The sequence below is a fragment of the Theropithecus gelada genome, chromosome 18 (genome assembly GCF_003255815.1).
Source record: "Theropithecus gelada isolate Dixy chromosome 18, Tgel_1.0, whole genome shotgun sequence".
Classification (NCBI taxonomy): Eukaryota; Metazoa; Chordata; class Mammalia; order Primates; family Cercopithecidae; genus Theropithecus; species Theropithecus gelada.
Window position 1 is genome coordinate 38,279,208 of NC_037686.1, and position 107,962 is coordinate 38,387,169.

The 107,962-nt window shown below is 41.0% G+C and overlaps 1 protein-coding gene across 2 annotated transcripts; it reads left to right on the top strand.

The window, feature by feature from the left end:
- The first annotated feature begins 5,982 nt into the window (after positions 1–5,982).
- Positions 5,983–102,951, top strand: C18H18orf25 (chromosome 18 C18orf25 homolog). Of its 2 annotated transcripts, XM_025365620.1 has the most exons (5): positions 5,983–6,292; positions 51,845–52,629; positions 76,076–76,258; positions 89,721–89,847; positions 98,944–102,951. In XM_025365620.1, exons 2-5 carry the CDS (start codon positions 51,915–51,917, stop codon positions 99,131–99,133), a joined length of 1,215 nt encoding a protein of 404 aa, XP_025221405.1. In that variant the 5' UTR covers positions 5,983–6,292; positions 51,845–51,914; the 3' UTR covers positions 99,134–102,951. The 2 variants fall into 2 exon arrangements, with proteins under 2 accessions (XP_025221405.1, XP_025221406.1); XM_025365621.1 differs by lacking the exon at positions 76,076–76,258 and having other exon boundaries at positions 5,995–6,292; positions 98,944–99,315.
- The last annotated feature ends 5,011 nt before the right edge of the window (positions 102,952–107,962 follow it).

Genomic DNA, 107,962 nt, shown 5'->3' on the forward strand with positions numbered 1-107,962 from the left:
TACTTGAGAGGCTTAAGGGAGGAGAATCACTTGAACCCAGGAGGTGGAGGTTTCAGCGAGCCGAGATTGTGCCACTGCACTACTCTGGTCCAGGCGACCAAGCGAAACTCTGTGTCAAAATAAAATAAAATTAAACACAATTAAAAATAAAAATAAAGAATAAATCCCAGGCTTCTTACACTCTCATTCAGTCCCCCAACTTCCCTTGAAGCCTTCTCTCTCCTCACTCCTCTGCTGTCCAGCCACAGGCATCTGGCCCTTGGGTAGTTGTCCTCCAAATATCCCAGGGGCTTTTCTACCTCTTACCCACCCCTCCCACAAAGTCAGTTTCTCTGCACACTTGTCCTTTCAATCACACAAACTCTTTTTGGCTGTCCCATCTGCCAGGCTCTATGCTGGACACCAAGGGGACAGTGAAGAAGGATGACCTGGCTCTGCTCTCAAGGCACTGAGTCTTCCTCCTTTGCTTTTTTTCTTTTGTTGTTTTTTGAGATGGAGTTTCGCTTTTGTTGCTCAAGCTGGAGTGCAATGGCATGATCTTGGCTCACTACAACCTCCGCCTCCCGGGTTCAAGTGATTCTTCTGCCTCAGCCTCCAGAGTAACCGGGATTACAGGCATGCGCCACCATGCCCGGCTAATTTTTGCATTTTTAGTAGAGACGGGGTTTCACCGTGTTAGCCAGGATGGTCTGGATCTCCTGACCTCGTGATCCACCCATCTCGGCCTCCCAAAGTGCTGGGGAGTCTTCCTCCTTTTTAACCACCTGTAGGCAGGTTTCAGACCTTCCCTGAGGCATTCCCCTATTGCCTTGTCTGCAGGGGTCTCTCCTTCCTCCTGACTTCTCACCCACTTGGCACCTGGCACCACTTCCTTGTTTTGACATCCTTGTAGGTTTCGGAATCTTAGGTCTACTTCCTCCATTCACTACACTTGCACTGAGTGTGTCTGGGGTCTCTGCATGAGGCTCTGAGCATGGTCAGACAGCAAGGACCCCACCCCCTGGCCGCTCTTCCCTCTGGTGTGTCCGATGGAAGCGAAAAAGAGCATGCAAAGCAGGAACACATGAGGGCATGTGTTAAGAAGAAGATGGGTGCAGTCACGGGGAGTGCAGGTGCTAGTTTAGATGGGGTGTCAGAGGAGCCTCTGCCCCACCCAGGAGGTCCCCCAAGGTCAGGCACCATGTCATACAGGATAATTCCTTTTCATTAAAAAATAAGAGGCTTATACATACTTGTTAAATTTAAAATCTGTCCTTTGGGCCAGGCATGGTGGCTCACGCCTGTAATCCCAACACTGGGAGGACGAGGCAGGAAGATGTCTTGAGTCCAGGAGTTCAAGACCAGCCTGGGCAACATAGTGAGACCCTGTTTCTACGAACATTTTTATTTTATTATTATTACTATTTTTAGAGGGAGTTCCACTCTTGTTGCCCAAGCTGGAGTGCAATGGCGCGATCTTGGCTCATCATAACCTCTGCCTCCTGGGTTCAAGCGATTCTCCTGCCTCAGCCTCCTGAGTAGCTGGGATTATAAGGATGCACCACCACACCCAGCTAATTTTGTATTTTTAGTAGAGACGGGGTTTCTCCACGTTGGTCAGGCTGGTCTTGAACTCCCAACCTCAGGTGATCTGCCCGCCTTGGCCTCCCAAAGTGCTGGGATTACAGGCGTGAGCCACCGTGCCCGGCTACAAAATTTTTAAAAATTGCTTGTGGTCCCAGGTACTTGGGAGGCTCAAGTGGGAGGATTGCTTGAGTCCGGGAAGTTGAGGCTGCAGTGAGCTGTGATTGTGCCATTGCATTCCAGCCTGGGAGACAGAGTGAGACTCGGTCTCAAAAAAACAAACAAACAAAACAAACAAACAAAAAAACAACAAAAAAAAAACAACGAAACAAAAAAATGAAACTGTCCTTTGCATTTATTTTCACTTTTTTTTTTTTTTTCCTTTTTCAGAACTTACAGACTTTCTAAATAGATGGAGTTTCTGGGGGATCACCTGGTTGGAAAGAGAGATTTGGAGCTGGGTTTCAGAGTACTTTATCCAAGACAGATGAGTCTTAATTGACCAGCCCAGAGAACCAGGGTGGGGAGCTGGAAGTTTGTGGGGGAAAGGGGCCCCCCTCCCAGTCACCCTTGGCTCCATTTTCATGGTATCCTTCTGCACTGTTCCATTCTGGTTCCACGTGAACCTGCTGCTCTGGAAAAATGAGTCTGTTGAGATGGAAATTTCACTTGTATTTGACCACTGAGAGTCTGTGGCCTAGAAGGTGCTGGCCTGGAGTGCTGCCATCAGAGCGGCAGCCTCGTTCTAGAGCATTCTGCCTGAGCCCAGCATGGAGCAGAGAGCTGAAATCATGAGTCATTCTACTGTCACTCCTCCAGAGCCTGCAAGGGAGTACTGGGGGGTCATCCATGTCTGACAGGCGAGGACAATGGGGCTCAGTGAGGTTACATAACTGCCTGAGGGTCACTCTGCTAGAGAGAGGCAGAACTCGGTCCAACATCAGATCTGTCAAACCCCAGAGCCCCGGGTCCTGACAACTGTCTGATCTTCCACTACTTAGAGTCCTTAGAATGCTTCTGGATGTCCTTGTGTTGGAGGAAGCCATTTAATCCCATGGAATGACGCTGTGAGGCAGAGCGAGTCATGTTAACCCTGGAAGCGGTGACTTGTCTGAGGTTCTGTGGCTACTATTGTGCAGAAGGTCAGCATTTCCCCGGAGGCCACTGGCAATCCTAGTGGCTGCTGGCTATGGTAGGGGTGGGTGGTTATGTTGAGGGAGGCCAGGTTGCCCCCCTTTTTTTTTTTGAGTCAGAGTCTCGCTGGAGTGCAGTGGCACAATCTCAGCTCACTGCAACCTCTGCATCCCAGGTTCAAGCAATTCTCCTGCCTCAGCCTCCCAAGTAGCTGGGACTATAGGAGCGTGCCACTACAGGAGCGTGCCACCACACCTGGCTTTTTTTTTTTTTTGAGACAGATCTCACTCTGTCACCCAGGCTGGAGTGCAGTGGCATAGTCTTGGCTCACTGCAACCTCCATCTCCAGGATTCAAGTGATTCTCCTGTCTCAGCCTCCAGAGTAGCTGGGACTACAGGTGTGTGCCACCACCCCTGGTTAATTTTTTGTATTTTTAGTAGAGACGGGGTTTCACCACGTTGGTCAGGCTGGTCTTGAACTCCCGACCTAAAGTGATCTGCCCGCCTTGGCCTCCCAGAGTGCTAGGATTACAGGCCTGAGCCACCACGCCTGGCCTTAGGTTGTCCAATTCTTAGTAATCTGAGATGGAAGGGAGGGGGCAGCCCAGAGCCCAAAAATGAGGGTTCCTCCCCTCGTCTCCCCTACTTTCATCATCTGTAGGGTGGTTCTCAAAATCATGTCCATTTTACAGGGCAAATGGTAGAAGTAACCTGCTCAGTCAGGATAGATCAGATTACAGTCAAAGCCAGACTAGCCACACCCTGATGCTACTGTCCAGGCCACTACGGCTGGCAGGTACCTGCTGCAGGCTTAGCCCCAGGCTAGGTGGTATATCAGGTGCAAAAAATGATGGTGAAGAGTGATTCTGACAGGCTTGGCTCTGGACTCTAGGGCTATGACAGAAATTGAGAGGATGACAAATATGATTTAGTAGTAACCCTACAGATAGGCCAAGGGCAGACATGTTTGTAGGAGAGTGTGTGTGAGCAGGGGAGTCTTGACCCACAGCGGGAGGCCGGGATGGAGTGGGTAGTGAGGGTAGTGGTGATGGGGGTTGTGTCTGGGCTGAGCTGGTTTTATGGGGGAGATGGCATTTCAGGAGCTTGTAGAGCTAAGTATTGGATACACAGAAGACTTTGAGGCAGAAGTAGGGTCCCTTCTGCTCCTACAGAAGAAGAGGAAGAAGCAAGTAACTGTCCCATTTAATAATGGAAATACAGTAGTAATAAAAATATTAGTAATTAGGATATCAAATACCCTAGCCTCCAAAAATATGCAAAGGCCATTCGCTGCAGGAAACTGACTTATTGGTATTAAACAGGAGAAGGGGCTGGGTGTGGTGGCTTACACTTGTAATCCTAGCACTTTGGGAGGCTGAGGCGGGTGGAGAACCTGAGGTCAGGAGTTCGAGACTAGCCTGGCCAACATGGTGAAACCCTGTCTCTACTAAAAAATATAAAAAATTAGCCGGGCGTGGTGGCATGCGCCTGTAATCCCAGCTACTCGGGAGGCTGAGGCAGGAGAATCACTTGAACTCGGGGGGCAGAGGTTGCAGTGAGCCAAGATCGCGCCACTGCACTCCAGTCTGGGTGACAGAGCAAGACTCTGTCTCAAGAAAAAAACAAAACAAAACAAAACAAAAAAACAAAGAAACAACAATAACAACAAAAAACAGGAGAAGGACCCAAGATGGTATCTCAGTAGTCAGGGGCCTACTTCAGTATTCCCACAGCATTGGTTAGATCAGACTGTCATGGAATCTTTTAAAAACTCAGTGTATTAGTCCACATTCACTCATTCATTTTCGGACAGTTGTGATCTTAGTAGTGATTTTTTCTTTTCTTTTCTTTTTCTCCTGCAAGAGGCTGGGCTCTTGTCACTACCCCACAACCTCTCAAATCCCTTGAGGACTCAGGTAGCAGAAAGTAAATACATGAATGAACGAGTGAAATAACAGATACAGATAAACTACTTAGCTAGCACACACTACGTTCTCAGTGATTCTCAATGAGGCAGTGGTGGCTGTGGTTAAGAAGTAAGCTCTGCCTGTGTTGTAATCCAACACTGCCACTTACTTGGATGTGTCATCTTGGGCAGGTCACTCTGTGCCTCAGTTTCCACCTTTGCAACTTGGGGCTAGTAATGCCATCCAACTCGTAGGGTTGTTATGAGTTGTAAAGAGGATTCAATGAATTTAACCCATTTAAATGCAAAGTGCCTGGTATGTAATAGGCATTCAATAAAAGTTATTTTCTTTTCATAATTATTCTTGTAGTTAGGGATGAAAAACTCGCACTCCTGTAGGCAGTCAGAAAAAATGAGTGAAGTGGGGGAACTAATGGGCCTGGTCTGAAGGGGGAGACTGATGTTTAGGGGAGTACGGACTCAGTGGTGTAAGATTTTCAGAATCTCCTCTTGACGGGTCTCATCTGAGGTTCCAGCGCAGCTCTGTAAAGGTGAAAGCTTTATTATTATTATTTTTCTTCTCAAAACACTGCAGTGCTTTGGGTGAGCGCGGGTCCTTGGCCAGATCTTGCGTCGTGAGATGCGTCTTCAGCATCTCCTGCTTCTCCTTGGGAAGCCCTCTACCCGCCAGTTGGCCCGCGCCCTCCTCCCCTTTCTCGGGGTTCGATCCACCTCCTTTCCCCTACCCTCCTAAGGGCTGACTGCAAATCGGAGGGCGACTGCAGAGGCGGAATTCGGGGCAGAGCGGCGTCTCCCCTGCGGGCCCCGTCCCACCAGCAGGTGGCGGTCGATCTGCAAGGCCTGCAAGGTGCCCGGGCAGAAACTTGAGCAGATGTTGGTGCCGCTGCCCGAGAAAACCTCAGCCTAGTCTCCCCGAGCTCAGCTGAGTCTCCGCGAGCCCAGCTGTCCGCATCCGCGAAAAAGCGGGGAGAGAAGGGCGCGGGCCCTCCGCTGGAGCGACTCAAAGATTCAGACACCGCGAGCTGCTTTCGGAAGGGCTTCAGGAGGGGGTGAGTACTGAGCAGCGCACAGAAACGGGAGCGCTGTCCTTTGTTGAAGGCATTGCCCTTGTCTTGCATTGAGTGGCTTTCACACACCCCGGGAAAGACATTTCTGGAAGGAGACGGTCTCAACAGAAGGAGGGAGCGCGGGAAAGAAGCCCGGTGAGCTGGCGCCTTCACGCCCCGCGGTCTGCAGCGGGAGGAGCGCGGGTTCCATCGCGCCAGATGGCGCTGTCTGGCTTTTCTCGGGCCTCGGGCGCCAGTCTCCAGAGGTCCCCGGCGCAGCAGCCTCTCTAGCCGGCCGACGCAGGCTCTGTGTTTCCGGGCGGAAGTGAGGCGCCGAGCGGAACGGCCTCTGGTGACATTTTCTTGGGGGCGGCGCGGACGACTGAAGGGACTTGGTGGTAGAGGCTGCGGAGGCGGCGAGGTTCACTTTGGTCCCGGCAGGGGCTCTGACCGCGACCCTCTCTGCTCGCCGCCGGCGCTTGTTCCGAGGAGGAGAAGGCGGCGGTGGCCGTCGCGTCCTGAGTCACCGCAGCGGGGAGAGTCCCAGCCGGGGGGTCGGTGCGTGCCCCGACGGGGCGCGCGCGGAGCGAGCGAGGAGGCACGGAGTCGCAGCGGAGCGCAGGTGAGGCGCGAAGGGGCGCAGGGCCGCGGCCTGGCTACTGGTCGAGTTGCGGAGCCCGGGCTGCGTCCCAGGGATGGGTCGGGGCGAGTCGGAGGGCCGCGGGCCGCGGTGAGGGCTCTGGGGCGTCCGGACGCTGGGATCCTGGCGGTCCCGGCTGGTGGGCGCCGGGAACTCGCAGCCTGGACTGGCGTCTGACGCGGGGGCATCGCACCGCTCCAACCTCCTTGCTCGTCAGCCGCTGGTGACCCTAGCGTCCTCCCGGCCCGGCGGAGTTGGCTACGGCACCTCAAGCCCCCAGACGCTGGGGCCGGGTCCAGGCAAGTCCTTTTCCGTGGGGTACTAAGGAGAGGTTGGAGGTGCCGCAGTCCCCGGGCTGCGGGGGGAAGCGGCTTCACGGCCTTGGAGTTGTCTTCACGCAACTTTTTGGCTCCTAGGCCCGCCTGGGAAGCAGTGGCGGCAACTTCGCCAGCTCCGCGAGCCGGGGGTCTGGCGCCGATACCTGCCCCTGCAGTGGAGAGCTCCAGGGCTGCGGCCGCAGTGGCCTTGGAGGAGGGAGAAAAGGCTTTCTTAGGCTTGGCGCCGCCTGCCTCTCGGCGTTTCCACTACCTTCGGTCGGCAGGCGCCTCCGGTCAATAGGAGAGATGTGTCAGTCTCCAAAATTGACCGCTTCTGGGGAGTTCGTCAACTTTATTTCAAAAGCGGTGAGGATGTACACTGACGAACCCGGCTTAAAGACTATCGCCTTTACGCAAGTCATTCATTCTCACCTTTAAATTGTCCGCCTACCCCCCGCCTCCCTCCCGCCCCCCGCCCCACTACGTCCCCGGCAGCCCCCATCACAAAATTGATGCTCGCAGGTTGAAGTAGAGAACATCGGTACGAGCCCTCCCAGATAGATCCTTGAGCAGTTTCGGCTTGGATGGGTTTTTCGTTTTTTGCCTGACCTTTTGCTTTTTGAATCCTCCCACCCAGTAAAATTAAAATCCCACTGATGATACTTCGTCAAGGTTGGACTTCTTAATTACAAATACATCTGCCAATTTTGCTTAGGCTATTATTGTGTAGTATTGGGTACATGCTAACAGTTTGAATCACTCCCTTTCTTCTCTTGGGATATTTTAAGGATGGAAGCTATTAACTTTCTAATGTAGTTTTGCTGATCCTGGCAATCTAGATTCCTCCAGTAATCAGAGCATTGCCTTTTGGTTTAACAAGCATTTTTAGAGGCCTGCAATTGATAGTTACTACCTGATGTCCTGAGGAGTCACATCGCTATTTTATTTATTTATTTATTTATTTGAGACGGAGTCTGCTCTGTAGCCCAGGGTGGAGTTCAGTGGTGTGATCTCTGCTCACTGCAACCTCCGCCTCCCCGGTCCTGGTTCAAGCAGTTATCCTGCCTCAGCCTCCCGAGTAGCTGGGATTACCGACACGAGCCACGCCCAGCTAATTTTTGTATTTTTAGAAGAGACGGGGTTTCACCACGTCTTGAACTCACGTTCAAGAGCCAGGCTGCTCTTGAACTCCTGACCTCGTGATCCGCCCTCCTCAGCTTCCCAAAGTGCTGGAATTACAGGCGTGAGCCACCGCGCCCGGCCTGAATCAGATTTCTTAATGGGAAAAATTTTTTTTCTGACACATTTTTGGGAAAATTTTTTTTTCTGACACCTTTTTGTGAAAAATGGGATGGACTGGACATTGGAGCTGGAAACTTTCCCCATTGTTAGAATAAGTTCACAGTGTAGTTGTTACTTATTCACTTTATATTACTTTAACATGCATCTATTTGAGAGTAGCTGTCATAATCTTTGTTTTATGGTTATCATGATTAATTCAAAACCCATATAGTAAAGATAAATTCAGCTTTAGGTTCTAATTTAATGCAGTTCCTTTAGAACTGAAGGCTAATGCGTGTCCTTCAAAGGTTTCTTGCTCCTAATGTTAATAGTGACATTGGTACTTTCAGTCTTTTTATTGTATGACTAGTAAATTCTGTGCGCTTGTGTAGTTACTCATTATACAAGAAGTTGTTTTGTTGGGATTCCCAATCTTACGGCTTTTGTTGACACGTGCATGAACAGACTTGATAGATAGGCAGTTTCAGTATTCTTTTTAAAGTTTGGAATTCGTGTACACTAGAGACCCAAACCTTACTTTGGTAAATCATCTTAGATCTTCCTTATTTTCCTGCACGTAACTGAGGATGTGGCAATAACATGTATTCATGTTTACTGAATTGACAGTTCTTGAGAAAAACCTGTAAAAGGTGAAAAATGTTGTGTGTGTGTGCTTTTTTTTTTTTTTTAAAGACACTCTTACTCTGTCACCCAGGCTGGAGTGCAGTGGCATGATCACAGCTCACTGCAGCTTCAACCTCCCAAGCTCAAGCAATCCTCCCACCTCAGCCTCCCAAGTAGCTGGGACCACAGGCTCATGCCATCACACTCAGCTCATTTTTTAATTTTTTTTTTTTTTTTTTTTTGAGACAGTTTCACTCTTGTTGCCCAGTCTGGAGTGCAATGGCACGATCACGGCTCACTGCAATCTCCGCCTCCCGGGTTCAAGTGATTCTCCTGCCTCAGCCTACCAATTAGCTGGGATTACAGGCATGTGCCACCACGCCTGGCTAATTTTGTATTTTTAGTAGAGATGGGGTTTTTCCGTGTTGGTCAGGCTGGTCTTGAACTCCTGACCTTAGGCGATCTGCCCGCCTCGGCCTCCCAAAGTGCTGGGATTACAGGCGTGAGCCACCATGCCTGGCTAATTTTTAAATTTTTTGTAGAGATGGAGTCTCCCTATGTTGCCCAGACTTGTCTTGAACTCTTGGGCTCAGGCAGTCCTCCTGCCTTGGCCTCCCAAAGTTTTGGGATTACAGTTGTGAGCAACTGCACCCAGCCTAAATGTTGTATTTTCAATGTGTTCCTTTAAGGAATACTGATTTCGGTATCTTCTGTTATTTTAGGAAAGAGTTTGGGACCAAATAAAGTTTCTTGGGTTACTGTAATTCTGTAGGCAAAATGAAATACACGTGATAATTTGAATAAAAAGTTGTGAGACTATAAAAGGGGAGAGCTATATAGAAGGGGGATAGAAAATAGAGTGGATAAAATATTTGTGAGGGGCTGGGTGCAGTGGCTCACACCTCTAATCCCAGCATTTTGGGTGGCTGAGACAGGAGGATCAGTTGAGCTCAGGAGTTTGAGACTAGCCTGGGCAACACAGTGAGAGCCTCTTTCTCTCTCTTTCTTTCCTTTTTTTTTTTTTTTTTTTTTTGATGGAGTCTTGCTCTGTCGCCCAGGCTGGAGTGCAGTGGCGCAATCTTGGCTCACAGCAACCTCTGCCTCCTGGGTTCAAAGGATTCTCCCACCTCAGGCTCCCTAGTAGTTAAAACAGGCGACTGCCACCAGGCCCGACTAATTTTTGTTTTTTCAGTAGAGATGGGGTTTCACCATGTTGGCCAGGTTGGTCTCAAACTCTTGACCTCAAGTGATCGCCTGCCTTGGCCTCCCAAAGTGCTGGAATTACAGGTGTGAGCTACCACGCCCGGCTTTGAGAGCCCATTTCTATAAAAAAATAAAAAAACTTAGCTGGGTGGGGTGGTGTACATCTTTAGTCCCTGCTACTTATGGGGCTGAGGTGGAAGGATCGCCCAGGAGGTTGAGGCTGCAGTGAGCTGTGACTGTGCCACTGCACTCCAGCCTGGGCAACAAAGTGAGACCTTGTCTCAAAATAATAATAATAATTCAGTTATGATAATAATAAAAACCTCTTTATTCTCACAACACTAATTTATTGAGTGTTTACTGTGTGCCAGCAGTGCTGTAGTTGCAGGAACTGTAGTGGTGAATAAGACCAACAAGGCCTCCTGGTGCTTAAGGAGCTTAGAGATTTAAACCTGAGGTTTGAGTTGGATTTCCAGGTGAGCATGCCAGGCTAGGGCAGCCTAACCAAAGTCATGATTGTCAGTGCACTTGAATGGTTAAGTGGGGCCAGTGCCTTGAGTTTTCAAAAGGAATGGGTAGGGCAGATGGAGATAGGGCCAAGTTGCAAAGGTACCTTATTAGTCCGCTAATGGGTTGGGAATTTTCTTCTTTTTGGAGGAAAGAATTCCAGGTAGAATATGAAGAATGTGATAGGCATTCCTTTTATTTTTATTTTTATTTATTTATTTATTTTGAGACAGAGTCTCACTGCAGTGCCCAGGCTGGAGTGCAGTGGCACAATCTCTGCTCACTGCAACCTCTACCTCCTGGGTTCAGACGATTTTCCTGCCTCAGCCTCCTGAGTAGTTGGGATTACAGGCATGTGCCATCATGCCCGGTTAATTTTTGTATTTTAGTAGAGATAGGGTTTCACTGTGTTGGCCAGGCTGGTCTCAAACTCCTGACCTCGGGTGATCCGCCTGCTTCGGCCTCCCAAAGTGCTGAGATTACAGGCGGGAGCCACCATGCCTGGCCCCGACATTCCTTTTTAAAGATTTTTCTGGGGCTGGGTGCAGTGGCTCATGCCTGTAACCCCAGCATGCTGGGAGGCCGAGGCTGGTGGATTGCTTGAGCCCAGGAGACTAGCCTGGGCAACATGGCAAAACCCTGTCTCTACAGAAAAATTAAAAGATTATCTGGGTGTGGTGGCATGCACCCGTAGTCTCAGCTACTCAGGAGGCTGAAATGGGAGCAGCAATTGAGCCCAGGAGTTGGTAGCTGCAGCGAGTGGTGATCATGCCACTGCGTGAGACTCTTTCTCAAAAAAAAGAACAAAAATATATTTTTTTATTATCCTTAAGTTGAGTGAATATAAATTTTTTTTTGAGATGGCATCTTGCTCTTTCACCCAGGCTGAAGTGCAGTGTCAGGATCTCGGCTTGCCACAACCTCCACCTCCTGGGTTCAAGTGATTCTCCTGACTCAGCCTCCCGAGTAGCTGGGATTACAGGCACGTGCCACCACACCCAGCTAATTTTTTATATTTTTGGTAGAGACGAAGTTTCACCCTGTTGGTCAGGCTGGTCTTGAACTGCTGACCTCAAGTGTTCCGCTCACCTTGGCCTTCCAAAGTGCTAGGATTACAGGGGTGAGCCACTGCGCCTGGCCCAGTGAATATAAATTTTATTGGTTTTATTTATTTTGGTTTGGTTTATTTATTTTGATTTCTTGGTCATGAGATTAAAGAAATCTGATATTTTTCTTTAGTTGTCAAATTCCGGTCTTGGTTTTGAGTTTGACTGTTGTCATGATACTTTTCTAAATCCTTTTAGCCTTTATCTTTGCTTGTACCTCCTTTCCTTACTTTTTCAGGACTCTTATGATTCCACTTAAAGAAGCAGTGTTTTCTGCTTCTGTGTGGGCAGCTTCTCTCAGCAGAAGTGGGATTGATGTTCAGTCAGTCAGTTTTCACACTCAGCCTACGGGCCTTGTAAAAGTAAGGAGCAGGGTGAAACTAAAAAGTATCTTGCTTTTTTAAAGTTACCTTTTTTTTTTTTTTGAGACAGAGTTTCTCTGTTGTTGCCTATGCTGGAGTGCAATGGCGCAATCTCCGCTCACTGCAACCTCCGCCTCCCGGGTTCAAGTGATTCTCCTGCCTCAGCCTCCCAAGTAGCTGGGATTACAGGCATGGGCCACTACACCCGGCTAATTTTGTGTTTTTAGTAGAGACCGGGTTTCTCCATGTTGGTGGGGCTGATCTCAAACTCCCGACCTCAGGTGATCCACCTGCCTCGGCCTCCCAAAGTGCTGGGATTACTGGCGTCAGCCACCGCGCCTGGCCTATAGTTCTTTTCTATATTCCTGAACTGCTAGGAGAGGAAACTGTGTGATCTATGTATTATACAGATTTATCAGAACATATTTGTAGCAGCTGATAATAGTAAATGTGATTTTAAAATACTTTAAAGTAGCCAGTATAATTGAGATTTGATAAGTTGTTTGCTTAGTTGTTAGAATTTTTGGCTTTAATATACAGTGTTTTAAGTTTTGTTTCTGTTCTCTTTCATGTCTATTCAAAATAAGGGACCTCATTCCTCTTTGCTCAGACTCTGCCACTTAATAGGTAAATGGTATAAATTCCTAAATTATTAACTTTAAGTAATTTTAAAACCTACCTACATGAGTATTTTCTAGTTAAGTGACAATTTAAAGTGGAAATCTATCAGCAGGGACTTAATGTATATGTGGTATTTATACCTGGTTAAATTAAAAACCCATTTACTGAACATTTACGTGCCAGGTGGTAATGGGCACATAAAATAAGCAGTTTGGGGCGGGGCACAGTGGCTCATGCCTGTAATCCCAGCACTTTGGGAGGCCGAGGTGGGCGGATCACCTGAAGTTGGGAGTTCGAGACCAGCCTGACCAACTTGGAGAAACCCCATCTCTACTAAAAATAAAAAATTAGCTGGCCATGGTGATGCATGCCTGTAATCCCAGCTACTCGGGAGGCTGAGGCAGGAGAATCTCTTGAACCTGGGAGATGGTTGCGGTGAGCCAACATTGTGCCATTGCACTCCACCCTGGCCAACAAGAGGGAAACTGTCTCAAAAAGAAAAAAAAAAAAAAAGCAATCTCTGCCCAGGGAACTCAACTAGTGAACCAGATGATTTCTAAGTTTCCTTCCTGCTCTAAAATGTGAAGAAGGGAAGGTAGATTGTAAGGGAAAAAAGTACCGCATAACAAAACAACTGTAGTATGGAACTGGTGTTTTCTTTTATAAATTCATTTTAAACAAGGTATTAGAAAATAGCATTTTTCTTAGTATCTCTAAGCTTGAAAGGCTGGAAACTTAAATGCCATTTTTTGGGCTGGGCATGGTGACTCACGCCTGTAATCCTAGCACTTTGGGAAGCCAAGGCAGATGGATCATGAGGTCAGAAGTTCAAGACCAGCCTGGCCAACATGATAAAACCCTGTCTCTACTAAAAGTACAAAAATTAACTGGGTGTAGTGGTGCACGCCTGTAATCCCACCTGCTTGGGAGGCTGAGGCAGGAAAATTGCTTGAACCTGGGAGGCAGAGGTTGCAGTGAGCCGAGATCATGCCATTGCACTCCAGATCTGGGCGACAGAGCAAGATCAGGAGGTGTCGTTTTTTTGTAATGCCTGTTCATTTGTAAAATACATTTTTTCTGTGCTTGTAATTCAAGTCCATGTATTCTGATTGTTGTTCAAAGAGAAACAACATTAAATTGTTAAAACTTACTTAGAGCAGCCATTCCTAAGAATGTATATAAACTAGAATTGTGCTTAGGTAGTCTAGAAATTAAGTTTATTTTTACTGATTGATTGATTGATTGAGATGGGGTCTTACTGTGTTGGCCAGGCTGGTCTCCAACTCCTGGGCTCAAGTGATCCTCCCATTTCGACCTTTCATAGTGCTAAGATTATAGATGTGAGCCACTGTGCCTGGCTGAAGGTAAGTTTTTATTAGCATAGTTAGCATTAGAGAAACAAAATACTGACCAAAGTGACCAGTAGAAGTTATTTTTTCACTGAGTTGACTGGTTTAAAAAAATGACCTTTATGATGATGTCTGGAGTCTGCATTTTGTTAGGTGCCTTATAATTAGAGAAAGGTATTGTCGGGAATAGGAAAGTTGGGTGTGGACTAAAACTTAAGGAAAACAGGATTGTTTTTCTTTCTGTATTAAGAACAAAAACTTCATGTGGTTAAAATTTTAAGCAGTATTCTGTCTGCTTTAGTTTTAACCTAGTGTGGAAACATAGCTTATAGCTTATTCTTAAATCAACAATTTATTATCAAAGGTTTCTTACTATTTTTCTCACTGAAATCAACTAAGCACTTTGCAGTGAGCCTGCGGGTGTGTATAGTGGAGAGAGTTTTGGCAGCTTTTATCTTGGGACCTCAGTTCCTGGCATGTAGTGATCCATCTTTATGTGAATTGTCTTCTGAAGGACATAGAAAATGACTAGGGCAGAAATCTTGGAGAAAATTTAGAATCTTTGTTTTAGGGCCAGGCATGGTAGCTCACATCTGTAATCTCAGCACTTTGGGAGGCAGAGGTGGGAGGACAGCTTGAGCCCAGGAGTCTTAGACCAGCTGGGGCAACAAACTGAGACCCCGTCTCTATTAAAAAATTATTTTTACAAATTAAAAGAACCTCTGTTTTAAATTATTCTTGATTTACACTGATGGTGCTTTTGAGTACTTTAGCCACAGTGTTTTTTTTTTTTTTTTGAGTTTGGTAACTTCCTTGGCTTCTTACTTGATGCTAGTTTATTCACAGCCCTGGTGCAGGTCCAGGTACATGCCAGAAGTAGTAATATCTGCAATATGAAGTGATTTGAGCAGCCATTATCACTCTTGGCCTATTTATAGAGCTTATATCAGTGGAGAAAAGGTTGGCTGGCAAGCAAGCAAAGCTGATCTCTGGTGGTTGCAATCTCACAATTTATATTTAAGTTCTGGATAGGCCAAATTCAGCACATTATGGACAGATCCATTCAGCTGTATTAATATTAGTGTTCCCTTTCTCTACTCTAACTTTTTAGAACTCCAGTTTCCCAGTCAGCTTCACTGTTAAAGGAAAGAAAACCGAAAAACTTACCACACTAAAAAGGAATAATTCCTTAATGTCATATGATAGTGTTCAGATTTTTCTGTTATCTCATAAATGTGTCAGATCAAGAGCCAGATAAGTTCCCTGCATTGTTTTGTAATCTGTAGGTTCGCCCTCTATTTCTTTTCCCTAGCAAATTATTAGTTACAAAAGAAGTTTTCCCAGTCTGGATTTAGCAGTTACATTCCTCTGGATTCCTGTGGTGGTGGTGGTAAATGTTTTTCTCTGACCCCTGGGTTTCTTGTTAATTGGTATTAGATTTAGAAGCTTGATCAGATTGTTTCTATAATATGTATTCTCTCTCTTGCTTCTTTTGCAGGGGATGAAGGGGAATACTTTATAGATGGTACTTGCATCTGTAGGTGCATAATACTTGGTCCCCTGTGATGTTAGTAGCTTTTGGCGATCATTGCCCAGTTCTGTTAATTAATTGCTCATAATTCCTCACTCTGAATGGGGCATCCTCTCATCATACCCAGCTTGAGTCTTTTATGCTTGTTTATAGCTTCTTCAAACTTTTCTTTCTTTTGAGGAGTAAGGGAAGGGATAAGTTGCTGTGGAGAAAAGGGCTCTTTCTACTATATTGTATTTCTGTAAGTGTTTTTTATTTTAGTCCTAATCTTTGGTTCTTGCACTGTCTACATTGTCTATGCTGCAACTTCTTGGTGGGAAAACTGACTCGAAATCCCAGCAAATAATTGAAAGAAGTCCTTCAAAACCAAATTTAAAAAATATTTTTTTCTGAGACGGAGTCTTGCTCTGTCGCCCAGGCTAGAGTGCAGTGGCATGATCTCAGCTGACTGCAACTTCCGCCTCCCGGGTTCAAGCGATTCTCCTGCCTCAGCCTCCTGAGTTGCTAGAATTACAGATGTGTGCCACCACACCTGGTTAATTTTTGTATTTTATTTTTGAGACAGAGCCTCGCACTGTCACCCGGGATGCTGTGCATTGGCATGATCTCGGCTACTTGCAACCTCTGCCTCCTGGGTTCAAGCGATTATTCTGCCTCAGCCTCCTGAGTAGCTAGGATTACAGGTGCCCACCACCACGCCCAGCTAATGTTTTTTGTATTTTTAGTAGAGACGGAGTTTCACTGTGTTGGCCAGGCTGGTCTTGAACTCCTGACCTCGTGATCTGCCTGCTTTGGCCTCTCAAAGTCCTGAGATTACAGGCGTAAGCCACTGCATCCAGCAATTTTTGTATTTTTAATAGAGACGGGGTTTCAGCATATTGGCCAGGCTGGTCTCGAATTCCTGACCTTGTGATCTGCCTGCCTCGGCCTCCCAAAGTGCCGGGATGACAGGCATGAGCTACCGTGCCCGGCCTCAAAAACCAAAATTTATGGCCAGGAGTTGTGGCTCACACCTGTCATCTCAGCGCTTTGGGAGGCCAAGGTGGGCAGATGGCTTAAACACAGGAGTTCGAGACCAGCCTGGGCAACATGGTGAAACTCCATCTCTCCTAAGAATACACAAATTAACTGGGCGTGGTGGCATGCGGCTGTAGTCCCAGCTACTCAGGAGGCTGAGGTGGGAGAATCACCTGAGCCTGGGAAGGTAAGGCTGCAGTGATCTGTGATTGTGCCACTACACTCCAGCCTGAGTGATGGAAGTGAGACCCTGTCATAACAGCAACAGTAACAACAACAACAACAACAAAAGATTTAGGAAGATTAGTATTATGAATGCAATGGAGTCTCTTCCTAGAATTAAATGTGTGAGGTGAGGGGCCTTCATTTGAATTTTAGTAAGATATTGCTTTCTACCTCATTTTGTGGTTATGTAGCTAAAGATATTTAGTTTCATAGTGCCTCATTCTTGCATATTTATGTATAGACACACAATCACTTTATATACAGTATTCTAAATGTAAGGAAACAGCTTTTTTAGGCTGTTAGCAGTTGAGTCAGTTTTTGTTTTAGATTTTATGTAGAAAGAGAAAAGGGAAGTTACTCTGTGAGAAATGTTGATTCTATGTAATGGAATATATTTTCATGTACAAATGAATAGTACTTTTAAGCAAACAAGTTGTTTTCATTAGTGGTCTTGGTTTAAAAGATTGAGTTCATCAATTCAACAAATATTTATCAGATATTGATTATGTGTTAGGAACTGTGAGTGAACTGATGCTGAGCATGATCCCTGTTTTCATGGGAGATTGCAGCATAGAGGGCTGAGGGGGTAAGTAAAAATATTTACGCATGTAATTTGTTTCTTTTCAATTGTGTTTCTCATAGTGTGCTGTTTATTATTCTCCTCCCTCATGTATAAAGTTAACTCTTAATTTCTTGGGCTTAAATTTCCTCTGATTGCTCCATGTGCGCGCGTGTGCCATAGTCGGAAAAATCAGGTAATAATTGTTAGGTGTTAATTTTCTTGGATGATTACTAGTATTGTGATTGTCTTCCACCATTGTCACAGCACTCTACTGTGCTAGCCAACTTGTCTAACTGAAATAACTTTTAAGTCTTTTTGTGACAATTGCTAAAGCCAGCAGGAAATAGGCACACAATACTGTTTGAAAGCCCTGCTTCATTCTAGTTTTATCTTCATGCGTTGCTATTTGTCTCTTGTTGTCCAGTCTGCATATTCCCTATCCTCAATTCTTGTTTTTATTTTAAAAACCAGGCAAGGCCAGGTGTGGTGCCTCATGCCTGTAATCCCAGTACTTTGTGAGGCCTAGGCGGGCAGATCACTTGAGGTCGGGAGTTGGAGACCAGCCTGGCCAACATGATGAAACCCCGACTCTACTAAAAATACAAAAATTAGCTGGGCGTGCTGGCATACGCTGGTAATCTCAACTACCCAGGAGACTGAGGAAGGAGAATCGCTTGAACCCAGGAGGCGAAGGTTGCTGTGAGCTGAGATCGTGCCACTGCACTGCATGCAGCCTGGGTGGCCAAGTGAGACCCTATCTCAAAGAATAAAAATAAAAAAACAGGCAAAACTTCGAAAATACCAAAAGTTGGGCATTTTGGACAGGGAGGGGGCCATTTTTCAGTGTTTAGGTGTAGAGTAGGCAAACTTTCACAAAGAGCTAAGAGAGTTTTTATTTTATTATTTTTATTGATTTTAATTTTTTTTTTCTTTTTTGAGACGGAGTCTTGCTTTGTTGCCCAAGCTGGAGTGTAGTGGCACAATCTTGGCTCACTGCAACCTCCACCTCCCGGGTTCAAGCAATTCTCCTGCCTCAGCCTCCTGAGTAGCTGAGATTACAGGTACATGCCACCACACCTGGATAATTTTTGTATTTTTAGTAGACACGGGGTTTCACCATGCTGGTCAGGCTGGTCTCGAACTCCCGATCTCAGGTGATTCGCCCACCTTGGCCTCCCAAAGTGCTGGGATTATAGGTGTGAGCCACTGCGCCTGGCCAGTAACTGCCTTAAAGGCAGAAATTTCTATTTTCTTGGAGTTAACTATGTTCTTATTGGTGGTCTCTTGACTTCGGTTTATTTAAAGTTTCATTCATATGAGAAGTGCCCAATTTCCTTGATTTTTGGTGCCAGGATGGTACATAATTTTTGAATAATAGATTCAGTAATAAACATACATGGTTTAATATTTAAACTGTAAGCCAGCTGACAGTTTTTGGATTTCAAGCTAAGCCTATTAAAAAATAACTTAAAAAATTTGTTTAGACTAAACTGCTGTGAGGCTAAACTGTAACTCCCTTGCTAAGTAACTCCCTCCCTCGCTTAATAACTCCCTCTCCCCTCCCTGTATGGCATAGTTTTTCTTTTATTGATTAACCATTTGGCATGCATTGAGCATAATTTTAAATAAGCACAGTATGGAAATACACTATATGTTTTTCTTGAGATAAAATACTGAAGATAATAAAGGAATGGTGGTTATGTGGTTTCTGTAAAATAACACAGTGGATGTTTTGTTTTTAGGGAAAGTTATCAAATCAACAGCACTTAAATTTTATGTGAAGTAGCTTAGTATTTGTGATGGAAACAGTAGTTTATACTAATTAAGCTATAGATCTAAGCAAGGATATAATATACTGATTGCATTTCATGTGCATGTGCCTGTGGTTTTTTTTTTTTTTTTGAGACAGAGTCTCACTCTGTTGCTTAGACTGGAGTGCAGTGGCGCAATCTTGGCTCACTGCAACCTTTGCCTCCCAGGTTCCAGCGATTCTTCTGCCTCAGCCTCCTGAATAGCTGGGACTACAGGCATATGCCACCATGCCCAGCTAATTTTTGTATTTGTAGTAGAGATGGGGTTTCACTATATTGGCCAGGCTGGTCTTAAACTCCTGACCTCGTGATCTAGCTGCCTTGGCCTCCCAAAGTGCTGGGATTACAGGTGTGAGCCACTGTGCCCAGCTATGGGCCTGCTTTTTTGAAAAAATAATTCATTTGTAAGCCTAGTATTATTTTGTCTATTCGAAGGGCACATATTATTTTTATGATGCCTTGGCAGGTAACGTCAGGCAGAAGTAACTGAGGTAAAGAGTAACTGTCCACTTGTGCAGATTTTGTCCTTTAAAATCATATATATTTGAGATGGAGTTTCGTTCTTTTTGCCCAGGTTGGAGTGCAATGGTGCGATCTTGGCTTACTGCGACCTCTGCCTCCCCGGTTCAAGTGATCCTCCTGTCTCAGCCTCCTGAGCAGCCGGGATTACAAGTGCCTGCCACTACGCCCGGCCAAGTTTTGTTTTTTAAATAGAGACGAGGCTTCACTGTGTTGGCCAGGTTGGTCTCGGAACTCCTGCCCTCAGGTGATCCACCTGCATTGGCCTCCCAAAGTGCTGGGATTACAGGCGTGAGCCCCCGGCGCCCGGCCACAATCATATATATATATATATATATATATATATAGTTTTTTTGAGACAGAGTCTCGCTCTGTTACCTGGGCTGGAGTGCACTGGTGTCATCTCAGCTCAATGTAACCTCCTCCTCCCAGGTTTGAGTGATTCTTCTGCCTCAGCCTCTTGAGTAGCTGGAGCTACAGGCGCCTGCCAACCATGCCCAGCTCATTTTTTGTAGTTTTAATAGAGATGGGGTTTCAACACATTAGCCAGAATGGTCTTGATCTCCTGACCTCATGATCTGCCCGCCTTGGCCTCCCAAAGTGTTGGGATTACAGGCATGAGCCACCATACCCCAGCCCCTAAAATTTTTTTTTTTTTGAGACGAAGTCTCACTCTCGTTGCCTACGCTGGAGCGCAGTGGCGTGATCTTGGCTCACTGCAACCTCCTCTTCCTGGGTTCACGTGATTCTCCTGCCTCAGGCTCCTGAGTAGTTGAGATTACAGGTGTGCGCCACCACGCCTGGCTAACTTTTGTATTTGTAGTAGAGGCGGGGTTTCACCATGTTGGCCAGGCTGGTCTCGAACTCCTGACCTTAGGTGATCCCCCTGCCTCAGCCTCCCAACGTGCTGGGATTACAGGCGTGAGCCACCATGCCCAGCCTAAAATCATATTTTTTAAATAAAAAAAAATACATATTTTGAGACAGGATCTCACTCTGTTGCCCAGGCTTGGGTGCGGTGGTATAATCATGGCTCCGTGCAGCAGCGACCTCCCTGGCTCAGGTGATCCTCCTGTCTCAGCCTTCTGAGTAGCTGAGACTACAGGCATTGCACCATGAGGCCCAGCTTGTTTTTCTTTTTTCTTTTTTTTTTTGAGACGGAGTCTCACCCAATCGCCCAGGCTTGAGTACAGTGGCACCATCTCGGCTCACTGCAACCTCTGCCTCCCAGGTTCAAGTGATTCTCCTGTCTCAGCCTCCCAAGTAGCTGGGACTACAGGCGCACACCATCACGCCTGGCTAGTTTATTGTATTTTTAGTTGAGATGGGGTTTCACCATGTTGGCTGCCTGATCTCGAACTCCTGACCTCATGATCCTTCCAAAGTGCTGGGATTACAGGTGTGAGCCACCATGCTTGGCGGCCCAGCTTATTTTTCTTATTTTTAGTAGGGACGAGGTCTCACTATGTTGCCTAGGCTGGTCTCGAACACCTGAGCTCAAGCAGTCCTCCTACCTTGACCTCCCAAAGTGCTGGAAATTACAGGTGTGAGGCACCATGCCTGGCAAAAATTTTAAATGGTTGGGGAATTATTAACGTAGAAATACAAGATTTTGAAATGTCAACTTACCTTTTAAGAAATCAAAATGGTAGCTGGGCGCAGTGGTTCATGCCTGTAGTTCTAGCACTTTGGGAGGCTGAGGCAGGGGGATCACTTGAGCCCAGGAATTCAAGATCCTGAGTCAGAAAACATCTTGGTATGTTGAAAGATCTGGAGCCTAATGAGGGCAAATGATGCTTATGATGATATTTGAGTGACACGTATCTGGGATTTAAAAAAAAATCAAAGTTGACCGGGTGCGGGGTGGCTCATGCCTGTAATCCCAGCACTTTGGGAGGCCGAGGCGGGTGGATCACCTGAGGTCAGGAGTTCGAGACCATCCTGGACTAAATGGTGAAGCCCCGTCACTATTAAAAATATAAAAATTAGCCAGGTGTGGTGGCTGGTGCCTCTAATCCCAGCTACTCAGGAAGCTGAGGCAGGAGAATCACCGCAACCTGGGAGGCGGAGGTTGCCGTGAGCCAAGATCACGCCGCTGCACTCCAGCCTGGGTGACAGAGCAAGACTCTGTCTCAAAAAAAAAAAAAAAAAAAAAAAAAATCAAAGTTTATTCTAATTGGAAGGAAACATGTAGGGAAAGTATAGGTCAAGACAAGGAGCTGTCTTGTTCCCCTTCTTAAGTGTGAAATGTAGATGTGCTTTTATTTACACGAAAGGTGTATTCTTGTATATTTGTGGGTAACCAAATTCTAAATAGCAACCTTCAAATACATTGAGAAAACTTACTTTAAAGGAGTCTGTATTAAAACATTTTTTAAAAAAAATTTATTTAAAGAGATGGGGTCTCATTATGTTACCCAGGCTGGCCTTAAATTTCTTGGGCTCAAGTGATCCTCTGCCTTAAGCTCCGGAAAAGTTCGTACTGCAGGCACATGCTATGGTGCCCAGATAAAACCTTATCTTTGACCAGGTGTGGTGGCTCATGTCTGTAATCCCTGCAATTTACAAGACCAGGGTGGGTAGATTGCTTGAGTCCAGGAGTTTGATACCAGCCTGGGCAACATAGTGAAATCCCTATTTCTATAAAAAATTAGTGGGGCTTGGTGGCATGTGCCTGTAGTCCCAGCTACTTGGGACACTAAGGTGGGCGAATCACTTGAGTCTTAGGATTTGACGGAGCAGTGAGTGATGATCATGCCCCTGCCCTCTAGCCCGGGTGACAGAGTGAGATACTGTCTCAAAAAAAAAAAAAAAAAGAAAACCTTATATTTTAAATGTGTATAACCTAATTTATCTTTTGTAATGATACATTCAGAACTTTCATGTTTGGTTGAAGAAGGCTACTTGTGTAGCAGGATCTAGTTTTATCGTAAGAGGCAGGTTGGAAATTCAGAAACTCTTCTAAATATATCTATCTAAAGATATCTTGGCCATTGACCTACATATTCTTTTCTTAGGAATCAGGATTATGCATTTTAGGTTAGCTATGAACAATAATTAATGAAAATAATTAAAATGTTCTGAAAACCTAAATAGAATTTTTTAGAGATAGTTGTCAATATGGAAAGGCCATTTATCCTGTGTAGTGTTTTTAAATTACAGCTTTTCAGGCTGCGCGCAGTGGCTCACACTTGTAATCCCACACTTTGGGAGGCCGAGTAGGGTGGATCACCTGAGGTTGGGGGGTTCAAGACCAGCCTGACCAACATGGAGAAATGCCGTCTCTACTAAAAACACAAAAATTAGCCGGGCATGGTGGCTCATGCCCGTTAGTCCCAGCTACTCTGGAGGCTGAGGCAGGAGAATCGCTTGAACCCGGGAGGCAGAGGTTGCGGTGAGCTGAGATCGCACCATTGCACTCCAGCCTGGGCAACAAGAGCGAAACTATCTCAAAAAACAAACAAACAAACAAATTACAGCTTTTCAAAAAACCTACAAATATGCAGTAAAACATTCACCATTTAAAAAAACTCATTAGTGTCTAGAGCATTCTTTGGATGGGTTTTTGAAATGAAATTACGTCTTTTAAAAAAAAATTCTTGAAACTTTGAAAACATTGAGATCTCAGCTAATTCATGGTAAGATTATGCTGTGTCTTAAATTTACCAGCAGCCCCAGTGACACCCTTGTAGTGCAGCATAGAGACACTAGTTTTAATGCTAAGAAGCAAAGGCCAAGGTAGTACAGATTGCTCCCATATTGCCTTTTCCAAGTCTGTGTGTAGACCCATTAACTGCACTGGTTTTCTGTATGCTATGACCCTAGCTCCTATGAAAGATGTTTTTGCAGAAGATGGCTGTAATGTGTGTTTATGCATCATCTGTGTTTTTTTTAAAGCAAAAATGAGATTTAATAGATTCATTTAACTCTGATAAATCCAGTGTGTAACTGGTCTCTGGCCCAGTTGGATCCAGGGCTCATTTGATATTATCTCGACACTGTTTTTCTCTCTTTGTGTACTGGTTCTGTGTACTACTTTTGGTCTTTATTTTCAGCCAGGCTTTCCTCTCATGAGGGCAGAGTTGGCCCCCAGTAGCTCTCAACTAACTAATTTCCTCAGTATTGAGAAAAAAAAATTAATAGACTTTATTTTTTAGGTCAGTTTTAGGTTTGCAGAAAAATTTAACAAAAAGTACAGAGGGTCCTCAACCCATTTTGTCCTGTTATTAACATATTGCATTAGTCTGGCATATTTGTTACAACTGGCAAGCTAATATTGATACATTATTATTTGTCATTTATTTAATTAATTAATTAATTTTTTTTTTGGTAGAGATGGAGTCTCTACAAAACTTCATCTTGCGTTGCCCAAAACTTCATCTTGCCACCATGCCTGGCCTGATACATTATTAAAGTTCATAGTTTACATTAGGGTTCACTCTTTTTGTATTGATTAACACAGGGATTCTGTGTTGAATAAAACTAAGTAACAGTTCCAGTCTGGCCAACATGGTGAAACTGGGCATGGTGGCACGTTCCTGTAGTCCCAGCTACTTGGGAGGCTGTGGCAGGAGAATTGCTTGAACTTGGGCAGTGGAAGTTGCAAGTGAGCTGAGATCGTGCCACTGCACTCTAGCCTGGGTAACAAAGTGAGACTGTCTCAAAAAAAAAAAAAAAGTCAGAATGTGGACTCTGGAATGACTTTATTTAAAATCCTGACTCTACAGTACTACCTACAGTATTGGCAGTATAGGTTCTGTGAGTTCATGCAGATTCCCTTTTTTTTTTTTGAGAGATGGAGTTTCGCTCTTGTTGCCCAGTCTGTAGTGCAATGGTGTGATCTCGGCTCACTGCAACCTCCGCTTCCAGGGTTCAAGTGATTCACTTGCCTCAGCCTCCCGAGTAGCTGGGATTACAGGTGTGTGCCACCATGCTCAGCTAATTTTGTATTTTTAGTAGAGACAGGGTTTCACCATGTTGGTCAGGCTGGGCTTGAACTCCTGACCTCAAGTGATCCACCCACCTCGGCCTCCCAAAGTGCTGGAATTACAGGTGTGAGCCATTGTGCCTAGTCGGTTTTGTTTTGTTTTTTGTTTTGTTTTGTTTTTGTTTTTTAATGACAAAGTCTCACTCTGTTGCCCAGGCTGCAGTGCAGTGGTGCAATCTCAGCTAACTGCAACCTGCACTTCCTGGGTTCAAGCTGTTCTTGTGTCTCAGTCTCCCGAGTAGCTGGGATTACAAGTGCACGCCAATACACCTGGCTGATTTTTATATTTTTTGTAGAAATGGGGTTTCACCATTTTGGCCAGGCTGGTCTTGAACTCCTGGCCTCAGGTGATATGCCCACCTTGGTCTCCCAAAGTGCTGGGATTACATGCGTGAACCACTGTGCCGGGCCCCTAACCTTACATTGTAGTGGATGTTTACACACCTTTAAGTTAGCTCAAATGTAACTTTGAAATCTCTTCTTGGGTTTTAAGTTCAGTGCCCCTAACTTTTCTTGTTTTTTTCCTAAAAGACAGTGTTGCTCAGTTGCCCAGGCCAGAGTGATAGGCTCACTGCCACATCCAACTCCTGGGCTCAAGTAGTCCTTCTACATGCCTGGCTAATTTTTAAATTTTTTGTATAGATGGTGTCTGGCTATGTTTCCCAGGCTGGTCCCAAACTCCTTTCCTTAAGCAGTCCTCTTGTGTTGGCCTCCCAAAGTGCTGGGATTACAGGTGTTCACCACCATGTCTGCCCTCTGGTTTGTTTTTATTTTTCCCTATGTCTTTCTTGTTATGAAGGGGAGGTTTAAGATTCTGTAACAGACTGGGTGCGGAATCTCATGCCTGTAATCCCAGCACTTTGGGAGGTGGAGGTCGGCGGACCACGAGGTCAGGAGTTGAAGACCAGCCTGACCAACATGGTGGAGCCCCGTCTCTGCTAAAAGGGGCTACTACAGAATTTTTTTTTTTGTTTTTTGAGATGGAGTCTCACTCTGTCGTGCAGGCTGGAGTGCAGTGGCGTGGTCTCGGCTCACTGCAACCTCCACCTCCTGGGTTCAAGCGATTCTCCCACCTCAGCCTCCCGAGTAACTGGGACTATAGACGTGTGCCACCATGCCTGGCTAATTTTTTTGTATTTTTAGTAGAGATGGGGTTCCACCATGTTGACCAGGCTGGTCTCGTACTCCTGACCTTGTGATCTGCCCGCCTTGGCCTCCCAAAGTGCTGGGATTACAGGTGTGAGCCACCGTGCCTGGCCTCTTGTTTTAATTTAAATTTAAATTTAATTAATTAATTTTTTTTTTTTTTGAGATGGAGTCTCATTCTGTGGTCCAGGCGGTAGTACAGTGGTGTGGTCTTGACTCACTGCAACCTCTGCCTCCCGTGTTCAAGCGATTCTGCCTCAGCCACCCAAGTACCTGGGACCACAGGTGTGTGCTCCCACGCCTGGCTAATTTTTTGTATTTTTAGTAGTGACTGGTTTTCGTCATGTTGGCTAGGCTGGTCTCGAACTCCTGACCTCAAGTGATTCAAGTGCCTTGGCCTCCCAAAGTACTGTATTTATAGGCATGAGCCACCATGCCTGGCCTTAAATATATTTTCAAGGACTTTAAAATATACACAGAGATGTGTAATAATGATTCCCCGTGTACCTACTTATTACACAGTTTCAATGATTATCCACATTTTACCATTTGTTTTTAGTTATGCTTTCTGCTTTCATTAATTTTTTCCTAAAGTTTTTTATTTAACCTTTTTTTTTTTTTTTTGAGATAGAACCTCACTCAGTTGCCCAGGCTGGAGTGCAGTGTTTTGATTGTAGTTTGCTACAGCCTGGAATTTCTGGGATCAAGCAATTCTCCTTCCTCGGTCTCCCAAGTAGCAAGGACCATAGGTGTGCACTGTCATTCCCATTGTAGAGATGGGGCCTCATGATGTTACCCAGACTGGTCTCAAACTCCTGGGCTTAAGCAATCTTCCTGCCTTGGCCTCCCAAAGTGCTGGAATTACAGCTTGAGCCACTATGCCTGGCATCTCACATAAACTTTTTTTTTTGAGGGGGAGTCTTGCTCTGTCACCCAGGCTGGAGTGTAGTGGCACGATCTCAACTCACTGCAGCCTGTGCCTCCTGGGTTCAAGCAGTCCTCCTCCTTAGCCTTCAGAGTAGCTGGGATTACAAGTGTGTGCCACCACACCTGACTAATTTTTGTATTTTTAATAGAGACAGGGTTTCGCCATGTTGGCCAAGCTGGTCTCGAACTTCTGACCTCAAGTGATCTACCTGCTTCAGCCTCCCAAAGTGCTGGTATTACAGGCATGAGCCACTGTGCCTGGCCCAGATAAACTTTTGAAGAAACCCAACCATTATACCATTGTCATCTGTAACAATTAATAATAATATAAAATAATTTACTGTCTGATCTTTGTTTACTTTTTCCTGATTGCCTCAAAAATGTCATTTTTAAGTTGGTTTGTATGATACTGATCTTTCTTTTTTTTTTTTTGAGATGGAGTCTCACTCTGTCGCCCAGTCTAGAGCGCAGTGGCGTGATCTCGGCTCACCGCAAGCTCTGCCTCTCGGGTTCACATCATTGTCCTGCCTCAGCCTTCTGAGTAGCTGGGACTACAGGCGCCCACCACCACGTCCGGCTAATTTTTTGCATTTTTAGTAGAGACGGGGTTTCACCGTGTTAGCCAGGGTGGTCTCTATCTCCTGACCTTGTGATCCACCCGCCTTGGCCTCCCAAAGTTCTGGGATTACAGGCATGAGCCACTGCACCCGGCCCAAAACTGATCTTTCTAACTAATATTTTTATTAAATTCCAGTGAGATATATGTTACTCTTTATGGTGGTCTTATCCAAACCCTTTTTGGGTACAGTTTGAGCATTTTTATTCCAAAATGTTTGGGAGCAGAAGTGTTTCGAGTTTTGGATTTTTTAAAAAAAATTTGCATTATACTTACAAGTTGAGCATTCCTGATCTGAAAAATTCAGAATTTGAAATGCTCTAATGAACATTTCTTTTGAGTGTCATGTCGGCCGTCAGAAAGTTTTTGATTTTGGAGTATTTTGGGATTTAGGGATTTTTAGATTAGGGATATTATGTGTATTATATCTAAAAATTTTATGAACTCAGTATATTGTTACAGTCACTACTTCATACAATCTTATGCCTCGTAAAGAAGCTAGGAGAAGGTCGGCGTGGTGGCTCACACCTGTAATCTCAGTGCTTTGGGAGGCTGAGGCGGGCGGATCACGAGGTCAGGAGTGTGATACCAGCCTGGCCAACATGGTGAAACCCCATCTCTACTAAAAATAGAAAAAATTTGCCGGGTGTGGTGGCAGGCTTCTGTAATCCCAGCTACTCAGGAGGCTGAGGCAGGAGAATCGTTTGAACCGGGGAGGCAGAGGTTGCAGTGAGCTGAGACCGCACCACAGCACTCCAGCCTGGGAAACAGAGTGAGACTCCGTCTCAAAAAACGAAACAAAACAAGGCTAGGCACATTGGCTCACGCCTGTAATCCCAGCACTTTGGGAGGCCAAGACGGGTGGATCACGAGGTCAGGAGATCGAGACCATCCTGGCTAACACGGTGAAACCCTGTCTTTACTAAAAATACAAAAAAATTAGCCGGGCGTAGTGGCGGGCACCTGTAGTCCCAGGCACCTGTAGTCCCAGCTACTCGGGAGGCTGAGGCAGGAGAATGGCGTGAACCTGGGAGGCGGAGCTTGCAGTGAGCCAAGATCACGCCACTGCACTCCAGCCTGGGCGACTGAATGAGACTCCGTCTCCAAAACCAAAACAAAACATAAAGAAGCTAGGAGAAGAGTAGAGACTGAATATAGTTATAGTTTTTATTATATTAATCAGCTGTATTTGTCATTTCTGGTTTTTTTCATTTGCTCCTGTGAATTCAGGATACCATCTGCAGTCAATTTTTTTTTTTTTGAAATGGAGTCTTGCTTTGTCACCCAGGCTGGAGTGCATTATCGTGATCTCAGCTCACTGCAAGCCCTACCTCCCGGGTTTAAGCGATTATGCCACCTCAGCCTCCTGAGTAGCTGGGATTACAGGTGCGCATCACTACACCCAGCTAATTTTTGTATTTTTAGTAGACAAGGAGTTTCACTATGTCGGTCAGGCTGGTCTCAAACTCCTGACCTCATGATCCGCCTGCCTCGGCCTCCCAAAGTGCTGGGATTACAGGCATGAGCCATCATGCCTGGCCTACTGTCATTTTCTTAGCCCAATACAGCTTTGCTTTCACTTACCTCCTTTGTGCTTTTTTTTTTTTTTTTGAGACAGAGTCTCGCTCTTTGCCCAGGCTGGAATGCAGTTGCACAGTCTTGGCTCACTTCAACCTCTGCCTCCTGGGTTCAAGTGATTCTCCTGCCTCAGCCTCCCAAGTAGCTGGGATTACAGGTGCTCATCACCACACCCAGCTATATTTTTTTTGTATTTTTAGTAGAGACGGGGTTTCACCATGTTGGCCAGGTTGGTCTCGAACTCCTGACCTCAGGTGATCCACCTGCCTCAGTTTCCCAAAGTGCTGGGATTACAGGTGTGAACCAATGTGCCCGGCCTCCTTTACACTTTTATTGGCAAATATATATTACATTTGTATATCTTGTAGGCCTAACAATACATTTACATACATACTGCTTTATACAGCAGTTGCCTTTTAAGTCAGTTAAGAGGGGGGGGAAAAAAAACAGAAATAGGCATTTGTATTCTCCTTTTTGGGGGACAGGGTCTTGCTCTGTTGCCCAGTCTGGAGTGCAGTGGCACAGTCTCAGCTTACTATAGCCTCGACCTCCTGGGCTTAATCCATCCTCCTACCTCAGCCTCTCAAGTAGCTAGGACCATAGGTATGAGCCACTACGCCCAGCTAATTTTTGTATTTTTTATAGAGATGGGTTTCGCCATGTTGCCCAGGCTGGTCTCAAACTCCTGAGCTCAAGTGATCTGCCCACCTCAGCCTCCCAAAATGGTTTGATTACAGGCTTGAGCCACTATGCCTGGCCCATTTGTAGTGTTTTGAAAAATAATTGCATAATTACTTTTATGCAGTTATTTAATGTTTTTTGTTTATTTGTATGTCTTTTGATTACTATCTAGGGTCACTTGCTTTTAGTCTGAAGAGATTTTTTTAGTATTTCTTGTAAGCTGGATCCACTGGCAACAAATTCTCTGTGTCTCGGAAGGTTTATTTCACCTTCATTTTTAGAAGGTAGCTTTGTTGGATATGGGATTTTTGAAAAACATTTTTTCTTCCCTTGAGCACTTTGAATATGCTATCCGCTGCCTTCGGGCTTTCATTGTTTCTATTGGAAACTCAGCTGTTAATGTTATTGAGTTTTCCTTGTGAGTAATAAGTCATTTTGCCCTTTCAAGATTTTTTTTTGGGGGGTTTTAGCATTTTTATTGTGATGTGTCTCATTGTGGCTCTCTTTGCATTTATCCTACTTGGAGTTTATTGAGCTTCCTTAATGTGTAGATTCATGTTTTAAAAATAAATATGGGAAATGGTGCCAGGACATGGGTGATCATAGACACACTCTTTTCACTGTTGCTGTGCCCAACGTGGAGCCTCTGTTCTCCCAAGTGGGGAATGTTAAGAAGGAAGCCCATTCCTCTGGCAGTACTTGCCAGAACTTAGGCTCAGCGACAGGTAGCTGGGGGCAGGATGAGAAATGTTGTCCTGCTTCTCATTGGAAGGTAGCCCAGGAGTTTAACACCACAACCCTGGCAACATGGCAAGACCCTGTCTCTACAAAGAAAAAAACATTTTTTAAATTAATGAGGTATGGTGACACATGCCTGTGGTCTCAGTTACTTGGGAGGCTGAAGCAGAAAGATTACTTGAGCCCAGGACCTTAAGGCTGCTCTGAGCCATGTTTATGTACACTAGCCTGGGTAATAGAGTAAGGTGGTCTCCAAAAAAAGTGGTTAAAAAAACGTAAACTTACCATCATTACATACATCGTTTTAAGTATGCAGTACAATAGTGTTAACTATATGCACATTGTTGCGCAACAGCTCTCTATATCTCTTTCCATCTCACAGGATTGCTCTGCCATTCTTTTTAGTTTTTATTTGTTGAGACAAGGCTTCACTCCGTTGCCTAGGCTGGAGTGCAGTGATGCTGTCATAGTTCACTGAGTGTTGCTTTTTAAGTTTCATTTTCTAATTGGTAATATATGGAATTATTGTTTTTATGTATATATATATATGCTTTTTTTTTTTTCCCCTGAGATGGAGTCTTGCTGTGTTCCTCAGGCTGGAGTGCAGTGGCACAATCTCTGCTCACTGCAACCTCTGCCTCCTGGGTTCAAGTGATGTGATTTTTCTGCCTCAGCCTCCCAAGTACTCAGTCCCTCCTGGGACTACAGGCGTGCGCCACCACGCCTGACTAATTTTTGTATTTTTAGTAGAGACAGAGTTTCACCATATTGGCCAGGCTGGTCTTGAGCTCCTGACCTTGTGATCTGCCTGCCTCGGCCTCCCAAAGTATAGGGATTACAGGCCTGTATGTTTTCTTAATATGGAGAATTACAGTGATTGAGGTTTAAATTTTTTTTTTTTTTTTGAGACGGAGTTTCGTTCGTGTCACCCAGGCTGGAGTGCAATAGTACAGTCTTGGCTCACTACTACCTCTGCCTCCCAGGTTCAAGTGATTCTCCTGCTACAGCATCCTGAGAAGCTGGGATTACAGGCGTGTGCCACCACGCCCGGCCAATTTTTGTATTTTTAGTAGAGATGGGGTTTCACTGTGTTGACCAGGCTGGTCTTGAATTCCTGACCTTGTGATCCGCCCACCTCAGCCTCCGGAAGTGCTGGGATTACAGACGTGAGCCACCTCGCCTGGCCGAGTTGTAAATGTTAAGCCTATTTTGCCTTTGTAAGATAATACCACTTGTATTTTTGTACCTATTGTTGCATAAAAATTGTCCCAAAATTTAGTGGGGTGATATTAGCAATAAACATTTATCATTTCAGCATCTGAGAGTCAGATATTTAGGAGCAACTAACTAGTTGGTCAGTTTTGACTTTATGAGATTGCAGTCAGGTTGTCAGCTTGAGGCTTCAGTTATTTGTAGGCCTGATGGGCTGGAGTATCAGTTTGCAAAGTGACTCACTCACATGGCTGGCAAGATAGTGTTGGCTTTTAGTGGAAACCTCAGATTCTTTCCATTTGTACCTCTCCAAGAGTGCCCGCATGGAATGGTGGCTGGGGTCTCCTAGAGGAAGCAATCCTAGGGAGAGAAGTGAGAATAAAGAGAGCAAAGCATGCCAGGTGGTAACTGTCTTCTTTATAACCTCATCTTGGAAATCATAGAACATTACTTCTACCATCTTCTGTTATTAGAAGCAAGCCACCAAGTCCAGCCTGCATTCAAAGGAGGAGAATTAAGGTCACCCTTTTGAAGGGAGGAACATCAAAGAATTTGTGAACATATAAAAAAAAGACTTTAATTCCTGTTTTGTGGCCATGAGTTATTTACAGTTTTCCACATGCCGGATATACTTACCTTCCAAGATTGCCCAAAAGTCATATCCCTTTCTTTTTCTTTTTCTTTTTTTTTTTTTTTTGAGGCAGAGTCTCGCTCTATTGCCCAGGCTGGAGTGCAGTGGCGCAATCATGGCTCACTGCAACCTCTGCCTTCTGGGTTCAAGTGATTCTCCTGCCTTAGCCTCCCTAGTAGCTGGGATTACAGGCGCCCACCACTACGCCAGCTAATTTTTGTATTTTTAGTAGAGACGGGGTTTCACTGTGTTGGCTAGGTTGGTCTCCAATTCCTGACCTCAAGTGATCCGCCCACCTTGGCCTCCCAAAGTGCTGAGATTGCAGGCGTGAGTCACTGCGTCTGGCCAAAGTCTTATCTTTTTACAGCATTTAATTAAGTCCAACTTTGGCTGAAGCTTCTCCGGTGAGGTTCCTTGAATGTAGTTCCTTGAATACAGTTTCATTTGATCTGAAAACTTATGAACTAAAGAGAGAACTTACCTGTTCCTGTACATATACCCAACATATAATAGCGGGTTAGTCATTGGATAACATCTGTAGACTCTCTTTTCAAAAAGGGGGAAACAGGAAGTACACTGGGGTCACTGATCTGTAGCATTTCTGAAATCCAGAAGGACATGTGTTGGTAGTTCCTTGATTAGGACTTAAAGCCTACTTATGATTCTGCATGATATACTTTCCATTTCATTTTTTTGTATGCCATTATGGGTATTTTCTTCAAATCTGTCTTTTAGTTTGCTAGTTTTCTCTTTAGCTGTGTGTATTCTGTTACTTAACCTGCCCAATTTTTCCTACGATATTTCCATTTTTGAAAAGTCTGGGCCAGGTGTGGTGGCTCACGCCTGTAATCCCAGCACTGTGGGAGGCTGAGGTGGGTGGATCACTTGAGGTCAGGAGTTCAAAACCAGCCTGACCAACATGGTGAAACACCGTCTCTACTAAAAATACAAAAGTTAGCCGGGTGTGGTGGCAGAGCCTGTAGTCCCAGTTACTTGGGATGCTGAGGTACGAGAATCACTTGAACCCAGGAGGTGGAGGTTGTAGTGAGCCGAGGTTGCGCTACTGCACTCCAGAATGAACGAGACTGCATCTCAAAAAAAAAAAAAAGAATGGTTTGGTTCTTTTTTAAATTTAATTTTTAATAGTTACATTGTAATGCAGTTTTGAAAGATTAATTTTTACATTGGTCCATAAAATGAAGAACTATGAGATAATATAATAAAAAGTTGATTCTCCTATTTTGATTCTCTGTCTACCTTTCACCTTCCTACTTTACACAAGTAACAATTACTAATCTCCTGTTTCCTTATGGATTTTTAAAGTACACAAATGTAGGTAGATTTTCTTCTCTCATGTTTTATACAAATACCATATTGTACACACTCGTCTTTTTTTTGAGATGGAGTTTTGGTCTGTTGCCACCTCCTGGGTTCAAGCAATTCTTCTGCCTCAGCCTCCTGAGTAGCTGGGACTACAGGCATGCGCCACCATGCCCTGCTAATATTTGTATTTTTAGTAGAGATGGGGTTTCACCATTTTGGCCAGGCTGGTCTCAAACTCCTGACCTTGTGATCTGCCTGCGTTGGCCTCCCAAAGTGCTGTGATTACAGGTGTGAGCCACCGTGCCCAGCCTTTGTCTTTCTTAGAAATGAACCCTAGAGATCCTTTCTAATATAGAAAAGAGTTCTTTATTTGTAGTTCTTTTGTAGCTTAGTTTTCTCATATAATCATAAACTTAATCTGTAGTCCAGCTAGAATTGGAAGATGAAATGGGAAATATGGAACCCGTAGAATTGCAGTAAATGAGCACACAAAGATTATGGATTTGAAAGCAGTCTGGGAGTAAATGAGATAAAAGAAAATTAAATTTGAGAGTGGCCCTCAGTCAATATTTAAGACCTTCTTGCTTGTTTTGCACCTCTAGACCCTAAACCTTTCTTTGCTTTCACAGTATTCTTGCCATCTTTTACCTGTCTATGGTGGGCTTACATGTCATCCCAGTTAGGCTGAACTGCATTTCCTGGAAGCCCCTTTCCTGTATCTTTCTTTTTAAATTTTTAAAATTATTATTATTCTTTTGAGATGGAATCTCTCTCTCTGTTGCCCAGGCTGGAGTGCAGTGGAGTGATCTCGGCTCACTGCAACCTCTGTCTCCTGGCTTCAAGCGAGTCTTCCTGCCTCAGTCTCCTGAGTAGCTGGAACTGCAAGTGTGTGCCACCACACCCAGCTCATTTTTAAATTTTTGGTAGAGATGGGGTTTCACCATGTTGGCCAGGCTGGTCTTGAACTCCTGACCTCAAGTGATCATCCACCCACCTCAACCTCCCAAAATGCTGTGATTGCACTTTCCTGTGTCTTTCTTGTAAGGTTGGGCACGAGAGAGATTACTGTAGGAGATTTGCACAGTGGCCATTTTGTTGCTTATATACATTGTTGCTTATCTGTTGACTCATGTCACTTCTTTGTAGTGAGGCAGCTTATGGGACTGCAACTGTTTTACCCTCCCCTAGATCTCCTTCCTGATCTTCTTCAGCTCTCCTGACTCGGGCTAGGTATATGTTTAGCTGTTTGACAAAGAGGTTTGATTCCGTAGGACATCTATACCATCAAGGTTAGAGGCAACAAGAACCAATACAGAGTTCAGTTTGTCCTGTGGACTTAAGCTTGTGTGTGTGATTTCTAGCATTGTTTCTTGCTCTCTCCTACTTGTTCTCTGCCCCATCCGTCTTTCTGTCTCATCTGCAGCCCTGTGGATTTTAAGTGCCAGCATCAGATGCAAAGATCGCCTTACAGAAAGTTCTTTATAGTGTTTGTGTGTGTGTGCACATGTGTGTGTGTTTGTGCTGGGGGCAGAGGGTATATTTTTAAGACCTGGTGGTTCTCTTTCTCTGACCAAACCCTGAATTACTCATTTTTCCAAAAGACCATGTTTGCTGTCCATCTAATCAATCAATTTTATCAGTTTATGGAAGATGGGAGTCATTTATACTGAGTTCAGGATTTGCCAGGGACAAGATGTCAGGACCGGGATATCGCAGGATACAGGTTTTTTTTTTTTTTTTTTTTTTTGAGACAGAGTTTTGCTCTGTCGCCCATGCTGGAGTGCAGTGGTGTAATCTTGGCTCACTGCAACCTCCGCCTTCTGGGTTCAAGCGATTCTCTGGCCGCAGCCTCCTCAGTAGCTGGGATTACAAGCACGCACCACCACGCCTGGCTAATTTTTGTATTTTTAGTAGAGATGAGGTTTCACTGTGTTGGTCAGGCTGGTCTTGAACTCCTGACCTCGTGATCCGCCCGCCTCAGCCTCCCAAAGTGCTGAGATTACAGGTGTGAGCCACCGCACCTGGCCAGGATGGGATTTTTATGGTTGGGCTTTGGCACAGCTAGGGCAGTTGAAGTCTGGCTGTAGGTAGCAGTATCCATGAAGTGGCTTCTTCTTCATTACTACAGCTGCAAAGCATTGCATTGGACCTCTGAATATTTTTTAGCATCTGTTGTCATTGTCCCTGCTTATTTTGATTACATCATTTTTTTTTTGAGACAGTGACACTGATGCAGCAGTTATTTGAGAATATCTTATTTCATCCTTAACTAAAGTGCCTAGCTCGTGCTAGCTACACACAAATAAATGCCTTTTCTATGTTGAATGCCTTTTGTATGCTACAAGTACATGGGTGCCAGTAGGGCACTACTACTATTTTGATTACATCATTTTCTTTTTTTGTTTTTTTTGAGACAGGGTCTTGCTTTGTCACCCAGGCTGGAGTGCAGTGGTGTGATCACAGCTCACTGCATCCTCAACCTCCTGGGTTCAAGCGATCCTCCCACCTCAGCCTCCCGAATAGCTGGGACCACAGGTGCATGCCGCCGTCTTGCTAATTTTCAAATTTTTTTTTGTAGAGGTAGGATCTCCTTATATTGCCCAAGCTGGTCTTGAACTCTTGAGCTCAAGAGATCTTTCCTTACCTTGGCCTCCCAAAGTGCTAGGATTGCAAATGTGATCTACTATGCCTGACCTTGTTTTTAAAATTTATTTTTATGTTTTTTTTTTTAAATTTTGAAATACTTTTCATATAGACTTTCAAAAAATATGTGTAGGATGATTCCTTGTGGGTTTGAATATGTGTTTGTAGTTTCAACAGACTCTGTGAAGTAGACTTGTTTTTTGGTCCATTTTGGACTTTTTTTGTCCTATAAACTCTATTTGGTTAAATTTATGTGATGGAGATTCTGAGATCCTAGGGTGACAATGCTTTCCTTCATTGCGGATTTCTTTGCTTTTTCAGGGTTTCTTGACCACGTGGACAATGTAAATTTGAATTCTAGATCCCAGTAATAATAAGGAAGTGGTATCAAATTCTCCGAGTTCTGATCTCCCAGCATTGGCCTGCAAGTTTCTTGTAAGCCCTCTGTTGGCAGGTGTTTTTTTTCCCCCTAGATCTCCTTTTCACTAGTGGTATAAGCTACTGTGAGGGTCCCAACTCATGGCAGGAATATCAGATCTAGTTTTCTTCTTTTTCTGAGACCGAGTCTCACTCTGTTACCCAGGCTGGAGTGCAGTGGAGTGATCTTGGCTCACTGCAACCTCTGCCTCCTGGGTTCAAGTGATTCTCCTCCTTCAGCCCCCTGAGTAGCTGGGATTACAGGCGCACGCCACTACGCCTGGCTAATTTTTGTATTTTTAGTAGAGACGGGGTTTCGCCATGTTGGCCAAGATGGTCTCGAACTTCTGACCTCAGGTGATCCACCTTCCTCAGCCTCCTAGAGTGCTGGGATTACAGGTGTGAGCCACAGTGCCTGGCCTAGATCTGGTTTTCTTAACTTTGCCCTGGCCTAAAGCTTAATCTCTGTTCTCAAACTAGTATGGTATTTGCTCCCAGGACAACTCTAGTATTTCCAGGTTGTTTTATGTCCAGTTTTTAGCTCACTGTTGTGTCTGTGTTGGGAGGCACACTTTGAAGTTTTTCTTACTTTGTTGATAGTTCGCAAAGTATTAAAAATGTTGTAATTTCCTCAGGATCTAGTTACCCTTTTTGGGTAGCATGCACGCTAGCTGATAAGTGCCCTACTAGCACCCGTGTACTTGTAGTATAGAAAAGGCATTCAACATAGAAAAGTTGTAGTTAGCATGAACTCAGCACTTTAGTTAAGGATGAAATAAGATATTCTCAAATAACTGCTGCATTAATGTCATTGGAGGGATTATAGAGAAGGAAGAGACTATATTTGTTTGGAGAGATTGTATGGACTATATTTGTGTGGAGCGGCTGAGGAAGTTGGATCACCTGAGGTCAGGAGTTTTGAGACCAGCCTGACCAACATGGCGAAACCCCGTCTCTACTAAAAATACAAAAATTAGCTGGGCGTAGTGGCGGGTGCCTATAATCTCGGCTACTCAGAAGGTTAAAGGAGGAGAATTGCTTGAACCTGGGAGGCAGAGGTTGCAGTGAACCGAGATCGCTCCACTGAATTCCAGCCTGGGCAACAGAGTGAGACTTGGTCTCAAAAAATAAAACTAGATCTGATATTCCTGCCATTTTCATTACTGTTGGAGAATAAAATAGAAATATGTAGATCATGTGTCTTCTAGATATGAAGGACTTGGAGGGAATACTATTTTACTTCCACCAGAATGACTAAAATAAATGCCTGAAACAAACAAAAAACCAACAATGCTAGTGCTGGTAAAGTGTGAAAAAAACAGAGACTCTCAGACATTGTTGGCAGGAGGACAAATTGATGGAAGCATTTGGGAAAACTTTCTAGTAAAGCTGAACATAAGCATATTCTATGACTTAATTTAGGAGTTGTATTAACTCCTGGGTATATATACAACAGAAACATGTGCAAACGTGCACCAGAAGACATGTATGAAACTTTTCATGAATGCATTGCTCATGATGTCCCAAACTGGAAAAAATCACAAATGTCTATCAAGAGTAGAATGGATAGATAAATTGTGATATAGTTATACAGTGGAATACTTTGCAGTAATGAAAATAAGCTGCTGTTGCATACTGTTGCATGGATAAGCTTCAGAGACATTGTTGAACTAAAGAAACTTGACACAAAAATAAAAGAGCAGGCAAAATGATTTGTGATAAATGTCAAATAGTGGTTACTTTTTAGGGTGGATAGTGACTAGAGGGGACACGAGGGAGGCTTCTGGGGTGTTGAGAATGTTCTGTATGTGGTCATTACATAGATAAGTTCATTTTATATGAATGTGTCAAGATGCACACTTAATGATGTGCATTTCTTTTTTTTTTTTTTTTTGAGACGGAGTCTCGCTCTGTCGCCCAGGCTGGAGCGCAGTGGCCGGATCTCAGCTCACTGCAAGCTCTGCCTTCCGGGTTTACGCCATTCTCCTGCCGCAGCCTCCCGAGTAGCTGGGACTACAGGCGCCCGCCAACATGCCTGGCTAGTTTTTTGTATTTTTTAGCAGAGATGGGGTTTCACCATGTTAGCCAGGATAGTCTCGATCTCCTGACCTCGTGATCCGCCCGTCTCGGCCTCGCAAAGTGCTGGGACTACAGGCTTGAGCCACGGCGCCCAGCCACGATGTGCATTTCTTTGTGGTAATATTACAATAAAATTTTTCTTAAGGTTTTTTTTGTTGTTTTTTTTGAGACAGTCTCACTCTGTCGTCCAGGCTGGAGTGCAAGGACACAATCTCAGCCTCCGCCTCCGCCTCCCAGGTTCAAGTGATTCTTGTGCCTCAGCTTCCTGAGTAGCTGGGATTATAGGCATGCACTACCATGCCCAACTAATTTTTGTATTTTCAGTAGAGATGGGGTTTTGCCATGTTGCCCAGGCTGGTCTTGAACTCCTGGGCTCAAGTGATCCACCTGCCTCGGCCTCCCAAAGTACTGGGATTACAGGCGGGAGCCACCACACCCCCAAAAATGTTTAAGGAGTCTGATTTGATTTAAAGAGCAGAGAACTCAGCCCCTAGTTTGTTTTTGAGTGGGCTCATATTCCTTTTGAGAATTTGTGGGCATAGATTGAGTTTTTACGGGAAGGGAAGTGGGTAGGAATTTAAATATTGAAGGTAAGAATAGACCTGCATGGAAACTTGATCTGTAGTATGTGTCTTATAGACTTGTTTTTATGTTCTTTTTTTTTTTTTTTTTGGTCACAGTTACAGAATTTTAATATCAGTTTTATATAAACTGAAAGACTGCAGTAATCTTAGAAAAAATTGTGGTAAATTCTATTCAGAATACCTTGTTCTCTCATTCTCTCAAGGGAGATTGGTATACACCCTATCCACTTGGTGTTGAAGCTAAATTAGATAAGCAGCAGAAGGTGTCCTGCTAGGCCCAGTCCTAGATTGCAAATGAATCAACAGGATCGATCACCTGTTAGGCTTTCTTTTTGTTTTTTTGTAAGCCTGAATTTCTGTGACAGGAAAAGTACTATAGCCTCTTGTATGCAAAGGCTTTGTTTTGTTTTTTTTTTTTTTTTTTGAGACGGAGTCTCACTCTGTCGCCCAGGCCGGAGTGCAGTGGCCGGATCTCAGCTCACTGCAAGCTCTGCCTCCCGGGTTCACGCCAGTCTCCTGCCTCAGCCTCCCAAGTAGCTGGGACTACAGGCGCCGCCACCACGCCCGGCTAGTTTTTTGTATTTTTTTAGTAGAGATGGGGTTTCACCGTGTTAGCCAGGTTGGTCTCGATCTCCTGACCTCGTGATCCGCCCGTCTTGGCCTCCCAAAGTGCTGGGATTACAGGCTTGAGCCACCTTGCCCGGCCGCAAAGGCTTTGTTTTGTTAGCAAAACATTGACTTTCTTTAAAGTTGCCTTTCTTTTTTGGTCTAAATAGAAAGCATTATTTAGTTCAGAGTATTGTTTTGTAAAATAAACATCAAATTCATGAATTACCTAATATTAATACTTTTGCATGTGGAGCAGCAATATAAGTTAACTGGTTTATGTAGACCATATTTGAGGCATTAGCTGCTTGTGTTTCTTACAGTTCTAGGTTGGTAATGTAAAATAAATAGATGCAAGAATGCTAGCAATTAGAATACCCTATTTTACATGAGTGTAGAGGAAAATCTTACTTAGAAACTATCATTTAACCGGCTATGCTTTTGTCAGTTTATGGTGTCAACTTGTGGTTTCAACTGAAAAGGAAAAGGGCCTGTGGCAACAATAAACTTGTAACAGCAGATGACTTTTTGCGTTCCTTACATTAGGAAGGAGGATACAGTTTTAGTTTATTCGTTTTTTTCCCCCTTTTTTTTTTTTTGGAGACGAGTCTCGCTCTGTCACCCAGGCTGGAGTGCAGTGGTGCGATCTTGGCTCACTGAAACTTCTGCCTCCTGGGTTCAAGTTACTCTCCTGCCTCAGGCTGCTGAGTAGCTGGGACTACAGGAGCCCACTACCATGCCTGGCTAATTTTTTGTATTTTAGTAGAGATGGGGTTTCACCATGTTGCCCAGTCTGGTCTCGAACTCCTGAGCTCAAGCAATCTGCCCGCCTTGGCCTCCCAGAGTGCTAGGATTGTAGGAGTGAGTCACCATACCTGGCCTATTTGTTTGTTTTAATGGGAGCATTATGTCATTTTAGTGATGTTAAAGGATGGTTAATGATGGTTGTTCACAGGTAATACGGAAAGGGGTAAAAAACAAGTCTTAGCTTATTGAGTGCTTAATGATTTTATACAATGCTGTGTCTAAATCTTCAGGAGGATTTCTGGTAGTGCTTGATCTTTGGTAAGATTCCATTAATCATGGTCCTTTCTTACAATCTAAGTCTACAGGAAGTTGTTAACAATCTAAGAAGAGCCTTTTGAGAAGGAATGTTTTCTCTGTGTTTTATGGGTGTGTCTTATTTCCCTCCAAAAATAATTCCTTGCCTGTCAGTTTATATATGAAAACAATTGATTCACATCTTTTGGACTTTAATTTATGTTAAAGTCTCTTCTGTGTTCACTGTGGTTTTCCCTGGATGAAATGATGTATTTAGCCATCACCTGTCCTTATATCAATGATGTCAAAATCTGTATTTCTATGTTTTTGAGACCTGTGGATTGTTTTGTTTTGTATTTTCAACACAGGGTCTCACTCTGTTGCCCAGGTGGGCATTATTTAATTCAGTGCTGCAGTCCTGGCTCACTGCAGCCTTGACCTCGTGGGCTTACACCATCCTCCCACCTTAGCCTCCCTAGTAGCTGGTACTACAGGTGCGTGCTACCGTGCTCGGCTAATTTTTTAATATTTTTTTCTATAGGTGGGTTTTTTTTTGTTTTGTGTTTTTGAAACACAGACTCTGTCGCCCAGTCTGGAGAGCAGTGGCGTAATCTCAGCTCACTGCAAGCTCCGCCTCTCAGGTTCACGCCATTCTCCTGCCTCAGCCTCCTGAGTAGCTGGGACTACAGGCGTCCGCCACCACGTCTGGCTAATTTTTTGTATTTTTAGTAGAAACGGGGTTTCACTGTGTTAGCCCGGATGGTCTCGATCTCCCTACCTCATGATCGACCCGCCTCGGCCTCCCAAAGTGCTGGGATTACAGGTGTGAGCCACCGCGCCCGGCTGTAGGTGGGGTTTTGCCATGTTTCCCAGGCTGGTTTTTAACTCCTGGACTGAAGCGATCCTCCCACCTCTGCCTCCCAAAGTGCTGGGATTACAGGCATGAGCCACTGCCCCCAGTAGAGACCTGTGTTATGAGGATTATCCAGTCCAAATCCAGGTTGATTATTTCTCTACCACCAAGCTTTTTTTTTTTTTCTTTTTTTTCTTTGCTCTGTCTCCTAGGCTGGAGTGCAGTGCTATGATCATGGCTCACTGTAGCTTCAATCTCCAAGGCTCAAGTGATCCTCCCACCTCAGCTCCCTGAGTAGCTGAGACTACAAGCATGCACCATTACACACGGCTAATTTTTAAATTTTTTGTAGATACGGAGTCTCACTGTGTTGCCCAGGCTGGTCTGGAACTCCTGGCCTTAAGAGATCCTCCCACCCCTGCCTCCCAAAGTGCCGGGATTATAGGGCTGAGCCACTGCTTGGCCTCTACCACCAAACTTTTTACTTTTCCTGTAGTCTACCTGTAGTCACCCAAAGAGTGGTCTTCAGTCCCATTTTTTCTCTTTTAGAGAACTTCCCTGATCTGTGATGAAACCTTGTCTCCTCTCTCTTTAAAATATCTTCTCTCAAATCTGACTTTACTGATACTGTTTGATCTCATTTATGGATAATTTAAATAATATTTTCGTTTCAGACATTAAACACTATCTCTTTGAGAATCACTCAACTGAGTTGTTGGGGATACTTAAAACACAGTCCTTGTTTTGTTTTCTCTGCCCTGCTATCAAACATTGAATTTATTCCTTTTATCTTAATGTATGTTTGTACCTTTTAACCCACTTCTCTTCATTCTCCTCCTCTCTCTGCCATAGCCCTTTTTTTATTTTTATTTTTTTTTTTTGAGACAGGGCCTCACTCTGTCACCCAGGCTGGAGTGCAGTGGCATAATCACAGCTCACTGCAGCCTTGACCTCCCAGGCTCAAGCCATCTTCCCACCTCAGCCTCCCAAGTAGCTGGGCTATAGGCATGCACCACTATGCCCAACTAATTTTTAAATTTTTAATAGAGACAAGGTCTCACTGTGTTGCCCAGGCTGGTCTTGAACTCTTGGGTTCAAGCGATCCTCCCACTTTGATTTCCCAAAGTGCTGGGATTACAGTCGTGAGCCACTGCACCTGGTCAGTTCTTACTGATTTCAGTGTACACATAAGTGATCCTTCTGACACTACTCAGTAAGTTCTGTGAGGAACTCTCCTGTAAGATTTTGTCTACCACCTTACCTCAGTCACCTACTTCCATGGTTGTACCCTAACCAGGGCTTCTTGAACTATCCATTGTGAAGGACCAGCATATTTTTATTTCTAGTCCACTGTGGATTGATTATTTTATAACGTATGATAAAAATCGATTACTAGGAAGTTGAAATACTGATTTCAATTGTCGTAACAATATAAAGTTGTTACAAGTTTCTCAGTAATTACTCAGTTTCTATACTTTTTTTTTTTCTTTTTGAGATGGAATCTCGCTCTGTCACCCAGGCTGGAGTGCAGTGGTGTGGTCTCGGCTCACTGCAACTTCCGCCTCCCGGGTTCAAGCCATTCTCCTGCCTCAGCCTCCCGAGTAGCTGGGGTTACAGGCGCATGCCACCATGCCCGGCTAATTTTTGTATTTTCCGTGGAGACGGTTTCACCATGTTGGCTAGGCTGGTCTTGAACTCCTGACTTCATGATCCACCTGCCTTGGCCTCCCAAAGTGCTGGGATTACAGGTGTGAGTCACGGCGCCCTGCCTTCTATATTTCTTTCACTGCAGGTGTACATTGATTTACAGACAACACTTTTAGTAGCATTGTTTTAGATCCTGTCAGTTATCAATAACTGTAACCCTTCCATAATCTGTTTCATTCACAGCACTCTTGGATTCTATCTTTCCAGCTCATTCTTTATAGTACCCTGATTTCAATATTTTTTGGCTCTGTTGGGATGTCCATTCCATCGGCCTATCCCATTTTTAGTTCTCTGTACCTTCTTCATGTGATCATTAGAATGATTTCCTTGCATACCCTCTTGCTTCTTTCTTGCTTCGTTCTACTTGTTGGGCAAAACTAAAATTCTGGTTAAATCCAAGATTTACCTTGTTGCACTTGGATTTATGCAGATAAACTTGAATGGAGAAAAACATATACATATATACCAGTCTTTAAGTTCATGGCTACAGTCCTTAGAGTGGGCCCTTACTATTGCCTGGAAATTATATTATAGTATATTGTACTTCCCTGGTTCCTTCACTTTCCTAGTAGTGTTTCACACCTAGTCCTCTGATCAACTTCAGCACTACCTCATTCATCCTCACCTTAACTGATGACCTTGCTTTATACCTTAAGAAATTTGCAATCCAAAGAAAACATACACAGATTCTTATAATGTTTATCATTAGTCCATGCAAAATTAGAATGATGCCTTTTTTCTTGATAATACTTTTTGTGTTAAGGTCTGTTTTGCTTATTGCAGATAAAGATGAATCAGCTGGGATGGTAGTTGATTATATGATTTTCTGTTCTTAAATCTTTTTTTTCTTTTCTTTTTTCTTTTTTCTTTTTTTTTTTTGGAGATGAAGTCTCGCTCTGTCGCCAGGCTAGAGTGCAGCGGCTTGATCTCAGCTCACTGCAGCCTCTGCCTCCCAGGTTCAAGTGGTTCTCTTGCTTCAGCCCCCCAGTAGCTGGAATTACAGGCATGCGCCACCACGCCCAGCTAATTTTTGTATTTTTAGTAGAGACGAGGTTTCACCATGTTGGCCAGGATGGTCTCGATCTCTTGATCTTGTGATCCACCCAACTCGGCCTTCCAAATGCTGGGATTACAGGTGTGAGCCACCGTGCCTGGCTCTGTTCTTAAATTTTTTATGTGTCCTTATATATGTGAAGTAGACATCAGCCAGTTACAGTATACAGTTACTTAACTACAATTGTGCAAAGTACTGTGAAGGAGGATAATGTGGGTAATATGCATTTCCTAGGGATAATATTAGTATGTAATTTTATCAAAGGCTAAAAATATTAGCCTGTATTATTACCAAAGGATTATTCTGATTTCTGAAGGGTAGCCAGCAAGAGGATAGGCACAAAATGAAAATGACTGTGAAAGGCCAGAGATCTGGAAAAAACTCTTTTTATGTGACATTCTTGGTAGTTGGAGGGAGCTAGAGTGTGAGTGGCCCAAGATGAAAACTAGAAAGGTGGGCAGGGGTTTTGAGCAGGGGAAAGCAATCACATTTTTCCTCTTAAGTTTGTGTTAATGGTCCCATAATTTGGAAATTGAGCATTGTGAATTGTTCTGACTGTATGAACTATTGTACTCAGCAGTTTTAATCTCTGTCAGATTCTCCGTAGCAGATGTTGTAACACTTCTTCATTTTTTTTTTTTTTTTTTTTTAACAAACCCCCAAGCCTGCCTTCTTTTTCACTTTGTATTAAGCTTTGCTGACCAAGAAGGAGGTCTGATAAGAACTTCCTCAACTTTTCTCTTCCAGATTTTCACAAGTAGCCTTATTCAGCTTTATACTTTACACTCCCTGTCTCCTGTTTGAGCACTGTATACTGCTTAAATTCCATGGTTTAACTCTGAACTGTACGCATCTTTTGTTGTCTTAGTTTCTTAAAGAGTACAAGGACTAAAAAGTGAATTCATTTTCATTGTCCATAATTAACAACCTGTTTTTTTTTTTTTAAAGATGGAGTCTCGCTCTGTCACTCAGGCTGGAGCGTAATGGCATGGTCTTGACTCACTGCAACCTCCGCCTCCTGGGTTCAAGCGATTCTCCCGCCTCAGCCTCCCGAATAGCTTGGACTACAGGTGTCCGCCACCACACCTGGCTAATTTTTGTATTTTTAGTAGAGATGGGGTTTCACTATGTTGGCCAGGCTGTTCTCGAACCCCTGACCTTGTGATCCATCTGCCTGGGCCTCCCAAAGTGCTGGGATTACAGGCGTGAGCCATCATGCCTGGCCAACAACGTGTTTTTTCAGATTGTTGCATATAATCTATTTTCCTCCACGTTCACCACTGATCAGAAAGCAATATATAATCCCTTTTTAAAGGGAGAGAAAAACATCAGATAAATCTCAACTTGCCTTTACCTATCCTCCTCTACCCTATCTTCTAGAACTTTAAAAATTACTTTCTCTCATAAAGATAACATATTTACCTTGTAGAAATATTGCTCTGCCTACTGTATGGAAAACAGGTTGGTGCATAGGAGAAAGACTGAGTCTGAAGAGAGAGAGTGATGGTAGTCAGTACTATTGAAAATAAATGATGGAGGTTGTGTCTAGAGTGGTGACAGCGGAGATAGAGAATAGTGGACAGACTAGAAAACTGTTAAGGAGGTGGGATTGATAGGAGTTAGTGAATGATGGAAGTGGTGAATGATGGGATGCAGTGAGTAAAGAACAAGGCATTGTCAAAGATAACTCAGGTTTTTGACATGAGCAACTGAGATAATAGCAATAGTGCTATATACTGAGCTAGAGAAAGCCAGAGAAGGAGCAGAGTGGGGTAGATCAGAGATGATCTAGATTTGGATATGATGTGATTATGGTACCTTTCCAAAATCTAAAGATATCAACTGGGTATTTGGGTGGACTGGTATAGAGTTCAGAGATCTGAGCTGGAGAAATAAAATTACTAGTCTAGGGATGGTGTTGGAAAATGTGGGTTTAGAAGAGCTCACTTTGGGCCAGGCATGGTGGCTCACCTGTAATCCTAGCACTTTGGGAGGCCGAGGTGGGTTGATCACTTGAACTCAGGAGTCTGTAACCAGCGTGGGCAACATGGTGAAACCCTGTCTCTACAAAAAATACAAAAATTAGCCAGGCATGGTGGCTTGCACCTGTAGTCTCAGCTACTTCAGGGGGCTGAGGCGGGAGGGGGGGTGGAAATAATTGGGCCAAGGAGACAGAGGTTACAGTGAGCCAAGATGGCGCCCCTGCACTCCAGCTGGGGTGACAAAGTGAGACCCTGTCTTAAAAAAAAAAAAAAAAAAAAAGAAGAAGAGCTCATGTTGGTGGATGGGCAAAACACCTAGACCTAGGACTAAATCCTGAGATTTGGTAGAGGAAGTTAAGCCTACAGAGTAGACTGGGAAGGACCAGCCAGAAGAATAGAGAAACCTAGAAGCCAAAGAAAAGCATTAATTGGTTTAAAGAACAGAGTAGTCAGGCATAAAATGCTGCTTAAATATTAAGTAAGATTAGGGCCAAAATATGTTGGATTTAGAGATAGGGAGGTCATTAATGACCCTGGTAATAACTGTTCCACTGGTTTTTTTGTTTTTATTTTTTGAGACAGGGTCTTGCTCTGTCACCCAGCCTGGAGTGTACTGGTGCAAACACGGCTCATGGCAGCCCTGACTCCCTGGGCTCAAGGCATCCTCCTTGCTCAGTCTCCCCAGTAGCTGGAACCACAGCATGTGCCACATGCCCAGCTAATTTTTTTTTTTTTTTGAGATGGAGTCTTGCTCTGTCGCCCAGGCTGGGGTGCAGTGGCCGGATCTCAGCTCACTGCAAGCTCCGCCTCCCGGGTTCACACCATTCTCCTGCCTCAGCCTCCCGAGTAGCTGGGACTACAGGCGCCTGCCACCTTGCCCGGCTAGTTTTCTGTATTTTTTAGTAGAAACGGGGTTTCACCGTGTTCGTCAGGATGGTCTCGATCTCCTGACCTCGTGATCCACCCGTCTCGGCCTCCCAAAGTGCTGGGATTACAGGCTTAAGCCACCGCGCCCGGCGCCCAGCTAATTTTTAAATATTTTGTAGAGATGGGGTCTTGCTATGTTGCCTAGGCTTGTTCCACTGGTTTGATAGAAGGAGGTGTCAGGTTGGATTGGGTTGCAGAAGGGAGTGTGAGAGTTAAGGAAATAGAAGTTTATACAGCTCTCATAATAAGATCGACTGTGAAAGAAGAGCATGATACCTAGAGAGGGAGATGAGATTGAAGGTGATAGGTCGAAGGAGGATTTCAAAAATGAATGAATGAATGTTCCAGTTGGATGTGACAGGTGGACGAGAGCCAAGGAATAATCAATAATGTAAGGTTCTAGGGAAATGAGAGGGGGATGAGCTCTAGTACTCATGTAGAGGAGGTTGCGTTTAGATTGGAGGGAAGAACAGCATGGGGGAAAGTGCTGTTCTAATAGAAAAAATGTTGTATATTTATTACTTCACTGAATGTAAATTTACTGTCAACGTTAACCCAGAGGGTTGATAACCGTTTATGCCATTTATGTGATGCAATTCCTATTTGACAATTATATCATTTTATACTGCTAGCTACTTGACTGTTCCTACCAGAAAAACCTATTTTTTTTCCCTTGACCAAAAACAATATATGCAGTAAATAATCTGGTCATTTGGAAATATTACTCTTTATGTATGATATCATTTCCCCCTGTGGTTAGCACACTTTGTTTTTATTCCACTGCAGGGAGTTTAGTCAGAGCCTATGTTTTCACTTTCTGTGACTTTTTTCTCCTGTATTTAATTAATTATAGCAAAATTCCACTAGAGGGAGAAAGCATAGTAGAATTTATTGACTAAACTTGACCCAAGAAAAAGTCTCCTTTTTCTTCAGAAGACTTTGATGTCAGAGTGGATTTTTGAATAGATAATGCTTGTATACGTTACAAATTCAAGAGATACAAAACTGCATACCGCACTGTCTTCTCCTGTTCCCTTATTCACCTGCTTTCCTTCCCAGTTGGTATTACTGTTTTCTTAAGTGTCTTTCCAAAGTCTGTGCATTTACAGGTAAACTCATGTAAATATAGTTTTGTTATTTATTTACAAAAATGCTATAATGTATCTTTTTTCATTAAAATTGCGTGAGAGCTGTTTCTTATCTCTCTGTATAAAATGCTTTTTCTTTTTTAATGGCCACATTGTATGAACATACCATGATGAGCTAACTTGTGTCCTATTTATGGTCACTACTAGTCTTTTGTGATTGATTTGAGCATATTTAAGTGGTTTTATCTGCAATACCAGTTACTACTTTAGGTAGTAGAAATTAAATCTCAGTTAACACTCAAATTTAAGGAACTTGAAAGATAATCATTAAATTGAATGATGTGCCATATTGTCATTTTTTTTTTAACAGGGAAAACAATCTAGATTTGCTTGTGTTATCCACACAACTTATTTCTTGAAGAAACAAGAGTTGTATGGTCATTTTAACAAATTTACTTTTCAGTCTGATGCTGTATTATGTACTTTGAAAATATCCAGTGCTGCCTTCTTTCACAAATTGAGACTTTGATGCTTGTCCTATATAGCTGACATTAATTTCATCTGAGTATATTTTCTCAGATATTTTAACCTTAAGAAGAATTTTTTTTTTTTTTTTTTTGAGACGGAGTCTTGCTCTGTTGCCCAGGCTGGAGTGCAGTGGCCGGATCTCAGCTCACTGCAAGCTCCGCCTCCCGGGTTCAGGCCATTCTCCTGCCTCAGCCTCCCGAGTAGCTGGGACTACAGGCACCCGCCACCTCACCCGGCTAGTTTTTTGTATTTTTTAGTAGAGACGGGGTTTCACCGTTTTAGCCAGGATGGTCTCGATCTCCTGACCTTGTGATCCGCCCATCTCGGCCTCCCAAAGTGCTTGGATTACAGGCTTGAGCCACCGCGCCCGGCCAATTTTTTTTTGAGACAGAGTCTCACTTTGTCGCCCAGGCTGGAGTGCAGTGGCGCGACCTCGGCTCACTGCAAGCTCCGCCTCCTGGGTTCAAGTGATTCTCCTGCTTCAGCCTCCTAAGTAGCTGAGATTACAGGTCCCTGCCACCATGCCCAGCTAATTTTTGTAGTTTTAGTAGAGATGGGGTTTCACTATCTTGGCCAGGCTGGTCTTGAGCTCCTGATCTTGTGATCCACCCGCCTCGGCCTCCCAAAGTGCTAGGAATACAAGTGTGAGTCACCATGCCCGACCTTGAGAAGAATCTTTATTCCAGAATATACAACTTGAATCTCCATAATATAATTAACTCTCATTTTTATTCAGTTAGAAAATCTTGGTCCCCTCCACTGCTAAATTTGGCTTAAAAAAAAGAACTTGGGTTTATTCCTCATACCTGGGGGTATTTTGTATCTATGAATATTTTATTTCATGTTTGTATTGACAGCATGCTTTATTTATAACGGTCTCCATTGGTTTAACTGTTACTCCCTCTGTTGGCTTTCAGAGGTGTTACATTTTTTTGTAATGGTGTCAGAAAAAATATTTATGCTGATTTTCACTTAGCTCCAACATTAGTACTATAATTGATACAAATATGTGAAGTAGGCTGCACACAATATTGTTTTATTTATTTTTGATTTATTTTATTTGTTTTTGAGATGGAGTCTTGCTCTGTCACCCAGGCTGGAGTGCAGTGGCGTTATCTTGGCTCACTGCAACCTCCGCCTCCCAGGTTCAAGCGGTTCTTTTGCCTCAGCCTCCCGAGTAACTGGGACTACAGGTGCTCACCACTGTGCCTGGCCAGTTTTTGTGTTTTTAATAGAGACGGGGTTTCACCATGTTGGCCAGACTGGTCTCGAACTCCCGACCTCAGGTGATCCACCTGCCTCTGCCTCCCAAAGTGCTGGGATATAACAGGTGTGAGCCACCACTCCTGGCCTAGGATTGTTTTAAATTAACACATGTTTCAGTGGCCATGAATGTTCTGGTTTCCATGAATGTGTTAAGGAAACTTAATCAGAATGCCTGTTTTATCAACAGCTGAGAACAGGGCTATGAAAAACAAAACAGGTACACAGAATGTTTGTATTAAGCAAAAAGTGGACTTGGCATGTTAGATCTGTTTTAAAGGATTTTTCAAGTATTTCCTAGGTTTTGTCTACTATAGATTGAACTATCAAGTTAACTTGATGGAGTGAGATGCTGGAGATGCCATATTGCACCTAACTAGCATTCCATATAGGTTAATGGTTGTGTGTGTCTGTGACCTATGGACATGATAGTTGCTTTCTGTAATGTAACACTTACAGGGCAAGTTATTTAGTTGCTTTCTATATTTAGCATCCTCTTTAAAAACCACCAGATTTTCAATAGGTTCTTAGAAACCACAACTTTAAATGGAACAAGATACTGCTGGTCTTTGAATGATGTCCTTTAGTTATAACGTTAATGAAAAAATTGGTTTTGTTAAACGTCATTTCACTTAAAGTCTCAGTTTCCAAGAACCTATTGACGATGTTAAGTAAGGACTTAACTGTATAGGTCATAAGCTTTTGAGGTTAAATATTATGTCCTGTACCTGTATGGTTAATTGGAGTTGTATCACTCACAGTGGTGGTAGAGTGTTAGGATTTAAATTTAGCATCCAAAGTGTAAAATGGGTGTAGAGTATTTTCTCTTAAATCCTTAATTCATTCATAGAATATACTAGGCTTTCTGGATTCTGTATTTAGTGACCATTGTTGATAAAACATCAGTTTAAACACTAGCCTCACATTCAGCATGATGAGGTATGTGGGAGCTAGGTAGGATTGAGGAAGCATCAAATTCTGGCCTTTCATCTTAATGCTTCACTAGAGCAACTCCTATTAAGGGGACTGCAGACAAGTTTGATGCATAGTATTTGGTTGCTCATTTGCCAAATGCATGTAATTGGATTGTGCATGTGTTTTTGTTTTTTTTTAAACATAAGCGTAGGGGCCAGGTGAGGTGGCTTACTCCTATAATCCCAGCAGTTTGGGAGGCCACAGTGGGTGGATCACTTGAGCTCAGGAGTTCGACACCAGCCTGGGCAACATGGTGAAATCCTGTCTCTACAAAAAATGCAAAAATTAGCCGGGTGCGGTGGTGTGCTCCTGTAGTCCCAGCCATTTGGAAGGCTGAGGCAAGAGAATTGCTTGAGCCACGGCAACGGAGGTTGCAGCTGAGATTGCACCATTGCACTCCAGCCTGAGTGGCAGAGTGAGACCCTGTCTCAAAAAAAAAAAAAAATTTGATGTTTCTCTATTGTAACTCCCCTCCTCCTACCTCCTTTCTTTTTGGATTTGAATGTAAAAGTAGTCATTCCAGGTAATGCATTTCTAGACTAGTGTTAAAGCATTCTTTTTCATTTATATCAAAGTCAATACATGCATATTAATTATATCAGAGTTTTGAAGATTTCTTTCTAGAACACTTTAAATAAAATTGTAAACTGGAAAATGTTCGTTACATGTTGGCCTTGCAAGTTCAGTAATAGTGATTAATATTATGGCATTTTTAGTAGCTCAGTATGCTTAGATTTTGATGGTATTAGTCCTTTGAATTTGACTTTTGATCAGAGAAGCAGATAATAATATGTATATATTTTAAAGGCCTGTGTAATGGTAAGTTTTGCCCCACCGACTTATAAAGGTAGGCGTGTTGTGTTGACCAAATAATCTGGCATTCTGTTTATTGACTTTGTGTGTTTTTGTACAGGTTGCTTTCCTGTTGCATCTTTGATACCATTTCCTAGACTCTACTCCATGATTTAACTTGAAATTCTGAAATGAAGATGGAGGAGGCAGTGGGAAAAGTCGAAGAACTCATTGAGTCCGAAGCCCCACCAAAAGCATCTGAACAAGAGACAGCCAAGGAGGAAGATGGATCTGTAGAACTGGAATCTCAAGTTCAGAAAGATGGTGTAGCGGATTCTACAGTGATTTCTTCAATGCCCTGCTTGTTGATGGAACTGAGAAGGGACTCTTCTGAGTCTCAGTTAGCATCCACGGAGAGTGACAAGCCTACAACTGGCCGAGTTTATGAGAGTGACTCCTCTAATCACTGCATGCTTTCCCCTTCCTCTAGTGGTCACCTGGCTGACTCAGATACATTGTCTTCCGCAGAAGAAAATGAACCCTCTCAGGCAGAAACAGCGGTAGAAGGAGACCCTTCAGGAGTGTCTGGTGCCACAGTTGGGCGCAAGTCTAGGCGGTCCCGATCAGAAAGTGAAACATCCACTATGGCTGCCAAGAAAAACCGGCAATCCAGTGATAAACAGAATGGCCGAGTTGCCAAGGTTAAAGGTCATCGGAGCCAAAAGCACAAGGAGAGGATCAGGCTACTGAGGCAGAAACGGGAGGCTGCTGCAAGGAAGAAATACAACCTGCTGCAGGACAGTAGTACCAGTGATAGTGACCTGACTTGTGACTCAAGCACGAGCTCATCGGATGATGATGAAGAGGTTTCAGGGAGCAGCAAGACAATCACTGCAGAGATACCAGGTAGAGGATGTTTTTTAAACTGACTGTAAAGTACCTGATGGCATTCTCAGCTGTCAGGCTCAGTTAGATGAGTGACACTTGAAAAAATCCAGGAGACCTGCAGCTCTGTGTAAATTTGAAGACTGCAGTCTATTACAAGACATGGCCAATTTATAAAACCTGTTCTGAGGTTTCCAGTGCACTTTAGCACATCAGGAAAAAAAAAATTAAATGGTTAATGATAGGGACAAGATTATTTTTAAGTAATGGAATTTCTCACAAGTCTCTCTGTAACACATTACCTGAACTCCCATCATTGCCTTTTTAGCACTGCTTAGATTTAATACTCACTGTTCAGCATCATTACTGAGTACATTCTCCTCAGGAATAGGCACCTTGCTTTATTATATAGCCACTGCACTCGAGCTTATAGTGTCTGAAATAACACATTCTATCTTTTGTTAAAGTTTTCTAATAATTTTTCCTCCAAAAACAGTAGTTTTATATGTTTTACCCCATATTCAGTGCATGATAAGCTAATTATCCTTGTTACAAATCTTTCTATCTTAAGTTGTCACTCACATTGAAAAGAATGTCTTTCTGAAAAATTTTCCATTAGTTTCCCAAGCTTTAAAAAAGTTTGTTAGAAATCTGCTTGTTCTAGCTCTCATTGGTATAAGGGTCTGTAATTTATTACATATTTGGTAAATCTGCTTTCCCCATATTATTCCATCTGGTACTGTGTACTATAATACAAAGGCAGTCTTGAGATTTCATAGTGGAAGAAAGATGTATCTGAATGGCTCTTAAGTAGTGAATTCTTATTATCCAAGAGATCCTTACAATATGATCGGGAACATTTCGTAAACTATATGACGTTGAATAGGTCATGGCAGTATTGTTTATTGCCACATTGAAGAGGGGCAAGTTCTGATTTTCTAAAGTTTTACGAGTGACTATGTTTTTTTTTTCTCTCTGGTTTTCTGAAAGCTTTCTGTATCTACATGTGAAGACAGCATATTGCTGATATACAAAGAATATTTGAAGAAAAATCATATTGGTTAATGAAATCTATAGCTTCCCAAAGTTATATAAATTCAGTAACAAGAATGATTGGTTTTAAAGCACTTTATAGATGTTGAAGTTCTGATAATAAGTCTCGTTCATATAATATAAATATGAATCTCAAACAATCTTTAGAAATGCTTTTTACTGTTTTAATATCTCTGTTGAATTCCTTTGCTATCGTTCCTTGTAATAAAACTACCGGGAAGGGGATTTCAATGAAGCTCATCAGTTAAATGCATGAGAGAAACAGACTTTGGGGTTGTTCTAAGGCAGGTTTTAGGTATGTATTTTAGTTTTACATGTAATAATATTTTTAAGAAAACCTTATTAATACCTGTAAAATTGTGCATTCCTATATCTTGTTCTAACCTCTTAATCAAGACCTTGATGGATCTCTTAATACAATACTTAATCCAACTTACTAAACAGGATCTTATGTAACTACCCCAATACTTTGCCTTTTTATGGAAAGGAAGAAGGTGGGTAAACAAAATTCTCTCTGAAGACAGAACCCCATTGTAAGGTGGCTTGAGAAATGTCTTCATAGGCACTTTCCCTGTTTTGCTTAAATAGGTTAGATGTGCTTTGTTCATATTTTCCTAATCTTCTTTCTAATTGAGTATCTTGATTACTGCTTAAAACTTAAAACACCAGTGGTCTATTTCTTGTCTCTTCTGAATTGTGTACTAACTGAACACCAAAGTAAATTAATTTAAATCTATAGTTTGGTTTCTCTTATTCACACCATTTAGTAAGTTTGTGGCTTTTGAAATATAGTTTTCTAAGGTAATCCTGGAGAATCAAATGGTAGATTGAGGTATAGGACCACTGTATATGACTGCCTGTGTGTGTGCTGGCAGTTTTGGGAGGTGCCATTCCCATAAGACAGGTATGAATGATCTGTACTGGAATTATGCAAAGCAGCAAAGACGGAACAACCTAGAATTCAAATATTAGGAATTTCATTTCAATTGTCCATATTATTGTCTCTTGAAAAATTGTGACATTGTGAATTTTTAATGTAACAGTGATGTATCTTTCAGTTTCCTGAGTCACCTTATGACTTTGGGGAAGAGAGGAGGCACACTCAACCTTATAGTAAGAGCAGTTGTCGAAAAGTTGCATAAATTGTAAAGGTAGGATAAATTATGAACTGACTTGAGTTCAACAACATGGACATTCAGGTGAACTTAAGCTGGATGGGCCTAACAGAATCTCTTGGATGTCGGAACGTTAATTCAGCTGTTTACACAGAATGGAAACCAAGTGGAAAAGTAAAAACCAATTATTGCCATCCTCTTTCATTAAGGTGCAACCCATTTAGTAATTCAGGAAATACTCTATAAGCTTTTGTTTGGGCTCAGCTTAAAAGTTGAAGGCATTATCTTAAATAATTCCTATTAGGATATCCTAATATCTTAATCCTAAATGTTATGTCAAAGAATTGTAACTGTTAATGCATTTTCTCTTTGAGAGAGTGCAAGTAATTAATAATGCAGACCAGTATAGTGCACGATCATACTTTGAGTTTGATATCTGGGCAACAGATGTTTATGATGATTTTTAAAGTCAGCAGTTAATTAACTGACAGGCAGCTTAGTGTCGGCGCTAGATCATCTATCCTTAAAGGTTTTGGAAGTATATTGATGTTTTAAGGATCTGTTTCGAGGTATCATATCAAAAGAATGCTGGCAGTATTTTCATTTGGGAGACTTAGAGATGAGTAAAGGGCATTTTATAGTAAATTTGTAATATTTTATGGTGAATTCATGTAAAAGTACTATGTGATGGTTATCTTGAATATCAAGACTTTTATCAAGTGATTTCTTTCTTTTTTTTGAGACCGAGTCTTGCTCTGTCGCCGGGCTGGAGTGCAGTGGTGCGATCTCTGCTCACTGCAACCTCCGCCTCCCAGGTTCAAATGATTCTCCTGCCTCAGCCTCCCTAGTAGCTGGAACTACAGGCGTGTGCCACCATGCCCAGCTAATTTTTGTGTATTTTTAGTAGAGATGGGGTTTCACCATGTTGGCCAGGATGGTCTTGATCTCCTGACCTCATGATCCGCTTGCCTTGGCCTCCCAAAGTGCTGTGATTACAGGTGTGAGCCACTGCGCCCAGCCATTATCAAGTGGTTTCTTTATGCATTATGTTTTTGTGTTTTGATCGTTCTCTGCAATTTTATGATTAGAGCATTACTTTTAATGGGGGGGCAGTTTCTCTGTAAAATCAGTTTTGAGACTAGCTCTATAAAATCTGTAGTTGGAGGGATTTTGATTTTAATGTAAATAATGGACATTAGCCCTCATTCAGTTTGAAAAAGTTAATTTTCTGAACATACTAACATACATGCATGGGTATACATGGTCAGTGGGGAAAAGTTTTTCCAGTAACTGTTTTTCATAAATATTTAGCAGAGTGGACCTCCATACAGGGTACCTTTATCTTGTCTTTAATGACCTGCTTTGTGGTTAAATGCCTATTCACACTGAGGTTCCAAAAATAATACACCCCATGGTAGGTAAGAGTGAGTTGTCTTGGTTGGTTTGCCTTTGAAAATCTGATTTCTTTTGGAGAATGTCGTTGAGGGTACTGAGGACAGCTGTCTAAGTTTACTTGAATTCTCAATCCATGCAGCCAGGCTAGACCAGCTCAGCCCCACTTCAAGACAGGATCTCAGCACTCATTACTCACCATACATATTTAATGCAGTGAGCTGCATCATGACAAGCTATCATCTTAACTCATAGTTTTTCTCTGGTAGAGATAATTATACTTATTATACTTGATCAGTTAACTCTTGCTTAAAAATTAAAAAAATATTTTTAAGTGACAAATTATTTGTAGAAATTTTTGAAAATAGAAAAATGTGAAGTAGAAAATTAAAATCACCCATAATTCTGCTTTTGTTAACATTTGAATATGTTGTCTTCCATGATATATAACAAAATTTGTCTGGATATTGTGTATGTCATCCTTTCCTTCTTAGCATTGCGTTTTGAGCGTTTAACTAGAGCACTAAATATTCTCCCTAGAACATACGGATTTTGAATAATTTAGCTAATCATAAAAATAACTTCCCTAATGTTGGTCCTTTGGGCTCTTTTAAGTTTTTGCTGTTATGAGTTAAGGGTATGAACACTTAAGGCTCTTGACCACATACTGCCATACTGCTTTTAAAAAATAATTAAGTTGAGTGCAATGGCTCACGCCTATAATCCCAGCACTCTGGGAGGCTGAGACAGGTGGTTCACTTGAGGCCAGGAATTCGAGACCAGCCTGGTGAACATGGTGAAACCCCATCTCTACTAGAAATAACAAAAGTTAGCTGGGCATAGCAGCACGTGCCTGTAGTCCCAGCTGCTCCAGAGGCTGATGTGGGACGATTGCTTGAGCCCAGGAGGCAAGAGGCTGTAGTGAACTGTGATTGAGCCTCTGCACTCCAGCCTGGGTGACAGAGCAAGACTCTGTCTCAAAAAAATCCAAATAAAAACAAAAATAAGTTTATTTCACCCAGGAGCTTGAGTGTTCATGCATTGTATTCTTGCTATGGAATATTAATTTTTTTAAAAAGCTTGCTGATTTGATAGAAGAGTGATATCTTGTCGATGTGGTGTCTCACGCCTGTAATCCCAGCACTTTGGGAGGCTGAGGCAGATGGATTACCTGAGGTCAGGAGTTTGAGACCAGCCTGGTCAACATGGTGAAACCCCATCTCTATGGGGAGAGAAAAAAAAAAAAATTGGCCAGGCGTGGTGGCGTGTGTCTGTAATCCCAGCTACTCGGGAGACTGAGACAGGAGAATTGATTGAACCTGGGAGGTAGATGTTGCGGTGAGCTGAGGTCACGCCACTGCACTCCAGCCTGGGTGACAGCAAGACTCTATTTTTTAAAAAAATGGTATTTTGGTGTTAATTTGCATTTCTTTGATCACTACTGAAGTTGAAAAATGTTTAGCGATTTGTATTCGTTTGGTAAAGTCTGTTCATATTCTTTGCACATTTTTCTTCTGACGTGTTTTTTCTTACTAATTTTTGAGGCCTTTTAACCTTTTGGGGATTTAATTGCTTGGCAAATTTTAAATATAAGGCAGTGAGGAGGATTCATGGTTGAAGATCCCAAACCCACATAGTGAATCCATGAAGCACAGTAATTGATCTTTTTCCTAGATTGAATATCAAATGATTTCAGTGGCTAAAAGCCCCATGTCCCTATTTTAAGCCTTTTGTAATCTGGTTGTAGTTTGGTAGCTATTTAAGAGACTCACAAAATACATTGATAACAAAACACTGACACAAAATAATCAGGTAAAAGCTGTCTATTTTCAGCTTGGTAAATGCAAATCAGGTGGGTAAAATACATACGGTTTTCAATCTGGCTATGTATTAGAATCAGCTGGGTGGCATTTAAAACGTCTGATGCCCAGACCCCATTTTAGCCCCATTCAATCAGAGTCTTTGGAGTCTGACCCCAGGCATCAGCTTTAAAACTGATGACATTTATACGATCAGCCTTAGGTGATGACACTGAGTAGCCAGGGCTCAGAACCGCTCAGTTAAGCATTGATATGTTAAGTCTCCTATATCTGAAAATCACTGTGAAACTGGTAGTCTGATTCAATTAAGTTCTCTTACTGCTAATGGTTATCAAGTTCTAAACAGTGGAGTCTGGTTTTTTTGAAATTACATTAGTTATAAATTACAGCACAGTTCTATATTAATTAACAAGCATTAAGTGCCCTCTTTTACTTCATTTAAGCGATTATTTGAAAAGCATGCAATGTCTAAATGTGGTTTTCTATATGCTACAAGGTCTGGATGATGTTAACTTAATTAAAAAGCTTTAAAGTCTTACTGGTGGGTGTCCTTTGGCAATTTCTCGTGTTAAAGCACCAAGATACTATTTTTGGCCTGCTTTCCTTATTTCCTAAAGTGAGTGCCTATATTAACTTTGTAAAAGGAAAAGCATAAAGTCTTTTTCTCAAAATAAGGTATATCTTAGTGTTAATAAAAGAGCATGTGTGTGTTTAAGGTGAGAATGTGGTCCCTTTTTTTTGTCATTGTTTTTTAATAGATTTTGCTTTTAGAGCAGTTTTAAGTTCACAGCAAAATCGAGCAGAGGAGACAGAGAGTTCCCATGTACCCACTTCTCCCATATAGCCATGGCCTCCCCTACTATCAACATCCTGCACTAGAATGGACATTTGTTACAACGATGAACCTACATTGACACATCATTATCACCCAACGTCTGTAGTTTACTGTTAGGGTTCACTCTTGGTGTTGTAAGTTCTGTGGGCTTTGATAAATGCATCATTGGTCCCTGTTTTTAAGGCCTCAGAATGTCTTGCTTATCAGTGATTATTGCTTGTAAGAATCTTTATGAGGCTACAACTTACCTCACTGCCCCCAGCATAAATGTTCTTATATCATTTTCAGCTTTTAAATATTCATTTTTAGTATTCATTGAGACATAAATAATGCGAGAATCTAAAGCAGATCAAAGGAGGCATCTGATTTCCTGTCCTGTGCTTCAGTTTGCCCAGCACTTATAATGGGGCTTAAAGGAAGTTAAGCTTTAAATTTCATTTAGTCTTTTTTCCCATAAGCTAAACATACTAACCTTTGGGGAAAGTCATGTCCTTCTTGAGGGAGTTTTCATATAAACAAAACTTTTTTAAAAAGTGAGGACAGCATAGGGGATGGAGTAATCAGAGGAAAAGGAATAATATGAAATTAGAGGTTGGTGACCGATTTCATGAGGTTTTTATTTGCTAGGTAGAACTGGGCTAAATGTTTGTCTCACAGCCTTTTAGGCATTGAAAATAGGTGGCCTGACTGAATTAAAAGTTCTTTTTTATCTAGGAGAAGCACAGTTGTATTTGATAGTGAGACATGGGAAACTTCTCTTTGCATCTTCATAAAAGGTCACTTTGTGATAAAGCAAACCATGTTTTCACAAATTAGTTTAACAAACGCTCAATAGAGCATTCCATAAGAGCATTATTTATAAGACTCTCGATGTAGGTTGATGGTATAAGGCCAAGATGGATTGATTCCATCAATCATTCTTTTATTCAGCAAGTATCTGAGCACCTAGTCCATGGCTTTGGGGATACTACAGTGAGAGAAGTCTCTGTTGTCATGGAACTTAATCTTTCATGAGGAGACAATAAATGAATTCATCATATGCTATCAGGTAGGGATATGTGATGTGAATAATAAGCAGGATATAAGAGATAAAGATTGACTAGGAATGGGGTAGAAAAGCTATTTTAGTTAGTGTAGTCAAGAATGATCTGAGGAAGTAACATTTTTATTAGATCCCTTAGAATGAAGAGTTCAGTATAGTTTTATTAGAGACCTAAACTATAGGGGACCCAAACCAAAGATGATCTAGCCTAGTTCAAGGATGAAATTATATATGTATGGGACCATATCCTAAACTGGACCACTGTGCTACTGGGTATTAATAGTTGTACACATGTTTAGATGTTTGGAAAGTGCTGGATTATGTGTTAACAGATGTCATTTGTTTTAAACCTCAGGGCGCTTCAGCCATTAATGAAGGTGCTCTCCAGTGGGAAGGATGTGATTTGTAGTATATCCCAAACTTAACTACATTTTGTTTTGTATGTGCATTTTAACACTTTACACAGACCAGTTTGTAAAAGCTGACCCAGAGGTATTCTGTATCATCTCCTTCATGTGGTTTTCCATAAGAATTAAAAAAAAAAATTAAAACAGATCTTTTGTGTGGTAAGAATCATCACCTGAGAGTGATTGTATAATGATTGAGTATGGGCCAGCTGACAAAACAACTTTTTAGAATTTTAAAGTGAAAGGAGTTAAAATACTCAAGAATGCAGTAGTTCTCAACTAAGGATGTACATTAAAATCACCTGGGGAGCTTAAACCGAAACAAATCTTAGGTGCCTTGGAGCCACCCTAGGTTTTGGTATTTAAGCCTCTCCAGTTCTTATTGTTCAGCAAAGGTTGGAAACTACTGTTACAGATTCAGTCAGTTGTATTCAGCCTGTGTAGTAACAGAATACATGCTGCCAGGTAGATATATTAAAGCTATGAAAAATAATATTATTTCATTATTTTTTTGGAATTAGTGGCTTTGATTAATGAATTTAATCACTACCTATGAATGCTAGATCTATCAGGCTCTCCTTAGCAATGCTTATGTCATTTTCCTGAGTAAGTGTGTCTTAATAAAAATACAATTTCTGAAGCAATAATGTTTTATGAAATGGCCTCAGTGTCTTTAAAGGTGCCTTCGGTCATGCTGGGGGATCTGAAGGAGCGCCCAGGGAAGTTACAGGATTACTTGACAGGGGTGCTGTGTGATAGGAACTGCACAGGCAGTGTCCTAGAAGAGGCCAGGAGCTGTTTTTCCAAGATGCAGAGGCAGACAGAGAAGTTCCACATGTGGATGGAAAAGGTAACTTACCCTGACACTGGCAAAGAGAACAAGCAGCTACTCGAACCGAGGGGACCTAAATGCAACTAGTTGGCCAAAGAATTTTCCCTATCACCCATCAAGTGCTTACATGGCAGATGCCTGATTTCCAAGTACTGCCACAGCAGCCCTTTGGTTCTTACATGACTTGTCCAAATATTGACAGTATGTCAGAGTTCCCAAAGATGTATAATTGCAATTTTCTAGTTAACGTTGCTGGAAATGGGAATATTACCTAACAACCTTTGAATCTATCACAAATGAATTGTATTGACAATCTGCATTTTGGATTGTGTGAGAAATAATATGCTTTTGCCCATTGTAAGTTTCTTTTGATGATGTTGCTGGGGTTTTTTTGAGACGAGAGTCTCACTTTGTTGCACAGGCTGGAGTGTAATGGCGCAATCTCGGCCCACTGGCCCACTGCAACCTCCGCCTCCTGGGTTTAAGCGATTCTCCTGTCTCAGCCTCCCGAGTATCTGGGATTACAGGAGCCCACCACCATGCCTGGCTAATTTTCTGTGTATTTTTAGTAGAGACAGGGTTTCACTATGTTGGCCAGGCTGACCTCGTGATCTTGAACTCCTGAGCTCGTGATCAGCCCACCTTGGCCTCCCAAAGTGCTGGAATTACAGGCGTGAGCCACCAAGCCCAGCCCTGATGATGTTTTAAAAGCTGCAGTAAAAAACAGCTTCCTTTTTAAAAATTAGGTATTTGCGACAGAAAGCCCCAGAATTGGATACATTTTAGCTTGAGTTTTGTTATGTATGGTTGGAACATAGAACCATATTTATACAATAGTAGGAGCCATCCTCTTCCTTGCTTTTTACCAAAAATAGAAATAAAACAAAAAACTGGAAATTTTAGTGAACCTAAATAGGTAGATGGTTAATTCCTTGAGAATCTCTTAGCACTTACTCTGTACAGACGCTGTTGACTTCTGCTTCTAATTGGGGGACCTCATAGTTAACTGTGAAGATCGTAGTTAACTGTGAATGTACTCCATGAACATTTTTATGTAATTATTCCACATGTCATTTAATAATCTAATTTTTTGCTAGTTTTTCATGAATTATATTCAGTATCACTTGTATGCAGAAGAACACAATACGGTTTTGAGCAAATATTTGCTATGTGCCTACTATTCAAGATAATGTAGGGAAAACAGATTAGACTGCAGCTTGATTTCATGCATGAGAAAAATAGTATTTTTCATTGACATGGAGATGGATTTTTATTTTGAGCTTTAATTTAAAGCTCAGTGCCCAAGGTGGTAATCTGGTAGGCATCAGCCAGTGGAATTTCTGCTACCCTGATGTAAAGGGTACCTGTAGAGGATAAAGATAAAATGGTCACTATATCAAGGGTATGTATTGGGTGGGGTTTTAAATTGCTGGTGACTAAGTTTATTAGTGAATGTACTACCAGTTTAATTTTGTTTTCAGTCCTCGAATTAAAAATAAATGGACCTTAGTTATGTTAAATAACTCATAGAGCGTGTCAAAAGATAGGAAATATCACAGGATTGAAGGTCTTGCAACATGATAGATGTTTTTATGTGCAGCCTGGGATTGGTAAATACTGGCATTTTATCTTTTAAAGATTTCTAGTAATAATGTGAGACACAGCTAAATTAGGATGACAGTCTTCAATAGGAATATGTAAGTTTGCTGATACTAAGTGGTTTTTTAAAATTGGGTTTTCCACTGGATTTACTTTTTTTTTTTTTTTTCCTGAGATGGAGTTTCACTCTTGTTGCCCAGGCTGGAGTGCAATGGTGTGGTCTTGGCCCACTGCAGCCTTTGCCTCCTGGGTTCAAGCAGTTCTCCTGCCTCAGCCCCCCAAGTAGCTGGGATTACAGGCACCCACCACCATGCCCAGCTAATTTTTGTATTTTAAGTAGAGACAGGGGTTTCACCATGTTGACCAGGCTGATCTCAACCTCCTGACTTCAGGTGATCCACCTGCCTCCGCCTCCCAAAGTGTTGGGATTACAGGCATGAGCCACTGCGCCTGGCCTGGATTTATTTTTGAGAGGAAATTAGTCTTTCACATTTATAATAACATCAATATGAAAAAGGTTCATTTTATTTAATGAAGTTGCCACTTAGGAAAAAAAACCGAATTCTGCTTGTGTTTTTTAAGAGGAAATATAGGTGGTATATTTAGAGTCTCATATAAACAATCTTCGATATCTCTCTCAATATTTGTTAGTAACGTTACTCAGAAAATATGTCACCACTTTGTTTTGATTCAGTTCTATATCCACATATTTGTAACTTGTAAATTACCAGCAATAGACTGAACCAGGTTTTTTCCTTTTCTGGTTTTGAATTGAAAAATTGAAAATTGCTGCTTTATTTGTTTTTTTCATTTTAGAACTGGTTTTATGAGAATTGGAAGTTAACTTTGGGGATGACTTATTTCTGTGTTCAGTTTTTGTTTAAGGATATATACATCCTTGTACAAGGATGTATATAATATATATGACTAGCAGTCTCTCCCTTTTTTTTTTTTTTCATTTTTTGAGATGAGGTTTCGCTCTCATTGCCCAGGCTAGAATGCAATGGCGTGAACCCAGCTCACCGCCACCTCCGCCTCCTGGGTTCAAATGATTCTCCTGCCTCAGCCTCCTGAGTAGTTGGGATTACAGGCATGCGCCACCATGCCTGGCTAATTTTCGTGTTTGTAGTAGAGATGGGGTTTCTCCATATTGGTCAGGCTGGTCTTGAACTCCCAACCTCAGGTGAACCGCCTGCCTCGGCCTCCCAAAGTGCTAGGATTATAGGCATGAGCCACTGTGCCTGGTCGATCTCTTCTTTTTTTGTATAATGATTTTTAGATTTTCTGAACTTAATATTTGACCAGTAGAGGTAAGGTTTGAACACCGGGAGCAACTTACAATAAATAATGTTAGTATGATTTTTCACTGTAAAATATATGAGAGTTTGTTATAACTGATGGGTTTCTCTCTGAAATGATAGTGCAACATTGGTTAACTATTTCCCCAAACAGATTTTTTTAAATTAAGTTTTACATCAATAGGAAGAACATATTGGTTTTGGATGACTGAATGAATTTTAATGAATCTACAGTCTTTACTTGAAGTTTAGGTATTTTCAGGGAAGTTCTGTTTTCACCTTCTTCCTGGAATCCCAGATTTTTATTAGACATAGATTTTTAGATGTAAGAAAATATTAATTTAATTTCATCATGTTAAAGACTACTTTTCTATGCATGTGTAAACTGCTTCAAGCACTTAACAGGCTTCTTTTTTGTTTTATGATATAATACTTAATATATTAAGCATGCTTTGAAATGCATTTTAAGATAGAAAAGGTTAATTTTTTTAAGAATAACATAGACAACTTATTGCTAGTGTTGTATTGACTGGATCCATTCTAATTTTTATTGTTATTGGATAATCAGGCAAGAGCTCTGTAGATTTTTTTTGCCTTTAAGAAAAAAATTTCAGTGGAATGGAATTAACAAACATAGGTAGGCTTTTTTTTTGGTGGGGGTTGGGGAGATAGGGTCTCACTCTGTCATCTAGGCTGGAGTGCAGAAAGGTGCCGTCTTGTCTCACTGTAACCTCTGCCTCCCAGGCTCAAGCAATCCTCCCACCTCAGCCTCCCAAATAGCTAGGACTACCACCTGGCTAATTTTTGTATATTTTGTAGAGACGGGGTTCTGATACATTGTTCAGGCTGGCCTCAGACTCCTGGGCTTAAGTGATCTGCACACCTTGGCCTCTCAAAGTGCTGGGATTCTGTGGGATTCGCATCTGGCCTAAAACATAGGTATTAATAGTTGATATTCAAGGTAAGAATAATATTTTGAATATTTGAAAACACTAATAATTTTGGAAAGCCTTTTCTACAAAATTTTGAGTAAAGGAAGAAAAAGAGGTTTTGGCAGAAAGATAAGGAATGCCAGAATACACTGATTTAATTCTTAGAACCTATACCAAAATATTAAAAATTTATCCTAAAGTAAAATTTAACATCCCGTGGTTTGGAGAGTTTAGGAATAATTTATAACAGAAACATATATAGGAAAATTTTTATCTTGATTTTCAGTTTTTGCAGAGTGCTTTGAAGGTAATACATCTCTGTCTTAAGGAGTGTTGTTTTGAAAAACAATAGATTTTGCTTTACAATGGTTACACCTTTTCCAGGTAGAGCAATTAAAAAATTCCCCTTTCAACATACTTTGTTTTTATATTACAGACATTTAAAGAAGTGTCAATATGGGAAGTACTTGTTGTTTTTCGAGACGAAGTCTCGCTGTGTTGCCCAGGCTGGAGTGCAATGGCGCTATCTCAGCTCACTGCAAGTTCCACCTCCCAGGTTCACACCATTCTCCTGCCTCAGCCTCCTGAGTAGCTGGGACTATAGGCGCCTGCCACCACGCCCGGCTAATTTTTTGGTATTTTTAGTTGAGATGAGGTTTCACTGTAGCCAGGATGGTCTCGATCTCCTGACCTCATGATCCGCCTGCCTTGGCCTCCCAAAGTGCTGGGGTTGTTTTTTTTCATTTTTTCCAGATGGGGCGTCGCTCTGTTGCCCAGGCTGGAGTGCAGTGGCACGGTCAAGGCTCACTGCAGCCTCAACCTCCCAGGCTCAAGTGATCTTCCCAAGTAGCTGGGACCACAAGTGTGTGCCACCATGTCTGGCTAATTTTCTTATTTTTTGCAAAGGTGGGGTCTTGCTGTGTTGACCAGGCTGGTCTTAAACTCCTAAGCTCAAGGGATCCCCCAGCCTCGGCCTCCCAAAGTGCTGGGATTACAGGTACGAGCCACCACGCCTTGCCTTATGAAGTAGGGTTTTTTTTTGTTTTTGTTTTTGTTTTTTTTTTTTGAGTTGGAGTCTCGCTTTGTCGCCCAGGCTATAGTGCAATGGCGCAATCTTGACTCACTGCAACCACCACTTCTTGGGTTCAAGCGATTCTCTTGCCTCAGCCTACTGAGTAGCTGGGATTACAGGTGCCTACCACTGGCCCGGCTAATTTTTGTGTTTTTAGTAGAGATGGGGTTTCACCATGTTGGCCAGACTGGTTTCAAACTCCTGACCTCAGTTGATCTGCCTGCCTTGGCCTCCCAAAGTGCTGAGATTACAGGCATGAGGCACTGTGCCTGGCCTGTGAAGTAGTTTTAATATATATATTTTTTACTTGACTAGTGTAGGTTATTGCATTCTCTTTTCCTGAGGCAGTGTGTATTCTCAAGATTACATGTATAGTACTAATAATACTAGTAAGTGGGAATTACTTTTGGATTATGTGACAGCATTTTTATGTAGCTATTGTTTAAGTCCCTAGTGGTCCTCTCTTCATTTCCTCTGAATTCCCTTAATTTTCCTAGAATTTTAAGAAGGTTAAGGACCGTGTCCTGTTTGTATTTATTTGTAGTCTATAAAAGGTTAATGCTGGAAAGAAATCTCTTTCAGCCTACAACACTAATCCAGAAATGGTTGAAATGCTTTTTTATTTAAGAATAAAATCCCATGTCTGGACTGTTGCATCTCTCTAATATGTGCATATGGAATTTTCCCTTTGTCTAATCCATCAGATAATTTTTTTTCTCTTGTTTTCATGGGAGAGAATTAAAAGGAATAAGCTGCAGACTTTTAAAAAATGTTTCATTTAAAAAATCACCAAACATTGTAAAAAAAGTAACTTGAGAAGTGTTAGGAAACAAATTATAGTTTTAACTACCACAATTATAATTTTCTTACTGGTTGTTACATGTTGATACTTCCTTTTAGTATTTCTCTTTAGTTGGCATTTAAGAGGCCATTATCCTCTCACTAAAGGTAAATGTGTTTTTTGATAATCTAGCTACAGCCTGCTTTCTGCCTAGTTTGTGCTAGCTCAGTCCTAGGACATTAGATACCTAATCATCTTAAGAGAATTTAACCAGCAGATTAGAGTGATCTGGTTATTTGAGCCACTTATTAGACAATAGTAACTCTCTTAATCATATTGATCTGTACTTTTTGTGCATTATTAAAATCGAGCATAGTTTTTAAAGCCCACATACTATTTTAATTTCGAGCACAACAAGGTCAAGTTAAAATCTTAAGGCTTAATATTTTACATGAAGTTTTACTTTTTTTAAAATTAGAAGTAGCATACAGATTGTTATTTGGAAAGCTCCAAGGGAAAGCATTATCAGTTTTTTGTTTGTTTGGATTTTTACTAAGAGAAATGAGTCTAGTTTCAGGGATGTGTGTATGCATGTTTGTACCCATCTTCAGAATTCTGAAATAACTGAATTTCATTAATGTTAGACTTGTCAAGTGGCTGGAGGCAGATAACTGTACAGTTGCTACAGTGATTTCTAATGGATTCAGATTATTAATATAATACCTGTTTATTGCTTCCTAACAGTATGTAAGAAAATAAAAGTTGCCTACATATAAACCTAGTTATGGTAATTAAGCTTGATAAAAAATGTCTTTTTAAGATTAAAGGTTTGGGGCTTTTATTTTTGTTTTTTGAATCTCACTAGTAGACCGAGTAAAAGAATATACAGTAACTAATTTATTTTGAGTATTGCTTTTGTCATTCCCTGCTGTTACTAAGATTTAACAGCAAGAATCCCTGGGTCTAGGTATATCTCAGTTTACATAAGATTTCTTTCTTTTTTTTTTGTTTTTTGTTTTTTTTTGTTTTTTGAGACAGAGTTTCACTCTCGTTGCCCAGGCTGGATGGAGTGCAATGGCGCGATCTCGGCTCACTGCAACCTCCACCTCCCAGGTTCAAGCGATTCTCCTGCCTCAGCTCCCCAAGTAGCTGGGATTACAGGCGCCCGCCACCATGCCCAGCTAATTTTCTGTATTTTTAGTAGAGACAGGGTTTCACCATGTTGGCCAGGCTGGTCTCGAGCTCCTGACCTCAGGTAGTCCACCTGCCTCAGCCCCTGAAAGTGCTGGGATTACAGGCGTGAGCCACAGTGCTCAGTCTGATTTATTTCTTAAAAGTTGTATGCAGAATGATTTAAAGCGTATTAAGTCTGTTTGTTAATGAAAGAAACAATATAGTGAATTCTTTTTTAAGCAAAGTACCGTAAATTGATATTACTGGTAATTTTTATTTTTAACATATAGCTGACTTTGCATAAAGATACACAGTTACATGAATGTTATAAGAAAGATGGCAAACAGGCTTTGTGTTATCATTTGTTTAAAATAGCAAATTATGGGCAAGTTATCTTACACAAAGGTAGCCTTATTAAATTAATTGTACCTTTTATATTTTATTTAGCTTATATTGATTTTCATCTCTCCTTTAAAAACATTATTTAAATAGTACAGTGAGGGTACAATGAAAAAGATTTCATGGAATGCCACGTCAGAAAATACAGTGTCAAAACAATTTCAGTAAATTTTTTTCTCAAAATCCTCTTCAGAAATAACATATGCCCTTAATCCTAGTACAGATAAAAAACATGTCATTTTAATTTGTTTAGAAGTTACGAGATTGTGAATTGTAAGTAACATGGAATAACTTCCAAGTTTCTATACTCATTTTTCCCCCCCGGTTTCTATTTTTATTTCCTCTGAAGTTTATGAAAGTTAGTAGAAATTGCAACCAAACTGTTAGTTTGCTAGTATTGAGTAGATATTCTCATGTTATATTAGATTACCACAGTGTAAAATAGAAGACATCATAAAAAGTGAAGGAATAATCCAGAAAGAAGTGTATTCTTTGGCTGTTAAGTCTTATTCATAATATAACTTTAAGATTTGGGAAGAATGTTATGAAATTACTGTTTTTATTTTATTGCATTTTCTTAATATCCTTTACCTCACTGTGCATTTGACATGTAACCTAGATGAATAAAAATTTTGAAAAAGAAATGTTTCCTGTTACTCTGTTGAGGATGGTGTTATGTGGTTCCCTACCAGTTAATTCATATTAGGTGTTTCTGAATCAAGAAACTTGCTTTTCTGTAATGAAATAAATGATATTAGTTTCTAGTTAATATAACAATAGATTTTACGTATTTGGGGGATTATTTTTAGGTTTTTTGGTAGTTGAGAAAAGAATACCACTGTGAACATAAAAAGTTAAGATTTTTTTTCTTTAAACTGTATGTCCTACTAAACTATCCTATTAAAAATTGATGAATATTTGAAAAAATAGCAAAATTTAGACTGATTCAAGGAGAAATCAAAAGGCTAGAATGTGGAATGAATGACTCTTTAGCAGGGTACGTAGACATAGGGATGTGGCTAATATATCTAAATTTTGTGCTCTTTCTCGCTGTATGTAGTACAGATATTTTAGTTTTTTTTCTCTACGGATCTAAATCCTCAAAGCAGTAGGTCATGGATTTGTCCCTGAAACAGATAAATTGAAAGATGGTGACCTCTTCAGGTGCCTCACTTCTGTATTTATAGCTTTTCTTAAATATCCAGATGAATTACCTGAGTTATCTTTCGAATAATCCCACTTGAATCAGAGACTTCACAAGTTTATAGTTAGTGGTGACACATTAAGTTGTTTTTTCTTTTGATCAGCTTTTCCATTACTCTGATAATCTTGGATCTTTGCTTTTACCTCTTTTGATCATTTCAAAATGGTAAACCCTTCATCAATATCATAAATAACTTTCCTGGGTGGTCAAAATGATGCAACGTTTATCAGTATAAGGACAAATTTAATCCTTAAAATCTTATTTTCATCTTGGAAACTTTATAACAAAAAGTTTAAATTTTTAATAATTGAGTATAATGGAAAAAGTACAAAATACATTCATTTGGTTTTATTTTAAAAATGACTTAACTCCTAAACATAAAGTTTCAGTGCATATTGCTGCATTTCATTTCCATGTAGCCCTATCTTAGACATTTTTCCTTTTACTAAAATAATTTTCTGATATTATTCTGAAGAAAATAATACATATATAGTTTTTGGTATTTAAGGCTTTTTTCTGGACATGGCCCTTTATAGATTTTTATCTTTTGTTGATGAAATTCTTCTTTTCTAAGAGATGTTTTGAAAATGACTGCTCTCTTTTCAAATTATTCTGCATGTATTTTCTATTTTTTTGATTGATATTTTTACACTTGATCTTAGTCAAAAGGCCAAGAAGCGATGATTGGCATTTTTATTACTGTTTTTTCTCTTTCTTTTTTGAGATGGAGTCTCGCTCTTTCCCAGGTTGGAGTGCAGTGGCGTGATCTTGGCTTACTGCCACGTCTGTCTCCCAGGTTCAAGTGATTCTCCTGCCTCAGCCTCCCGAGTAGCTGGGACTACAGGCGTGTGCTACTCTGCTGGGCTAATTTCGGTATTTTTAGTAGAGATGGGGGTTTCACTATGTTGTCCAGGCTGGTCTGAAACTCCAGACCTGAAGTGATCCACCCACCTCAGTCTCCCAAAGTGCTGGATTATAGGCGTGAACCACTGTGCCTAGCCTCATTTGTAAATATACATTTTCATCTTGGTAAATATTCTAATGTGTAATGAAACTGCTTTTTTTTTTTTTTTTTTCTTGAGTAGGTTCTATTAAAATGCAAATTTCCTTCTGTAGCTCTTGAGGTTTGCCTCTTTCCCTCAGTCCCTCATGCCCACACCTTATTCCCAGTATTTAGATTCCTTGGCTAGATAAGGTGTAAGATTTTTTGCTTTTCACTATCTGGATTGAGGCTAAGTATGATGTTTACCCCCTCCTTTCTCTTGGTGTTGTGTGGATAACAGAACCGGGCCTAGGCCATCAAAGGGCCTAGGGTCCTTTGATGGCATAGGGTCCTTTGACAGCAACAAGACAGATTTTTTTTCTTCTTATAGTGAGGAGATTGGAGAGATTGGGTATGGCAAAGAGGAAGAAGGGAATTTCTTCTAGGCTTTATTGTATATTACTATGGCTGCATAGACATTGAAATGGGGGTCAAAGGGGCCAACCATGTGTTTGTCCATTGCCCCACCTTTCCTTGTGCCTTAGACTTAGCAATAGAAAGGGAAGGGGGAATGATATTCCCATGTGTATCTGGGTTACAAGAATTATTCATGTTTCCTAGATTTAGTTAGCGTTCATAATGAGAGAGTGACAACACTTGTGTTAGTGGAGGTGCTCTTGTAGGCAAGATGATGCTAAATGTAGATTAATCCTGAGCAATTTCCATTTGGCTTTGAAACATTTTTCTATGAATACATGTAAGCTGACATTTCACTTCAAACAAAAATACAAAAGTCACGTTTGTGATGACCTTATTCAACTATGAATCCTAGCCAAAGCATTTACTTACCGAGTTGGGTTCATCCATGACCAACATCAGGCACTGGCATAGGCACTGATGTTCCTCAGAGCTTCTTGCATGCCGGTGGTATACCCAGAGTATACATGCAAAGGTAAGCAAACAAACAACAAAATAGGGCAGGTGCTAAGTATAATGGAAAGGCAGGGCAGTGGACCAATGTTTAAATTCCTTTTGTGTTTTTTGTTAATGTTGTCTTTAACCCTCACCATAACTCCGTGAAGACACTGATTAGTGAAATAGTTTACCAGGGTCATGTAGCTAAGAGGAAGTAGGCAGGGCTTTAACTTGTGTCTGCTGCCAAAAATCTATAGTTCCTGTGCTGGGAACACCAGTCTCATCCTGTATATTCTTTCCTTCAGCAGTGAGAACAATTATAGTCTATTGTGGTTTCACCTAATTAGGACTCAAATTTTCATCTGTAAAATGAGAGTAGTGTTTGTTTAGTTTTAAAATCCTGTGCTTCTGATTATCAAACCTGGAAAGGGGAATTTGTCATGGGATGAACATGGTAAAGGAAAAGTTAGGTTTTGTTTTGATTTGTTTTTGTGATTCAGATTTTCTAATGAGATTTAGAACATATTTGAAAAGGAAACTAATTCATAAAATTAAACATTTGATGGCAACAGTGCAGAAGGCTTTAAGGTCATAAGGGGGTAGACCTCACTGTATCAGGAATATGTGACAACACAGATATATCTATATTTTGGTATTTGAAAAGTTAGAACCTATTTAGTGTAGGATAGAAGCTTAGTGAGACAGTACAAACCCATTTCTAGCATAAAATGGATGAGTTAATGTTTTTAAATAAAAAGTAGTTGGTAGATTTTTTAAAAATTCTAAAATATTATTATAATTTTTAAATAATAGAGATGGAGTCTTGCTATGTTGCCCAGGCTAGTCTCGAACTCCTGGGCTCAAGTAGTCCTCCTGCCTCGTCCTCCCACCTCGTCCTCCCAAAGTGCTGGGATTATAGACATGAGGCACTGTGCCCAGCCGTTGTTGGGTTTTTGACCTTTAACTTTCCCTGTGTTGTCATTATAACAGCAAACATTTCAAAATAATTTGATCAGGAGGAGAAATAGCACCTGAATTACCCACAGATTGAATGGTTATTAATTATTTAACACAGATGTGTTACATTTACCTCTATAGAAAGATGCTTTTAATGATTATAGAAAAACCAGTAAGTTCAATATTAGAAATTTATGTTTTAAGATTGTGACAGACATCAGAGCTGGCAGATGGGAGAATGTGCAGCTTGGATAACTTAAATGTTGTAAGCATGGAATGTGCCTATGTTAATGACTGAATCTTAAATTGGAAATGTTTTCATGTATAACTTTACTTGAAGTAATTACTTTTATATTTTTGAAAATCAAAACAGTCTCTTTGTAGCAATGCAGTTGTTTTAGTAGCATAGAGGAATAATCATGTGAGAGCAAGGGCAGTATCCCCATGTTTATTCTATCCTATAATGAACTGATAGAGTCAAATAGATAGCAGCTTCTGTTTTTTTTTTGTTTGTTTTTTTTGGTTTTTTTTGAGATGGAATCTTGCTCTGTTGCCCAAACTGGAGTGTAGTGGTGTGATCTCAGCTCACTGCAACCTCTGTCTCTTGGGTTCAAGCGATTCTCCTGCCTCACTTAGCCTCCCAAGTAGCTGGGATTACAGGCATGAACCACACACCTGGCTAATTTTTGTAATTTTAGTAGAGACGGGTTTTCACCGTGTTGGCCAGGCTGGTCTCAAACTCCTGACCTCAAGTGGTTTGCCTGCATCAGCCTCCCAAAGTGCTGGGGTTACAGGTGTCAGCCCCCATGCCCGGTCAGCTTCTGTTATTAATATGCTGAATTTTCCTAGCTCCTCCCCAGCGATTTTTTTTCCCCTTCAAGAGATATTTCTTTTTAAAAGCAGATAAAATAACTGCAGAATCTTACAATCTTACCTGTCATTTACTTCTGTATAGCAAGAATCACATTTTAAAAGAATGTCACGAATTGTTACCATAAGTTAGCTAATATTTGTATAGTAACTCAGAGTACAAATCCTGACGCCTAGTGCTTTTTTTTTTTGAGACAGAGCCTTGCTCTGTTCCCCAGGCTGCAGTTTAGTGGCATGATCTCGGCTCACTGCAACCTCTGCCTCCCAGGTTCAAGCGATTCTTGTGCCTCAGCCTCCCGAGTAGCTGGAATTATAGGCGTGCACGCCACCACACTCAGCTAATTTTTTGTATTTTTAGTAGAGACGGGCTTTCACTATGATGGCCAGGCTGGTCTCAAACTCCAGATCTCAAGTGATCCACCTGCCTTGGCCTCTTAAGTACTTGGATTACAGGCGTGAGCCACCACACCTGGCCCCAAGTGCTTTAAACAAATCTTATTTAAGTTTGATTTCCTAATGATAGTGTAAAATGACCTTGGAACACAAGATCCTTAATTGTGGTTTCTTGTTGGAAGACAAAGTTGGAAAGACAACATTTCATTATTTTATTGAAGTTTATATAGTATTGACTTGTCATTGTTTGAATATATTGGAAATGAAAAATGGCAGTGATCATAATTTATTTTCAATTTTAAGTGTAATATATGAAAATATTGCTGTCTCTGTTTATGATGAATACTAAATTTAAGCTAAGTTATAAGGTATGCTGTTTGGAAATATGGAAGATACAAGAATGAAGCCAGATAACAAGTTTATGCTTGTATTTCCTACTGATGAAGACTTTCAGACGAGTTATTTTCATGGGTAGGTGATGTCACTCTGCATGTATACACTTATACTTTTTTGCATGATTATACATGTAGGAGTGGTACAATTTTGACTTGACTATTGACCTGTTGCCTCAATTTGGGGATGGGGTGGAGAATATGAGGGCAAGATGCTCTGAATGGTATTAGTCATATAAATTTTAAAATAACTCACTAAAATAACTTACTACAAACACCTAAAAAAAAAGCCCTTAAAAAATAGAACATATGGTCAAATAGTCAATATTGTACTTGGCCCTCATATCTTCTGCACCCAAGTATTTGGACATCACACAGTATCTTGATTCCATAATAATCATTTTGAACTCTGACGAGAACGCCATAGAATATTGCAACTTTCTTTTCTTTTTTTAGAAAAGAAAAGCCTCAAACACGAATCAGTTTCTTGATATTTAAACTAAAATCAATTACCAACTGATACCAAGGCCACACTGTTGAATTTTTTGGTCATTGAACTTGATTTACCCCTTAAGGGGATCTGGAAATTATTTTTAAGTGGTCAACTAAAGTTGTCCTGATCGTCAGAATTTCATATTGTGACATGTCTGTTCTTTATACAGTGGCACCTAACAACTCATTTGCTTTTATGTTTGGTCATTTTGTATTTAAAAAATATTACTACATAAACTAGTGGTTTGGTAGTTTAGTTTTAAGGGGTCACTACCCAAAGTGTGTTTTTGTTCAGTGACAGTTGACACAATGGATATTTGTATTAAAATAGTAATACTTCATTGTGTTACATTTTTATGATTCATTGACATATATGCATTCCTTCATAGAGTTTCATAAAATAGGTGTGTTTAATATTCATTTGTTGGATGATATTTTAAAAACCTTAATGGAAATAAATAGTTTGCTTGCGCTTCATAAATAGCCTTTGGGGGAGAAAACAACATTCCTTTATTTCTGCTTTATATTAAAATAGGGGTAGTAGAGGGATTTCTTACTTGAAGGGAAACTTTATGTTTGCTTTTTGCTGTTAATGTTTTTCTTTAAAAAGGGGTAGAATTAGCACTTTAAAGCATGTATCTATTCTACAAGCATGAATTTTGACTTATTTTAGCATGAATTGCTGCAGTGTAATAAATTTACTTTGAAACTCAGCTGCCTTTTTCAGCCAGTTAGGGGGATTTGAGGGTGGAAGGGACCTCTTCCAGTAAGAACTTTAATATCTTCTTGTAAAATCACCCATAAGATTGCATGTCATTTAATTGTAGTATGAGCTGGTTGTCTTTCTTAGGGAAAAGGAAATAGAAATATCCCTCATAAGATATCCAAAGCAAAATCCTGAAAATGGATTTTGTTGTGTTGTCTTTTAATAGAACGTCATAAAGTATATAACATCCCTGTTATTATAAAAGGACTTTACTGGAAATAGATGCATTAGTCAAAGAGCTCTAGTGTTAACCTTATTTCTTTAGGACATAGCAAAATATATGTGATTTTCTTTTCTGAATCTACTAGAGACTTTTTATATTACCCAGTAAAAGAAAGAACTAGATTCATTCTTTTAAAAAATATAAATTGGGTTTTAATAATTTGCATCAGTTTTTTCCTTTAAGAAATCAGTTCCACTTTCTCTGTGGAGTCATCCTTTTTTTCTTAATCTTGCTCTTTAAAAGTATGACAGGAATTCAGTGTGACATTGTTGAGTATAGTCTTGTCTTCTGTTCTTCATAGTAACACTCCTTTTCCTCCTTCCAAAATGTGTCCATCATCTTTGTAAGCTTGGATTATCTCTTTTACTTTCACATTTTGTGCAAAATACTAGATCTATAAAGTGCAGCTTTTCTGATCAAATAGAATAATGAAGGCAGCTGACATTAGAGGGCTCTTACTAGTTTCAGAAGTATTTTTCACCCCGCACGTTAGATACAAGTATACATTTTCTTTCCTCCCTAGATGGACCTCCAGTTGTAGCTCATTATGATATGTCTGACACCAACTCTGAGCCAGAAGTGGTAAATGTGGACAATTTATTGGCGGCTGCAGTAGTTCAAGAGCACAATAATTCTGTAGGCGGCCAGGACACAGGAGCTACCTGGAGGACCACCGGGCTTCTAGAGGAGCTGAATGCAGAGGCAGGTTGGTCTTCCCCATTCCCCTTCTCTAATGGTGTAATATGCATGTGTCCTGGCAGCTGTTTTCCTTGTAGTGGACCCTGATGAGGAGAACAGGTCATACCAGAGACATCTGGCACTGAATGATTGATTGTGACTATCCAGGCTGCCATTTATACCCAAAACAATTTGGATAGCTTGTCATTCATCTTTCCTACTCAGAAGGAATACAAATAAGAGCATTTAAGACATTAATTGTAGGTATTGGTAGGTTTCAGTAGGCATATTTCTTGGATTAAAAATGCCCAATATATGCAAAAATGTCCCAGATATGCTCATATTCTTTGGCCAGTTCTTTCTCTCACTTTAATTCTGGGTAGTGACCTTGCAGCTTGGATAGGGAATTGTTGAATCTCTCTCCCTGTGGGGCTGGCTGTTCATACACAGCGCTGCCACTGTTTCTTGTGCTTCTTGCTGTGGAGTGAGCCTGTTAATTGCTCTTCAGTAAGTTCTCATTTGTCTTTTCTAACCCCTTTCTTTTAGTTTCTATCTCTGTTAGCTCAGGAAAAAAAATCTCTGTCCCTGTCTTACATTTTTTTAGTTTTGTGATTATTCTTTAAAGTGGTATTTATTCACTAAAAAATCCACTGCTATTACCTTTGAAAAACTTTCACGATACCTCCAAGTCTCCTTCAGTATTTTCCTCAACACTTTCAGCATTCTAATTTAAACCTTTTTGTTGTTGTTGTTGTGAAAGTACTAGCACTGAACATTTAAGAAGAGAAGAAGGGGATTGAGAGACTGCTTATGTAGTGTATAATTTCTTTAGTGTTGCTGAAAGATTATAGTTTTCTAGTTAATTTATAAATGCATTGGTTTTATGAGTTATCTAATAGTTTAATCACTACCTAAAGTTACTTTTATGAAAAATGAGTTTTATAAAAAATTGAGTTATAGTTTAGAACTTTTTATATTGAGACAGAACTCCACTGATTGTTGTTGTCTTTTTTTTTTTTTTTTTGAGATGGAGCCTTGCTCTGTCGCCCAGGCTGGAGTGCAGTGGCACGATCTCGGCTCACTGCAAACTCCGCCTCCCGGGTTCACGCCATTCTCCTGCCTCAGCCTCCCGAGTACCTGGGACTACAGGCGCCTGCCACCACGCCCGGCTAATTTTTTGTATTTTCGGTAGAGACGGGGTTTCACCATGTTAGCCAGGATGGTCTCCATCTCCTGACCTTGTGATCTGCCCGCCTCGGCCTCCCAAAGTGCTGGGATTACAGGCGTGAGCCACCACGCCCGGCCTGTTGTTGTCTTAAATGATTCCTTTCATAATCTTCGATTGGAACTACAGAAAAATCACTTGTTTGTTGACCTGATTGATTTACTGTAGCTAATTTTGGAACAGAACCTGGATTTAGTTTTGATTTTGTTTTTTTTTTTTTTTTGACTGGTAACTGCCTGTTTGTCCTTGGACCAGTTGTTTCTCCTCTGGACTTCAGTTTTTATATATATAAATACTTGTTTTGCCCAACAAGTGTCTTTTAAGGATTTATTAATACATATTAATACAAATACTTTGCAAAGAAGTAATAATGCTTCTGGGCACAGTGGCTCACGCCTGTAATCCCAGCACTTTGGGAGGCCGAGGTAGGAGGATCACTTGAGGTCAGGAGTTCAAGATCAGCCTGACCAACATGGTGAAACTCCATCTCTACTAAAAATACAAAAATTAGCTGGGCGTGTTGGGTGTGGTGGTGGACGCAGTGGTGGGCGTGGTGGTGGGCGCCTGTAATCTCAGCTGTAGAATTGCTTGAACCTGGGAGGCAGAGGTTGCAGTGAACTGAGATTGTGCCACTGCACTGCAGCCTGGGTGACAAAACTAGACTGGGTCTCAAAAAAAAAAAAGGAAGTAATAATGCTTTATATCAGTAGAAAGTAGTTTGGCCACATTTTGTACAGTGTGTGTTTCTAAGTTACTTTATTTATTTATTTATTTGAGATGGCGTTTTGCTCTTGTTGCCCAAGCCAGAGTGCAATGGTGCGATCTTGGCTCACTGCAACCTCGGCCTCCTGGGTTCAAGTGATTCTCTGGCCTCCAACTCCCGAGTAGCTGGGATCACAGGCGCGCACCACTGCGCCCGGCTAATTTTTTGCAGAAATGGTGTTTCACCATGTTAGCCAGGCTGCTCTTGAACTCCTGACCTCAGATCATCTGCCCACCTTGGCCTCCCAAAGTGCTGGGATTACAGGTGTGAGCCATCACACCCAGTCTTGTAATTTGTATATTAGATGGTTTATCTTTGTTTTTCATCCTTTGACAATTAAGTCATCCATTCCACTTCAGTTTTATTTCCCTGTTTTCTTAGTCTTGCTATTAAATACAGACCATTTTATAGTAAAGTTTTGGGTTAAAAAAATGAATGATTACCAACGTTTTGCTCTTCATATGCAGAATTCTTAATATTAGGTTGAACCATATGGAATTGTTAATATTTGATTTTTTGACCTGCCACAAATCCAGCCATTTCATATGACTTAACTGAATAGTGCAAAGTTCGAGGTTTTAAAGTATCATTAAAGTTTAGCTTTTGGGATAGCATTCACATTTTCAGATTCAAGTAATTGTTAGCCTGATTATTTAAAAAGCACTCTTAGGAAACTCCTACCATTCTTTTTAAGAAAGAAAGCATGGTAAAAGTATGTGAGGAGGAAAACAACTGTGGCTTCAGATGTTTTCCTTCCCTTTGCCCTTCCCATGCCAAAACTATCCTAAATTTGATATTTAATGTGTGGTATTCCTATGTATTTCTTTATATATTTGTACTATATTTGTTATGTATCTAAATAAGCATGTTTTTAAAACTAATTTGTATCACATTGAAGGTAATCATATGAAATGTGCTTTTTTAGTTAAACATTTTATGAGTTTTGTTGTTGTAATGTATGGCTCTAGTTCATTCATTTTCCACTGCTATTTAGTATTCCACTATATGAATATGTCACAATTTACCCATTCTCTTGTTGGACATTTTGGGTGCTATCTTAAGTGATACTGCTCTTAACATTTCTTTATGTGTTTTTTGGTAGAGCATTTGTGCATATTGGACTATAAATTTTGTGTAGGTTTCTGTATATCATAGGATGCAGTCACCACTGCTCGGCAGATCCCCATGACATTTTGTTATGAAGCTTATTGGCTCTTTCAAAGGCATTTTTTTTTCTCAAGTCAGACAATACTGGTATGTGGGTAATAAATAAAAATAATACTATAGTCTTGATGTGATTATCATAGTGGAACCCATCTTGTGAAGATACCTGAATGTGCTTATGGTGTCTCAATAAAATATTAATAGAATTTATGCTTAGGAGCCAGTTAATAGTTTTGAGACTTGGACTATTAGTCAGATGGTCATTCTTATGGTGTGAGTGTAAGTTAAAATTTTAATAGTTAATTTGGGGTCTCTCTTTCCCCTTTACAACAAAATAAAAGCCTAGTTATTGAACAGACTATTCAGGGGTTCACTTTAATCAACAGCAGCATCTCAACGCAGGTCCACAGCCTCATGGATCGCATCGGTACGCACTAAAGATAGAGTAGTTTGCCTATTTCCAAGCAATTAGATGATTATCTTGCATCCAAAATATATATTTAGTTTTAGTTTTAACCTAGGCAAAATACTTGAATCACATGCAGGTGTTAAAAAGTAGGTTGAAATTAGAGAAGCTGCTGATCAACAAAAGACCTAAATTTTCAATTTCAGCTCCTGCCATGTGTTTGCTTTTTTTAAATTGATGATGGAATTGAACACTGTAGTGGGTGGTTTTGAACCAGTAGCCACTTAGAAACCACATGCCCTCAGGTAAATTATATAAAGCCCCAGTTTTCCCTATGTACAAAACTGGGACACAGCCAGTTATAGTATCTACTCCAAAAGGTTATTGTTACCACTAAGTGAAATACAATGTGTTTACTATGGAGGACAGCACATAGTAGGCTCTCAGAAATGCTAACCAGCATTATGTTAATATGCTGAAGTAGACTGAATAAGGAAGTGATTAATGTATCAATCACTGAATTTCTAATTACTCTCTTGCGAGTTGCTCTTGCTATAAGTACTTCTTAAATTTTGCCAGAGCGTAGAAATTACTCAGTGTGCTTATAAATATTCACACTCCTAGGTTTCTCCCGGATGATTCTGTCAATAAATCTGAAATGGTTTCTGGGAATCTCTTTTTAATAATAACCTCAGGTAACTCTTGTATCCAGCACGTTTAGAAAACTGTATTAATGTATCTGAAAATGGCTTCATTTTTGTTGCTAGTAAGGGCTCACTGCAAATATAAATGTAGCTGGGGCAAAAAGAAGCAGAAGTCTTGGTGAGGAAGGCTTATAAATGTGGTAATCTGAACTTATTTAGAATTTTTTCCCTGGGAAGTTAAAACTTTAAATACCTTATCTTTTCCATCAGCCTTCTTGTCAAGAAGGTAGGCTCTGAGCATTTTCCCCATCTTTACAATAGGGATGGTAATCTTGATTTATCCCTAACATGGTGGCAGTACAGAGAAATGAATCCTGGGTTTCCTGTTCCTAGTGTAGGGTTTTTAATAATCAGACCAGAATGGCCATGTTTCTGAATCAGTATTGTGAAGGAGATGAAGTATGGTCATGTTTTTCACGTTTATCTGCATCAAATTGATGGTAAGATTTTATATATATATATATATATATATATATATATTTTGAGGGAGTCTCCAGTCACCCAGGCTGGAGTACAGTGGCACATTCTGGGCTCACTGCAACCTCTGCCTCCTGGATTCAAGTAATTCTCCTGCCTCAGCCTCCCAAGTAGCTGGAATTACAGGTGTGTGCCACCGCGCCCGGCTAATTTTTGTATTTTTAGTAGAGACAGGGTTTTACCGTGTTGGCCAGACTGGTCCTGAACTCCTGACCTCCAGTGATCCGCCTGTCTTGGCCTCCCAAAGTGCTAAGATTACAGGCATGAGCCACCACGCCCAGCCAGATTTTAGATTTTTGACCTCTTCCTTCACTTTTTTTTTTTTTTGTGGGGGGACAGATTCTAACTCTGTTGCTCAGGCTGGATGCCGTGGCAATCTCGGCTCATTGCAGCCTACGCCTCCTTGTTCAAGTGATTCTCCTGCCTCACCCTATCCAGCAGCTGGGATTACAGATACCCTTCACCACGCTCAGTTAATTTTTTTGTATTTTTAGTAGAGACCGGGTTTCACCATGATGGCCAGGCTGGTCTCGCCCTCCTGATCTCAAGTGATCCACCCGCCTCTGCATCTCAAAGTACTGGAATTTCAGGTGTGAGTTACTGTGCCTGGCCCTCTTCCTTCACTTTTTAAGGTTGTCTTTAACATTCTCTTTAAAGAGCTAAAAGTAGGCCGGGCACTGTGGCTCATGCCTATAATCCTGGCATTTTGGGAGGCTGAGGCAGGTAGATCACAAGGTCAGGAGTTGGAGACCAGCCTGTCCAATATGGTGAAACCCTGTCTGTACTAAAAAAAAATACAAAAATTAGCTGGGCATGGTGGTGTGGGTTCCTGTAATCCCAGCTACTTGGGAGGCCGAGGCAGGAGAATTGCTTGATCCCGGCAGGTGGAGGTTGCAGTGAGCCGAGATTGCGCCACTGCGCTCCAGCCTGGGTGACAGAATGAGACTCTGTCTCAATTAAAAAAAAAAAAAAAACTAAAAAAAAAACCTAAAACTAGTAATTTGCTTGTTTTTAAAGCTAGATGAGTAGTGACTTAAGATGTTATTATTATTTTTTTTAAATGCCTAGTATGCGACTGTCATACAGTGTGTAATATTACTTTCTCTTCAGTTTGCTGCAAAGCTCAGGCCTAGTTCTGACCCAGTGGATTTACAGTTTAAAAAGTAGCTGGATTATTTCCTTTAAAGACAGAAAGAAACTGTTTTCCATGATAATTTAGTTACTACTTTTTCTATGCTTCTTTTTCTTACCCTATCTTGGTAACTACCTTATCCTGGTAACTTTTTCTTACTCTTATCTTGTTGAAAAGGTCTGCAGTGGGAGGACAAAATTCAGAATTTTCTCATATAGTGAAAGAAGTTATCTTTCCAAAGACCTACACAGGCAGAGACCTACACAGAGACAGCCAGCTGTCACAATAGCTAAATATAAGTGCTCTGCTTTATTTTCAGTTTAATATATGATAATTGTGGTATTTACATTTTTCTCTACAGGGCTTGTTCTTGTCTTAGAACTGGAAAAGATTACTACCACTGACAGTATTTGAAGAACCTCATAGCATCTTTGGCTCACTTTTGTGTATGCTTTAGGCACTGTTCTGCCATTGGAATCCTGTGAGGTCCTCCTTGGGGGGTGGGGCGGGGTGGGGAGGGGCAGAACAGAAAAGGCCCAAAGGCCAGAGAATGTCAGGTTCTGTACTGGAGCTCCCAAAGGAATGTGTGGCATGCTGAAGAGGGTTATAGTGACAGAAAAGGACTAATGGTCCTGGCTCTGAAATAGAAGAAGGAAGAGGCAGAGGCATCCCAGAATGCCTTTGGTGTCCCCATCTCATTGTCCTAGCTGATTTGTTTTCTCCGTGGCACAATTTATCTAAGGCTCTGACAGGAAATTTGGCAAATGTCTCACACTATTAGTCTAGGAGTTCTTAACATTTACCAGGCAGTCTATATTTAGCACCCCCATCACTTTCTCATGCCTCTTATTTTATCTTGTACTAGTATTTTGACCAAGCAATACAGATAAGAGCAGACCCCCGGCCAGAGTCTATAAGAGCAGACCCTAAGCCAGGCGTGGAGGCTCACGCCTGTAATCCCAACACTTTAGGAGGCCAAGGCAGGTGGATTACCTGTGGTCAGAAGTTCGAGACCAGCCTTACCAACATGGCCAAAACCCATCTGTACTAAAATACAAAATTAGCCTGGTGTGGTGGTGCATGCCTGTAATCCCAACTACTCAGGAGGCTGAGGTGGGAGAATCGCTTGAACCTGGGAGGTGGAGGTTGCAGTGAGCTGAGATCGCGTTGTTGCACTCCAGCTGGGCAACAAGATCAAAACTCCATCTCAAAAAAAAAAAAAAAAGCAGACCCCAATTTTAAGTGACCAGTTTTAGCATATTGTTTGGGTTTTATAACCATGTTAAATACCAGCAGGTTTGGATTGCAATTTTTACGGCAGAAATTGCACTGCCAGAATTGTTTGGATTATCTAACAGTGTGGAAGGAATATTACTAGTTTTTAGATCCATAATGAATGAATAAAGTTAGAAGAATCTGAAATGTTGGTGATGGTACCTTGTTTTGTTTTTTTAAGACAGTACAAAATTAACAAAAGTAACATAGTAACTTTTCATTTCATAAAAAATAAAGTGATGATATTTCTAGCTCTGGAGTAAGGCTATTGGAGGTGGTAAGGTGAGGATGGCGGGGTCCTAGTCAGTGAAGACTGGTTATTCAGAAATATTGATGATGGATGTTTCACAAAACATTCCTACTAGAGACGGTAGAATTATAAATTAGAACTCTGGTTATAGGAACTGGGCAAAGAGATACTAAGAATTAACTAATTATGTCATATTCTTGTTGTATTTTCTTAATTACTGTTGTTTAAAAGCATTGAGTGATCAAGGAAGAAGAGTTTGGTTATGGTGACCCTGCCTGTCCACAATCTGCCTTTTTAATTTGGTTTAATTCATTTCATTTATTTATTTTTAGGATCCCAACAGGCTGAACCCCTTACTGTGAGTCTATCACAAGTGGCTTTTAGTACCTCTTGGAGCTCAGCTCATTGCTTGCTTGCTTATTGATTGATTAAGACGGCTTCTCGCTCTGTCATCCAGGCTGGAGTGCAGTGGTATAATTCAGCTCACTGCAATCTCTGCCTCTTGGGTTCAAGCAATTCTTCTGCCTCAGCTTTCTGAGTAGCTGGGACTACAGGGGCATACCACCATACCTGCCTGATTTTTGTATTTTTAATAGAGACAGTTTTGCTATGTTGGCCAGGCTTGGTCTCAAACACCTGACCTCAAGTGATCTGCCTGCCTCGGCCTCCCAAAGTGCTGGGATTACAGGTGTGAGCCATGTAGCCCAGCCCAGCTTCTTACTTCTTAGTGAGTAAGCACAGACAGTTTTGAGGTGGTTTTTTCACATAAATAATTAGTATTCATGATAGCAGGACTTGTAAGTAGAGAGAGACTAAGACACGTGCCAGGACTGTTTCATGAATGAGTAACTGTCCTGGAGTCAGTACATGGCAGTGAAATGGTAACCTCCTGGAAGGCACTGCCTGCTGGTGTTGGTACAAGAGGATGGAGATGAGTAATTTATAAGTGATCTGTATCCCAGCATTGGGGGTTAAGAGCAGCTTCCTCTTCAGAAGACTTCAGGGGAGACGTCTTCAGGAAAGTCAGTCAGGTTTCCACAAGGAGGTGGAGAGAAAGTTCAGTGTATTTTACCGTGAAGTTGGCATTCCAGAAAGCAGTGGTAAAGTTGTAGGAGGGTGAGCAGTGGGTGACTAGAGCAAAGGAAAACAACAGAGTTTGGGATAAGATGGCAAAAAATGGATGATCCCTGGTGCTTGTATTTTGTGGGTAGCTAAGAGGGAGAAAGTACAGTGTTTTACTTCTTGTAATCGCTGGTTTTCCTTCTACCCCTCGTTACTGCTTTTTCCTTTTCTACTCTGTAGGCTTTTCTACACTCTTTTTTTTTTGGAGACAGAGTCTTGCTCTGTCGCTGGGCTGGAGTGCAGTGGCGCGATCTTGGCTCATTACTGAAACCTCCGCTTTCTGGATTCAAGCAATTCTCCTGCCTCAGCCTCCTGAGTAGCTGGGACTACAGACGCACACCACTACACCCAGCTAATTTTTGTATTTTTAGTAGAGATGGGGTTTTACCATGTTGGCTAGGATGGTCTCCATCTCTTGACCTCGTGATCTGCCTGCCTTGGCCTCCCAAAGTGGTGGGATTACAGGTGTGAGCCACTGCACCCGGCCTCTATTCTCTTATGTAGCTACTTCTACCACACTACTTTTCTACGTCGTTGGACCAATCACCCATCCCTTTATCAGTCCTCTCCCAGTTTCATGTCCTTCCCTATCAAGCCTATATAGGCCCAGCTGTCCTTTGCCAAATGTCACTTGTAGAGTTGGCTTTCCTGTTGTACTCACCTGGCAGTCTGATCACTGGATGCACACTTTGAGCCTTTATCTACCCTGCTAAGCATAGCTGGAGAAAATCACTTTGTTACAGAGTTAAAGGTTGCCTTAATTTCCTAGTCTGTGGCCTCATTCAGGCTCTCAGTGCTTCCCATAAATCCTGCCTTTTCCTTACACAGGATTCTTTCTTCATAGTGGCTACTTGGCTTTTCTGCATCTGCCTGCACCTACACTCTGCAGATGGCCTTGCCACATTCTTCAAAATCCAGATTACCTCAGCTTTCTGCTGTCAAACCTATTCTCTGCCCTTTTGGAATATGAACAGGTCTCTCTCATTGTTAAAAACTACACATACATACATACGTACATACATACATGCATACACCCCTCCCTCAAGCCCATATTCCTTACTCAGTATCATCCTATCTCCTTTTCTTCTATAGCCAAACTTCTTAAATTGTGTTTACTCTTCCTTCCCTTTCATTATTCTTCAGATTGCTTTGCTATATTGGCTTTCTCCCAAGCTGGAGTGCAGTGATGCAGTCATGGCACACTGCAGCCTTGACCCCCTGGGCTCAAGCAATCCTGTCGCAGTTTCCCGAGTTGCTGAGTCTATAGTTACATACCACCAAGCCTAATTCCCCGCCCCACCGCCCCACCCTGTCTCTTAATTATTTATGTTCATCAATACTTGGGTTGTGTTCTATAGACCACTTTTACTTTTCTGGATGATCTTTATTCTCTCACTTATTGCAGAGGATTTAACAAGTCTGTATTTCCTCTTTAGATCTCTGACCTGAGCTTTAGAACAGTACCGATTGTACCATTGACTGTCATCTACTGATTTTATGATAGTTTCACTCATTTTTGAAACATTCCTGGCACCTGTCTTAGTCTGTCTCTGCTTGCAAGTCCTGCTATTATGAACACTCATTATTTATGTGAAAACTTAAGTTATGTGAACTGCTTATTGTATATATTAAAGGCACATTATCATCATGCCCTAAGCAACCACCCTCAGCTTTTATTAGTGCACTGAATGGCCCTGTAACTCTATCCCTTTACCTAAGTCGGAAACCTAAGCATCATTTTTGACTTTCTGTGTTTTTTCATTTGCCTAATTCCCAACGTCACTAACTCCATTCGTACACACACACAGAGTATTTTCCGTTGTTTTTTTTCCTAGTTCAGTCGCAGTCATTTCTCACCCAGGAAGCTGCAGCAGTCTGATTTTGTTGCCTCCAGTATTTCCTGTCCTGCTTGCTATCAGTTTCATTTCTATACTCTGAAAAGAAATTCTTTAAAATGCAAAACCAGATGACGTCACTCCTCTGCTTAAATCATTAAGTGGCTTCCTACTTCTCGAAGTTAAATCCAGACAGCTTATCATGATCTGACTTGCTGACTTTGGTAGCCTTGTTTCTTATTACTCTTTTGACTGTTACCCCAAAATCTCACCAAACTTTTATACCTTAAAGGACAACAGAATGTTCCGTATGCCACTTCCCCTCACCTGTGCCTACTCTTCCTTTAGAACTCAGCTACCCTGATTGCCCTCAAGTCTGGTGAATGTTCCCTATCAGAGCAGTTTTCAAGCGATGGTGCAATAGACTGCTTTTTATTATCTCTGCATATATTGCAGGTTCATTGAGGGTAGAGACTATGCCTGCCTTGTTCCCCATAGTATTTCTAGCACTTAGCACAGTGCATAGCATGTCACAAGTATTTATTGCAGGTACAAACAAATAAACAGTAAAGACTGTTTGAATTATTGAGAGAGTCTGTGATTTTGCATTCTTCCCTAGCAGTACAGTTGGAACAGTGTGCATGAGGATAGCCATGACTAAAACATTGAAGTAGAAATTGGATGAAGACTTGGCCACAACAAGGTATTAGGGATCAGAACAAGAATCTAGGTTTACCAAAGCAAGGCTTAACCAATTCTATTTAAGCAGCCTCCCTAGATTTAATAAAACAGGGTTTTATCTGGTGAATGCCACCTTTTGTGTACTTATAGGGTCCAGATATGTGCCCACTGCCAGTGCCACATGATCTGGATTACAAACCCATGCAGACTGTGATATATAATCTCAATCACTTGTTTAGCTAGGAGCCATTCTAAGCATTAAAAATATTTCACATATATGCATCCTTTTCAGTCGAAGGATAAAAGATAAAAATAGTACTAAAGAATTATGAAAAAGACCCACAATCATATTCAAACTTGATTTTTTTTCACAGCTTTACCCAGAATCTACATGTTTTTATAGTGTTATATGTAATACTTTATATGTTAGTATACATTTTTCCAAGTTGCTACATAGCACTGTAATGAATATCTTTGGATATAACATTTTGCTTATTTAAAGGCTAAAGAGTAAATTATTAGGGATGGGTTTACAGGGTCAGAAGGTATAAAAATTGTAAGCCTTGCTTTGTGACTGTCTGTAGCTTTCCAAAAGGTTTACACTCAAGGGTGACAGGAGTATGAAAATTCAAGATTTGGCCAGGTGCAGTGGCTCACACCTGTAATCCCTGCACTTTGGGGAGGCCAAGGTGGGCGGATCACCTGGGGCCAGGAGTTTGAGACCAGCCTGACCAACATGGCGAAACCCCATCTCTACTAACATTACAAAAAATTAGCTGGATGTGGTAGCGGGTGCTTGTAATCCCAGCTACTTGGGAGGCTGAGGCAGGAGAATTGCTTGAACCCAGGCGGCAGAAGTTGCAGTGAGCCGAGATTGCACCATTGTACTCTAGCCTGGGTAACAGAGCGAGACTCCATCTCAAAAAAAAAAAAAAAAAGTACAAGATTTCTCAATAACCTTGAAGCACTGGGTTGAGTGAAGAGAGAAGAGAGTTGTATGTAAAATTTTCTATGTTTTCCTTTTTTTTTTTTTTTAAATACGGAATCTCCCTCTGTTGCCTGGCTGGAGTGCAGTGGCGCGATCTCGGCTCACTGAAACCTCCGCTTCCTGGGTTCAAGCAATTCTCTATCCTCAGCCTCCTGAGTAGCTGGGACTACAGGCATGCGCCACCATGCCCAGCTAATTTTTGTATTTTTAGTAGAGACAGGGATTCAACCATGTTGGCCAGGATGGTCTCGATCTCTTGACTTTGTGATCCGCCCGCCTTGGCCTCCCAAAGTGCTGGGATTACAGGCGTGAGCCAAAATTTTATTTTCTTTACATTGGTTTAGTTTAGGTTAGGTATCGTGTAGATTTTTTTTTTTTAATATGGGAAATAATTTTGTATCAGATCATAATATATTTTAAAAAAAATACCCTTTAGAGAGTAAATGGGAATTTGTACTCATTGCAACTCTGTTTATTCTGTGTTAACTCCTAGGTATTCTAAAATTCACCCTTTTAAATCAGAACATTTAAGAGCTGGTACACATAGGCCGATTTATTTTAGCTGTTGCTAGAATTGTTTTTAGAGCCACGTACTTTGATGCCATGCCATTAGCCATTATTGAGAGTTCTGTGAAGCTCGTGTTTTCTGTGATGTTGGAGAATGTGTTTTATTGCATCATATAATACATGCTTTGGGAAGACTCTTACAGAAGAAGTCCTTACATGCCCCAGTGCCACAAACTGTTATGTTTTTCCAGAGTTTGTGGTTTGTTTCTAAGGAGAACTCTCAGCAATGTGCAAGTTACATTTCAGTTGCTCAGAGCCAAAATTGTGATTTACCTCCAGTCTTTCTTTTTAGATGTAGTTTTGGGTCAGATTTTGTCAAATCTCTGTTTCTTTAGAGAGAACATATGCTAAATCTTTCACAAAGCATCCCAGTATAAATATGGTATTAGAGATTACTTCTGTTATTGTTCCATATGTGCCTTTGGGCTTTTCCGGTTTAGAGTTTGGCTGTATTAAAATGATAAGCAGTAGAGATCCCCACTGCCTTCTAGGTGGTTATGCAGGTCGTTTAAAAACTGACTGGAGTTGAATGCAGAAAGCATTACAGCATAAAATATATAGAGTTTATTATGGTTTAGGTAGACAGATATAGGTATTTACCAAAGCATTTAAATTATTTATCCTAAGGAGGTAGCGAGTGAGAGACTTTGAGTTCATACTTTTATGTACTGCCATGTTGTTTGAATATACATCATGAGCATGTATTCTGTTTATTTTTTTAAAACCAATGTTTGAACAAAGAACACTGCCCCAGCTTATTTGACAGTTTTGCTGTGGCAAGCTCTCACAGGGTGATTCTGTTTCCGTGACTAAACCTAGATGACAAATCTGTCAATGAGTTGTTTCCACTGTTTATGAGAAATAAAATTATAGTGCTTTTTTCTCTCCCCTTCTCTCTCAGGTCATTTGGATCCAGGATTCCTAGCAAGTGACAAAACATCTGCTGGCAATGCACCACTCAATGAAGAAATTAACATTGCCTCTTCAGATAGTGAAGTAGAGATTGTGGGAGTTCAGGAACATGCAAGGTAGGATACTAATTGGAGTAGTCTGATATTTTAAGTTATAAATTCTATTTTAACCAGAAAACAAGTTAAAAGAAAATGGTAGACTTTATGGCATTGCCGGCATGAATGAATGATGGGAGTTCTCGCTTTTGTTTGGCTTAAGAAGTACTTTTTCTTTAGACATGATATGAGCCTTAGAGTGTGTTATATATTGTCTCATATCAAGAACATTTCAACCATACATGTCTGTGAACTAGAGCTGATGGTTTTTTCTTTTAAGCAAATGTTTAGTTAGCTTGACAGACTTCTCATTTAAGGCAGAAGTATCACTACTTTTTTCTCTCACGTTTGTACTTTCTTGCCTTTCACTTTACCTTGAAATATACTGGGAGCAAACAGTTGGGAAACATGCATCTGACATCATGCCTCTTTGACTGGTTTCCTAGAGCACCTCTCCTTGTCTCTCATTAAAAGCAAACTTTTAAGTTATTTTGGTCTGTTTTTACAGAATATATTTCTAGTAATGTTCATATAACTAAGGGAGTCTTGTTTCTTGGGATTAAAAAAAAAACCCCACAAGACATCAAGTTGGTATGTAGCATTATAAACATAATTTTATGAAGTTTGGCATTCGTTAAGGTAGGGGTCAGCAAACTGTGGCCCATAGGCTAGTTCTGGCCTGCTGCCTGTTTTTGTCTGGGCTGTGAGCTAAGAATGATTTTTACCTTTTTAGATGGCTGGTGGAAAAAAAAAATCAAATGAAGAATGATACTTTGTGACATGTGAAAATTACAGGAATTAAAATTTTAGTCTATAAATAAAGTTTTATTTTAACAACCGTGCTTGTTCATTTTGTATGTAATCATCTATGTCTGTTTATGCACTCCATTGGCAAAGTTGAATCATTTCAACAGAGATTATATGTCCTCCCCAAAGCCTAAGATATGTACTGTCTGAAAAGTCAATACCTTTGCAGAATACATTTGCTGACTCCTGCTTTAAGGTATGTTCATAATAATTGGTTCCAGCCCTTTCAGCGATATTCTTCTGAAACATTCTGGAACATCCTCTTCTCCCCACCTCCCCCACCGCACGTGCACACACCCACCCACCCCCCAAACTTTAGACTTTAGAGCTTGTGTGTTTTGTATAAAGCAAACAACTTTTCTCCCATGCCACAAGAGTGAAGTTGTGATTTTCTGATAAATAGGTATATAACATAGTGTATTCATTACCTGGCTCTTTGATCTGATTTTACTCTGGTTACCCAGGTAATAAAGCACATTTGCCAGCATTTCTTCTGTCTTTTATATAAAAGACGAACTTAGAAGTGTAGAGTGGAGATGAAATACAGATACATGTATGTTAAGGGTACCTTTTCTAGTGAGATCTAAGTATACTTTGAGAGCATTTTGCAGTCAAATAATTGGAACCTTAAGGATGTAGAGTTAATTTGTAGTTTAACATGCCATCTCCCCAAAAGTGGCCAATTCTGACTTTTTGAGAACTAGTCTTGTCCTAGAACTTCTTCTTCTATTCTGTATTTTTATGCCTTCTGTATTTATTGTGTTTTATTCTGTAAGTATGCCTGTAAGGCTGCTTCATTTTTTCTTTTTCTTTTTTTTTTGAGATGGAGTTTCACTCTTGTTGCCCAGGCTGGAGTGCAATGACACAATCTAGGCTCACTGCAATCTCCACCTCCTGGGTTCAAGCGATTCTCCTGCCTCAGGCTCCCAAGTAGCTGGGATTACAGGCATGCGCCACCACGCTTGGCTAATTTTGTATTTTTGGTTGAGATGGGGTTTCTCCATGTTGGTCAGGCTGGTCTCAAACTCCTGACCTCAGGTGATCTGCCCACCTTGGCCTCCCAAAGTGCTGGGATTACAGGCATGAACCACCGTGCCCTGCCTCTTTTTCTTTCTTTCTTTCTTTTTTTAATGATTATTTTCCCTATTCTGGTGGGAAAGAATTTTTATTTTTCAGTCTTTCCTCTTTTTTTTGTGCCTTAATTACAAAATTTTTCCTATTAAATTCTCTTCCATTTTTCTGTTTAGGCCGACTTACCCACCAGATGAGAAAGCTAGAACTACTGATTTCTTCCTTTACATCAGCAAATTTTTGCCTTTGGTGTATTTCACCATTGTTTCTTATGATATAAGTTATCCTTTTAAGCCATGTGTCAGGATCTTTCTAGACTATTGTATTTTTAAATTTTAGGGTTCCTACTATGATACCCTGCCCACTGACAGATTGATGTGTGTGAATTATCTTCAGATGTGCCAGGGACATATTATTCATTCACCAACTTCCTTTTGAGTTACATTTCAAATGTTAATTCATTGGACTTATGGGTTCCTACTTAAATAGGGAAGGAATAGGTAGAAACCTGTATTGTTTATCTAGTCTCTTACTCTGTGCTAAGACATATCACTTGGTCAGGTTCTCTATTAATTTCTAACTCGTCTCCCTTTTTATTGTTTCCTTATGCCTAGAAATGTTACAGCATGAACCACACTTATTTTTAGCTTCTTTGTTCAATGTTTCTTCATCATTAAATGTTTATCTTCTTTTTTTAAAAAAAACAACATTTTTATATCTGGAGTTACAATTATCATTATCTTTCTATTAAAACCTGGAAATTTAAATTCTCAGTTCTCCCCACCCCAACACACAATCCCTATTCTACACTTGAACAAAGTGACTTTGTCTACATTTTAAATAACATTACATTATTTTCAAGGATTTTTTCTTACAGGCTCTGAAGCATAAAGCTGTGTTTTATTCTTATTCATTGGTTGAATCCTGGGAAATCATATCTTGTAGGTGACATCCATTTTAAAACCTCACTGGTGGTTAAAATTGTCCATATAATGGAATGTAGAGTTTACAGGTTCTTTGGAGTATTTTTAACTGACTCCTTTATTATTTTGTGAGGGTGTCTTTTATATTGATCTTGGGTCTAGGACTGAGTCTTTCCAACATTTTTTTCCCCCAGCAGCTTCTGTATCAGTAGCCTGATAATCTTTCAGACATTGAGATTAAAAAGCTGAGAAGCAAGTAGGAGAAGAGGCGTTCTTGTTGGTTGCTTCAGAGTTGCCCCTTGGCTGCCTGTATCTCATCTGGAATTTATTTCTTTTACAGGTCTAGGGTTGCAGTTATGAAGTATTGATGTGTTTCTGGCAGGGTTATCACTTGGAAAAAGGTTTTAGGTTTTGATCCACATCTTTTTGTTCTCATTTGATTTACATGTATAGAGTAGATGTTTTGTTTGGATTTAGTTGTCCTGTTCTTTTTTTTTCTTTTCATATTCTACATTGTTGTTGGATTTTTAAGAGTTTTTAAGAACTCAGATTTGGTCCTTGAGTTGTTCTCTGGAATTGTGGCTGCCCTGACTTGTTTTGGGTGCCATTTTTCCATATTGGAAGCATTTTGTTTGGCCTTTGCACTCAGTAATTCTAGTTGTGATATGCCTCCCCGCCCCCACCTTTTTTGATAGTTATTTTTCTTTTCTTGAATGCTAATATCTTCCCCTATTCTTTTATTTTAGATTTTGATGTATTCGTTTCTCTTTTGTGTATCCCCTAGTCCTAGACTAGAAAGCATGCTTTCTGAACTAGTGGTTGAACGCATATTTTATGATTGCCTTGTATTGCTGTGTTGAACTCCTGGTGTTACCTAAATGTTATTTCCAGATGTTAATTTTTGGACAGTCCAGTTTCACAGATGCTCTTTTCTAGTGAGATGGAGACTTTCCCAGCATCTCTAGTTCTTCTGTGCCCACTTAATTTTGCCAAAACTCTTAATTTACAAACTTCAGGCCAGTAAGTGTTTTTGTCCTTGGTCCTGTTATTGTTTCCTTCTACCGACCTCATTGATAATTGCTCTAGGAAGATGAATACATATAGCCCAGATCTGTATGTTTTGGAACTGTGTTGAAACAGTTCTTTTGATACCTGTTCTGAGGACCTCATTCTAGTCTGTTAATCCTGTGATCATTAGTGTTAATATTGGGTTATTCCTTAGCAAAATAATTGGTGTAGGAAGCTGTATTTGAGACTCATTGCTTCATAGGACCAGTTGCTAACTTTTTTTTTTTTTTTTTTTTTTTTGAGATGGAGTCTCACTCTATTGGGTTATTCCTCAGCAAAATAATTGGTGTAGGAAGCTGTATTTGAGACTCATTGCTTCATAGGACCAGTTGCTAACTTTTTTTTTTTTTTTTTTGAGATGGAGTCTCACTGTGTTGTCCAGGCTGGAGTACAGTGGTGTGATCTTGGCTCACAGAAAGCTCCACCTCCCGAGTTCAAGCAGTTCTCCTGCCTTAGCCTCCTGGGTAGCTGGGACTACAGGAGCACGCCGCCATGCCCGGCTGATTTTTTGTATTTTAGTAGAGACAGCGTTTCACCATGTTGCCCAGGCTGGTCGCGAACTCCTGAGCTCAGGCAGTCTGCCCGCCTCGGCCTCCCAAAGTGCTGGGATTACAGACTTGAGCCACCATGCCCGGCCCTGTTGCTAACATTAACTCCAAAAAAACTAGGGAGACAAATGAGTGTTTCCCTACAATCACAAGGATTCATTTCCTCTTCAGTTAGGAAAAAGAAGTAGAAATGTTATCTAAGAGGTCACCTTCAGGCTGTCTATAAATGAGAGTAAAAATGATTAATTTTTAATGTTGTTTTCCTAGAATAGTAAGCTAACTATATCAAAAGTTGATCATCAGAGCCTTCTCTGTGTGTGTGTGTGTGTGCACGCGCGCACTTCATTTCCACTGTGCAGCCTTTCTATTGATATTAGTGTATGAAGAACAGGAAATTATTCTGTCAAACCATATTGTTTATAATGTATTTTCCCCAACATTTTGGGAAGCGAGACCCAAGCATTTGCTTGGTTATAAAATGCAAAATATGGCTCTAGGTTGTGTTTCATACCTGTCACCAATTGTATGCAGATTAAACGCTTTGTGAGAACAAAGCCTATATCTGCACTAATACAGATTAGTAATACAATTGATTGGACTATTTGAAAATCAGTTGAATATGTTCCTACCTCATATCTTTCATGATACAGAAAAAGCATATGTGATAATACATGAAACTCTTTATTTTTTATGTTGTCTCACAAAATTTTGAGCCTCTTAACATCTGTTATAGGACCACTCCAGAGGCTTAACAACCATTGTGCTCCCTCTTTCTCCTGGAATTTTTTCCCTATCTGGTATACATTTTTGTGTAATGTATACTGTCTTATAAAATAGTTGAAATATTTCTCTAGCACCCTTCTGTTTACTAGATGGACTGTTTTTTCCCTCTGTGGTTTAAAAAAAATGTGTTAAAAGCCTTGTTCTGTCCTCATCCATCTCCTAACTCCCATTTTATTCAGTGTGTTTGAGATCATTAAAGTAAATGATTTTTGTGAATATTTTATTGGCTAATAACACGTATAGGTAACTAATAATGTATCTTTAATTTTTGCAAACTCCTTATACCCAAGTAACAAGCACTCAGATCAAAACACAGAAGTCATGCTGTGCTTTCTTTTTTGAGACGGAGTCTCGTTCTGTCACCCAGGCTGGAGTACAGTGGCGCGATCTCAGCTCCCTGCAGCCTCCGCCTCCTGGGTTCAAGCGATTCTCCTGCCTTAACCTCCGGAGTAGCTGGGACTACAGGTGCATGCCACCACGCCTGGCTCATTTTTTGTATTTTTAGTGGAGACAGGGTTTCACCATGTTAGCCAGACTGGTCTTGATCTCCTGACCTTGTGAATCCACCTGCCTTGGCCTCCCAAAGTGCTGAGATTACAGGCGTGAGCCACCACGCTCAGCCACTCTGCACTACTTTCTAATTACAACCTCCCCCTTCTCTTTTCCCCTGTGACTACTATCTTGACTTTTTCTTTTTTTTTTTTTTTGAGACAAAGCTCAGCCACCCAGGCTGGAGTGCAGTGGCATGATTTCTGTTCACGGCAGCTTTGACCGCCAAGGCTCAAGCCATCCTCTCACCTCAGCCTTCCGAGTAGCTGGGAGTACGGGTGCCTACTACCACACCCAGCTGATTTTGTGTGTGTGTGTGTGTGTGTGTGTGAGATAGAGATGGGGTTTCACCATGGTGCCCATGCTGGTCTCGAACTTGTGAGCTCAGGCGATCCTCCCATCTCACCCTCCCAAAGTACTGGGATTAGAGTCATGAGCCACCGTGCCAGCCTATTCTGACTTTTAATGATTGTTTTGCCTGTTTTTGAACAAATGTTAAAGTCACTGTTGACCTTGGAGGGCATCTTAAAATCTTCCTTAACATTCCTGACAGATGCCTCAGCAATTACTTGAGCGCTTAAAAGGCAATTCATTCTATTTGTTAGTGGCTTTGTTCTATAGCAATGATTATCTGAAACTTGCCTTCTAAAAACTGATTCACGGTTCTTAGCATGCTCTCAGTAGTTTTACCTTGAGCATGAAATAGTACCTTTCATGGTGGCTTCCGCCTCACAGTGATTCTCCCGTCTTTGGGAATTCCATGTACAACTATTAATAATTAGAGTTAGGAAAGCTTTTGACCAAAGGTAGTATCATCACATTCTCCAGATAATCTAAAATTTTGAAGTAGGAGAAATAGAGAGGGTTAGGGGTTGTTCCGTCATCTTAGGCTCTTTGAGGTGCCCAGTGTCCTTCTAATAAATTCTCTTTATTATTTAAAGTAGCCTAAGCTGGTTTTTGGTAACTGGAACCATTTGTAACATAACTACAGAAGTGATCTATTTTTAGATAGTTGAAGTGCCCTGTCTCCTATTCTGTCTCCTTCAGCCATTCCTCAGTAGGAGATATGGTCTCTAAACCTCTTACTCTCCCAGTTCTTTTCCTATGCCAGACACTTTCTAGACTCTTCTTTGCTGCTTATCGAATGGCCCTGGGAACCAGGCAGTGCTTCTCTCAGTCAAACATGCTATAGTAACTTCAGGTATAGCCTGAAGAAGGCATTCTTATTCAGTAGAAAATAAACCATTGAGTGGAGACCTGATTTTATTCCAGTTCTATACTTAACTTGTTTAAGAGCCTAGGTGGTTGTCTTTTGGCCTAGGTTTTTTCTTCTGTATAATAAACAGATTAGATCAGATTTTTTAAAAAGCCATTGCCTGATGTTACATTGTATGATTACTTAGTGAGCAATACAGATAAACAATTGGGACAATATAGTTCTTTTACTTCGAAGATATTTTTAGAAATTCTGCCAAAGATTACATTGACTCTCTCTGCCACTCATTCATTGCCTGAATTCTTACCAGGTTTCTAGCCAGCTTGACTTCAATTAGTGCTTGTACAGGTGAGCTTCTGAATTGTCAAGTAACTTTATACTTCTAAATTGTTAGTTTGGGCCTATCTTTGTATTCTGATGATTTTAGCTGTGTTTTGCCACACCCAATTTGATACACATATCTGTAAAGCAGCAACATGATATGGAAAGCATTGGACCCAAAATCCGACCTGTCTTCCTTGGCCTATCACTTTCAAGCATTGTGAATCTGAGCAAATCATGTAACCTGTTTAAGCCTCAGTTTCCCTCTCTGTAGAGTGAGGATAGTAAATTCCATGCTTACCTCATAGGTCTGTCGGAATTGTCCAATGAGATAATATATGTGAAACCGCTTAGTAAATGTAGTGTTTCATTGGCCTTCAGTCCTCAAAACCATTTCTATAAATGTTGAATGGACTCCTTTGGCTGACATTTTTCCATGACTACATGGTCATTTAATATGAATTTATATAATCAACAGATATGAATTAGACATTGGGCTTTATGTCCCTTATTTTAATGTTCCTATTTATTTCGCTAGCTAATATTTGAAAAGGTAGTAGCCTCTGGGTTAGTAACTACTTAGCCCATCTCTGGACAGATGACGGGCTTCTGGTATTGTAACAAATTTGCATTCTGCCCTCTGCTCTGGCCCTGAGAGTTCTGTTCTTAGGAACTTTTCTTAGTAAGGGAGAAGTTACCAGGTTAAGCCTTTGTAGGAGTAGGGCATGTTTGCAGGAGCTTAAGGGTCCTTGGGGTAGTTTTGCAACTGAATCTTGTCCATTATTACCTGAATGTTCTTTTGAACCTGGGAGTTTAGGTAGCATTAAATCAAAGCCGAAATTCTCAAGTGGCCCAGCATTATTTGTTGCTTACAGATCGTCAGACAGCTGCTCAGGAGCCACTGTGGTAGTTTAGTGACTGGACTCATGCCACTTGTTACTTCTCATGTACGCTACCTAAGGTCTGCTCAGGAAGTTTAGATGAGAGGACATAGCATTGGTCTCATGAGTTGCCTGCCTTCCTCTCATTTGAGTCAGAACTTAGTGTTTTGGCCTGGAGGTTCACAATTCTATCATTTGACTGGAATGTGGAATTCAAACTGTCAGTGTTTCTGAAACAATTTTATTTCAGTGAACTCTTGGTATGACTTGCTAACAAGGCAGTTCTGTCCCTCTGATAGAACCCTTTTAGTGGATCTAAACTGAAGATTCAGCTGTGTTACTTTCACGGAACCAAATTGTAAGCGATTCTGTTGAATGAACCAAGTGCTTCTGTTGTGACCTTCAGGACAAGGGAAATTGATCCTTTATTCATGATCTGTTACTGACAGACTTTTAGAAATTTAATCTATAAAAGGGTATTACTGTCACTGTCTTTGAAGGCATTATTACCAATTATAAAGCTTATTTTAAGAACAAGTTTTAACTATTTTTCTTACTGTTTGGTTTGTTCAGACTAAGATTGTTTGGGCATCTTTGTTCTGGATTTATGTGTTGCCCTGTCATGAAGATCCCAGAGGTGTAAATGAGTCCAGAGAAACATCCTCTCACCCATGGTCAGTGACTAATTTAGACACAGCTCAGGAGTTTCTGGCTGAGATAAGACCCTTGGCCTTTTTAAGGCTAAATTGAGAGAGAGACCAAGTGGAGTGTCGTGGGGTGGGGAGAGAGGGAGACAGAGATGGAGGGAAGGATATTGATTGTGGGTTTTATGAACTTGCATACTAGGTTTATCTTAGTAAAAATGTTGATCAGTACAACTGAGGTCATATCGTCTTCTGTTTTTCCTGTGGTGGAATTAACCATGCTTTTGTTCTTCATCTCGATTGCAGGTGTGTTCATCCTCGAGGTGGTGTGATTCAGAGTGTTTCTTCATGGAAGCATGGCTCGGGCACGCAGTATGTTAGCACCAGGCAAACACAGTCATGGACTGCTGTGACTCCCCAGCAGACTTGGGCTTCACCAGCAGAAGTTGTTGACCTTACCTTGGATGAGGATAGCAGGCGTAAATACCTACTGTAATACAATGTCACTGTGTTTCCTCTGCACTGTTCCCTTCCACTTCCTCATCCTTTGTGACATGGAAGTTCATTGTCATAGCTTCAGCTTCAGAAGCTGTTTGTGGCATTTGTAGGATTCAAACTCATGGAAAATTCCCTCCTCTTCCCCTTTTTTTAATTAAAAGAAGTCACTTAGGAAAATAACTTATCACAGAGAAAAGAATTTCTTCCTTCACTCAGTAGGAATATGAGAATGATGAATTTTATTAGACAGCTTTATTTTACTTGGTGACTTTTAATCTTAGGAAACTCTGCCTTCCTTTTAGAATAATATTTTAATTGCCAGGCAAAATGGGTTTCAGTTTTTGAATCTTGTATTTATTTTTCTGTATAATGAAATTAATATCTAGACTTGACCACTATCTGCCCACCCCATTGGCACTTCCATCTTAGGGCATTCGCACACATATCAGTCAGGTCCTTATTGGCACCTAGTAGGGCATGTGCATTTAAAAACCTGTCCTTAAAAATAGAAGACAGAAGTATTGAAAGTATTTTTTCTTTATTTTAAGTAAGTCTTCTGCCTTCTTTCCTGAGTTTGCTCCTGTTGACTTCCCACAGCACAGATAATTGACATGTCCCTTTGTGTTTATAAATACTACTAAGGTGACTTAGTTGGTCTCCTTGTTGCAATAATTAATAACTCTTTGCAAAATGTCTCCTTGGAGACAGAGGCATTTCAGATAGATACCCACCATGAGGTTTTCTGGGCATCTGAAAGTATTAAGAGTTCAGTGGGAAAAATCTCTCTCCCTCGGCTTTTTTTTCTGGTTTAGTCAAATAATGGGTGAACATAGAAACCTGTTGGGAAGAATATGAAAAGTTACGTGGCCTCTGAGGCTACAGGCACTTGCAAATCTGAGAGGAAAGTGCTGTCTTTCATAGCTGGTCTCTATATGAAGAGGATGTAGCAACAACTGTTTAACATCCAAGATGAAGTGGACCTGATGTTGTATTTGGGTATTTTTCTCCTCTATCTTCTAAGAAAAAAAAATACCATAAGAAGAATCAGAATGTACCATAAGAAGTCAGATGCAAAGCACGTTAATTGGTAAGTTTTACAGTATCTAAAAGGATTAGCAAAGGGTAGTAGGAGCTTCAGGGAATTCAGGAAATGCCAGCATTGGAATTTTGTGGCATTAGTTACTACCTTCTTTCTTATAATATGTTGTAGTTACTAGTGAATTCTTTTAAAAGCAATACCTAGAGTTAGAACACTATTCTGCACAGGGGGAGTGAAGTAATATTGGTTTAGAAGACTTCACTTTTTGTTTTTCATGGTTTTTGTTTGCTTTTTTTGTGTGTGTGTTTGTTTCCATTGTTACCATTACTATGGCCCTTTGCCTCTCTCTCCAAATCCCCTGGTGGCTCTTCTTATCATAAGAGTATGAGAACTACCATTTTCAGTTTTCATTCAGCAAACAAATTTACCAAGTGCCTGCTCTGCATAAGGCACTGTGAGGGGTGGGTGCTCTGGGGGCTGCTGAGATGAATGACACACACCCCACATAAGCACGCATCAGAGTCTGCCTGCCTCCACCTGCCTGGCCTGTTCTTCTTCTTCTTCTTCTTCTTCTTTTTTTTTGTTTTGTAAAGACAAGTTTATTCCTTTACCCTTCTTGTTGCATTAGTTCTCCTATATATTCCTTCTTCTTTGATCTTCTCTGATAACATCTCATTTGATCTGGCCTCTGTCCTTCATCAGTTTTTTTTTTTTTTTTCCTGCTTTTATTAGATCAGGCTTTTAAGATCATGAACCTCCAATTTTAGCAAATCAATCTCTCACATGGCCACAATTCTAGACAAAAACCAAAGACCCAGAGGCCAGAGCAAAGTAGGACCGTCTGAAGATTCACTACTGGTGTATCCTTGGACCTTCACATTTTACTTTAGGATTAATTTATTGAATTTTACTGTTACACATAGTTTTTGACTTGAATTAAAATACTAGACAAAGCAGAAATGTACAATTTCTGGTCTGTGTTTTCCAGGAAAATCATTGAGAAGAGAATAGAGTGGATTATGTGACTTGAAGTTTTTGCAGCTTATTTTTTCCCCCCACTATCAGGGCAGAGGCCCATTTTAATGAATGTTTTTGCATGACCCGTTCTTATGTTAACCACATATTTTTTTTCCCCCAATTCCACACAGCAGGTGATTTCCCGTGACATATTTTCTTCATAGTCCCTAATAGTCATCCTCTACAGAGTTGGTGTGCTGTGTGCACTGTGAATGAGGAACAGAGTGGAGCTGTAACCAGTCTCTTCTCTGGCCCTTTGCGTTTATGTCAGCTTGCACTTTTCCCTCACTTATTCCTAGTCCAGCTCCCAACTGCCTGACTTAATGGACCAGAACAGAGATTTGGATATTAAGATGAAGAGGGGAGGGGAAGGGATGGTGGAGATAGACAGCTCTCCCCTACTAGGTCGGGACATTTCCCTAATAACTGTAGAGAGACTGTTTCAACTCTCCTTTCATTGCTGTTTTCAGAAGAGTGGAGAGTGTGGTTTCAGGCAAGGTATTAATGATACAATTCCGTGGTATACAACTCCTGTGACATTTGAAGTTTATTTTAAAGGGATTTTTCTTAATCAGAGTTTTACGTTTGGTAGCATAAGTAGTTCTTTATGCTTCACAGGACGTTGTCTTCAGAGTAATCTCTCTGCTAAAATGGTACACATGGGTCACAGATTGGTTTATGCCACTGACTTGGTAAAGTTTCCATTCCCTCCGATTTGTGAAAAACAGAGCAGTGACCTAGCTGTTTTATCATCATGACTGCCATGTAACCTATAATTGCTGCTCTCCAGTAATTGTCTTTTCATTTTGATGGTAGGGGCCAGACTGAATGAACAATGCATTCTTTTTTATTCAGTTTATTTCATTCAGTTTATTTTTGGCAAACATCCCATAAACTTTGCTTTTATTATCAATTATCAATATGAATCGTCTGGTTTACTAATTTAGTCATTTGTTCATCTTTACTTTTAGTAGATTAGCACCATAACTAACTTAAAATAAGTTTGTTACCTGCTTTTCATACTGTCACAAAGGTTTTTGAAAAAGCTGGGGACACTATTTTGTCTTTTAGTTTTAAACTTTTTTTTTTAAGGCAAAGCAAGCACCCCAATCCCTGTTCTCCAATATGTGTATGATGTGACTTCCATGTAGATATAAAAATGATTGTGCCCTAACCAAACTTCCTCAGATTGTGCACTGTTTGTTTAAAATAATCACGTATTTTAGTCTGATGCTGTTGTATTTTTTCATTTTATTTAAAACACTACTTACTTCTTATTCTCTTAACAAATTTTAAAAGGTAGTGATCTTAAAAAAAAATCACTGGATAACTAGGAAATATTTTTGTTGTTATTTTGTTTTTTAAAGAGTACAGAGGCCATTGAAGCCTTTTGCTCCTCTTACCGTGAAAATGAAATGTTAGCCATTGTATGGCTAGGAACCAATGCACTTGGCAGTTAATGGATCTGCTGTTGCTGGAGTGTGAGTGTGGACTTGATGCAGTGACGACAAATCATTGCTTAGAATTAATGTTTTCAAATGTGCAACTCTAGTTTTTAAAACAAAAATTGGTTCTTTACATTCATTATTTAGGTTTTGTTTCCCTTTAGTATTTAATGGTCTTTGGAGAAAAAATAATAAAACAGAGTGTTATATATATATTTTTTGGTGCAAGATAAGATTTTCTGTTTTTTGAAATAAGTCTGTAGCATAAAGGTTGAACTATTTTAAGACAAAATAAAATAGAGTGTATTTAAACAATGATATCTTCTGAGGTTTTTTAATTTTTTTTATTTTTTATTTTTTTCCTATCTGCTTCAGTTAACTAAGTGGTACCTGGAGCAGTTTCCAGGTTACCTTTTGAATGTGAAAGTAGATTCTATTTTGTTAACAGGTCTTATCTTTATAAGATGTCTGAGTTTCAAAGCAAGAGCTGTATCCTTGCAAGGTTACTTGCAAAACTACTCCCAAGAAGTAGTTTTCCTCAAGAATTTTTAGTTCTGCTTGTACTGGAAAATGATCTATTAACAATTAGGAAACACAATATTAACAAGTAGGAAATATCTTTAGATTTTTGAAATGGTTCTTTTATACCACCCTGTATCTAAGACGTAGACATATTCATACCTATAAGAAACTCTGGCTGGGTGCGGTGGCTCACACACCTGTAATCCCAGCACTTTGGGAGGCCAAGGTGGGCGGATCACCTGAGGTCAGGAGTTTGACACCAGCCTGGCCAACATGGCAAAACCCCGTCTCTACTAAAAATACAAAAATTAGCTGGGTGTGGTGGCGGGAGCCTGTAATCTCAGCTACTCAGGAGGCTGAAGCAGGAGAATCGCTTGAACCCGAGAGGCAGAGGTTGCAGCGAGCCAAGATCGTGCCACTACACTCTAGCCTGGGCAACAAGAGCAAGACTCTGTCTCACAAAAAAAAAAAAAAAGGAAAACTCTTCTTTGACTCTAGAAGGAAATAGTTTACCTAGGATCTCACGTTTGAACCCTTTTGCCCTTGGATGCTGCTTTTTGAAGAAGAAACTAGGCACAAGTAAGTAATATAATCTGTAGCTAGTGCTTTATCTCATTTGGACTGCTTCTTTCTGTTCTTTTGCAGGCATTTGGCCTTTCCTTCCCTTATTGGTTTGTTTTTCAGAGTAGATGCCAGCTATTTATAATTATAGTCTAATCAGAAAAATTACAGATAAAGAGTCTTTACCAAATATATATGTATCTCTTCAGCTCCATTTTTGCAACCAAAGTAAAGTGAATTTCTTCTAGGTTTTGTTTTAACCGCACTTGGAACCAAGTGCTCTATGAAAGAGCGATCCTCCTAGGTCATTGGTAGGTACTATTTTTTTTTTTTTTTTAATGATTCCATGATTGAAAGCACTGATTCATAGAATTAGAGAAGTTCTGGGCTACAGTGGAACTTTAGCTGGGAGAATCTGCCTGGAGCAGAAGAAAGCAACAGTAAGTAGTGGTAGGAGCAGTGAGCTCAGAAAAAGATGCAAGTAATGATCATGAGTGTCAGAAATTGGGAAAGAGCACCCATTCACTTGATACTCTCTGTTGGTTTAATCCATGTACTGCTCCACACGTGACATGCCTTCTAGGTGGAAATGGCTTTAGGCAGGGATCCCTCTGTGTGATGAAGATTCCCTGCCAAGCCTTGAGGACCCATTTGGTAGAGTAGGGTGAATGATGGGAGTGAGTGCTGGCAGCAAAGTCAGCCCTCGGAAAGGAAGTGTGGCAGCAGCAGGTGGTATAATCTGTTCATAGACCCTGGCCTGCTGTTGGGAACACACCTTGGTTGTAAATTATATCTGTCTAACTTCTTACTCTTTAGTGAAGGAAGCTATTTGGTGCCAGCTTTTTCTTTTTTATTAAATTTTTTTTTCCCCATTGGCCTTGCTGAAGCTTTTAGAAGACACCAGCTTTTTCTTTTGTGCTTTGGTAATTGACATATCAGAGTCACATCTGTTCCTCTTTCATGATTGCTCCATACTGAGAGTGGAAAGGTAAAGTGTAGTGGACTGTTCAGCCCGCACTTTTGTGACTGATTCTAAAGCGAGCAAATCTGACTTGAGGCTGGATCTTGAATTCTGCAGCATGAGAGGGTTAGACCAGAGGCCAGGTGAGTGACTTTAGGCCTGACCCAGGGAACAGGAGATCCCAGAAAGGCCAAGTGACTGCTAAAGGATTTGGTTTCTGCACCTGTAAAATGAAGAATGTCTCAGGTTTATTTTTTGAAAGTAAAAGGCTGTGCGATTTTAGGGGATGATTCATTGTTCTGCAGAGCCATCAGGCTTTTCAAACAGTAACTCAAGAGAGCTGCTTACTCCAAAAAACTGCTCAAAGGACTATAGTTCTATCATCTCACTTAAACCTTGGGAAGGCATTGGATGACTAACACCCACAGAACCTTGAATTTCTACAAGCTATTTTCAAAGTTTTAAAAGAATGTTTATTTCAAAAATTTCACATGGGGTAAGAAGTACAGATTATCCTAATTTTACAGATGGGAAAACTGATAGAAGAATAACTGTGTATTTGGATTTACATAGGTAGACTTTGGGAGAGTAGATTTTTCAAAAAAAATGGTTCAAATTAGAACCTTTTAACTGTTCAGAAAAACAAAACCTCAATTTTCTGGTTTTCCTGCCCATTTTCTCTGCTTCACTTAGGGCAGAGAAAAAGCAAATTGCAGAATGTGCACTACATGCTATTTGTTTGAAATTTAAAAAGACAGTATAATACTGCATACTGATAAAGGATACACATGTAGTAAGAGTATAAACATGCATGAGAATAATAAACACCAAATTCAGGGTAATAGTTGCCTCTGGAAGGGGAACGGAGGGGTCACAGAGGACTTCAGCTTTATCGGTAAAATTTCATAAGTTGGGTAGCAAAGACACAAATGTGTGTTATTCATTGTACCTTTTTGTATATCTTAAATATTTCTTAATCAAATTAATTTTTTTCCTGAGAATGAAAACTCTTTTGTGACTTTCCCAGTGTTAGTGGAAACAAGATCTGAAGCTGATTCCTTTTAGAAGCTCTCAACACTTCTTAGCTATGTCACCAAATGCATGAGCAACAACAAAAAACAAATTTGATAAATTAGACTTATCAAAAAAAGCTTTTGTACCTCAAAGGACGCCATCAAGAAAGTAAAAAGACAACCCACAGAATGGGAGAAAATATTTGGAAATACTAAATCTGATAAGAGACTTGTATCTGGAATATATAAAAAACTCTTACAACTCAATACTAAAAAAAAAAAAAAAGAAAGAAAAAATCCAATTAAAAAATCAGCAAAGGATCTAAATAGACTCTTCTCCAAGGAAAATATACAGTGGTCAATAAGCACATGAAAAGATGCTTAACATTTCCATCAGAGAGCTGCCAAGATAAACCACAATGAGATACGACTTCACACCCACTGGGATAACTAGAATAAGAAAGATAGGTATTGGTGAGGAAGTGGAGAAATCAGGACCATCGTACATTGCTGGTGGGAATATAAAATGGTGAGTCACTTTTGAGTTTGGCTGTCCCTCAAAGGTTAAACCTAAGAGTTGCCATGAATGTTTATAGCAGCATTATTCATAATAGCCAAAATGAGAAAGAACCCAAATGTCTATCAACCAATGAGTGCAAAATACAATGTAGCCTTGTAAGTGAATGTTATCCGGCTGTAAGTAGGAATGAAATGCCAATACATTCTACAACATTGATAATCCTTGAAATCACAATGTTAGCCGGGCACGGTGGCTCAAGCCTGTAATCCCAGCACTTTGGGAGGCCGAGATGGGCGGATCATGAGGTCAGGAGATTGAGACCATCCTGGCTAACACGTTGAAACCCCGTCTCTACTAAAAAAAAATACAAAAAGCTAGTCGGGTGAGGTGGTGGGCGCCTGTAGTCCCAGCTACTCGGGAGGCTGAGGCAGGAGAATCGCATAAACCCGGGAGGCGGAGCTTGCAGTGAGCTGAGATCCGGCCACTGCACTCCAGCCTGGGCGACACAGCGAGACTCCGTCTCAAAAAAAAAAAAAAAATCACAATGTTAAATGAAAGGAACCAGGTACCAAAGACCACATATTATTCCATTTACAGGAAATATCCAGAATAGATAAATCTATAGAAGTAAAGTAGATTAGTGGTTGCCAGAGGCTGAAGGAGGTAGAAATAGGGAGTGACTGTTCATAGGTAAGGGGATTCTTTTTGGGGTCTTGAAAATACTCTAAAATTAGAGTGGTGGTAGTTGCACCTCTGAACATTCAGTAGCCCACCCTTATCCATGGTTTTGCTTTCTGTAGTTTCAGTAACCTGTCTATTGCAGTCTGAAAATATTAAATGGAAAATTTCAGAAATAAACAATTCATAAGTTTTAAGTTTCACACTCTTCTGAGTAGCATGATGAAATCTTGCACCGTACCTCTCTGTCCCACCTGGGTCATGAATTATCCGTTTGTCCAGCACATCCGTACTGTATATACTGTCTGCTCATGCAGATACTTAGTAGCTGTCTTGTTTATAAGATTGATCACAAGAAGGGTGAGTGTAGTACAGTCAGATTTGAGAGAGACAACATTCATATAACTTATTACTGTATATTAAAATTCTGTTTTGTTGGTACGTTGCCTCATTTATAAATTAAAGTTTAGGTATATATGAAGAGGAAAAAACACTGTATTATAGGGTTCAGTACTATTCATGGTTTCAGGCATCCACTAAGGGTCTTGGAATCTATCTCTGGCAAATAAGGGGACTGTTGTTCTAATCAGCCTTGAATTATACACTTTAAAAGGGTGAATTTTATGGTATGCGAATTATATCTCAATAAAGCTGTTATGTGAAAATACACATAACCTTTGGAATTGAGAGTGTAGTGCCTTAAGCTGTTAATACCATGTTATGAATAGGTACCACACTTCAGAAAGTGAGTTGAGATAGTGGAGGTAGGAAGGATAGTAGGAAGGTACAGCTCAGCTACAGGGGACCCCAAAGACCAAGATGGCAGTCACTGAAGGTGAGCATGACCAACTTTCTCCCTGGCTGCAGGCTTCCCTGACCCCGAGATGTGCCTTTAGTAGGAGACCTATCCCCTGTGAAGAGAAATGTGGCTTGCTGAGGTTTCTGTGACATCCAAACCTGCCACCGAAGGATGAAGATTATTCAGAAAGAAACTAACCTTTATTCCCTGCTGAAATTTGAGTGCTTATCAACTGCCAGGGAGCATTCCACAGATAGGCTTTTGGGAGGTGG

Excerpts from the sequence above, each read along its gene's own strand:
- C18H18orf25 (XM_025365620.1), top strand. The coding sequence starts at position 51,915 with ATGAAGATGGAGGAGGCAGTGGGAAAAGTCGAAGAACTCATTGAGTCC. Across the intron at positions 52,630-76,075 it reads AATCACTGCAGAGATACCAG|ATGGACCTCCAGTTGTAGCT; the intron begins GTAGAGGATGTT and ends TTTCCTCCCTAG. Across the intron at positions 89,848-98,943 it reads GGAGTTCAGGAACATGCAAG|GTGTGTTCATCCTCGAGGTG; the intron begins GTAGGATACTAA and ends TCTCGATTGCAG.